Below are 142,823 nucleotides of genomic sequence, written 5' to 3' on the forward strand. Positions count from 1 at the left end.
CCCCTTCGAGGTCAGGACTCCCAAGTCCAGGCCTCCCTCTGGAGAGAGCACCCAGCCAGGGGCCACGGAGGCTGGCCACAGCCTTCAGAAGCTGAGTCGGTTCCAGGGCAACCTGCGCTCAAACGAACTGCTGCAGCGATCCTCCAGAATGGCGAACTCGACAAGAAGGTCGAGAAGCTGGAACGCCAAATCCAGGCACTCCACGGGAGGAAATCAGGACGTGACGGCGACTTCGAGTTCAATACGAAGTCGCCCTTCTCCCCGGAGATTGAAGATGAACCGGTTCCACTACGGTTCAAAATGCCCCAGGTGGAGCCTTACAACGGCAAGGCCGATCCCCTTGACCACCTGGAGAGTTACCGGATCTTAATGGCCCTACAAGGAGCCTCGGAGGCCATGATGTGCAAAGCTTTTCCGGCGACACTCCGAGGACCAGCCCGGCTGTGGTTTGCCGGGCTGAAGCCGAGTACTGTCTCATCCTTTGAGCAGCTCGGCAGACAATTTGCTGGCAACTTCGCCGCCAGCCAGCCCCAGCGACGGACGTCAGACTCCCTCCTGGACATTAAGCAGAAGGAGGGAGAGTCCTTTAAAGAGTATTTGGATCGGTTCACCGCCGCAACATGGGAGGTCCGGAAGCTTGACCAGTCAATCGCCATGTCGGCGTTGAAGACTGGAGCCCGGTCTTACAGATTCCTCTTCTCGATTGAGAAGAATTTCCCTGCGGACCTCACCGAAATGTTCGCCCGGGCGCGGAAGTACGCCAAGGCTGAGGAAATCGTGGCCGTTAGGCGGGGCGGGGCCGAGCAGAACCCCAAGAAGAGATGCCGCGAGGAGCGCGGCCAGCCCAGAAGCTCATCTCCGCGACGAGCTAAGAATCCGCCCCGCCCGAAGAGTCCACCCCGGTTGAGGGGACCACCACAGCAGAGGTTTCCACAGTGGGCCCGCACGCCCGAAGGGAGGTATGAAAGATACACTCCCCTTAACGCTCCTTGGGCTGAAATCCTCATGGAGATTGAGAGTCGGGATTGCATCCGGCTCCCACCTCCGAAGCCAGACACCAGAATCCGGCGTGATCTCCGGAAGTATTGCCGTTTCCACCGGGATCACGGCCATGATACCGAGGAGTGTTACCAGCTCCGAAATGAGATCGAAGCACTCATCTGCCGAGGGGTGCTCGATCGGTTTGTGCAAGGCCGGCGTGAAGGGAAGAAGCCCGCCGAAGGAGCAGCACAGCCTGAAGGTTCAAATGCCAACAGGCCCATCGCCGGCGTCATCAACACTATCCGAGGCGGGACCTCGGCTGGGGAGGCCTCAGGGGAAGAAGCCTCCTCGAAGCGCCCGCGCACCTCTGAAGCCGTCTCCTTCTCAGATGATGATCTAGAGGGAGTCGAAACTCCCCATGATGATGCCGTGGTCATCTCCATGATCATAAATAAATTCGATGTAAAACGCATCCTAGTTGATAATGGAAGCTCGGCGAATGTTTTGTATTTTGGTGCTTATTGTAAAATGGGGATGACAAAAGAGCAACTACGGAGGATGAATGCTCCGTTAGTTGGATTCACTGGGGATTCAGTCCCAGTAGAGGGCGAGATCGACCTTCTGGTCACAGCCGGGCTCGCCCCTCGTGAAAGTACCGTGGGTATGAGCTTCCTTGTAATACGCCTGCCCTCGGTTTACAACGCCATCCTCGGAAGGCCAGGACTCAACGCCCTCCGAGCAGTGGTCTCGACTCACCACCTGCTGATGCGATTCCCCACCAGCCAGGAAATCGGTGAAGCTCGAGGGGACCAAATGGTGGCAAGGCGATGCTACCTAGCGACCCACGAGGCAAGACGACCAGCCGAGGTGCCTGCCCCAACAACTGACCAGCCCTCAACTGAAGTTATGGAGGCACGGGTCAACCCCCAGAAAGAGCGGGTAGAGCCTGACATGCCGGGGATAGATCCGGAGGTCATGGTCCACCGGCTTCAGGTGAAGCCGACCTACAAGCCCGTGCGACAAAAGAAGCGAGGCGCCGCCCCTGAACGACAGCGAGCAGCAGCCGAGGAGGTCAGCAAGCTCCTTGAGGCTGGCTTCATCCGGAAAATATCCTACCCGGAGTGGCTCGCCAACGTGGTCCTCGTCAAGAAAGCCAGCGGGAAGTGGCGTATGTGCGTGGACTACACCGACCTGAATAAAGCCTGCCCGAAGGACAGCTTTCCACTCCCCAGCATCGACCAGCTTGTGGACTCCACCTCGGGTCACGAGCTGTTGGCATTCATGGACGCCTTTTCCGGATACAACCAGATCCGCATGGCGCCAGAAGATGAGGAAACGACAGCCTTCATCACCGACGGGGGAACCTACTGCTACAAAGTGATGCCGTTCGGTTTAAAAAATGCTGGGGCAACTTATCAAAGGCTGGTCAGCCGGATCTTCAAAGACCAAATAGGCCGAAACATGGAGGTCTACGTGGATGATATGCTGGTGAAAAGCAAGGTGGCGCAAGACCACATAGCCGACCTCAATAAAGCATTCTCCACACTCCGAAAGTACCAGATGAAGCTCAATCCAGCTAAATGTGCATTCGGGGTCACCTCCGGCAAATTCCTCGGCTTCATCATTACACAACGAGGAATTGAGGCCAATCCAGAGAAGATCCGAGCCCTCCAAGAGATGACGCCTCCCAGGACGGTCAAGGAGGTACAACGGCTCACAGGCCGAGTCGCAGCCCTCGGGAGATTCATCTCCCGCTCGGCCGAGCGCTGCCTTCCATTCTTTGCAGCCCTCAAGAAGCCGAAGAACTTTTTGTGGTCGGACGAGTGCCAGCAATCTTTTGAGGAGCTCAAGCATCTACTGGCTTCCCCTCCCCTGCTCACAAAGCCTCAACAGGGAGAGCTTCTTTATCTATATCTAGCTGTCTCCCCTGTAGCAGTAAGCTCGGTCTTGGTCCGAGAGGAGGGTAAACTCCAAAAGCCAGTATATTACACCAGCCGGGTCTTGAGGGACGCCGAGACCCGATACTCCAAGCTGGAGAAGACTGTCTATGCTCTGGTCATCTCAGCTCGAAGGCTCCGACCCTACTTTCAAGCCCACACAGTGGTCGTACTGACCGATCAGCCGGTCAAGCAGATCTTGCAGAGATCAGACCGTGCGGGCCGAATCACTAAATGGGCCATCAAGCTCGAGAAATTCGACCTCGAGTACCGACCCAGACCGGTGATCAAAGCACAAGCGCTCGCAGACTTCATAGTCGAGTGCATCATACCGGACGAGGCCGAGCCCGAGCCTGAGCCACCAACGGAGCCGACCCCGAGTTTGACATGGACTCTGCATGTCGATGGCTCTTCAAACTCGGGGGGTAGTGGAGCGGGACTTATCCTCACCAGCCCGGAGGGGGTGGTCGCCGAGCAAGCCTTGCGCCTCGAGTTTCTCGCTTCCAATAATATGGCGGAGTACGAAGCGCTTATCGCCGGGCTCAAGCTAACCAAAGAGCTAGGAGTGAAGGACTTAAAAGCCTTCAGTGATTCTCAGCTCGTCGTCAACCAAATTATGGGCGACTTTGAAGCCAGAGACCCGACCATGCAGAAGTATCTTCAGAAGGTACGGGATCTCACCTCGACCCTGGATTCTTTTCACATTCAACATGTTACCAGGTTGGAGAATCTCAGGGCCGACCAGCTATCAAAGCTGGCGTCCTCTCGCATGAGCGAGCTTCCCAAAACGGTAGTACTGGAGTATCTCCAAAAGCCCAGTACAGACGAGCCTGGAGTACTGGAGTATCTCCAAGAGCCCACCGGGCAAAGGAAGTTCCTGGTCGTCTCCATCGACTATTTCACAAAGTGGGTGGAAGCTGAGCCCCTCGCCCAGATCATCGAGCAGAAGATGCGGAATTTCGTCTGGAAGTCCATAATCTGCAGATTCGGGCTTCCCCGCATCCTCATCTCTGACAACGGTCGCCAGTTTGACAACATTCACTTCAGAGAATTCTGCTCCGAGCTTGGCATTGACCACCGCTTCACCTCGGTCGCGCACCCTCAGACGAACGGAGAAATCGAGGTAACAAACCGTACTATTTTGCAGGGTCTCAAAGCCAGGCTCGACAAATCCAAAGGACAATGGGTCGAAGACCTATACAATGTCCTGTGGACTTACCGGACCACGTTCCGCGTCCCCACCGGCGAGACTCCCTTCAACCTGACATACGGGACGGAGGCTGTCATCCCACTGGAGATTGGGATTCCTTCTCCAAGAGTCGAGCATCATGACGCCAGCTCCAACTCTTTGCAGCTCAGAAGTAACCTTGACTTAGTCGAGGAAACAAGGGAGGCCGTCCGAGTTCGTATGGCGAGGTATCAGCAAAGGACAGCTCAGTACTACAACACCAGGGTCAAAGTCAAATCTTTCAGACCAGGGGACCTTGTCCTCAGAAAAGCTGAAGCCTCCCGACCAACTGAGCAAGGGAAGCTGGCCCCGAACTGGGAAGGACCATACCGAGTCACGCGCATCCGCCGACCCGGAACTTATAAATTGGAGTCTCTAGATGGGACTCCCATTCCGCGGAGCTGGAGTTCTGAAAATCTCCGCGTGTACCACCAGTAGAACCCCAAGGGGTCCCTCATTATTCAACTATTGAATTTCATTCTATAAATTTCATTTCATAATAAACTTATGGTCTGCATACTCATTTCAAGCTCACCGATTTTCCTAGTTATCTCATGATCCCAGGTTTATTTCTCCTCCCCTGACCACGGTTGGGATACCCCGATATCTCGGAATGATGGGGGACTTACGAGGATTCCCTGAAGATGTTCGTGAGTTCGTGATACGTACTCCATCGGCCAACGAGCTCGGCTCGTTCTCCTACCCTGACCACGGTCAGGATGCCCCGAGACGTCGGGATGCCCCGACCTGTCGGGATGGCTCGAGATGTCGAGATACGGTCTTAAGTGACTGACGAGCTCGGCTTGTTCTCCATCGACTTCCACCGACGAGCTCGGCTCGTGCTCCATCGGCCAACGAGCTCGGCTCGTTCTCCTACCCTGACCACGATCAGGATGCCCCGAGACGTCGGGATGCCCCGATCCGTCGGGATGGCTCGAGACGTCGAGATACGGTCTTAAGTGACCGACGAGCTCGGCTCGTTCTCCATCGACTTCCACCGACGAGCTCGGCTCGTGCTCCATCGGCCAACGAGCTCGGCTCGTTCTCCTACCCTGACCACGATCAGGATGCCCCGAGACGTCGGGATGCCCCGATCCGTCGGGATGGCTCGAGACGTCGAGATACGGCCTTAAGTGACCGACGAGCTCGACTCGTCCTCCATCGACTTCCACCGACGAGCTCGGCTCGTGCTCCATCGGCCAACGAGCTCGGCTCGTTCTCCTACCCTGACCACGGTCAGGATGCCCCGAGACGTCGGGATGCCCCGATCCGTCGGAATGGCTCGAGACGTCGAGATACGGTCTTAAGTGACCGACGAGCTCGGCTCGTCCTCCATCGACTTCCACCGACGAGCTCGGCTCGTGCTCCATCGACCAACGAGCTCGGCTCGTTCTCCTACCCCGACCTAGGCCGGGATGCCTCGAGACGTCGAGATGCCCCGATACGTTGGGATGCGGTCTTCACTGACCAAGACGAGCTCGGCTCGTTCTCCACCGGCTTCAACCAACGAGCTCGGCTCGTTCTCCATCACCGAATTTCTCTGCCGACGTCCTCAAAGAGCGGACCCCGAGCAGAGGAAGCGTTTTCAGTCGCCTCGGCGCAAGGACGCACACGGTACAAGAGGAAGCGTCTTCAGTCGCCTCGGCGCAAGGACGCACACAGTACAAGGTACCCATTTATTTAAAGTTTTTACATTACTTATCTATTCTTGGATCTCTGCCGACGTCCTTAAAGAGCGGACCCCGAGCAGAGGAAGCGTCTTCAGTCGCCTCGGCGCAAGGACGCACACGGTACAAGGTACCCATTTATTTAAAGTTTTTACATTACTTATCTATTCTTGGATCTCTGCCGACGTCCTTAAGGAGCGGACCCCGAGCAGAGGAAGCGTCTTCAGTCGCCTCGGCGCAAGGACGCATACGGTACAAGGTACCCATTTATTTAATGTTTTTACATTATCTTATCTATTCTTGGATCTCTGCCGACGTCCTTAAGGAGCGGACCCCGAGCAGAGGAAGCGTCTTCAGTCGCCTCGGCGCAAGGACGCACACGGTACAAGGTACCCATTTATTTAATATTTTTTACATTATCTTATCTATTCTTGGATCTCTGCTGACGCCCTTAAAGAGCGGACCCCGAGCAGAGGAAGCATCTTCAGTCGCCTCGGCGCAAGGACGCACACGGTACAAGGTACCCATTCATTTAATGTTTCTACATTATGTTTTGGATTTCTCTGCCGACGTCCTCAAAGAGTGGACTCCGAGCAGAATGTTTTAGTCGCCTCGGCGTGAAAACACTCACGATACCAACAAACTTAGTATAAACCTAGTCTGTTGAATCCCCGTCACGAGCTGACGAGCATTCGACGCATTCGCTGGAAAAGAATCCGGTCCGCCCCGGCAACCCGAGGCTCGGATTCAAAGTTCACTACGCTAAAAAATCCAAGTCCTAGCGACCGCCCCAGGGCTTGGTCGAATTCTGGACTAGGCTCGAAAAAATTCTCCGAGCCCAAATCCCCTTGGTATAAGCATGAGCGTCGCTATACCACTGGTCGAAGGACCGAGCAATGGAGCTCGGCTAACCAAACCTAAAACCTAACCCTGTGGCGGGTAAAGCTGAGGCCCTAGAGCCCATGTCCTCGGAACCTAAAATGGATCCGAGCAGAGAAACTTGGACTACAACAGACGAGTTTCCAAAAAAGTATATTCATTTCAAAAAGCCCGTAGGCTGAGTACAAAAATTCGGGTTCGGCCCTTACAAGTATGGGGGGCCATCCCGACTTTACAAAATAACAAAAATTACACTAAGGCTCGAGCTCGACCACTTCGGCTTCGGCAGTATCGGGAGCGGTAGGCTCAGCAGTCGGGGCTTCAGTAGCCTCGGCAGCAATGGGAGTAGCCTCAGGGGCGGCTTCGGGGGCGGCTTCGGTCGCCTCGGCTGGACCTCCCTGGTCGGCCCCCGGAGTTTCTGCCTCCGCCTCCGGCCTCTCGACCCCTGCTCCCGGTTGGAGCAGGTTTACATCGAAATCCGAGAGAAGCCGCCGCGGAAGCCCTGAATTAGCCCGTTCACGCCCTCCTCTGCTAGGAGGTCGTGAAACTCCTCCGACTCGCGGAAGAGCCTTACCGCGTTCTGGGCTCGCTCCCGAGCCTCGCGGTATGCGGCCTTCCGCTCGAGGGTTTTTATTTCCCGCTCGAGCTCCAAGTGTCGGAGGCGGGCATTCCCCACCTCCTGCTCGCGGGAGGCCAACGCCAGCTCGGCTGCGGCCAAACGAGCCTCGACGGCGCGCACTTCGGACCTTGTTAGTGTGTGCGCGCCCTTCTCTTCATCGAGCTCGGCGGTCAGAGCTCGAATTCTTTCCTCGGATGCTCCAATTCTCTCTTGGAGCACCTAACGTTCGGCCTCGGAGGCCTGGTACCTCGCCTCGGCGGCCAGGTACCTCGCCTGGGCCTCCTCGTAACCGCGCTGGCACCTCCGGGTCCGCTCTCGGTAGTCTTGGACTATGTGCATCAGCATTTCCATCTCGTGCAAGTGCTGTAAAAGAGACGAAAAGAAAAACATAAGGCGCTGCGAGTAAACTTTTTACAAATTACACAGATGAAAATTTTTACTTACCCGGACGGCGTTGCAGCGGGTAGTGTCCATGAAGGCATTGTAGCTCATGGACTGTATCGTGGCCCGGTCGGCCGGGAGCAGCGCGACCCGAAATACTTCGCGCGCCACTCGAGGGTTTTCGAGGGCTGAATCGCCCTCGAATACCGACCAGGTGAGTGCAAGAGGCACTCGCTCCCCCGAGCCTGATGGGCCCGGAAGGCCAGCATCGGCTGGCCTAGGCGGAGCCGACCCCGAGGCTCCGTGGCTACTCCCCGGCTCGGAGCTAGGGGGCTGGGGTCGGACAAGCGGCCGATCTGACTGCCGCACGACTGAGGCGGGGCGCGCAAGCGCGGGACCCGCGGAACTCCTCCCCTGGTCGGCAACTGAAGCATCCTGCCGACCAGGGATTTGTGCCAAGGGCACCGGGCATGGGAGCACCACCGAAGCTCCCCGGGAGCCCGAGCCCCTGGAATCCGCACCCTCCCTCTGACCAGCATCGGGGTGCGCGGGGCGAGAAGGCCCCACCTCGGAGTGCGCAGGGCGAGAAGGACCCGCCTCGGCCACTGCTGTCGCCGGGGTCACTGGGGTCGCCGAGACCTTCTGTTTCTTTCTCGGCTCGGTGGGCTCGCCCGAGAGCTCGGCGGCCCTCTTCTGGAAGCGAGCATAGAGGACTTCGCTTTTAGTCACCATCTTTGCGATATCTGCAAAGGCGAACAGGATTAGAACATTAGAACAGTAAGGAAATAAAAAGAGACACTGTAACTATCCTTACCGTGGGGACGTGCCGAGCTCAAGCCCACGTTCACCAAAGCGTCCTCACATATGAGGCCGTTCAGTAAGATGCCGTCCCTGAGGCTGCGGATGGCGTCGAGGATCCCCTGCTCACGAGGAGAAAGTCTGGGGGGTTTGTTGATGGACTTGAGCTGAGCCGGTCCCCACCTGGGGTCAAACCCCCAGGACTGTGCAGAACCAAGGAAGAAGAATTTCTCCTTCCAGCCATGAATGGATGAGGGGGCACCATGAAAAAGTGGCCGACCCGCCCGAAGGGCGATATACAGCCACTCACCGTCTCCCGAATTCGACTTAAAAATAAAAAGCCGCCGGAAAACGTTGACAGAGGTCGGAATCCCGTGCAGTAAGCATAGTGACAGGAAACCGATCACTGTCCTCCAGGCATTCGGAGCGAGTTGCGCCGGAACCAACCGGCATACCATCAGCAACTCATTCACGAAGCCGTGAAGAGGAAATCGGAGACCGGCCCAGAGTGACTCTAGGTACACTCCAATCCGGCCTACCGGAGGATCGGTTACCCGATCCCCACGCCTGGCGGGTTCCAAGCGGAACCCGTGAAGAGGGAAAAACCACTCTTCGGTCATTTCGACCTCCAGGACGCTCATGGTAGACTCGACCTCACTGGGGAGAGAACCCATTGTAAGGGAAGAAAGGGATTAAGAAAGAAAAAAGGACGACCTGGGGAAGACGCCGGAGAATAGAACTTCGGACCGTGAAAGGCTGAAGGAAGAAAAGCTGGAAGAAGGCGATAAGAATGGGACAGAAGACCAGGGGAGAGTTTATATAAACCTCCCCAACGGCCCCGATCGGCAAAAAGAAAAGCCGCACCCCGTTGAGATGACCACACGTGTCGGTCCAAAAGACAGAACGACGCATTTAATTAGGGCTAACGCTTCGAACGCCGAAGCGCCCCATCGGATCGTGCGGCCCCATCATGAGCCCACGGCGCGAGGACGCCTCGCAAAAGGTGTCCCAATAATAAGGCTTTTCGGGAAAGAAGAGACGCCGCCTATTAAAGGCATCTCGAAGCGTCCGATAATCCAAAATGCGCAATAAATTAAAATTTTCGGAATTCGTAACAACCCAACTGAAGCTACTTCCCGCGCTCCAGCTGGTAGCCAACTGGAACTCGGAAGTCGGGGGGTAGTGTTGGGGGGAAAAACCCCAAGTCATACCGCCACGGAGGCGCTCGGCCAAAAAGCGCCGGCCGGAAAGGCGCTCGGCCAAAGGGTGCCGACCAGAGAACACCAACCAGAGGGGTGCTCGGCTAGAAAGAGCCGACCAGAGGACGCCGACCAGAAAAGCGCTCGATTAGAGGGCGCTGACCAGAGAGGAAAGAGCGCGAAATAAAGGCGCTCGGCTAGAAGGCGCTCGACCAAAGGGCGCCGACCAGAAGCATTAGAAGCGACCCCGCCACAGGGCGCCTCATTGGGCGACCAGCTCGGCTCGGCACCCCTGCCGAGCCGATTGCCTTGACCAAATGTTCAACCCCTGCCTAACCCCCTGAGGGACTTGACAACTCCACTACAACCTGCCGCTATCTCCAAGCCGTTAAGGCATAAGATCTCCGCAGGTATTTGGCACGACCTGCCATTAATGCATGAGACCCCCTCAAGTCTCCGATGCACTCAGTCATTTAATGAACACGGCTCAAGACGATCTCTGGATCACTGAACCATCAAAGCGTATGGCTCTCCCTGACCGCCGGTTCACTCGGTAATAAATGCACTTACCATCCATGGACCCCGGGCCTACCACGGCCGGCGGTTCAACCACTCCAACATGTCCGATCGACCGTGACAACTCCCTGGTTCCGGTCTGATTCGGCCTCATATTCCACTACGCCATTAATGGGCCAAATCGTGCCCAATTATTACAAAAGAGGACAAACTCCCTGTCACCTCCCGGACAACATAAAATCCCTCTATAAAAGGGAGCCTGGGAGGAAAGAAGGGGAGGACCGGAACACAAGTAAACAGCACAGACACAATTGAGCACGATATCCTCTTCATCTTCTTCACTCTCTGACTTGCTCTCTCCACATATTTGCCCCCTCTGACTTAAGCATCGGAGGGCCGGCGCCGGGGAGCCCGGCCACCGGCTTTTTTGCAGGACGGGACAGGACAGGACGCACTCTCCTCTCCGCTCTCTCACACCCCCCAGGAGGGCACAGGAGGACGCAGCCGGCCGGCGCACCGCCGTCCGCCCTCCCCGCGGCGGAGCTCCTCCTTCCCCGGCTTCGCGGCGGCCTCTGGGTCCAATTTCCAGCAACAGTTATGATTTCATTTTTGAATTATTTTACTTTATATCTAGGCTATAATTGCTTTATATCTGACTATATTCGGGTTGTAGAACCCAGTTTGCTTATGATATAAGGTGGGACACCATCAATTGTTTTAGACCAGTGAAATCTTACTGTTAAACATCTTCTGCGAAAAAAAATGGGCGACATTCTTATAGGCCACACCTACGTTAGTTGCGTGTGAGTCACCATTTTACTAAAAAGAAAGGAAGAAATAAAGAGTGTCACTCTTATGGACCTGGACAACAATTCCATTCGAGTCCATGTATGTGCAGTCTCATATTGGAGCAGCTTTTGGGGCCAGGGTTCTATAGCAATCTGAACTGCCTGTCCTAAACACTAAATTTAAATGAGGTTTCTTGCTTATGCCTCTCCATTCAGTTATATATATATATGTGTGTGTGTGTGTGTGTGTGTGTGTGTGGCCAACAGACATTTTCGGTGTTCTTACAGCTCTGAATGAGGAACTGGGACAAGTGGGACAAGAAATTCAGCAGCTCAAGATGGCAGCAGAAGAAGTCTCAAAGGTTAATGGCGATACGTTCAACAGAGAAATTCAGCAGTTTGTGTCACCATATATCTCTCATCCACAGCAGTTGCCTAACCAAGCTGGTTATCAAGCCCAGCACTTCCATGGTTTTCAGCCATCTTTTAATATCGAATCTGTCGATGCACAGACTCGAACCAGATCCCATGGAGTTCTTGTGTAGATGGAAATCATAAACCTCTCCAGTACTTGCTTGATATACTTCTAAATAGAAGCTGAACAGGGTGGTGAAAGGCTAAATTAATGTGTACATGTGCATGTATTAGCATAACTTCTTGTATTATCAGATCGGTCACATGTAAATTCATTTATGAATGGCAGTCTGAAAAATGAAAAATGTGAAATATGGTTGATATAGAAGATCTGATTGGGATTTTATGCACAAAGATTAACAACTGAATACCTTTAAGATGTTGGAGAAAGTAAGAATAACTTGAGAATTATTGTAGGAAATTTTTGCTGCTGCACTTTGAAATGTAACATATATTGTTGAGTGCAGCTTGGGCCATAAACTTCAAATTGAGCAAACCTATGAAGGTTGCACTTAATAGTTGAAATGATGGAATTGCTTCTCGTCATTGCTTCTCTTTTTTTCAAAATCAGTTTATTAACCATCCTCGCAGGATAGGATAGACATGTTCAGAGGTTATTGGTACTGTTTCAATGCATCATCCTTAGTCCAACATATGTGGACAAGTTATGACCTGCAAACTCAAGTACTGCCATCTAAGAAGGGCAGATGGCCACAGCTGACTGCTCACAAACACTCACCACTTATGTTCTTGATCATATTTTCTTGTCATTATAATATACTAATGGCTATATCTTCATCTGCCGGCCTTCGAACAATCCTTTTGTATTTAACAAGTTGGACATTTAGGCTTTGTTCCTACAAGGAATATTAGAAGTTGTGGCCATTTGTGTTTTAAATACCATTTCAGCCATCCTCATAAGCAGACAAATCAAATCGAAATGAATGAAAGGCTTCACATAGTAACAAGAAGAAGATTACAGCTGACAAATTGTGGGAATGTCCCAATGGCCCAAACTCAAATAATTCCAATAGAATGATATTAAGATGGACTCTTAGATACCAAGGAGAACGGCAACAAAATGAATAGTCATTCCATGAGGCATCATCTGCTGCAATAAACAAATGCAACCCGGACAACCAAGTTTTAAAAAACAATTAAAATACAAAAGAGAAGCGAAACTCTAGGTTCAATAAGATCTGAACTTCTCAAGTGGCTACAAAATGCATCGGCCGATGCAAGGAACATGGGCACTATGCCTCTTTTACATCAAAAAAAAAAAAAAAATGAAAGTTGGCACATATCATCTGCAGAATGGCAGAAGCAATGATAAAAGGATATGCTCCGATGAAGCGAAGGGAAGAAAATACCTAGAGATAGAATCATCGGTGACTGTGGTTGCCTGAGGGTGGTAATTTTTTGTGCAGTTTTAGTGTGTAGAGATGGACTTGAGCAGCTTACAGATCCTTGTGCTTCTCTTCATGCTCATAGTTTCAGGTTTCATATGGCTGCACTCATGGTCATCCACAAGTCAGATGGGAAGAATCCCAGGCTGCTTGGGCTGGCCTCTCATAGGAGAGACATTCTCATTTATCTCAGAATTTTCGAGCGCTTCTGGAATACACAGCTTCGTGCGTAAGAGACGGCAATTGTGAGCACCAAACTGCACATCCTGCAGAACTGAGTTTACTCTTTATACGTTAATTTGAAATAATTTTTTCAGCACTAAATTCTGCTTCCTTCTTTCAGGTATGGAAAGGTGTTCAAAACAAGTGTCTTGGGGAGGTTAACTATCTTCATGACAGGAAGAGAAGCAGGCAGGATATTGCTGTCTGGGAAAGATGGAATTGTGAGCTTGAACCTGTTCTATACAGGGAAGCAGGTGCTAGGCCCCACGAGCTTGCTCACAACCAGCGGTGAAGAGCACAAACGGCTCCGACGATTGATCGGCGAGCCCCTATCGATGGATGCACTCAAGAAATACTTTCAATTCATTGATGATCTAGCCATCAAGACACTGGAGGGATGGCGTGGGAGAACAGTCTTTGTGCTCGAGGAGGCTTCTACTGTGTGTGAAGATTTTGCTGATGCTACTTTGTTGAGACTTTAATTACGAGTTTTCACTAATCTTCTGCTGCTTAAACGATCTGCAGTTCACACTCAAGGTGATAGCCCATATGATAATGAGCGCGGAACCATATGGAGAGGAACAGGAGAAGATTCGCGCCAACTTCAAGGTTATATCATCCTGCTTTGCATCCTTGCCTTTGAAGATCCCGGGATGCGCTTTCCATCGTGGTCTGAAGGTAATGTCCCCAGCTAACATGTTCGGTGGAAAATAACATACCACAGCATGATCTCTCTGAACTCGATCCATCATGAGCAGCCGGTGCTATCCACATATGGGTGCAGATCATGTTTTTCTCTCTAGTTTCCTCATGAATTTGTTTTCATCAGACTGAAAAGAAACAAATTAATGCTTTGAGAACAATCTAAGATAATACCTTAGCGGACGAATCAAATACTTTCTAACGGTGCTCGAACGGAGCAGGCTCGGAACCGGATGTACGCAATGCTGGACTCCATAATCTCCAAGAGAAGGGATGGCAAGGACGTTCGCCATGATTTCCTGCAGACCCTCCTAAGAAAGCATAGCAAAGAAGCAGCAGATGATGATTTAGATAAACTCACGGATGCACAACTCAAGGACAATATCTTAACTCTGCTTGTTGCAGGTCATGACACCACGACCGCATCACTCACATGGCTTATCAAATTTCTAGCAGAAAACCCCGATGTTCTTCAAAATCTCAGAGTAATGATGAGCTCAACAACCTGATACTATTCCATTTATTAACTCGCAATCAGTTGTAGCAGCTGACATCGTATTGGCAGGAAGAGCATATGAGAATTCAAGAACGAAGACATGGCAGTTTGCATCTTACCTGGTCCGAAGTCAGCAACATGCCTTACACCATCAAGGTAAAACAGTTGCATCCAGTTCTCTAATCCATGAATCCTAGTTTTCTTATCTGGTATATTTGTGAAGCCCAGGTAATAAATGAAACACTTCGCAAAGCCACCATCTTGCCTTGGTTCTCAAGAAAAGCTACCCAGGATTTTAGCATCGATGGTTAGAAGCTGCAAACTTAAACATTCCAATTCCCTCTCTGAAAACAAATTGCTGATGCTAACGCCAAATTACTTGGACCTCACAGGCTGCGACATTAAGAAAGGTTGGGCAGTGAATCTGGATGTAGTCTCCATGCACCATGATCCAGATGTTTTCCCCAACCCCGAGAAGTTCGATCCATCCAGGTTTGATGTAAGTTTAAATTTCTGTCTGATGTAAGTTAATGTGTTTGAGTTGGCATGAGATGAATCTATCTTGTGTTGTTGCAGAATCCATTAAAACCATTCAGCTTCTTGGGGTTCGGCAGCGGACCACGGATGTGCCCAGGAATGAACTTGGCCAAGCTGGAGATTTGTGTTTTCGTCCATCATCTTCTCTGCAGATTCAAGTAAACTGAGAAGAAATGATTGAAAACTTGGTTTTTTTTTAATTTTACGTAAATTGAAAAGCTGAGATGCACCTTTGGGTTGCAGGTGGAGGCCTCTTGATGAAGATAACTGTGTCCAGCCAACACTTGTTCGCATGCCCAAGAACAAGTACCCTGTTGCTGTTGAGCCACTGGAGACGTAGTGAGTGTTAGAAATTAAGCTAGACCTTTTATTTTCTCAAGTCATTTATGATGTGTTGTTTCCCAATGTTTGTAATTCCTAAACGTCAAATGTCTTTTGGTTTCCCAAGTGGCATGGGGAGATGGTTTTTCTCTTTATCAGGTGGTTATTTGATGCTTAGGGAATGCTAACGAGCTTAATACTCCTAATCTCGGATTAGCTTTGGAGGGCCTATATAAGGGTCATGTAACTTGTTGTTTTAAATATATGAGAACCTGAGAAGAAAAGTTTATTTATAGTACAACCCATTGGCTTGCTATTTTTTTTACTATTCATCAAGAGAACAACTTTCTTCTCTTGTTTTCTTCCCACAAAATTTGTTTGATTCCAACAAATTGGTATCAAAGCAAGGTTACAAGTTTATCTTAATGTCTTCCCATATGTTGCAACCACAACTTCCCAAATTCACCGGACAATGGAGTCTTCAAATGAAGGTTCTTTATGGATCCCAAGAATTATGGGATATTGTAGAGAAGGGTTTTGTCGACTTCGATAATGAAGCCTCTCTTACTCAACAACAATTGCATGAGTTGAAGGACAATCGCAAGAAGGACAAAAAGGTGTTGTTTTTTATTTATCAAGCCGTTGATGAGGTTATCAAAAGAAGCTTGGGAAATTCTATATGTTGCCTATAGAGGATCTGAAAAAGTTAAGATGGTTCGTTCGCAAACTCTAAGGAGTGAGTTTGATATGTTGCGAATGAAGGAGAATGAGACGGTTGAAGAATTTTTTAACCGTGTCACATCTATCGTCAGTCAAATGAAGATATATGGTGACCAAGTTGAAGAACAAAGAGTTGTAGAGAAAATTCTACGAAGTATGACAAGAAAATTTGATCATGTTGTTGTGGCCATCGAAGAATCAAAAGACTTATCCACTCTAACCATGGAAAGTCTTTTAGGTTCTTTACAAGCTCATGAGCATCGTATTGTTCAAGCTACTCCACCCTCACTTGAGCAAGCCTTTCAAGTACAAACTTCAATTCGAGGCGGCCAACGTGGGGGGCGTGGAAATCTTGGAAGAGGAAGAAACATTAGAGAAAGAAATCAAGTACAAGAATATGGATCATCTTTCAACACAAGAGGAAGAGGAAGAGGAAGAGGCAGAGGTCGATCTTCTCTATCTCAAGTTCAATGCTATCATTGTCAAAAGTTTGGCCACACTATCAAGTTTTGTAGAAAGAAAATGATAGAAGAAAATAACAAGGAGACAAATTTCATGCAAGAGAAATATCAAACTCAAGAAGAAGGTACTCTCTTTCTTGCCTGTTCGGCACAAGAATCTAATTCTCTTGATGTTTGGTATCTTGATAGTGGTTGTAGTAACCACATAACAAGGAATAGAATGCTTTTGCAACTTTGGATGAATTTCTCCAAAGTGAAGTCAGAACGGGTGAAGATAATAAGCTTTTGGTGAAAGGAAGCGGAGATATTCTTGTCCATACCAAGATTGGTGACATTAAGCGTATGGCTAATGTCTTCTATGTTCCTGGCCTAAAACACAATCTCTTAAGTGTTGGGCAACTTTTAAAGAAGGGGCACAATATTCAATTCAAAGATGATTCATGTGAAATTAAAGACATAAACAATGCTCTTATTGCCAAGGTGAAAATGACTTCAAACAAAATTTGTTTGATTCCAACAGTGAGGTGCAAGCAAGCTATAGGAGGGGTTGGGATCAACTGGTGATGGCTCTGTTAATGTGGCACATTTGGCAAGAAAGAAATGCTTCGGTTTCTTCCATTCTCCACAAGTTTGTGCACTCCTTTTTTCCTAGACTTTCTTCCCTCTTCATGTACTCCTCATCTCTTGCACCATCCTCTGCAACTTGTTCATCTTTCAATAAACTCCTAGGGAAGTTTCTCACTTCTTCCATGCTTCCTCAAAAAAATAAAAGAAAAAACTTTTTACAGCCATTCTTCCTTCTCTATTATTTCCAACAATGCAATCTCAGGATTGTCGGCCACAAACTCTGTTGAGCGGGCTGCCTTCCGACCTTCATACTCTTAGACGTTTTTTTTTTTTTTTTTTTTTTGCTTAAGCGGGTTATTCATACCTCACGGGTACGAATACACCCTAAAGAGTCAGAATACAAAATGTCCCGAAGAGCTCCGGGCATCTCTCTCTCCCCAGCCCATAGGGTGCCTCCAGAGTGGCTCGCAACAAACGCGGCCACCCAATCGGCCGCCCCATTGGCCTCACGATATACATGCATAGCCTGTAGCGTAACACCCTCCCTCACCATCATCCATATGTCACGAAGCAGAGGATGAGCATCTCCGTGACCGACCGGGCCCCTACGAATCCAGCTGATCACCGTAGCCGAGTCGCCCTCCAGAAGGACCGAACTCGCCCGAAGTACTCGCCGCACATAGGACAAGCCCAACCAGGCCGCTCGCAACTCTGCCCCTGGGACAGAGATATCAAAAATCTGACGGCCTCCTGCTGCCACCACATCCGACCTCGGGCCCCTAACAACAAAACCGGCCCCTCCCCTCCTACCACCGTCCAAGACTGAACCATCAAAATTGACCTTGAGGAAACTCGGGGGTGGGGGCTCCCAGGTAAAGAATACCCTGTGTGGAGCTGCCGAAGCACTATGGGATCCCCAGATGTCCCGAGCTATCAAAGGTCTATGAGCTGGCTCTGCCTGGATAATCTCTGTCGCCTGAGCACAGGCCCGCTCCATCACAAACCGTAGGGACAGCCGACGCTGACAAAACACCCGGGCGTTCCTGGCCAGCCATATCTGGTACGCTGTGCAGGACGCCCTAATAGCCAATTCCCGCATCTGAGTAGAACCCGCCCAAAGCCGAACCTCCTCCAAGTAAAACTCCCTACTCCTCCAGGTATCCTCCGGTATCCCAGTCAGCCTCCAAACACCTCTCGCCCATGCACAGTGGAATAGAACATGATCCACCGACTCGTCCACCCCACAGTCCGGGCATAAGGGTGAAAGGCCCATACCGCGTCTACACAGCTCTGAGCATGTCGGCAATCGCGCCCAGGCCACCTTCCAGAGGAAAAGAGCAACCCTCTGGTGTAGCCCAAACCTCCACACCCAACCACAATCTAGCCCCGACTGTGAACCTGGCTGAATAAGCCGGGTAACATCGCCGACCCCAATGCTCGCTCTACTGGTGGTGCTCCAGACTTTGACATCTGGACCTCCTGACCCCGGAAGGGGAATCGACCAGACCCGCTCTACTAGATGCTCTCCAAACAGCTGGCCCAGCCTGTCACTATCCCACTCGGCTCCTCCTGGTCGGAGCAGATCGGAAACTCGGAGACCCTCCCCCGCCTCAGCACAGAGAGTCGTCGGCCATAGTCTCAAGGGAAGTGCATCCACCCATGGGTCCACCAGCACATCAATACTCCGTCCATCACCGATCAGCCACCTCGAATGCGCTAGGACCATAGGCACATGCCTCTCAATCTCTCGCCACATAAAGGATCTCCTCCGCCGGGCTATCCCCTGACCCTCAAGGCCCGCCCGGCCGTACCTGGCTATCATAACCTGGCTCCAGTGACCATGCGGCTCCAGGACAAACTGTGCCGCCCTCCGTGCCAATAGGGCCTCGCATCGCACCAGGGGTGACTGCACCCCCAGCCCGCCCTCCCGCAGTGGTAGACACACCCTCTCCCAGGCCACCAGATGTATCCCATGCCCCCCTCCGTAGGAGCCCCAAAGAAAGCTCCGCATGAGCCGCTCAATCCCCACCAGCACAGTCTTCGGCACTACTGTATGAGCCATCAGATAAAAAGGCATGGAACATAGAACTGACCTGATCAATGTCAACCTCCCCATCATAGAAAGTGATGATGCCCTCCATCCCTCTAATCTGCTCCGCACCCTCTCCAGTAAGGTAGAGCACTCTGCCACCCGTAATCTCCTCCCTGTGATGGGAACCCCAAGATACACCAGAGCCCCTGTCTGCTCCTGTATCCCCAATGTTGCCCTGATCTCCCGGCGCACCCTCCCCACAGTGCTTGGGCTGAAGAAGATGGCGGACTTGTGTAGATTGACCCTCTGCCCAGACATCACACAATAATCGGATAGCACGCCCTGGAGGGCTCTGGCGTCCGACACCCTCGCCCTAGCAAGTAGAAGGCAGTCATCTGCAAATAGTAAATGAGAGATAGGTTGGGAACCCGGGGCTGGATAGTAGGGTGCCAGCCCCCGATTCCCACAAGCAGTGTGCAAAGCTCGGGAAAGCACATCAGAGCAAATAATGAATAGAAACGGGGACAGAGGACATCCCTGACGTAGCCCCATAGTAGCACGAAAGAAGGGCGATGGTGAGCCGTTGATCAAAATGGAGAAGCTAGGCCCATGCACACATCCAAGAATCCAATCAATCCAAACCTGGTGGAACCCAAAACTCTCTAGTGCCCGCCGCAGAAAATCCCATCGGATCCGGTCATAGGCACGCTCCATATCTAATTTCACTGCTATCAAGCATTGCCTCCTCGAGGCTCGCTGCAGATCCCCCATCATCTCCTGGGCCAGCAAAATGTTGTCTGAGATGCTCCTCCCTCCCACAAAGGCTCCCTGCTCCTGACTAATGATACGTGGCATAAGGTGCCTCATCCTCCCCACCATGATCCTCGCCACCACCTTATACAGGGTGTTGCATAAACTAATGGGTCTGTAATGACTCGGTTCCGAAGCATCGGGACGCTTCGGTATCAAGGTGATGAAGGTGGCCTTCCAGTCATCTGCCATGCCAGCTCGGCTAAAGTAAAGCTGTACTGCCTCCACCACTGCCCTCCGAATAATGCACCAATATCTACGAAAGAAAAATGGAGGGAAACCATCCGGACCAGGGGCCTTGTCCTCTGCGAGCCCCCAAACTGCCTCCTGCACCTCCAACTCCGTCACTGGCTGAATCAAGGCTGTGTTCTCTGACTCCTCCACTCTGAACTCCGACCGTGGGAGAACTCCCGTCTCAACTATCCCCCCCTCCTCAGTCCATCTAGACCTGAAGAACTCAAATAACACCTGCCTAACTGCCGAGTCCTCCTCCACACGGTGGCCCGCCCCAACCCTCAAGGAGCGGATCATATTCCTCTGCCTTCTGATGACTGTGGATCGGTGAAAAAAGCTAGTGTTCCGGTCACCATCCTTAACCCACTGAATTCTGGACTTCTGTCTCCAAAAAATCTCCTGCTGCCGCAACAAGGAATGATGGGAGGCCAATGATCGCCGCAGGTCCGCCAGATCAGCCTCCGAAAGCACCTCCCCTCGATACTCTTAGACGTTTTCGAGGTCAAAGAAAATTCACAAGAGCAATTCTAGAATTTTTCTAGCAAGTGGTTTATGAGAACCGGGCTAATTTGGACTAAAGCCGGCAGGACAATTCAAATTCAGAAAAAAAAAAAAGAAGAAAAGATCCAAACAGGGGAATCCCGATCTCCTGCCCGAACTTTCATGATAGGGATGAGGCCGGAGGCATGATTTTCCATGCTCCCCCCAACACTAATCAATACAATATCACAGACATGTACTCGAAACACCATGATGAAGAAAAAGTTGAGAAAGAAAGATGCAGACAACTTAAAACTAAATGACAATGTGTGGGAGAACAAATTAAAATAAAAGAACAAATGACCTTTCATGCAAAGTTAGCATCAACAATCTTTACGTAGAAAGTGGTGAAACTGAGAAAACAAATAACCTGACTCAAAAATTGACAAGCATGTTTCAGAGAAGGTGCATGAGGCCAACAACGGTCGCGCCAAAGAGCTCCTATGATCATATCAAGATCATCGACTGCTACATTCCAGCTGCTTTAAATATAAGTAATCAGTGATGCGGCTCTCACAAGCTAGTATAGAATTAATTCCAACTGGAAGAAGCTTCCCTCCTAAACAGCGAGATAAAAATTTTAGTAACTATTTTAAATTTCAAATAATGCACCAGAATTTTCTCCAAATGCAAACTTTCATACGAAGGTTTCACAAAAAAAAAAAAAAAGCTCAATCAATGAGATAAATTTGCTAACTGACAAGAAAGACTCTGTAGAACGTCTTCTAGATCACAATTTTTAATGGCTTCCATTATTTGTTCTTCTGCAATTCCAAAGACAAGCAAACCAATGCTCCAACTCGAGCTGTCTTGAATGAATATCATAGTTGCTCTCATTAAATCCCTTATTCTGAAGTTATTTGGAAGGTTAAGGTACTTTAAAATTGAAAACAAAGTGTTTGTATGGCTCGCACTCAAGCCTAGGCTGCACACTCAGGGGCTTCTGACTCTCAGTAAGAAAAGGTTGGGCGGTGGAATCAGGATGCCTTTTTCGTGGGGTGGCGTGGAAAATACAGCTCATATCTTCGTCAGATGCTCTTTTACAAAATCTATATAAGCCCCTAATATAAGAACTTTTAAAAAAGGTTGGGATCAGCTTTTTAATGACAATTTAGTAGCAAATCAGGCATGGCAGCAATTCTAGATTTTTCAAAAAGCTAGCTGAAAAATATTATTTAAATTTTTTGGTTCCATATAAATATTCAAGATTTATTTTATGCATGGCAAATGTAGAGCTAAATACATGCCTTTACAGATCCTCATACTTTCCCTTCAATTGTCTTCCATAAATCTTTCTACTACTTTATGCTGTTGCGCAATTTATGCTCGAAGAAATCTTTGGATAGCCATGCTATGCTTCTAACTCTACTTTCACCCTTAGTGGTAAATCCTTCCTAGGTGCACTAGTTGCTTTGTATTCTCCTCGCCCCTATATAATTATACCATGTAAATAGCTTATTTTAATAAAATTTGGGGAAGGTGCCTCACTTCCTCCATTTTTCATTTTTCGTCCTTAAAAGATACACACTAAGACTGCTTATAGAGAAATCTCTCAAAGGGCTTGAGCTTCGTACTCAAAGATTCTGTTCGAAGCCGCACCTCCTATGATACCCCCAACATGTAGAGCGGCTTAAGCCATTAATTGGTAAGATTATAGAATAAGAAAAAGGAATGGGATGGGGCATTCATCGTACAGTAAGCAAGAAATCACTCACTGACAGACAAGAATTGCCGACAACGTGAGCTTTACTGTTGGGCTTTCGGCCTTCTTGGAATGATGCTTGCATAGGTGGGGGGCTGCCTCTACTTCTGCATGTGGTGCTATCTCCGCTGCTTTCATTAGTCTTGGTTCTAACGAAAAGCCCAAATGGTCAAAAACATTAGTCATAGACAAAAAATGTATAGGTGGAATGGAAATTATCTCTTTGATACATTAACTTGATAGCCTATGCGTAGTACACTAGCCTTACACTGTTTTGCAGCAGAACCTACTCATGGAAGCGTCAAACATACAAACAAAATAGGCAATATGCCCTAATCAATTTTCAACTTATTAGCAGTACGATTCCTCCAAACAGTAACATAGATAATTACATGCCAAGTTACTGTTACATAAATATATGAAAACACAGCCATTTTAAAGATATTTTAATGACATTTTATCCCATCCTATGTGGGGAAATTATGGTGTGAAATCGTCTTAGCAAGATAATTTAATAGTGGAGTGAAATCCAATTTTCTAATCTATGGATCATCAAGTAACTAGCTCTGTGACTCGATTTCCAGCATTTGGTCAGCTGTAACTTGTGCAGGAAAAGATCTCCATGATATAAGGATCAATATTAAAGTATTAAAAAATCGATAGACAATAGCCAAATAATCAACTAAATAAATCCACCATAAGTAAATGATCAAACTTATTGAATTATGAAATTTTTAAATGTTTATTGGTATCAGAAAGTAAACTAACTAGCTAATCACTCCATCGTTTGAACTCCATGCCCAACTTAATCGAGATTATGCATCTTGCAACTCTGAAAGAAAAAGAGAAGAGATGATACGAGTTTTATAACCCAATAAGAATTCTTCACACTTACATCAATATAAATAAGGTAAATTCTCTTAGTTATAAGCGGTATCAAAATATAGACAAATCATATAACCTCATACTGATTGTCCAACATAGGTTAAATAAATTTATATAAATATATATACATAAATGTATGTCATCAAACATGCAACTCATTCAAGAAAACATGTCAGATATATCATCAAAGATCCTAACTCCGAACTAGTGGCGGCAATCGGTCGGTGCATCTATAATGTCTCGGTTCTTGATGCTGGGCAACTTAGGAGGGCATTATCTATGCTAGGAAGGGCTGGAAGTGGGTCGGACCGAGCTAAGCCCTTACCTGAACTTGGTCTACGCCATGCCCCTACCTAAACCCGGCACGATTTTGTTCTTTGGGCTTAGGCCTAAAAATTTTTGAATAATCCCAGCCTGAATCTGATTGAAGTTTAATATTTCATAATATTGCTTCATAAGAAAATGAGATAGTTAAAAATTAAACTCTCTCCTTTAATACAAGTAAATGATACATGATACATTATTTTCAGATAAGCCTATTTTAATTTGTCCTTTACTTTTTTATTATGTTCTCTAAATAACAATATACAAAAATAATTTAATTTGGGCCTAAATTAAGGCTCTATTTCGGAGCTTGTTCGAGCTTGGGCTTGGGCAGGGCTAGTGACATATTCGAGTCCGGTCCGAAAAACAAATGGACTCTACATTTAAGCTCAAACCAGGTTTGAGCTCTTTCGGCCCAAACTCATTTTTAGCCCTAATGCTAGGAGTATTTTAAGAGTAGACTGTATTCACCTTGAAGATGACTCGGCGACGATGGTTGGGTAGATTTAGAATCTATCTAGAGCGGGCGGGGAGCATCTATTATTGCAGGACATCCGCATGTAGGCGATGGGTTGCATTGCCTTCCGAGTCAATTATGTGTACCAGGAGACAAATATGACAGTTGACTGGGTCACTTTTTAGTTTTTATATAGCCCAACACTCTGAAGATTATCTGTGGGACAGATATGAGACTACCTATCCTTCTTTTTTTTTCGGTCATATTTTGTTTCCTGGCTTTCATGGATGAATTCATACTAAAGTTATATAGTCTATCCGTCTTATTAAAAAATAAAATAAAAAAAAGAGAGAAGAGAGCTAGCATCTTCCTTGAAGGATGGCACACGCATTACTCCTGACCGGGTCCTGCTTGATCTCCGCCAAAAGGCCGAGAAAGTCAGCTGGCAGACAAACCGGGTGGCGATGTTTTTAAGCAAACAAACCAACTACATTCTTTTCCACCCACAAGCAAGACGCCCCTGAACGCACCCACACCCGCACCCGGGTCACTTTGCAAAGCATATTATTATTATTATTATTATTATTTATTTTTTTCAGAATCTCACCTCACGATAACCACACTTCAACCCCTTCTCTCTAGCCATCAGATAAAAATCCGTAAATACAGACCGGGTCGAGTGCCCCTTGAACCCACCTCACCTACCACTTTTCTAACCTTTCTTCCCACCAGACGCAGCAGCAGCAGCAAAGGCCAAAGGAGACGCGGAGACTTCGCCGGGCGACGATGCCCCTTGATCACGTGCTCCGCGTGTCTGACGCCCCGCCACCGGCGGCGGCGGAGGCTGAGGAGGAGGAGGAGGAGGAGGAGTCGGGTTCTCCGTCGGCGAGCCCCCCCATCCTGCTCCTCCCGCCGGACGCCCTCCACAACGTCCTCGGCCGCCTCCCCCTCCGCCAGGCTCTCGCCTGCCGCCCCGTCTGCCGCCTCTTCCGCGACGCCCTCTCATGCCCTCCCTTCCTCGCCGCCCTACCGCCGCTTCGCCTCCTCGCCCTACGCCACCCCCGCGCCGCCTCACACGTCCCCTCTCTCCACGCCTTCGACCCCGCCTTCGGCCGCTGGCTCCGCCTCCCCCTCTCTTTCCTTCCTTTCCCCTCCTCCTCCCCCGTCACGGCCTCCCCCTCCCTCCTCTACCTCTGGGCCGACACCTCTCCCGCCCCCTCCACCGCCGGCGACACCAAGAACCCTAGGTCCCTCGTCCTCTGCAACCCGCTCGCCCGGTCCTACCGCGTCCTTCCCCCGCTCGGCTCCGCGTGGTCGCGCCACGGCACAGTCCTCGCCGGCCCCGGCGGCGCCGCCCTCGTCCTCACAGAGCTCGCCGCCCTTGCCTACTTTCCTGGGGAGGACCGGTGGCTCAAGTTCTCCCTCAACCTCCCGTCGAAGCCCCGGAGCCCGATTCTGATGGGCGGCGCCGTGTACACCCTCTGCGACGTCGGAACGCCGTGGCGGAGCCAATGGAAGCTCTTCTCCTGCGGGCTTCGCGACCTCGGCGGGCCCCGCGGGTGGGCCCCGATCGAGCGGCACGAGTGGGGGGACGTGTTCGACATCCTGAAGCGGCCCCGGCTGCTCCCCGGGGCGGGGAGCGGCCGGATCCTGATGATCGGAGGGCTGCGGTCGTCGTTCGCGATCGACGCGCCGTGCTCGACGGTCCTGATCTTGAGGCTGGATCTGGCGACGCTGGAGTGGGATGAGGCCGGCAGGATGCCGCCGGAGATGTACCGGTGCTTTGGCGGCGGCGGCGTGGGGCCGGGGCCGGTGGCTGCGACGGCGGCGGCTGCTGGGGGGAATAACAAGGTGAAGGTGTTCGGAGGGGACGGGAGGGTCTGGTTCTCGTGGAAGAGGGTGAGGGGAAAACTGGCAATGTGGGAGGAAGAGGCCATCGGTGGGTGGAGGTGGGTGGATGGTGTTCCAGGGTACAATGAAGGGGTGTACAGAGGATTCGTGTTCCATGCTGGGTTCACTGCCATGCCCTGAACCGATCATGAAACTGGTTCGTTGTTCTTTACTGATTCCCCCTAGATTTTAATCCAAGTTCAGGCTTTTGTTTGATCTCAATGCTGTATTGGTCATTATATATCAAACTTGGGATGCTTTTGTATATCTTATCGTTCTGCAAAACAAACATAGACTGGGGAATGAAGTTTGCAGAACATGTTTCATATTTGTTTGTCCGACGCAATCAGTTCTTGCAATTTTAGTTGGATTAACATAGTATGTTGAACATCTTACCTCTTTATTAAATGTATCCGGTAGATATTCATATATATGAATGTAGTGTCTTTTTATCCTACCTATTCCAAGGTTAAAAATTCTCTTTCGTATGCCATTAAGCCATGCAGCTATTTGAGTAATCTCCTAATTAAAAAGTTATTCAAATCATCTAAATGCATAAATCTAAATGAAAATGGAAAGTTCTCTAAAGTTTTCTACAGTTGCTCAGACTTATTTTTGAGCTTAGTGGCAGGAAAATCTACCTAGGATGTCTTAACCGATCCAGAAACTCCTTGGAAGCTTGACATTGCACATGCAACTAAGTACTTCCTTACATTAAGTGTTTTTAATGTATTTGCTTCCCCACTCTTGCACGTAGTCTGATATCTGCTCTTATTTTTGGCAACTAAGATTTCAAGAATGGAAATAATTCCCCTATGTACAAAGGGAAGATGTCATAGGTTACCACTTATTTTTAGTAGGTAGTGTATAAAAAAGTTTAAGACCCAAGAATATAAAAAATAGATTATCCTATCCTGTTAATTTGTTTCTCACGAACTGACAAAAGTTTATGGCAATTGAATGTATGCAATCTTGAACTAACAAACCTTCACATTTAGGAAACTAATATACAATGGCCTTTAATAGGAAGTGAAGCTCTTAGATTGCTAAAATTAAGGGATTGTTTGATTGCCAGTGAGTTTTACTAAAACATATATCCATAAAATATGATTATCTGTAATAAAACAGGAAAAAAACCTGTTTTCATAAAACTCAATTCTGACTTGTCAAAACATATTTCGTGGATAACAACCAAATAGCTTTTTTGTAAAACTCATTCTCTTTGATTTTTTATATACATACATAAAACTTATCAACCGAACAACCCATAAAAATGGGAAATAATTTACATGAAGAAGGGTACAAAAAGCTTCAGTGAGACATGAAAAATTTGCCACTTCATTCGTAACATAATGGATATGAGCAAAAGTTATATTGTTAATTAAGGCTAGTGAGATATCTAGACTTGGCCAACAAGCACAAGGTTTTCCAAATATGGAATTTTGCCAAGATACAAGTGGATCTATTTGTGTAAAGCCACTAATGATTTAATTGATCAAGCCTTTGCATTGTGGTCTTCGGTTTTATAATGGATAAAATTTTTGTATTTTTATTATGACAATAAAGTTTATACATTCCATATGTTGAGTAGAAATGCTGATGGTGTTTGGCAATGTTAAAATATATGTATTGACATTAAGATCCCTTGTTGAGATCATTGTGAATGGCAACATAGAACAATGTATAATGACATGACCTTAGTATTCTCCAAGAATCTCCCTCATTTATTGACAAATAATCAAGGGTGGCTGCTTCTAATTTATAAAGCAGTATACATATCATTTTTAGCTTCAATTATCTTGTTTACAAACCCACCCTAACCATAATCATCAAGTCTTATCCCAGCCATTTGGGTTGGCAACATTTGCTTTGAACTTGGCCCAAAAATGTGGTGATTTAATGTTTGATTGCCATTCATTTGTTAAAAAAAGAAAAAAAGAACCTCAAATATGAAGTAGAGAAGTAGATCTTACTTTATTTGTAGGATACAAATTATATATATGACTAATATTTGTGGTGCAAATATATATGTTAAGATGGGGACATTCTGTTTTATGAAGTTTCTTATTGGCACAGTGTTTTGCTTTTCCCTGTGAGAACTTTACTTCCAAGTTTCTGAGAGAGGAGGGGGGGGGGATGATTGCATAGCTGAGGGAAAACAAAGACAACGAAGGAGATGAATAGAGTGAGAAAAAGTTTAGAGTAATTTTGTGGTGGCAGATTATCATGATGAAGATGATGTGGTGACCAAGGTAGGAGGTTTTCTAGTGATAGCAAGACTAGGAGTGACCATAATGATGTTGTTTGGTTCTTTGTGTCTTGAGGTGCATGTTACAGAGATGATGAAGAAAGCAAAATAACTATAATTGTGATAAAAAATGAATGGATGTCCAATATCTGTACTTTGGATGAATTAAAAGAGCATTCAACAATGTGTTGAAGTGCTTGAAATTGCAGTGGAAGAGTCAATGAGCCATAGGTTGCCATCACATAATATAAACGACTTTAGATGGACTGAGGTTGTTGTATTGTGGAAATTACAATTAAAATATTTGTGTCCAATTTTCTTTGATCTATCTCATTTAGAAAACCATCCGATATTAATATGACCTACCAAATCTTTGACTGTTATTAATTGGTGTGTTATTGTGTCACATTTTTGAATTGGTTTGGGAGGACTTAGATGTGTAATTAAAATGCAGGTACTGACATTTCTGCTATATCTGTATGTTTGATGTTCTATGTGCATGTGTTTCGAATTTAAAAAGAAAGGATCTTATATGGTCAAGTCTTATGACCTCTTAAGTTTGTTGTACACTATCTTTTACTCAAAATAAGAGCCTCATGATCTACTACCTGATATTTTAAATTTATCTATTTGATCTTGCACTATTAGAATTTCTGAATTGATTTTGTTTTTAGAAGAATCCATAAGCTAATAGCCATAAATGAATTATCAATAACTATGGAATTACTCCAGGGGGTTACATTCTGCTGCTGCTCTAGGTTAGTGCTGTGCAAATATGGATACCAAGGTCCATTCGATGAAAATGTCAGGTTTCTTAAGGTATTTCTGGGTGCCGTCTAGAAATTGGAGCAAAAAAGGGATTTTGCAAATAGATAAGTTAAGGTTGGATTTTGTAAGACAGCAACTAGATGCATAACAGGTGCTTGAATTCAAAGATCAAGCAGAGGTTTCTATAGAAAATCGTGGTTAAACTCATGACAAGTGCAATCAAGCAATAAAAGCGGGAACCATACATCCAGATAGATAGGAATTATAGTGGTAGTGTTTGCAAAAGAAACAAAAGAAATTGTGCAATCAGCAAGGAAATAAACAAATAAACAGATAGTTAAATAAATAATAAGAGGGGAAGTAAAGAAAGAGAGGGATGTAGTAAAAGAAAAGTCAGGAAAAAGTAAGAAGAGGAATAGAGAGAAAAGAAGGAAAGATCGGGCACTGGGTGGCTGTTTGTGAAGAAGCCCTATCTTTTGTGGAGAAAATAAGGAAAGATTGGGCACTGGGTGGCTGTTTGTGGAGAAGCCCTATCTTTTGTGGTTGTTCGTGAAGAAGCCCAATCTTTTTTTCCAATCATCAAAAAACTGCCTTTTCAGCTCATAATAGGAAAATATAATTTTTTTTATAAACTAGACTACCTATTTTTGTAATGCTTAAAGCTGGTTACAGGTGACTTATGAAGCTTGAGGGGTTGGGGGGGGGGGGGGGGGGGATGGAACCTTGCGAATGTCCAAGAGGAGTGCGGTGTCTATTGGACCTGCCCCTTTCCTCTTTTTACCTTCTTAGTGATTGGTCCAATAAGGTCTCCAGCATTTAAGTGAATAGGCTGATGTGGGCTTTTAACACAGGGCGTTGATCCAATACATATTTGCCCTTGCATATATGCAAATATATCCTGTGCAGACTGTATACATTAATTTTCTGGCTAGTTATCATCCATGTATTAGTGGCTACAGGTACTCAACAGATATACTGGTTTAAATGTCACTTCATAAAAAAATAGAGCATTTGTGTTGACCATAATATGTCACTGCACATACATATTCTAATTTCTAACCACTTCTATGAACCCTCTTCCTTCACCACCATTCTTTCTCCATGTCTTTCTGGAAAGGGCACCCAGTGGAGCTTAGAAATAGAGATGGAAAGAGAAGAGATCATTGGTCGCTGGGCTTTGGCATGGTCTTGCGCTTGGGGGATCAATGCTGTATTAAACGCCGAAAAATTTAACAAATTAAGGTGCACTCTATCCCTTTGCCTTTCTTTGCAACTCCCTCGCCCTGTCCTTTCTCCTCTGGCTATGGCAGCAGCTTGGCTACCAAATCCTGTTGGAGATCAGGGAGTAGAAGGGGTCATTGGAGATCATGGAGAAGGCAAGGATGGTCTGCTGGATATGTGTTTGTGTGTGAGAGTGAGAGAGAGTGAGAGAGAGAGAGAGAGAGAGAGGATGAGGAGCTAAATGGTTTGGTGCTTACCTAGCTAGGAGGTGGGGCAGGTGTGAAGGAATTAAGACAGAGGAACACGGGCACAGAGAGAGGTGGTGGGGTTGCAAATTGCAATTGGTACATGGTCTATATCAGAATCTTAAACTTTTAAAATACTGTAAACAATTGAACCAATTAAAATGATAAACACTTATTTTTCTCAAGTTGGAGAGCTAGGATTCGACTTTCAAAAGAAAGACCATAAATAAGACAAATATATCGAAACTCGTAACTGATCATCGTTCCTTATGACCCTTAGGACGACTTTGAGATCTTTTAATCTCAATTTACATTCTCTAGACTTGCTAAAACTGAAAATGAAATAGAAAAACTGATAAGTTTGCAGCAAATGGAAAAAGCTTGACTAAATATATGCAGATGTTGATGATCTGCAGCCTTTAGTGCACTGCATTCTAGCAATCCCTCTCCTGTGTGCATGCAAACCAAAAGAAAAAAAGATGTGATATTGAGAATAATTGTTACTTTTTGTTTACAAGTTTATTTTATTTCTATGCTGATTGGTACTTGTGATTTTCTTCTATGAAAAAGAGGCAGTAGCTAGGAGGTTGATTTACATAATATCCTTAACTATGTAACCCTAGTATCAGAACTGAGGATTCTGCCTTTTCAAATATGACACAATGATATCACTATTTCCATAAAGGTCACTGGACTGCGTAGTCTGTCATTTAGGCTTAAGCAGTCCTTTAGCTGCCTTGCTTAAGGCCCAAGCACATAAGCAACCTTATACATGGTGTCTAAGCAGCTAAGCTTAGCCTAGGAAGCCCAAGGGGGTCAAGTTTGGACTGCATAGATGGGTCGAGGTATTAAGCATGTTTGAGGCACAGATGTAACTTCATTTCTCAGTGGTTCCCAGACACTTGGGTTACAACTTGGCATGCTTCATTAATTTTTGATTAGTTGTTTATTGCTGATTCTGTATTAATTCATCATCATCTCATCGAGCTGGTTGTTACATGAGTTTACAGAAACCACAACTATCCAGCCTTGCCCTATCTACTCGGGTTTGGCTTCATATATCCTCATTCACCAACCTTCCTATTGAGGGCTACCTCAGACATGAATTCATTTAAAACTGTGAGCATGATTTTCTTTTATATGGTCATTTAATATTATTGTGTCGTTTGTTGGAGACTATTGTAAACTGTAAGTTAACATTGCTATACTAAGATAGGTATTTATATACATGTATAATGATATAGTGGTGAAGCCAGGATTTCTATATAGAGGGGGCCAAGTTTTAATGTTTCCCCAAATTCATTTCATCTTAAATTAAATATAGTAACAAAGAAATAATTTTAAGGAAAATTCTACTGACTAACATAAATTTCAAGTATAGATATATTAGTTTTGTTATTCACTGGCATGTGAATGGTAATGACATGAGGACTACATCATATATCTTAAAAAATCCACAATTACATATTAAAGATATAATTTTCAAGGATTTATTATTAGAAAGAAGGAAAAAAGAGGAGCTATGGACTGTAAAGAAAGATACCTGTGAACTCCAGCAACGGCAAGCAAGTTTGATGCTTTCAGAGTACAGTGGCTGATCCATTCGAATCTGGGAAATGAGGAGAGTTATGGGTTGTAACTAAAGATGTTTGACTGAGCAATGGTACCAAAGTTAGGGTTGGATTGTGCCACTTGTTATAGACAGGAGACTTTTGATTTTGATAGGATGTAGTTATATATTTTTTTTAAAAGGAAAGTAAGTTAAGTTAATATGGCATATTCCTTCAAAGAGTTGCATTCTTTTGTGTGTGTGTGTGTGTGTGTGTGTGTGTGTGTGTGTGTGTGTGTGTGTATCTAAAGATAGGCGGTAATCAAGTTTAGTGCCTGCATTGTGTCTTTAGGAGTGGATGAGAGGCATGGTGCATCCTGACTTTGATCTTTGGGATTGTCTGCTGTTAAGGAAATAGTTGGAAAAATAGGAATGTTTTGTGAGATTAGAGTGTTGCAATTAGTGTTTTATTTGGTGAGTTGTACTTTAGTGTTTTATGATGACTAAAACTCTTCATTAATTTAGAGAGTTGGGATGTGGGTGTGCCGTTTATGGGGTGGATTCAATGTTTTCTTTTTTCACTTCAGGGGGGGCAGAGGGCAAGGAGAGGGAAATGAGGGGCCCAACATGCATATCATATGTGTTTTACCGAAGCCAACCTTAATGTTCCCTTAGTTTTTATCTTTGTTTCCTTTGATTTATAATTGGTTTTTGACGTTGATTTCCTAGTTAAATTTGTATAGATATACATACATACATGCATACATATATGTATATATAATTAATCAGCCCCACCTTCCATCCAAGGTAGTTCCCCAGCCATCTGCATACCGCAACTGCCTTTAGAAACATATAACAATACAGATCCGTCCATTGGCTTGAGCCACAATACTACCAACACATGGTTCTGCTTTTAGCTATGACATGGAGGAAGTTCTATCACCAATTAGTTTTCTACCTGTGTCTACCTTTGAATCTCCTCCTAAGTTAACCAGGTGGTAGGTTCTTGAACATGAACCACTACCACTCCACCCTGTCATCATCTTTCACTAAAAGAGAAGCAGCAAAATATATCAAAAGCTCTCCTCAGTATATGCTTCTGTAGTTTTTAGTGAAGCTTCACAAACAAAAGTCTGCCAGTAATGTCCTAATTCAATATTCAAAGCCTCCAATCCCCTCTACGGTATACATGTTTTTTGGAGCATGCTGGGGACTGCTGGCAACTTTACCTCACTATCATTTCATTTGTTCCTTAACTTCCTATTTTCTTGTATTTCATTATTTTAAATAACTTGGTTACTTTTTCCAAATCAATTAGTTGTTTTTGTTTTTTCTTTTTCCAATTCCTTTCTTGGTTCTAATGCATTGTTTCTGTCAAAAAATTAAGGCTAGATGTTCAACAATAATAATCTGGGGTAGATTAGATGGGATCATGTGAGTATTACAGTTTGTAGCATAATAAAATTGTTCATTTTTCTTTGAAAATTCCTCTTTGTAAACATTTTGTAGCAACAGTGAAAACCAAAGAACATGGGAGACATACACACACAGACGCACTAGTATTTGTATGAGTATTGATACATACTTTTGATGCAATCAATACACTATTCTGATATTCTGACTATTATAAGGATTTCATGGTGAAAGATATTAACTTGCTTCATAGAACCTGACGAGATAACAAAATGTTCAAAATATCTCAGTTTTCTTGCTTGCTGATAATAATTTAAGATCATGGTTACCGGCCTCTGGAGGGCATTGGGGTAATTCCTACAACTGCTGCTCTTGTCTGTTTGTTACCATATTTTACTGTGATCAAGATGCTACTGCTGAGTTGCAGCTCAACAAAGTATAAGATAGTTTGTGGAGTTACATCAAGTTAAAGCAGTCGTTAATGTATCTCATCCGACCAGCAAACCAACTGCTGATGCCATCCATCTATCAGGAAAACTATCTTGGTGCTCCTTTTACGTAATTTTCTGCATGGCAAAATCTCTCACAGAATACTACTCATAAAGTTATATTTCAACAGAATCATTTAGCATAAAGAAACTTAAGATTCTTACCATGCAAATCAACATGCTACACTATTAACAAATGGTCCAGAAATATTCAGCTGCTTTTTTTTTCATTTTTTTGTGATAAGTAAAATTTTGATTGCCATGGAAACTGCAAGAAGTAGGAGAGCAGTCAGCTATCATACCGTCAGGGGAAGCCTTGTGTTTCTATCATGGCATCTTAGTATTGTTTTTTTTTGGTAAAATAGTATCCTTTGTTATTTGCCATATAATTTGTATCCATTTTAGATGATGTTTCAGGACTTGCTCAAAGTCGCGACAAACTATTCTGAATTTTTATCTGTGGTATATTAGATGGCAGAGATTTGTTTGACCACGATATTTAAATTTTAGGAAATGGTTGTGAGATTTTAGTTGAGTGAATTGTATTTGTACTTTTCAGATATATCTGTCTCCATCTCTCTCTCTCTCCCTGCCCCCAAGCCCCAACCTCTTGATTAAAGTTCTGCTCTGTGTGAATAGGGTATTGCACCAACCCGACTCTGGCTCCATGGAAGCCCTCTCTAGCAATGTTGCTTATTTGTATTGAAACAAACATGAGGAAGTCGGAAAATGCAGATGAAAAATCTGAGATGGACAAAGCAGCAATTGCATCACAGGCGAGCCATTGCAAGAGGTGATGTTGCAGTTCTTTTGCCTTCTTATAGCTTCAGCTCGCATGAAACTTATTGATGTTCTGCTTGATAATTTCTTGAGACTGATGAGAGTGGAGATAAACGGTCATATCGTATAAGTTAATATAATGATTTGAGACACCGATAAATCTGTGTTTATATTCTTTTCTTGAATGGTTCAGTAAACTTGAAGCATTTGCTCAGATCTCAGGGAAAAGACTGTTTGGTCTGGTAAACCCAGTTGCTTGATGAAAAGAAGTTTGTCATGTTAGATTCAAGCAACTAGTTAAATCATTAGGCCAGTGGGCCAAGTTCAATTGTTGAAAGAATAAATGACAGGTGATGGGAATTTGCACGCCTAGATTTCGTGCTTGCCTAACCAAATTCCATTGTCTGTAGTTGGTGTGCCTGTTTGCAGGGCATGCCAATCTGTTCATATTTGTTCAGGCTTGGGCAATAGGCAGAGTACTTGTCCTGCATTAATATCATTAATAATCTAAGAAGTGATTTTTGGCGGGCAAATTATATTGTCTGCGACAGCAAAGGTCCTGTAATCCTCGGAATAGTTCGAAGTCAGAAGACTTCTACAGTAACATGATTGTGGCATGTATCTTTCTTTGGCCTCTGGGCGGAAGAAATACAAGGGGAAAAAGAAATATAATCACCTCCCATTCTGGCTTGATTCATGCAATCTCCTCTGTTAGGTTTAGGTAAAATTATTTACTCGCCTCATTCACCTGCACATAGTGGGGTACAACTTATATGTTGATAGCATGCAGCCTATTTTGGATTCGGGAGTCTGCTTGCTTTTTGCACATAGCCTATCCATCTATTAGGTGTATGTTTGAATGTCGTTTGGCCCCTGCTCGCTTGGTGGTTACTGCAGGATGAAGCGTCTAATGGGCTGTACCACAGGGGAAATTATTGCCTACACAAGATCCTAGGGGCTCTATTTTGGAGCACCACCGTAGGAATCTAGCTGTGATTGGCTGCGTGCGCATGGCTATGCTGTGTGGGAGAGCTAATAATTTCTCTGAGGGTTTTTTACGATCAAAACCTAGGTCTCTTGTATAGCAATCAAAAGCTTTACCGGCTTGATAACTTAGCAAATGATTTAACAACCCAGAGTTCTAGCCTCGCCTGCTTGATAAGTTAGCAACTGATGTAAGAATCAAATATTTTACCAACTTGATAAATTGACAATTTACTTAGAATATATATATATATATATATATATATATATATATATATATATATATATATATATATATATATATTCGAAAGTAGGTCTTGCCTTGCATGGTGAGAGACTTTTAAGAGTTTTTACCAGGAAAGAGCAGTCATTGCATCAAGATTCAGGGCATCCGTGTCGCTTCCAATAAAAATAGCAGAAATCTAATGAATCTCCTTCCTTATCCGACGTGGAGGTGGAGGCAACAGTAAGAGTGGCGATTGCGGAATAGGGTCGCCAAGTCTAGCATGAGATCTGTGATTTGTTGGTCGGATATTCGATACATAAAGGAGCCTTGCTCCGGACATGCACGTGACGTGACAGACTAAAATATTTAATCCAGTATCTACCGTGCGAGCTAGCCACTTTTGCTAGTGTTCCACTACATTGCATGCTGGAGTTTGTTGAATCTATTGGGCTACTCCCAACTGTTCAACAATATTGCTCTCTCTTTCTTTCATTCTTTCTTTCCTTTTAAGAAAAATAAATTAATATTTCCTTAATTATAATGAAATATTTATCACATTGCGCCCCCATTCCTTCTACTGCCTTTTTTTTTTTTTTCTTCTTGGAATTTCTTAAGTAGTGAATAAATTGCCGAAGTTGAGGTAGAATCAAGATTAGGATTGCAAATAGATCGAGTTGTATTTGAGCATGATTGATCTCGCATAGATCTGATTTCATATTGGGTCATGATTTTGGATTCTAGCTAATCCATTGGTTGATTGGATTGGATCAGGTTGGAACCGTAGAAAAGATTTTAGGTCCAATGGGTCTAGCTCTTTCCTACATAGATGGTATAAAAAAGTTAAAGAGGGTTTTTAAGTAGAGAGTCACGAAGCCAATTATGGATTCAAAAGTGCGTGTTAAGGTCATTTCAGACTCTATAGCAACTACTGTTATAGGAAGGAGGATCATGTCCTGGCAGAGAATGGAATATCTTATTTTAGGTTTCCATCTAGTTGCGACTTGAAAGTTAGAAGTGGTAAGCCCAGTGCACTTGCTTTCTTGAAGGTTTTGAACCATTTCTGAGATATCTCCAAGCGCATTTTGTCTGCTAAGAGCCAGAGTGACCGATTCATTATGCCTGGATCCTTCACCCCAGGGTCCCATTCCTCTTTTTCCCTCTTTTTCCAAGCAGAATGTTTTCCAGTTTACCAAAAAATCTAGAGGACTCAGAACGATTCCACAAAAAAAATTTTCTTCTTCTTTTTTTTTTTTGACTGATACACAAAAAGATCTTCTGTATTTGTCTATCCACAAAAAAAACTTAAGATAAATAATCTTAGTGGTTTGATCTTCAAACCTTATGAAGTGTCTTTTTTTAAAGTATTTACATGGATAATTCTTCAATGATTTATGACATTGTTGTTGAAAGATTAAAAAAAAAGGATAGATATTGTTACTGGAAATTGGACCCGGGGGTAGCCACTTGGCTGAGAAGGAGGAGCTCCGGCAAGAGTGGCGGGTGGCGGTACGTCGGCGGGTTGCGTCCTCTGGGGGACCTGCAAGAAGCCGGTGGCCGAGGTTTCCGGTGCTGGCCCTCCGATGCTTAAGTCAGAGGGAGTTCTATTTTGGAGAAGGAGATGGACTATATGTAGAAGTCCGAAGCCACTTTTTAAAGGGAGAAGCTCCCCTTTTTATAGGAGAGGTGCCAGGTTACCTGAGATGTGACTAGGCGAATTAATGAATTATTGTCATGATTGGGCGTGGTCGTGCGCATTAATGAGCTGGCGTGGGCAGCTGAACAAGATGGAGTGGCGCATTAATGAGTTGTCGTGGATGTCTGGACGGGATTGAGTGAGTCAATGAGTTGCCGTGGATGGCCTGAAACTTTGGGCTGGCTGGAGGTCCGTGGAGATCGTGTGCATTTAATTGTTGACAGTCGTAGCAGGATATGGTCCCTGGTTGATATGCCGTGGCGTGGCCGGCAAGCAAAGCATGGTGCGGTGAGACTGCTGCAGGGCGTGAATGCAGCATGTAGACGACGAGCTCGGCCTTCTGGCCTCGGCCTGCATGAGCTCGGTCTGCATGAGCTCGGTCTGCATGAGCTCGGTCTGCATGAGCTCGGACTTCTGAGCTCGGACTGCATGAGCTCAGTCTTCTGGGCTCGGCCTGCATGAGCTCAGTCTACATGAGCTCGGCCTGCATGAGCTCGGACTTCTGAGCTCGGTCTGCATGAGCTCAGCCTTCGGGAGAGGCGTTCTGCACTCGGGCTTCTGAGCTCGACCTTCTGAATTTGGGCTTCTGAGCTCGGGCTTCTGGTCTCGGCCTTCGGGTGTTTAGATTATATTTATGGGGTGGTCCATTTTTCCCCCAACAGATATTAATGGACTTCAATTTGTTAAAATGAAAATAAAGCCTATCTATTTTGAATATCTCCTAACTTTGCTGTTACATGCGTAGATCAAACAAAGAAAGCTTCAATTTGTGGAAATAAACGGGCAGATGTTATCCTTGTGCTTGCTCAAATGGAAATGCTGCATATATATAGTAGTAGTATCACAAAAATAATTATGGTTAGGGTTGGCCCAATCATGTTATGACTTGGCATATTTTGAGGATTGTTTCATTAGTTAAACACGGCGCTTCTTAACTTGTTGCTCTCTTCTTCCACGTCAATACACCAACCCATCCATGTAATATTATACTATCATGATCCACAAAAAAATACAGAAATTTTCTTAATTTTTCTAAACACACAGAAGATCATGCTAGACTATGCAATATTGCCACTTCCATATTTCCATGCAACATCTGCACAGAGAGAGAGAGAGAGAGAGAGAGAGAGAGAGAGAGAGTCGATCCCATCACGACAAAGAAGGCCATTACAAAAATCCATGACAAGGCCAGGCCTGTCCCTGTCCGGTACAACAGTTCCCATTCCTTGTTCGGCCATTCAATCCCTGTAGCCCTCTAACGTACCCAGAAAACACAACTCGCCTTTAGCTTTTGCCCTTGTTTTCTTCTCTCATGCTCTCTTCTTTTTGCTTCCTTTTTCTGTCTCCCATGACCTTTTATGCCATCCCTCCCCCACCCTCCAATGCATCCTTCCTACCCGCTCCAGGTCCTCAAACGTTCAAACCCCACTGTTACTCCAATCCAAGCCCAAATCCCAGTCCACCCTTCATTTTATTCCCACCCGTGTCCTCTCTTGTCCTCACCATCTGCCTCTCATGTCCCATCAAACTTATGAATTATGATGCCCACCCCGTTGTTCATACTTTAATACCTCCAAAGTGCTCTTATCTATATCCATTCTCCTTCTTCCTCGCTACCGTTTTCCATCTTCGCACGACTCAAGTACCTTCCCCGCTAAAAAACTTTCTTCTTTCTTCTCCCTCTTGTCTCCCATCACCTTCTACTCCTTCCTCCAGTCCTTCTTTCTTGTTTTAGCCCAATGGGCAGCCTCTCTAGAGGCCAAATTTTAGCATTTGTCTTTATTCTCTTGATCATATGCTGCCATGGCTCGAGGGACGTGCAAGCTTTCTTCGTCAAGCCGGCGAGGGCGAAGCAAGAAGGCAAATTCTTCGGCTTCTTGCCGAGGGCAATGCCTATTCCTCCTTCGGGCCCTTCAAAGAACCACAACTCCATCGGCTTGAGGAGCCAGAGATCACCTTAAGAAAAGGTGGCATCAACAGGAGAATGACGCGGGCAAATAAACAGCGCAGCATGGTGGGCTTTTGATGGCACATTCTTTCCTTCCATTTTGGCCTTAGATTTCAGCAGCTTCTCTCTCGAAGCTCTCAAATCTTCTATTTCGGGCACAGACTTCAGGAGCTTCTCTCTCTCTCTCTCTCTCTCTCTCTCTCTCTCTCTCTCTCTTTCTGTCTAGAGAAACATTGTGGTATCTATGCTGGCTTATGATCACATAGAATGATTGGGTCAAAAGATTTTGGACAGAAAGAGACTGATCTTGGGATGACCTGCCACTTTTGAGTTTGTGCAGCAAAAGGCTGACAAATTATTCGCAGTTTGAAAGTGTCTAAATATGTGATTATTTCCCTTCTTCTTCTTATGTTCTTTTCTCTCCTTTTAAGAACTAGGATTTTGCATTGTGTGCAGTAAAAAGATATATATTGATACTTGTGCACTTTTCTACCATTGGAAATTCTATAAAGTAGTATGGGGATTGAAGCCCCTTGTTAGTTGTTAGTGATAATATATACTCTCAAAGAATCGGAAAAGGATCACATATTGTTTTGATTTAAATTTAGTTCTTCTATAATGTCATATATATAGCAGAAGCGCGAAAAAAAACAAAAGCAAGAACACACCATGTTTTCTTTTCTTGTGATGTTTAAAGAAGACTAGCTGGAGGTGACGATGCTTGCTGTGTGGGAAGTCCGGCTAAGAGTGAAGTACTTTTCTTTCATTTCTCTGCAACGTAATTTGGGAGTACGTACAGAAGATCGAAGAGATAGAAAATATATTTCGTAAGAGATTTGATGGGGCTGATGTATTGGTCGCGCATTTGCGGCTAGAAGTCTTTTAGCCATCATTCGACCCGTACAGGGCATGGTATGTGTCATCACTCACGTACGTACATAGAGTTTTACGCATGGCATATATATATATATATAATGTTGGTTTTCTTCTTCCCTTCAGTTGCATGTCTATCACGGAATCGAATAGTATGATACTTATAGTGCAACAGGTCGATTTCTACAGAAGGGTAGTTCAAGCCTTCACGTGTGCCTTTGTTCCCTTCTCGTCTCATCTCCTTTTGGGATTCTGTAGAAGGGCAAAAAGCTTGCAACCCTTGGAAAAGACCATACTTGCAAAAAAGTCTGGTGGTAAAATCGCGACACCTTTTCTACTGCAGAGATCTGGTGTTCTCCTTTGCTTATTTGTAAGCGAGATGTGAAAAAAGTTTTGACATTACTGTTGCACCAGAGTTTAAAAATACAAAACCGTTTATATTTAAAATATAAAGCAGCCGATTTCGGAGAGTAAATCTTCTGCAGCCTCTACATCGTTTGTTTTATTGCTTTGCACATGAATATTAAAACACATAGTCGTCATAATTAAAAATACAAAGTGACTAATTTTGTGATGGATGAAAAATAAGTGAGAAAATTAATGGAAGTTCATATATAAGGTCAAGAGGTTTTAGAGTGACTCCTATGCAATCCTTTTATCATATCGATTAAGCAAGAAGCAAATGAGATCAAATTTCAGTCAGTAGCTTGGAATGGATCAAATCCCATTTCAATAAGGTCGATACAACTTTATCTTAAGAGGATGAAATAAGCTACAAAAGAGATGAATGGTGATTTTGGATATATATAATATCCGTGGTCTTGAAATATCCCTCTATCCATCAAATTTTCTTGCTGAACAAATCCCCTCTCTCTTCACTAAAGTTCCCATCTCTCCTCCTCCTCCTCCCCTCTCTCTCTCTCTCTCTCACACACACACACACACACACACACACACACACACACTCATGACCAAGTTTAGTAGTCATATGATTTTACCAGTCAAAAGAGCTAAATTTATCAGCATTCTATCCCAATTAGACTATTTGATTGGACCAGATTTACCAGTTCAGCTAAACCATTTAACTAGTCATGTGACCTACGGTTAGGTATAAAGTTCAGTAATGATTTGTCCCAAGATACCAATCATGCATATAAGTAATACATCCTAACCTTTCGTCCAAGTTTAATATACCACAGATACCATCATTTCTTTTTTCGCATACAATAAATTAGCTAGTACAAATATTTGTGAGACTCCTAATACTTTGCTGTCTTTGCACCTCTCAGGCCTTAAGATATTTATATTTTACGAGGAAGCTAATGCTGCGATACACCTCTAACTTGTGTCGCTGGGGCACAGAAAATAATCCTTTGAGCCCAACTGAAACCAAAAAAATTAACATGTAAGCCAAACATGAACATGACTTCAACCAACCTCCAATTAAATGGTAAGGCATCTTATGCACGTACGACATTAATGCTCAAGCCATGCATCTCATTTACCTTATCTTAAAATTATATAAAAATATCATTTGTTCCTGCATGAAAATTCTCATAATTCTAAGCTACTCTTAAGCCATGCATGTTTGGATAATCTATTATTAATAACAGAATATTAAGTCTTTTTTTTCTGTCTATAGGATTTAGGCCGTCTCATTCCGAAGCTATTACTGGGAATTAATTTTCTGTGATCCCATTGGAAGGTAAGGGATTATTCAAACAGGCTCTTAAGTCCTACAATATCTCTAGGCCGTTTGATTATGGCTATCAACATCTCCAACATTAGGTGATCTTGGATTCAATATGTTTATCGGGTAATTTTGGCTCTAACATACTCCCAATTTTCATTAAGGTCAAGAAGAACTTCAAAATTAATATGGAATGTGAAATATCCTTGAGTCCTAAAATTCCTTAGGCCACCTCATCTCCCGCAATCCGAAAGAGAGGTCCAGGTTTACTTTCTGTGAAGCTTTAGCAATTCCAAATTATGATAGAAATTGTTAACCTAAGCTTAATATTCATCTAATGCTATTTAAAAAGAACATGAGATGGGTCCTTAGCGAAGCTAACTCTTGCATGAATTACTAATTCCCAAACGAACTAGTCATTTTCGGAACATAATAACACTCTAGGGCAGCTACTATAACCTTTCTTCTTGATGATCTAAAAGCTCATGAATGATACTTAAGGCACAAAACAAATTAATAATCCAATCAAATGTTAAGTTTACTTTCTCGGTGGGAAGAGCATGATACTTGACTATCTACTCCACACGAGATAAACAATCTTATGCGTCTTTTCTATGTGGAAAAATATCCACTTGCGTGTATGACTAAATATAATCCCAAGTTAGCGTTGCTAATTAACCTGGACTCTATCTAGCTACAATGATCAGGAAAATAGTAAATCGAGTTTGAAAATTTACTAGGTTCGGTTTGCTTGATGATGTCAAACAACTACGAATTAGTGCTAATTCATGGCAAAATCAGCTACAAGCTATACGAAAACTCATCTTTCACTGGAAGACAATACTCTTATTGTGAAACCGTCTTTTCATTTACTCCAGACAAGATCAACCTTCAAGATATTCCTAGATCTGCCTTCATTCACATAGATTTTGTCGTTTATAAAAGCTTGTACTCAGAGAAGTTAGCCATCAAAAGTTGTGGGCAGGTTGATCAAAAGATCTAGCTCCAACCAAAACATAACCACTCCCCATTGATTTGATGTGTAAAGGTATTTAAGCATCATTTTGTCAAAAAAAATAAATTTTTTTTTATTATCCTTAAGTTGAGAGCACTGTCGAACAAGTTAGCTAGCTAGAGTTTTAGAAAATACGTGCGCAAGCAAGCAGGGGCCCGTGCAGACATGCACTCGTGTGCACCCAACCATGCATCTGAGGAGGCATATTGGAGATTGGAATTGATGAACCTTTGGCTCCAGATGAATACTAGTCACAAGAAGACCTTGCCAAGCAAAAGAATGAGTGGTTGTATCAATTGAATAAGCATACAATAAAATTATACTGCTGTGGTTGGAGTGTGCCAAGGACTGGTCACCCTCCGAACTTAAGCTAATGGTGGGAAGGCTAATTGAAAACCTGTACCAATTAGATATACCTGCTTCTATCAAAGAGATAAGAGCTTAGGTTGGTTTGTGATGTCACAGTGATGAGGATTGTAAGTCGTAGGGCCCACCAGAGAAAAATTAAGTCCGATCAGAAGAAAACAGGAACGATCCTATCGGGTCTTGTCTTCATGCGTATCCCACAATTAGCCATCCAACCATCTATTTCTTCAACCTTTTTGTCTCTCTGTGCTCCTATCTATGGATCAAACTGATCGAAGTCCTGGTAGAAGGGGTCCCAGTAACCAGCAGGAGAAGGTTCAGCAGGAGTTGTCAAGAGATTATTAGGACTCTCCAAGAAGGTATTCTCCACAAAATTTCTGTTTCCATCGAAAGCCGGGCTGGGTTCATGCAAGGGGTTAAGAGAATTCGGGTCCATGGAGGGTGAGAAGAAGTCAGGCGCGCCACCATCAATTCCTAGTTGATCGATCACATCCTCTCCGTTCTTTCTTGGCCCCTCGTCGTGGGATGTGCTTGCTCCCTTCTCGATTGCAGCTACACGAGCAGCGGAGGGCACTGTTTCTCCAACGGTAATAGCATTAGAAAGCGACCGGGAAGCAGCAGCATTGGCAGAAGAGGAGGAGGAGGAAGAGGAGGAGGAGGAGGCACCAGTGAGGCGTTGCACCAGCGACATGAAGTTGCTAGGGGTGGTGTGGATGACCCTGGGCGGCTCGGTGTAGATTATGACTGGTGGCCGATGCTGAGGAGGGGGCGGCGCCGCAGGAGTCTTCTTGATCTTGTATGGGTCCTTTCGAGCCTTGACACGGGCCGGCCGGGGGCCTCGGAGCTCTTGCCTCGGCGACAGCCGCCCTGTCGGTGGCTCAGAGGACTCCATGGTTAATTCGTGGAGGATTGGAGGCCGAGTGTTCTCTTCGGGTGGAGAAATAGAGGGTGCTGTCGGTGGCTCAGAGGAGTCCATGGTTAATTCGTGGAGGATTGGAGGCCGATCGAGTGTTCTCTTCGGGTGGAGAAATAGAGGATGCTGTCGGGCTGAGCACGGCCTAGACCGATAAAGAGGGAGGAGCCATTGTGGATACTGGGAAAGCACATGAAATATATAACTAGTGAAGCAAAAGAAAGGAAAGGAAAAAGAAAGGGGGAAGAGACCTTTTGGGACTCCTTTGAACTTGTCCACAGAGAAGGGGAGAAGGATGTCTTGAAGATTGTAGAAATCTATACAGAAATCAGTCTTGCTGGATAGCATGCTGTTCTCTGATTGGTCGAAATTTATGATCATCTTGACGAGCTACATGATGCATGAAGACGGAGTCAGAGAAGGATATATGCTGTTTGTAAATCTTAAGAACGTGTGATGTGTTGAGCAGCGAGGGGGTTTCCATGGAAGTTGGTATCAAGAACCAAACAGCGTACGTATGTCTCGGTGGGGTCGGCTAAGAAATTTAGGGCGGAGACGGAGGCGTCCTCGAGGTAACTTGTCTGATGCGGTCAACAAGGCAGTCAGTCAACGCGGGAGACGTGGTCCGTTGTTTGACGGGATCCAACATCGCCGTCAAGGCCAATTCTTCGCTTGTGTTGCGTCCCTATACATTGGCCAGTAGCTGTGGCTGGAGACCGCTCCAACTTTCTTCCTTTGGGGCCTCATGAACTTGCTTGCTCGAGTGTCAAATGGATAGGGATTTGGACAGATGGTATACTTCGTCTTATGCCAAGATATTTGGATCTCGTCAAATTTGATTGAATCGGGTCGCCCGAGCAAGGATTTAGGCTAAGGTTTTCCGCTAGTGGCTCAAGACCATAGTTTTGATCTATTGATTCTTGAATATGAATCACGGTATTATTAAGCTGGCTGGATCAAGTTGTGTTTTCGAATGAGTATACTGTGTCGGTTAGGCTTGTAAATTGGTTGGTTATATCAGCCGAGCTAGTAGCAAGTACTTGATGAGCAAAATCACATAAAAGAGTAATTTAACTTTGCTAGTAATTAGTCACCACAGGCACAATTCTTGGAATTTTATTGCATGAAACTTTTCATAATACCTTTCATGCTAATATATAATGCAAGCACTCTCATATATGGTCGACGTTTGCTGGCTTTTTTTAGAATCTAAAATACATGTGCCTTGAAATTCTTTTAATTAAGTGGGTGACTTATTTAATGAATTTATTTATTACGAATTTGGTGAGATCTCGCTGCCGCGAATTTGGTGAGATCTCACTTATTTAATGCAAGCACTCTCACCTGTTTTAAGCAAAAAAAAAAAAGAAAAAAAAAAAAAGAAAAGGGAGAGGGATGATTATTTACCAAAAAAAAAAAAAAAAAGGAGAGGGATGCAGCCAGCCAAGATGATCAGTCCGGTTAGCAGTCGAAGAAAAAATTAATACCTTAAAAGCTAGAGCACAGTACGACAGATTAGTATGAGGCTTCAAGTATTCAAAACAAATCTACCTTGGAAGAAGATTAAAAAAAAAACATGAGAATAATAAGGAAAGGCTCAAAAAATCTCCCGTCCGCTACGATTCGTTTCAGTTTTTTCTTGAACTCATTTGCCGCACAGTTGCCGTACGTACGAATGCCGTACGTACGAAATTGGAAGAATTCGTCGTACGTAGATGAGTTCGGGCCTTGCGTAACGATTAACGTGTTACGATGATAAGAGGCAGCAACGCCATCGCGTAGATGCATCGCTCGAGACCGCGTGAAGCCACCAACCCATGTAAGATCCGCTCCAATAATGACCGAGCCCGGGTGTGGATACCGAATCACTAATTTAACGGCCCAACTAACGGCATATTAAAACAAAAAACTTCGGAACATTTTAAAAAAATTGCATCAAAGATTCAGAACTATTGAAAATTTCTAATTTAAAATATTAGAAGTATCATAAAGTGCTTCCCTCCAAACTTATATGCGTCTTTTGTTTCTTTCTTTCTTTCCTTCTTTTGAGACATGTTTTGTTGCAAGTCTGTACCTTGCCCACTCTTGCCTTTGGGTGGATTAAAGATATCTCTAAATTTTTGGAATCTAGAAAAAATTAGGAAGCATGCTAGTAATACGGCGAGAGCTTGAGTGAGATGTGCAGGGTAGGTAGTTAAGGCTACACCAATCAAGAAAAAAAAGTAAGTTTGGGATTACTTGTTTTAGTTGCTTTATCTCCAGGTGTTTAGTTTCTGATAATTTTGTTGCTTGAGGTGAAGGCAGGCTTTTCTTATTTCTTTTCTTTCTTTTTTCTTCATCAGGAGAGGGGGGCTTACCTTTCCAATTTTTTTATGATGAATCGGATATATTAGACTAATCTAGTGTAAATACATCCATAGGAAGTGGAGAACAAAATATCCAAAGCTTGCACATGAATTTGTTGCACTATTGATTTTTCATCTATCATTTTATAATATAAAAACTTTAATAGTATTTTTTCAGATCTTTGTCTTCTTTACCATATTTGTGTTATAAAGCATCCCATAACTCACATGCAGTGGAAGCAATACCGCAATATATATATCATAAAGTGTATCAAGAAATGCAGACAAAATTCTATCATGATAAACAAATCCCTTTTGTATATCTGATTGTGTATAGATTGTAGTGGTGGTTGTTGAATCCGTAGTGGTAGAGATAGTAGTTCCATTATTAGGATTAGGATTTTCAATAATAGAATATGATCCTAAAAAGGTTAGCCAATAGTGCATTCGGTGTTGCCAGCGGCTGAAATTCTATCAGAAGAATTTCTTTAGTTTTGCAGAGGTGTAATCATCCAAGAATGCCATAAGCACAATAGTAAATAAATACCATTCTATCCTAAAATTGCTGGAAATCTTTCTATTGAAGTGTTATAAATTTCTTTGGGGAATAATATTATTTCATCTTGACTATTTAATTGACTTTTTGCATATACTGAATAAATAAATTAAGTTTGGATGTTATCCGATTCGAGGTATGGAACGTGCTTTCTTTAGAGAAGAATTTATCCTACTCAGGTGCAAATAGTTGATGACGGTCTACTTCAAAATACAACGAACTGCTTCGTGTTCTCCTTGAAGTGCACTTTAACGAATTTCTAATCATTCACATCAGACACAATAAATATTTGAAGGTTTGAGTGCTCTTCGAGTACTCTCTCCGGTAATATGATTCTACTTTTGCTATAGTGTGACTCCATAGCAATGTTGATGTGGCTCTAAGGATCTTTTCCGATGTATGAATCCAAAAAAGCTCCTTAACGAAACTGATGTACATGGGTGAAGGCACGGGAAGCCTAAATGATGACTAGTGTGATTTTAGCCAGCTCAAGCAAATTAGTTAACGAGGCTTTAGCTAGTTACCCTATTTCAGGTTTCTCGACAGGGCATGTGGATTTTGGCATTTGAGAATCAAAAGTTCATCCTCTCTATAGGCTTGAAAGCTTGTTTGGACCACATTAGTACTGGGCTTGGCCCTACTTATGTTATATCTAGGTCTGTATACACTAGGCCTAGGCTAGGTTGGCGTAGCCCAAGCTTGGCCCATTAGCAGCCCTACTTAAAATTATCATGTCATGTTACTTTTGAAGGATTTTGCAGGTCTAGTTAAGCTATTCCCACAAACACATATCCATTTGGGGTTCATTCTACCTCTCTTCTGCCAACAAAAACATACCCAATTACCATGACAAAAAATACATTGTAATGCATGATTTCCATCTGGCCTGGCTTGAGAGTCCTGATCTGCAATAAGAGACAGCTTTACTCTAGCATTTTTGTGGATGTGATTGTGCAAGACACGTATTCTTTATATCAGTACTTGAACTGTATGAATTATATATTTTAGCAAAAAAAATAATTATTATACTATATTAATTTGAGTGGTAAACAACAAATATAATACGAATAGACCATATACAAGGATGGAATATGTTAAGCCAGCTTGACTGTAGTTGGATGCATGTCCCCATAGTTGGCGCCTGCGCAATCCTCATCCCATGTTGAACATGGAAGCAATGTGATATATTAATCTTTCGCATGCTCTAAATTTTGTTCAAAGTCAGAACTCAGGAGGTCGGCGAGGCGGATAGCTTATCCCTCCCCTGGGATTCCAGCTTGGTTACAGCAAACGGTGTCGGCGTCTTGTTAACGTAGATCCAACCGTATGGATAAGGGATCCCATCACCGCCGTTCCCAGTCTACCTTTTGCGCCTCTCCATCATCTCCTTTTTTTTTTTGTCAAAGAATGGAATAGGAGAAGAAATTCAAACTCTCTTTCTTTATCAAATTTTAAATCCTCCTGAGATAAAGACCAACTAACGTGAAGGAAATACTAGGGCAGGTAAATTCCGTCCTATTGATTTCCTTGTCAAGATAATCATAGGGCCGTTAATTATTCACTTAAGAAAATACTGTAGTTTTTGACCAAAAAGAGAAAAATTCTAATTGCGAGAACCTATTTCAAAATTCTTCTCAAATATTTGTTAGGAAAAATAATATTATTTGTAATATGCAAAGGTGGTTAGCCATTCAACTTTTGCAATACCCTCTTTTCGGATAGACATGAGAAGTGCAATTTTTATTATCTAGATCTGTATCATATATAGATTTGGCATGAGAAAATTACTCGGCAGAAGGCAAACAATGGAAATGTGAAAAACAAAAAATTCTCGAAGGTTAATTAATAATAAAAATATAAAAATTTAATATAGTTTTGCATTTATTTATTTATAATATGCAGAGTAGAGACAAGTCCAATAAACAATTACAATTACATCATTGTTGCTAGCATCAATAATTTGTAAATTATAAGTAATTCTAATTATTTTGAAAGCATAATTGCTATTCAAAAGCCATGCCCTTTCCAAATTTCTTCTTCTCCTTGCTCAACCGGCCAAAAGCACAAGTTTATCAACAAAATGTGCTATTACAACTTGTCATGGTCCTGTTTGGCTCTACTTCCACCATTGCATCTTCTATTGTTGATTAAGACCAGATTTCTCATACCAAACTTCTTTTACTCACTCCTTAGTTTTAGATTCCAACCACAATATGGTACACATGATGTGGGTCAAACTTCACCTATTCTCAATGGCGGTGATTACGTGCTAATGGGTTGACCAAGGAAAAGGGGAAGAGTTCAGTGTATATAAACCTCTCAAAACCTTTTTATAGGCAGTTTTCCTCCTTCTAAGAAAGAAGAAAATTATAAAATATCTATGCGACAAACCCCAAAATGCTCCCCTGCAAAAATTTAAACTAACTTCCTAATACACCCCCGCGTGGACTTTTTTTTTTTTTTTTTAAACCCGGGGGAGGGGGGTTTGAATAATCTCCCATCTTCAACTCCCCCCTGCTATAAATAGAACCATTCTTTTTTCAACTCCCAACAAGCTTCCATCTCCCCAAAAGGCTAACCTTCTTCCTTCTTCAGTGGCTTTCATTCCGAAAAAGGCAGTCCCAAAGGTTTCCCCTCTCCCGGCACTCACTTTTAATCCATCCATTTCAGCTTATCTCTGGCCTTCAAATTTCTCATCTTCCCGTTAAGTGATTCCATCTCTGGAGTTCTTTCCTCATCTCTATTGCTAGCTCTCTACAGGTCCAAAAGCTTTCAGACTCGTTGCATTTAAATTTGAATACCCTTTGCAACCCCATTCTCTTGGTCGGCTTTAATGGCAGAGGTGGAGATCCCATCTTACTTCCTTTGCCCTATCTCTCTCCAAATCATGAGGGATCCAGTGTCTCTCCCCACCGGCATCACCTATGACCGCGACAGCATCGAGCGGTGGATATTCTCCGGCAAGCACGACACGTGCCCCGTGACCAAACAGTACCTTCCGGACTGCGACCTCACGCCAAACCACACCCTCCGGCGGCTGATCCAGGCATGGTGTGCTCTCAATTCGTCGAACGACATCGAGCGGTTCCCCACACCGAAGCCGCCGATCGACAAGGCCCAAATCGCCAAGCTCCTCGACGACGCCAGGCTGCCTTATCTGCAACTCGGTTCCCTCCGAAAGCTAAAAGAACTTGTCTCCGAGAGCGAGAGGAACCGGCGGTGCGTCGAGGCCGCTCCCGGCGTGGTCGGCATCTTAGCTTCCATCATCGACAACAGCAGCTCCGGTACTCCTTCAGGTGATCAAGACGGAATACTGATCGGCGATGATGATGTGGAGTCTACTAATGCTCGTGATGAAGCTCTCAGCATTCTTTACCTGCTTCAACTCTCCGAACAGCACCTTCTCGACCTTGCCGTCAGAAATGGCGACTTCATCGAGTCATTAACATCCATTCTGCGGCAGTCGAACTACCGATCGCGAGCTTACGCAATATTACTTCTCAAGTCCTTGCTCGGAGTGATTGCACCGGCCCATTTGGCTGGTGTTAGAGAAGAACTCTTCCAAGACGTTGTCGGCGTGCTTCGTGATCGGATTTCGCACCAGGCCAACAAAGCGGCATTGCAAGTCCTTGCCGGGCTGTGCCTATGGGGAAGCAACCGTATCAAGGCAGCCAATGCCGGTGCTGTGCCGGTCCTCGTTGAGCTACTGCTAGACGAGCCTGAGAGGAGGATCTGCGAATTGGTGCTCATGGCGCTGGGCCGGGTTTGCGGGTGCGCCGAAGGGAGGGCGGAGCTGGTCGGCCATGCGGCAGGCATCGCAGTTGTGTCGAAGAAGATACTAAGGGTCTCGGAGGTGGCGAGCGAGAGGGGGGTGAAGATATTGTACTCGGTGGCAAGGTTCTCAGCAACGACGGCAGTTCTTCAAGAGATGCTGCAGATTGGGGTGGTGTCCAAGCTGTGTTTGGTGCTCCAATTTGATTGTGGGATGAAGATGAAGGAGAAGGCCAGGGAGATCCTTAGGTTGCACTCAAGGGTCTGGAAGAAGTCACCTTGTTTGTCTCCTCAGTTCCTCATCTCGTATCCTTCTTCATAATCGAGAGTCCTACAAATTTATGTACATGATTATTGATTAATGGGCATAGATTCATGTCCCTAAAGGCAGAAACAACAGCCAGAGATTTTTTCCCCCTTTTTCCCACCCTTTTCTGCCTTTCTGGTATACTTTTCTAATTTGACTATGAGTTTTATTATTGGGTCATAAAGAAAAAAAATAAAAAAACATAAAATTTCTTCTATTTAACTTGGTTAATTATTCAACTCATGTCCTCTAACCAATGCTATAAAGATGACACACATCGTACTTACTATGTCTGATCTTTGTAAGATTGCAAACAAATTATTTTGCCTCGCTTACTTGTTCTTAATTTGTTGCTCACGGTCTCAAGTGAATGCTGAAAATGGCCTTGCTGGATGGGCTGGATGCAAACTAGCTCAAGATGCACTGGTATGCCATAATTTACAATATGCTGATTATATTTCTTCTATCTTGTGAAGCTAATCCATCTCAAAACTTTGTTTGGGGATAAAGTGTTTCCTGAAAAATTTAAACTAGTGGTCAGTTGGATCGCCGGCATCGCCGGCATGGCAGATCAATCACTAAATTTAAATTGATTAGGAGACACATGGAAGGCCAGCAATTTGGATCAATAGAAGGCTAATGGAATTTGCTGAAGAAAAACTATTTCTTTATATATTAAAAGCTTTATGATTCAGGACTACAGAATGCACGCTAGAGACTTCCAAGTTTTAAGCTTATGCTGCCAACCATTAAGAGGTCGTCCTTTTTTTATTTTAAGGTACAGAATGACTCCTTCAACATTCAACCATTCAAGGGCAGCTTGGCTTCCAAGGCATTCTCTTTCCGACCCACCTAACAAAAAGGTGAAATCCTTTCCTGACCACTGGCCCTCGGAATCTCATTTCAAAGGTCCTGACAGAATATATTGACAGTGTTTTAAAAGTTTTTAAGGGAGATGACTGCCCTGATAAAGCTTAGTGCTGAATTTAGTTATAAACAGGGTTTTGAGGAGTCAGACACCAAACGCCCTGATAAAGATTACTAGAAGTATGTACAAGAACATATGTAGATACTTCATTGTTAGGATAGTGAATCCTAACACGAAAGCGCATGCTGTTAAATAATCAAATTAACATACTGGTTGATTAGCATAACCACACCTTGCCCTTTTCCTAGCACTTGCCTTCATATTCTACATGCTAATAGAACCAGTAGGCACAACACAAGGGGTTTAAACATATCAAAGCCCAATTTCTCTTTCACCCCTGTCACATCCGGTGATAAAAATTAAGCTTACATCAGAAATTACCTCAAAAAGAAAAAGAAAGGAAAAGGAAAAACACCCCTCAAATCCTTCAGGGGATTAACGACGATATGGATAGACATCAAAATGTACATAAGCATCATTTCTTCATTCATTCATAAGAGAATCAGGAGTCAGAGGATAATTATGTTAATTGTTACTGGTCAAGTTTTGCAAGGGTAAAAAGAAGTCATCTAATGACATATATGACAAATTAATTACCAAGGAAACACTTGAAGAATAATAGCATTGACTATCTCCACAACCATTTGATGTGGTGGTCTTAGATCTTCGACTATGATTGGGCATATTGTGGATTGCGTACCGTGATCAAAAGCCCGGCCGCACTGCCCTCAAAATTGTCTTTCAAGAGCAAACCCCTCTCCTTAATCATAATCTACACAAACATAACATGTCAAAAACTACCAACAAGGAGAGAAGTACTAATGCTTCTCTACTGTATCTTTCATCAACATTGATTCTAACAAATTCTGATGGGCAAAGCATGACATCAATGTAAATTTGCATGAACTAACTTCCAAACAAAATTTTCAGACTAGACAGTTATATCTCAATAATATTTGAATATATCTAAAATAATGGCAAGTACAAAAGACAAAAATTTCTATCAGCTAAGAACTGCAAGATAGTAAACATTACATTTCTTCTTTCTGACATATAAACCTGTCGGCATGCATTGTGAAAATAAAATCATTCTGCCACAATCTTATGCAGTAGATGTTACCCCATAAGCAAGATTCATATATTTTGATTCCAAACAAAGTGTTAGCTTATCATATATTCAAATTTGGATAAAGGAGTATACCCTTGAATTTGCATAAATATCTTCTAAAATGATCACACCTTCTATAACTCTTTCTTCAGAAAGGTCTATAATGGTCCACCTATTCATGTTAGGAAACATGGCACTTGATTTTCCTCATTCTTAACAAATTGACAGAAAAATAGCCAATTAAATTGTAACAAATTAGATCTGCAACAGAGGTCCTCTATTTACAACATTCAAGTGAAACATTTAACTTCTGAGAAACAAATTGCGACCATCGGTATCACACACCTCTGGTTCTCCAGTTTCTTTCAATTTGTCTGCATACTTAATTACACTTTGCAGAAAAAGCACGCGCTTGACGGTCTTTTCCAGAAGAGAGGAGTCAATGCTACACTGTTCCCCCCAAATTGATAATAATACAATAAGATTAGTATCTTTCAAGACATCAAACTCAGGAAGAATCATGAGATTTAATAGTGAAAAGAAGATGAACAGTAATTCGGCCATCCGTGCTGCTGATTGTGCTCATGAGCACATTGGATGCATGGTGGAATATAATACCCGTAATCATTCAATATGTTCACTTTGCATGAACCAGCCAATAGCTTTACTTGCATCATCTACTGAATCAATCACAAGTTGTTGAACTACACCAATATTCCAACATGCAAAGCATAAATTTCCAAATAAATGGCGTGGCCCCACTCCAACAGACAACTTTCCAAACCTAACTACAGGTTAAGAGTTTCAGATGCTGTGTCCAAAGATTCATGACAAAAGCCAAAGAGAGGGAAATGTTATTAAGGAATTAATGGGTAGAGATCTCTCTCTAAGCATGTCATTCTCACGGCATTACCGGATCCTTGGTTCTCTGGGAAATAATAGCAGGCTTCATCAGTAAATGACAAGGAAGGCTGAGAAGTGCGAGCCCAGAAGTTCTACTCTTCCTTTGTATTGTAACATTCGTTTCATGGAAGCATGCATGCCTTGTCTTCCAATCCAGTGGAAAGTATGGCAATGATTGATAGGCATACCAAACTGCGATAAAATAGGACAGTATTCAAGCCTACTTAAATAGGACAAATTCATGGATGCTCCTATCATGGTTCATCCCTCCTCTATTTCAAACCTTGGTGGTGTTTCTATATGCCATACTCAAGTAAATTTAATTGGCGGCAATATTCTCAAGCATAATTCATGCTAGAAAAATTATTCATGCAAGAACAAACTAATACAGAAAATCATGTCAAATAAGAAAGATTAATGAAAGGTTTATGTATAATTTGAAATCCCCAATGCACACGTACTTACGAAAACTACTTTCAGTATATTAACTTTAATGGCACACTCGCATGTTGTTTTGCTGAGAGAGAAAAAGAGCTCAAGCATTTTTCGGTGCCGACTTTTGTAATTGCGGTTCCTTGCGGTTTCTAAAAGTCTAACAAGAAATGTTAATTCAGGGAGATCATGAAGTAATCAACAAGGATATTCGCAAGGATAATGCTTTACTATCTCATGAGTGTAACCAGAAACATAGTTTTTTATTTGTCACTCGCATGCTCTTAAGATCTATATATATTACAAAACGTCTCAATAGGTATACAAGACTCGCACAATAGACTCAACAAATGCTATTTTTTTTTAAAAAAAAATTAATGAGATTGTTTATTGGTATGCTTAGCACCATAAAATGATATGACATGATTGCATTTTTGTTCAACCAACCATGTTGACACACGTGTTTCTCATACATCTCCCCTTTCAAACCCTGCTAGATTTGCTTTGTTTGCAACTTCAAGCGTTTGGAATTGACAACCAGCTTAGCCGCCGAAATGAAATAGATAAATAATTGACTAACAAAAAATCTTAATCATGACAATTAAATGAATGATATAACGAAGGAAAGTTTGGTGAGTGATGATGTCAATACAGTCTTGATATGCACTTTCAATTCGACTATTTAATTCCTAAAGAAAATATATATCAAGAAGGCACCTGATATGTCTAACTCAGTATAGATCATAAGGGGCAAGAAAAATAAAGAACAAGCAGAGAGGAAGGCATCCATGATAGAAGTTAACCAAAGTCTATCCAGCAAATCGAAGAAATTTTTTTTAAAAATTAAGTTACATGTCTAGTGTATGATTGTAGTTAGTCTGAGAGATGCCTCTATAAATTCTAGAAAATAGAGAAAAATATGAGGAGAATAGGAAAAATTTCTAGTCATGAAAGAAGGGGGAAAAGAGTAATTACGTTTTTTTTTTCTTTCATATATTCGATTTTGGGAGGACTCATGGTTTGGACTGGTTCCTTTTGCTTCTTTATTTGGAGATCTTTGTCGAGGAGCAAAAAGGAGAAATATAAGTGTAGCATCTCAATGGAATTGTTGCCAACGGAAGTGGAATGTAAATATATGGGGCCCTCATTCTCTACTGAAACAAGGCAACTTGATGCTATGATTGATCCTTTTTTTAGGTCCGACCTTCTAGGATTGCAGATAAGTCGAGCTGGAAGCTAATTAAAAGTGGCCACATTGCAATAAAATCCTATTATAAATTCGATAATAATAGAGACATCTTACGTCCATTTTATAATACAATTTGGAAAGCTGCGGTTCCAGAAAAAGCTAAAGTCTTTGTGGTTGGCTCTAAAAAATAAATCACGTAGAAAGATTATTCCTGAAGTGCCCCTTTATGAAAAAATTATGATACTCTTTCAAAACTTATCTTAATATAAGAGGATAGCCATCTAACCTTAAATCTCTTTAGACTTCTTGGAAAATTAACAAAATTCAGCCACGATCATAAGAGCTTCGGATCGATTGATGATCACACTTTTTTTTTTTTTTTTGGTAGATTTGGCACGAAAGAAACTTCCATATCTTCCTTGAAAAGAATTCAACTATTCCCAGTGGTGTTGTGCAAAACACTCTTTTGTGCTCTTTCGCCTTTTTATATCATCTCTTTAACCATCCTTTTGTACTTTTATCTTGGCAATTTCTATAACTTTTCTCTATTCATATTCTTTTTCTAAGAAACTTGGGGGAAGTGTTCTCCCACTTCCTCCATCTCACCTCAAAAGACAAAAAAAAAAAAAAAGGAAAAGGAAAAAGAGTCATTTACATAGGCATGGTCCAACTAATGACAATGAGTTGGGAGTGGTTTAACTTTTTTGTTTTCAAATAAAAGAATAGCAGCGGATGGCCAAGGCATTCATGAGCCCTTTTAATGTGAGACCCACAATGCCGCGCGTTAGGTGAGTCCACACAGGAGTCCAAATGTAGGAGGCCTCACCTAATGGGAGTAGGTCCTCTTGTTGGCTTCTTTGCCAAACTCCCCACGGATGACGAATGTCTCATAAATTTATTCCCCAAACGTATTAAGCTTCCAACTTCCCTGAAGAAATATATATATACAAATGTACCACCAAAACTAAGGACGTTATTTTAAAACTTGTTCAGGCTAAAGAAAACATAAACAACTCGCAACCAGGCAAATAGACAATTATTCGCTACTTCCAATATTCCCTCCTGGGCCTTCCTTTGGAAAGCGAGTTGTAGGCGTTTCTGGTGATCCCGAGTTCACGTTTATACTATTGCCCACAGAAACCAATAAACCTCTCAGCATCAGACAGACAGACAGACAATGAAAAATAAAAGTGATGAGGCTCTCTTAGCTCAGCTCTTCCATCATTCAGAGGCACCATGTCTTCCTGAATTTTACAATTACTTTTGAGTGAGTGGAAGGGATCATCTAGGTTTAAATAATTAGAGATGCACCATCCAAGATCTAAAGCTGAAATCCCTGATTGCTAAGTCTGATAAGGGAACAGCTTGTATCAAAAATGATGAACCTTCCTTTGTACGAAATCGCCGGTTGGATCACCCAACGCACAAACTCAGGACGCTTCTTCGAAATCTATTATTCATCTATCAGCATAGATCTCAAAGTGAACAGCTGATGATCCAACAGTGGTTTCGTGCGAATTAAGGAAGGTTGATCATTCTTTCGCACGAAAGATACGCTCCTGTCGTGTATGATAATTGGGACAAGCCTTTGTTCGCTTAAATTTTACTAATTGGCGCATCTACTTTTCAACTTTTCTTCTCCTGCAAAGATATGGAACCTCAATTATCCAATTAAAGATGGTAAAACCCTTTGGAACATCCATTTTTGTACCCAAGAAATCAATACAATGACTCAATTCAGCCATGGACTTAAGCATTGTGGGAAGTGGCTCCATCCAGTAACCCATGCTATAAATGAAATTGTAAGATTGTGTCATTCTATGAGGACATCCAGCTAAGTAATAGCTCAAATTAATGCTATGCATATGGTCAAAGTCTAAAACGACTGCCCATGTCATCTGAGCATACATGTCCATCATGAATCCATCAAACAAGATCTATGGTTGTGGTTGCACGGGTCCATACAGCTAACTAACAGTGCATGCTGCTGTATCGATGCTTAAACGGCTACCGATGCTAACGGTGCGGGCATCTCAACAATAAATGTTTTGTTTTCTGTACAGGTCGATGTAGCGGAGTACTTGGGCCAAATTAGTCATTTCCAAAGAGCCAATTTCCCTTTCTATTATTTCTATGGTTTTCAAATTTTGGCCAGGAAGTTGATCCAGTTGTAATCCTATTCAAGTTTATACAGTCCTCATGAACCTTTAAAAAACTAGATGATCATATTACCATTCTATTAAGTTGATTTATCATCAATTTAGTGATATCTTTGATTCTATAGTCATAAAATTTAATTATCCAAATTATATCTGTATTTATTTTCGTACTTTCAGTCTTCAATTTGTATCGGTACAAATTTTTGCATCATACTAATATATGTATCCGTATATGTGTTTGTTAAATAAAATAAATATAGATATGGATATAGTAGTATCTAATCCGATTTTGGCTCTGCCTTTCGATAGAAGAAAAAAAAGTAATGCCTTCCCAAAACTATTGGCTAACCAGGTGATAGGAAGAAATTTATACTTTATACCACAACCCTCTCATCTGTACTTCATGCTACAACCCTCTCATAATCCTTCGGCCCATTATTTCATGATCTGCAAGCTTTGTCTTACTAGGCAATTGAGTCCATGAGTGGCATCTTATTAAGTTATCGTCTTTGTCTCTACTTTTCTCTTTTGGATGATGTTTTGTCGGTGCTCTAAATATTTTAAAATTGCTATTTGCTCCCTGTAAGTCATGTTTACAGGTTAATGGCATCGCTTTTGCTAATCTACGTCATGATTGAGTCCATGAGTGGCATCTTACTAAGTTATTGTCTTGTCCCTACTTTTCTCTTTTGGATGAACTTTTGTCGGTGCTCTAAATACTTTAAAATTGCTATTTACTCCCTGTAAGTCGTGTTTCCAGGTTAATCGCATTGTTTAGACGCCATTTAAATTGCATATAAATTGGATAATATTATCCACATAATGAAGAGGTTATTTTGCAGAAGTAAATTTCTCAATACATTGGGTTTGGATTGAGAATTTTTTCTCAAAATGTTTGCTTCTAATTCCAGCATGATCGCAACCCGACCCGTTCCTGCGTGGGAGTAAAAAACCTTGGCATCTCGGAGCTCCTCCGCGAGTGAGCAGACCCCAGAATCTGTGACAGAAACGAGAAAAAAAGGCCCGAGTTCATTGGTGTTTGGTGCGCCGTTGCTGTTGCTGCTAATGCTGGTGGCTTCCTCTTCGGGCTTCTTCTCGCCGCTATTTATTTTAATTCTTCTCTCTTCACCTCTGTTTCATTTTCTTTCACCTTTCTTTTCTCCAAACCTCCGCCTCCGTTTGGCCGAAATGGCGGCAGAGGTCGTCCTTTCGTTGAGCTTCTCTTCCTCTCCTCCTTCTCTTGCTCCTCTCTACTGACAAAAGAGAACCGGAGGAGTGCCATCTTGGTGTTGTTTTCTTCACGCGGCTCTCGACTGATCGGGGGATCGGAAGGATTTTCAGATGGCTTTCTGCTCTTTCCTCTGCTGTGGAAAGATTTCCGGTTGGTATGTGCTTCGTCCCCTCTCTCTCTCTCTGTGTGTTTGTGTGCGTGCGCGTGTGTTTTATTTATTTATTTTTCGCTGTGATAAAGAAAGGGAGAGATGGAAGAGGTGGGAGGAGAATTTTGGGAGATTTTGATTGGACGCAAGGAAAAAAGATGGAATCTTGAGGGTCTTGATTGGAGTATGAGTGAAAAGATGGAATCTTTCGGGGGGGTTGATTGGATTATGAGCTAAAAGATGGTGGCTTTGGTGTGTAGGAGGAAGCAGAGGAAGAAGAGTTCGACGACGTGGAGGGTTTTCTCTCTCAAAGAGCTGCATTCGGCGACGAACAACTTCAATTATGATAACAAGCTCGGGGAAGGGGGGTTCGGCAGCGTTTACTGGGGCCAGCTCTGGGATGGTTCGCAGGTTTTGCATCGTTGCTCTTGTTCCTCTCTCTCTCTTTGTTGATTCTTATCCACTCAGTTTGTTTGGACTTAGATTTTGGATCTTGCGTATTGATTTCTTGTACAAATTGTCGAATGTTTTCACAATTTCTACTCTATCCCAAAAATGGATTTCTGAACACAACGGAATCTGTCCTACCAAAGTTTGATTTCGAGTGGCCGAACTTAAAAGCTTATTTCAGAGGCAGCTTGTTACACCACAAGAAGGTGGATGTATGATTATGTTTCATAATTTAAAAATCCAAAGGACATGTCATGAACTTGCCCGATGAGTTTCTGTAGCTACATGAAAGGATTAATTTACTTGCAGGAGCCGACAAATGGTTTCTTCCGGAAAACATATAAGTTGTTTAAATAAAATGTATTGTTGCTAATACATTACTGCCTTTGGATGGATTTTGTTCGTTGATATTCTTTTTCGATTGGAGATCTGCGTTGTGCCCGTCATTTCCTCTTCCAACTGAATATTTGAGAAAAGGATAACAATGATGGAAAGGCCATCCAAAAGTTGATTAGTGCGACAGTTAAACATGTTACAGTGGTGATGGCCTGATATGCTTCTTAATGGTTGATATATATTTGAACCATAACTGTTAAGTGCCACAACAAATAATCTCTTTTAAATTCATTGTATGAGCCTCAAATAAAATGTACATTTTTAAGGAGCTCTAGATGAGCTGTCATGCTCAGGCGGCTAAGTTTCTGCCTTTCATTTCAGGTCTATGACCAAGTCTTTCTTAGTAATTTCAAGCATGTATTGCTTGGAATATCAACAGTTGAAATATCCAACATGTCCTAGCTTGTATTGGTACATCTATGGATGAATTCCAATTCATACGGAGAACATGATATAAAACATATCTCGATTTACATTTTGCATCTATTGGGACTAAATTCCTTTGTGTTTATGTTTGTCATAGTTTAGTCAATGTTTTACCATGATGTTTGAAGGGAAATTACAGATTTTTTCGAATCTAACCTGTCTTTATCATTTAAAATTCAGGACCATATTGTTGACTTCATGCTTCTTTCTTTCCAGGAGACTTTTTAGAACATTATCATGGTCCTAGAATCTAGCCACCACCAGTTGAATAGAGTTACAACATCTTTTTTACATGCATGCTCGTCATGTGAACTTTCTATATCAAATAAATTATTTTTTTCTAAATACATGCACCTATATTATGATATTTTGCTATTTGAGTGTAAAATCTTGTAAATATATGTTTTTGACTTTCTCCTTACAAAATCCATGCATTCACTTCGCCACTTGCCCATGAAGTTTCATTGTATCAAATCCTGGAATTAGAGCTGTTGGATCATTATGAAATCTTTAAAGACAAATCACATAAGATTGAAGCACTCATTCATAATCTTCGCCATTGGATCAGGTTGTTGTAATAGGAACAGTGTCAGTCCCGCACTAGTGTTAGCTTGCTGCCCATTACTCTGAGGAATATGTCTCAGTCTCAAATTTCTTTGGGAATGCCATTGGATTGCCTTAGAATAGCTAGAAAGTAACATTTATAGTGTATTTTCATTCAATGATAAAATGTATAGATCAGACATCTATTATAAATGTCTTCTCCTTCCCCATTCTTTGTTTGCTCTTAGTTATAATTTATTTATTTTTCATGGAGGGTAGCCTATTTTTCGTGTTTAATCTATGAAGAGAATTGCATGCTTTTTGCTTCATATTCCTTGGATTTAACAACTTCCTCAGGATTCCACCTTTTTTTCTTTTCTTTTCTCTTTTTTCTTTTTTTGGAGAAATCCACTTTTCTTTTCTACATTCTTCATATTCTTAGTTTGTTTATGTTTTCTTTTTTATCTTTTCATTTTTCTTATCTTGCTACTTATTATCCAATTTAGAACTCATGATCAGTTCATGAACCCTAAGTTTCCTGATTTAAATCTCTTTTTACTAATTTAGGTTTATTATCCATAATTTTTCTCTTTTTAGGTCTGCTTTTTTGGTGTTTAGTAGAATCATTACTTGCACTATCTGTTGTAATGTTATATTTTCCTTTTCTTCTCCATGTAGTGGCGTGCTTGCTGCCTAGTGTCACAATGGAATTTTCATGCTTTCTTCTAACCCTTCCTTTACAAATAACATGCTAGTTGAATCATCATTGCCCTTCGCAATTATCACTTAAGATCGTTAGAGCCTGCTAGGTCGTTCCAGCTGTTGGGTGTGAACTTCCTGCCAGGGCCTTCTTGAGAGAGCCATCCAATAACTTCTGCACCCAAATATTTTTGATAATCATTACCTGGACAACCGTCACTGACAATGTGGAACTTCATTTAAAACTTCAGGATCCAGCTTGACTTGTTAAGTTCAAGGATCCAATTTCTGATTGTTGAAAGGAATCTAGTATCGGACAATTAAAAGTCTAGAGTTACTATCCTTGAATAATGCCACTGGTCTATTTTACTTTTCTCCCTCATCTGAATATAAATCCTCCTTAGTCCAATTTGAGAAGTTCCTTGTGAATCCCTCAACTTCTCTGGCCCCAAATGGAGTTTGGACAGTTGGCTGTGAGATTCTTTATCGCAACCCTGTATTTTAGGGTTAGCAACCCATTTGCCTGTTAAAACAGATCCTATAACATCTATTTCTCATTCTTTTCTTTTGATAAACATTGTGGGTGATACAACCGGTTCAAAATATCATTTCTCTATCTTTTTCCCCCCTGTTCTCTTTTTCTAGTCCCTTACTCTATTAGTGGATTGTAGTACCAGCTTTTGGTGTTTCAAGTGGTTTGCTTTATTCAGTTTGCCTTTGGCTGATGCCTTTCTATCCTGTTTGTTGAAAATAGTTCATTTCAATCTCTGCACATTCTTGTGCTATATTGCACTACTTTCTGCTGCTTAGGTCTTTTGTATGCCATTTTTCTACTGTTTTTGGTGTTCCGTCACTTCCTGCTCGGATGCACACTAAACCTTTGCTTCTTGTTCTAATTCAGCTTGTGGCCTATCCATATTCTTCTTGATGACATCCTCTACTAGGGTTGGGTCATTAAGCTTCCCTGTTGAAGATTTTGGATTTCCTTGGCACAGGTCCAGCCCAGTTGCATCCCTATCCTCTGCTAAGATGTTCTTAAAGTTCAGATATTAAGCTCATGGGATCATTCACTCACCATTTTTGGCACCATTCCATGGAATGTGATCTACAATGTCAAGTCATATGAAATCTTAACCATACTTGGACTTCTTTAGATCCTGATGCCTTCACAAGCAAGCTTCCATAAAACATACTGTGTAGGTACTCTTAAAGCTTAAAGATGATCGTATAGGATTCTGCAATTCGGCATGCCATGAATTGCAGCTCCTCCTAAAGATACATATGGAAAGCAGACTATATCATTATTTTGTTCAACATAGCCATCAAAACTATTATTCTCTAAATTTTATAAGCATTTTATCTTAAGCAGAATGTCTCCTAAGTTCTATCAGTAAATTTGTCAGCAGTAGGTCCTCATCTATTTTAAAGATGTTAACATAACCACATTTTCAAAATTATTGATCCTTGGGGTAACTATATGAACAATGGATTCATCGTTCAAGTTGTTTTTTTTATTTTCCGGGGAAAACACATACTGTTTGTTTAACTGCAAATTTGTGGTTATCTTAGATTCAAATTTTTTTGTTTCTGTAATTTTATCTATTTTCTTAGTTCTTTTGCAACAGTGCTTTGTTTTGTGTCATCAACAAAATTTAGTGCCATTGATCTACTGAGTGCAGATAGCTGTTAAAAGGTTGAAAGTTTGGAGCAACAAAGCTGAAATGGAATTTGCTGTTGAGGTTGAGGTTTTGGGTAGAGTAAGGAATAAGAACCTTCTGAATTTACGTGGATACTGTGCTGAAGGGCAGGAGCGCCTAATAGTATATGACTACATGCCTAACTTGAGTCTGCTTTCGCATCTTCATGGTCAGCACTCAGCAGAATGTCATCTTGACTGGGGTAGGCGAATGTCTATTGCTATAGGGTCAGCTGAGGGGATTGCGTAAGTTTACAAACTCTATGCACTGCTTGAAGTATTTCTATTGCATGACTTAACGGAATGTACTACCGACTGTTTTCTTGTGACAGCTGCCTTCACCACCACACCACACCTCATATCATCCACAGGGACATCAAAGCAAGCAATGTTTTGCTAGATTCAGATTTTCAGGCACGGGTCGCTGATTTTGGATTCGCAAAGCTCATTCCGGACGGTGCAACTCACGTTACCACAAAGGTGAAAGGCACACTTGGCTATCTTGCTCCCGAGTATGCCATGTTTGGAAAGGCCTCAGAGAGTTGCGATGTCTATAGTTTTGGGATACTCCTCCTAGAGCTTGCTAGTGGAAAGAAGCCCATAGAGAAGATTAGCCCAACAGTCAAGCAAACAATCACAGACTGGGCTCTTCCTTTGGCTAGGGAGAGGAGGTTCAAGGAAACGGCAGATCCAAGACTGAACGGGAAGTATGTGGAGGCAGAATTGGAGAGGGTTGTGCTTGTTGCTCTCATTTGTGCACAGAGGAAGCCCGAGAAAAGACCGACGATGCTCGAGGTGGTGGACTTGCTCAAAGGGGAGTCCAAGGAGAAGATGTCAAATCTCGAAAATCATGAGATGTTCAGGCCAGAACCTACTGCGAGTTGTCATGGATTGTCAGGTCCAGATGATAGCTCAGACTGTATCACTGAGGAGCAGGTTTCAAGAGTTGATGTAAAGCAGGAAACTAATTCATTAGCCGATGCAGCAGTACATATTAGCTAGTTTTTTTAGCAGTTGAGTGCAGGGACTGATGCGTGGATGATTATTAATTGCATATCATCTTAATTCAAGTTGGATGGGGAGTGCTTGTTTTTTGGTTAAAATAGTGTTTTTGCTTTTGATTAAAAGGTTGGAATGTTTGATGGTTGCCCCTTGGTTCCAAAAATATTCAATAGGCATGTTTTGAAAGCATGGGGCTTGCATCTTTTGTGGCTTGCTGCTGTAACCTTCGTATTGAAATATGCTGATGGGATTGGAAAATATGTATAATGGCAAGTTATAATACACTACAAAGGATGTTGGCACACGTCTATAAATATTTATGGATTCCAGATATCCCTGAAGACTGATCGAAGAAGCTATTGTATTTTGGCTCAGAATCAGGAGATATTAAGATCCTTGTGATCATTCCTTTTTATGACAGCCCATCTTATCAATCTAATGTGAATATATAATCCACTATGTATGCATGTTATATGAAATAATAAACAATGGACTCTTGAGCTCCATATGGTATACGGCAAGGTACGTTGTCCGCAGGAGGACGGAAGAATACACCACCTTTAGGCAGTCGGAGTAACAGTTGGTGGGAGAGGAAGAATACATTAGCAATTTTTTTTTATTTAAAACAATAATAAATATGATATACTGTACCATACCGAATCAAACGATATCAGATATGTCATATTCAATATCAATACCGACGGCATACCGATATTCGGTACGCCAGATATACCGTATATCATACCGTATCGATACTATGATAGTGTGGCATTGATACGGAATTCGATATCGGTACGAACAATTTTGATAACAAGTTAACTAGTTGGGCACCATGATTAGCAATTAATTTTACTGACATAATACCTTAGCTACATGCACGAGGAAAAATACACTGCCATTTCCACTGCTAGATACATCCGATATCCGGTAATTAATGCACCTCTCACCGCCCCATTGTTTGTTGTTCTGCAAGTCAAAATGAGCGTATCTCTAAAATCCGGCGGGGCCAACAGCGATGACGACGCCACGTTATTCCACATCTCTCCCTCCGTCCATTGGAGGGAGAGCATAGCTCAGTTCCTGAGCTTCATCTGTTTTTTTTTGCCATTGGAGAGTATTCTAGCTTGGTATGCGCTATATAAATTACAACACTAATGTTTATGCATTGCACCAAGCTGGAGTTGTCATACCGGATTGTTTGATTTGCTTCCTTGTTGCACACCTTGTGAATTTTAATGCACGACATTGTTTTTCCCTGTCGAGCATTAGGAGATCTAAAGAAAGTTGTCCAACCTCGCACATTGCAGAGGAAAAAGGAGTACCAGTATTAGATTCACACATGCACTGAAATTGAAGTACAAAGTGCAACCCAAACCTGATCAGATAGCATCCTCAGAAGGAAGGACAAAGGCGAACCTCACGGCTTGGATCTCTCTCTTTTGAGGGAAGAGAGTTAGGCGTGATACTAACTCAAACAGTAGGAGCCTTCGATCAAGTCCTGCAGTAGAATGCGAAGCATGTGGGTGCTGAGGATGCGAGAAGGCATGGCTTTTATTCTCGAAGCTTGGCAAAGTGAAGAGTCTGTCCATGGTGACCAAGCACTGATGAGGTTTGAGGTTATGGAGAGGGTGGTCAGACAGAGGATAATACCAGGCCTGAGTCATGATGTCGAATGCCAGTGCTTGTAACCAGATGGTGCCAGGACTCGAGGAAGCTCAACAAGAGGTGGAATGACTACACAAGAAACCAGTCAACTAAGATTAAAACACAAACTGCCGACCATTGTAGCATAACAGATGTGAGCAGAGCAACAGCATAACAGCAAATCCAGTATATAAAAAAAAAGCTTAATTGCATCATGTTGCTTAATTACCATGATGAACCACTGAAACACATATCTAAAATACATCATGGAGAAAAATTGATGACGTAAAATCAGTGAACTGAAATTCTGCCAATCACCTAGAACACCAAAGCCACGAGTCAACTCATCAAACAAGACAGTACGGAACATACCATACTGTACCGGATGGTACGGAACGAACTATACCGATTCGGTACCGGTATACGGTATAAGATGTGCTGACACTCGGTACGCTAAACTGACCCCATACCGTATTGTACCTATACAGTAATAGTGTGGCACCGGTACGAAGCTCGATATCAAAATGGTATATCTTGCTCTTATCTGTTGGTCAAACAAGTACATATCTTCTACCCATTTGATCATGTTCTTTTTTTCAGTACATAGATATATTGATCTGATCAAAAGAAATAAACAACATATACAAAAAATTATCCCCCTTCATGGCACCGCCAAGAATTTGGCTTCAATAATTACTTCATGAAGAAAATCTTGTTAGATCACCCCAATAATCCCCACAGCCGTGGGTAGCCGCTTGTATTCTTTAAGGCAACCTTAAACTCCATATAGGGATAACCGTCACAATAAATAGCCATTAGCTGATCAATACTACTTGCCCTTCAGTTTGCAGTACGCATACAAGCCAGAGCCGACAAAACCAAGACACTGGCCAATAATGTTGAGCTGCAGAGAAGATGAAATGAATTTGTCAAATCATCGTCAGGGAAAAAGATCGGAATCACATTCAACAAAATGAATCAGGAATTCAAACTCACCAGGTCAAAAGGAAGTCCACCAAACACTAACCAGCCAAATCCAACAGTAAAGAGATCCTATTGTAATGGGAAGATCAGGATATGTATTGGCAAAGCTCTCACGAATGCATGAAAGCCAAAACATAAATGGCTATTTAGTACGAAACTCGAACCTTTAGATTACCACACATCGTCTGTGTGACTGCAGAATTCAGGGTTGTGTTCAAAAAGATGCTGTAGTTTAAGAAAAATGCCATTATACAAGAAAGGAGCATCACAGCCTGCAAAAATTGAATAGACAAATGAACTACAATTAGTAGGTTCGCTATTTAAATATTTTTGCAAAACATGTTTTTCTACATGTTACAGTAGAATGGCTAGAGATGCACTGATATCACTAGCAAATGACTAGCTTTTGTAAAGATCAGGATCCACTTCATCAACCAGATGCATACAAATGATTCACCAAGACTTTTATCAACAAACAAGCACCCTATGAGTGCTTAAAGCTTCCTTTGAGATAAACAAAGGACACTTCAGTGAAACCTAGTTGGAAACTCATGTAATAATATGTTAGAAATATATACAAAGAAATAATTTAAAGCAAGACCAGATATGCTAATTGAATTGGAAAGTTGAAGGAGTCTATAATCAGTCTTCGAAAGACAACTGCATTATTCGTATTCTCCACATGTGGATGTGGCTAGGGTTACAGACTAACCATCTTCCAATTTGAACTGAAATTACTGACAGTAAATGCCTTTCATAGCTAACAGAGTATCCGGTCATGCTAATCATCTCGTTTAGAACTAGCAAATGACATCAGAAGATCCAAGTGAAGACAAATGAGAGAACAAATAGACAGAAAGAAAGGGAAACCATAAAATGACTTCCCTTGAGTTCAAGAAGCTATTCTCTTACCTGTACAAGAAAATTATAAAAAATAGTGGATGGTGGGAAGTGTGGAACATAGGTTTACAATTTGAAGTATTGGGCAGAAACTGGCGCTTCCATCAAAACTAATAAACCTTCCAAATACCAGCGAAAGGCTCTTACAATATAATTCGACAAATCCTTAAGTCCGATGTTACCACCAATGTATCAAGCATTGCAAAGATGCATGCATGAAGCAGACCTATGGGCTCCAACTATCCCTATTGGCTTGGCATCTTAAATGGCTATACAAACTTGAGCATGTGTATTAAATTTCAACATGAGAAACTTCAAATAGTACTCAGCACTGCGGTTTTCAAGATCGCAAAGCTCTTATTTACATTCTACTGGTTCAAGTGACAGGGCAAGAGGATATGAAAGCTACTGTTGATACAGAAGGGACTATCAATAACACTCATGTGGGGATGGTCCTTGAAGAAGATGAGTATACCTTCTGGATCGAGGACTAATGCAACAGCAATGGAGGATATGCTCATGGTGGTGCTCAGGGTAGCAGAATGGAGGATATGATCATGGTGGTGCTCAGGGTAGCAAAATGGAGGCAGTGTAGCGACCATGGGAAGCGGTGATGGATCAATCCATACTTCTTTTTAATAAACTAACGAGAAGAATTTTCCAAACCTATATATGTACACACAAACATACACATTTACATACATAGTTTCAGACAAGCGTGAACACATAGTTTTAAAAAAGAAACTTGAACCTACCTGAAATCCAGGAGAATAACGATGAGGAAAATTCATTGTCAGCTCCAAATCACCCCGAATATATGCCCAGAAAAACAAAATTGGTCCACAGACTAATCCTGAAATTCGGTAACAGTAAGGGGTAAGTTAATTTACAGTTGATTTGGAAGTTTACTGATTGCATAGACAAACCAAGATTCAAAACTGGGGGCAAGGCTATGATCACCATTGCACCACATGAGACCAAAGCTATTGAGACCACTGGACTTTCCTGGAAAATGGAAGATACAAACAACAGTGTGAACAAAAAGAGACATTATTGGGAAATAGAGAAAGAATGTAAGGATATAGATACTACCAACACGGGCTATAGTTGCAAGATAAATTGCCGTTGTGATATTGGCTATAAAGACAATGGAATAGCCATAGGCATCGAAGGATAAGTCGCGAGCCCCAGCAACAAATGCTCCGAAAACAATCAATGACACACTGATAAAACCCTTGGTTATGCCATCAAGAAATAAATCAGAAAGTAAAAAACATATGTTGAAAAATAAAACTGTTTTGTCATGATACACAGCATTCAAAAGCGACCACTGCAAAGATGATTGTCCTAATTAGGTCTTCTAACTGAAAGAATAGATAATCAAAAGACTGGAGATCTACTGAAAAATAAGTCCAGGTGTTCCGCATAATCAAGCATTGAATATTGTTATCTCAGAACTCATGTAAAATGCGGTGTGCAATAGGCTCTTAGCCTTGAAGAGTTCAAGTATACAAACCATCTGTGAAGGAACACATAGTAAGTTACACAAAATCTCATGTTGAGTAGCCTCATGCGGCAACACATTGACTCAGTGACTAGCCCATAACAATTTTAGAGCAACAAAAGCTTTAATAAAATTCCTTATTATAATTTCAAAGTACATGACTACACGACATATATATATATATAAATAAACAGTCACTTACCTGCCAACAACAGGAGAAGAGTAATTTTGCCCAGTCAATAGATACTCCACAATCATTGTAAATACCACAGTTGTACGTCTAAGGGTAGTGTACATTGGAACATTCACCCCACGCACAGACTCCATGGAAGCCAGCTTTTCCCAAAACAGGCATGCCAGACATTATATACAACTCAAGGACTAGTGAATCAAAACATTAGAGGAAATCGACATGCACTAATTTTTGATTTGCAGTACATACAACATACCATGTAAAACAAATATGCTAATGAAAGCGGAAGAGTACGCAACCAAGTCTCAACTGGTACAAGGCTTGCTGTATCAGATGCACTCCATGGTTCCCCAACTGTAAATGAAATGATTTTCCAGCGTTTCATTGCATAAAGAATGCATGTTGATGTTATAATCTGCAAAAATACAACAGAAAAAATGAGAAACAGGAAGAGGAAGAAGAAACATGAAGAGGAAGAAGAAATAGATTTATGTGATAGTAAGAGAGCATAAAGTATTTAATTGATTTATTAACTTCAAGTATGCACAACCTTTTTGTAAAAAAATGATGATCAAAGACAGTTGTTTGTATCTCTCTCTTGAACATTCTAAATCATAGAAATAACCTTAACACATTCACATCAAATCGGTGTTATCAGATGAATCATCATGTGTTCTCATCAAGGGCCATATCCTACTAAAATGTGCTACTGAAACAAAGGACATTTAGGCCCAGCCAGCTTTTTGGAGTGTTAAGGGTTGCAGCCATAATTTCCCCTTCCGCCAGCAAGCAAGTTAATAATTTCCAGTCAATATCAAGTCTTTTTTAAGTTGAAAGGGTCTTATCTACGCATATAGAGTAGAGCAGCATAAATGGTAGAGAGACCACATCATAAGCTGTAGTACATGTGTTAGTAACTCTCAAAAAATTGACTGCTTCAAAGACTTGTTGTGTGAGATCGACCTGTTTATTGCCAAATCCATCATCTAGAAGTTGAGCATTGTTGTCACAGTAATAACCATCAAAGTCCAAAGCCCCAGAAAACTCCTAAAACTCTCTAAACCACTTAAATTTCCCATAAATTAATATCTTAAACTCTAGCCACAAGAAAGCCCTTCTGTGATGATTAAAATTGGACCTTAAAAGGTAATAATTTTTGATATGTTCCTTGGACATTCCAGAGAGATGATCATGGATACGGAGCTTTATGCAATTTCATGTATTGCATGATTCAGGCCATTGACTGCATTTAGAGGGTAATGACAAGTGCAGAGATACTCAAGAAGAGAACAGGGAGTCCTCAAAAGGACATGGGCCTTCACCAAATGTCAGCTTAATGCAACTGCCTTCCATATTTCATTATAGATGTGACACTTATTTTCAAGAGAAAGCCACTTCTTAGATGTCGCACATGATGAATTGTTGGTTGATAAGATTGGAATATGGGAGAATACGTAATTGGAGGTGTACAAAGAATAACAAAGTAATGAAGGTTAAGGTTCAAAGATTGGTTACAAGTATATGAAATACGTATAAGCTGGTACTCCATAGCAAAGGAAGGTGGAGTTGCAAATCTAGTAAGAATCGAGGGATCAGAATTTACAAAACAAATATTTTCTACAACCTTTATTCTATCTTATATAAGTTTGTAGAGGAAAATAACTCAAATAGAAGAAAGCAAACAAAAGAAAAGTAAATTTATCTTTAAATTGTCATGTGATAGATGTATAGCAACAACATTTTTAGGACTATTTATTGAATAGTTATCAGAAAACCTAATTATAAAACCTAATTATAAGGACTAAAAAGATAAGCAATAAAAGGGCCAAAGAAGATACATGTAGCTGAGATGCGAACATTGAGTTGAATGTTTGTAAACTATGAAAGCTAGAATCATACATGAGTACCCAATCACACACAAGAGAGACAGAAGTGAGAGGGAGGGAGAGGTAGGGACAATTAAGGATCAAACATGTGAAACTAGTTTTGATGGTTTGTGCATCAGCAGCGCAAGCCAAAAATGAACTTAATTGTGAAGGGGTCTTGAATTTATGCAGAAAGGAAACAAGGGGAGACCACGGAAGTAGAGCATCTTCCCATTTCTAGGGCTTTGCTTTTCATTAGCAAGTTAGTACTCATAAAGAGAAAATGACAACTAACGTATTTAAGTGCATTGGAGAGCAAGCTTATTTTACTAGCACTAGTTGTACCGCATGACTGTATCAAGAAGTATTGATGTTGCAACAAGCATGCTGTATATATTTTAAGTCATTGACAACATACATAATTTAAAATCACAAAATACAAGCATTCAATAGAAATTTCAGAGATGCATCACTCATTGAAAACAGGCAGTGCAGAAAGAATATAGATACCTGAAAGAGAGTTATGACATTAGCACAAGGGAAATTATATGAAGACAGGGCTGCTTTGTTGAACATCACAAGAAATACTGCAGATCCACCAACAAAAGTCAAAATTTCATTATGGTAAGTTGACACAAAAGAAAAAAGAAAACAAAAAGATAATAAATCTAAATTACTATATTAGCACATTTTACATAAGAAGATAGTTCTTGAAACACACAAATTTGTTCACGTATGTTCCGTCACATCATAGTGTCTAGTTACCATTTTGTGTCCATGATTTGAGAATGGTATAATTTTCATGACTATGCAGTATATGGGTTAGAGTTATTTTAGTCATTTGACCACCCTTTTATCAATGAGTTTAGATCAAAAAATGAGGCACGCTGACTGATCATTCAGCATAACATTCTCTGCATTTTCGTATCTTTTGGCTCCCCTGTTCCTTCTTTTTCTCCATCTCCTCTTTGTTTTTGCATATTTTTTTTACTCCTTTTCTCATCATCATTGTGTTTTCGACCTTCAAGAGGTCACTTATTTGAAGGCCACTTATTTTCAAAAGTGAAGATTACTCCTATAAGGTAAAGATATAGTATATGTCATCATTTTCCATCTTGAAACATTTGAAAGAAGACTATGATGTCTATGTCCTTGCTAAAATCCTTATTCCATTTACACTAATTAATGTGCTGTGAACCAACCGATTTGGTTGACGAACCAATTATGTCCGTGCATCCTGTTGATTGTCACTCTTATTAACAACTAAAGATGAAAAGGCCTGGAATGGGGTGGTTGATCAATTGGTACCAGCATAGAAGAAAGTGCTGGTCGGCACAGTGAGAAAGTACCTGCCAGTGCCTTATCAGCATACAGAATTGGCATGGAGCGGCTCCATGCTATCACTAGACATGTTATGGTGCCAATGCGCGCTAAAAACTACCATGGCACAGCACAATGTGTACATACCAGTTACAAACCAGCACAACACCAGCAAATAATATTTTAATCATTAGGTTTTATGAATACCTAACAAATAAAACCAAGGCTCTTAGCCACTTTGTGACCTTTCCATATCGCTAGAAAGCAGGGTGGCAGTCAAATTTTCATGATCTATCTAAATTATCTGCTGTAAGAAACAGATAAAAGTAATCTAAATATTTCACAATTCTATAGCCAATTTAAAAAAGAAGAGAAATAAGTGCATGGGACTAATATTAGGGGAAAGGTTCGCCGTCTCGATACCGGACCCCTATATCGGTGCCACACTAGCGCAGTGTTAGTACGATACAGAGTTTTTTGGCATACCGAGTGTTGGTACGCCACATGTACCAGATACCGGTACCAAACCGATATAGTATGGTACGCCCTGTACCATCCGGTTCGGGCTAGTACGGCGTACCATATTGGAGGGCTTAAGGAAAAGAACATGCAAATTCATTTTCTTGCTTCTCATCATCTCTACTCTTCCTAATTTTCTTCGTAATCATCTTTCAGTGAAAGATATGGATGTTTTTTATTGGTTCGAAAGGTACTAAATCATCAGTACGTCTACCTGACAAAATTAGTAGATCACCTTCCATACCAATCATACAAATGACGAAAAAGATAACTAAAGTATCACTTCAAACTTCCAGTAACTTTTGCACTCGCTTACAATTGCTATTTCTACCAAAAGCCATGTCTTTCTCTTCCAGTTACCAGCAGAGTTTGCTTTACATTTTGCGTTTCCCTTCTTATTCCTGGGGGGACCACAGGATATGTAAGAATTTGTCATCATGAGTTTGATCTGTCCATTATGACTTGGCATTTACTAGAATATCATTTGCTATTTTTCACTACCAAGGATGAAAGAGGCCACTCTAACTATCTAAATTGCTCCGATCTGCCAAATACTCGATAAATAAAAAACAAAAAAAGATGTGACACTTATATTTGGGTGTATACATTGCATAAACAGTAGTCATGCAGAAATTATCCAGTCTATCATATAAAGTCATAACAACATAAGTCAACCGTAAAACACAAGAGAAAGAAATTGCCACCTAGTTTCTTCAGTCTCAGTTGTAATTTCACATTCTCAAGCCAACCAAACTTCCATTGCAACTGTTTTTGTTTGAAGACTCAGTATTCAGTAGGACCTTTCAGTTATGTTTCCTGTGGAAATTCTACATCTCTGCACCACATACCATATCAACAACCAACTCAATTGGCTAAAGAAACTTCCCTTCACGTATCCAACAGTATGTAAATCCTAAATCAAAACCCCAAGTATTTCTTAGCATATATAATTCTGCAGTTGCCATGACTGCTGGATTCTATAATCATGGCACTGGCACTCCAAATAGTTCGAATAAGGGTAAATAACAATTGTAGATTTCAATTAACTCCAATTAGCAAAAGTAGACAACATAAACAGTACCCTCACTTGGACAGACATCTCTATGGTTTTCATGTCATTGTGCAGCAGATTCATATTACTTTAGGCTCTAAATCAGCTATTTAACTGTGAAGGTTATTAGTTAAATAAAGCTATACATGATAGTCTAAAAGAAAGGGTTAACCATGGTAAATCTTCAGCATTTCGCATGTACTTGCATTGACACAAATGCAATCCCTTAGCTCATGGACAGGATAAAACGCTCTTTTGTATTCTCTGATTCGTTTGAACATGGGGTAGAGAACTCCAAAACAAAGCAACATCATTCTCCACTTGGTTCTCATAGTAGTTCATAAGCTTCAGATCATATCCCAAAGAACAAAAGCTATCAGCTGTTGAGACTTTAAAGGGAAGAACACCAAAACCATACTGAAAAGGATAATTTTGTTTTAGGTATATCAGGACAAGAATTCAGCTGAAATCATGCCCCAAAGCTGCCTGAATGACCGAACTTTCCATGATATTCTATTATCCCATTGAAAATAATGGGCAGGGCAATGCAAGTATTTTTCCTAAACCAACTCATAAAAGAGAAATTATCACGAATTGCCATAGTAGCTTCCAAGCCAAACATCACATCACAAAGAAGCAAAAATTACCGGCTGCTGAGAATTTAAATAAAACAAAAACCTATCGTTTTAAGAGGTTTGCAAATCAAGTTTAAAATAAAATATACAAAAAAAAAAATCCATTTCCCATGTGGATTTAAGAAGTCAATAAGAATCAATTAAAAGATCAAACTTTTAAGAGACTAAGAGAAAAGATAACAAGAATTCAAAGAAAACAGCACAATAGAAGGGATTTGATTTGAGAGAGGAGGTATAAGAGGAAGACCGGCGCAGGTCATGTAGGAGAGGGCGGCGTAGGCGCCTCGCTTCGACATGGCGGAGCCCTTGAAGAGGGCGTCATCGTCGCCGCCGCCCCGCGGGTGATCGGACACCGGCAGCAGCACGCTCTTGGGCGCCATCCGATCGCCGATCTCCGCCCGCCCTCTCGACAGAGAAAAGGACGAAGACGGACCTTTGCTTCCAACTTCTCCGTCAACAATAAAACTACCAAGACTCGGTTATTCGACTTTGGATTCACAGAAGTCGGCTTCTTGGCGTCTTCGCGAGAAGCGAAAGATGCTTTCTGAGAAAAGAGGGAGAAGAAGCGGCGTAGGGTTGGGGGATCGGGGATCGTTTGACCGAGAAAGAAGCGAATCTGGGCTCAGACCCGGTGAGATCTCCCTCTAAACATGCCGTGTCTAATAGATTGCTATCTCCCTTGGATTTGCAAATCCGAAACATTAATATTTGTGCACCCATTAAACCGTGTGTCGTGGCCAGCAAGCACGTGTGAATCGGCTCGACGCCAGGTTAGGTCAAGCTTGTTCAGCCAGAGAATAGGCCAAGTCCAAACTACATGAAAGCTTGACTCGTAAATGAGCCAATTTAGGCATTATGTTTTTGCAAGAACAAATACAAGCTTGGTTTAGATGGCTAACAAACTTGTTCAAGCTTAAAATGCGTGGCAAGTGAGTTGAACTTTGCCACTTTGAACATCCCTTTGGCATTGCAAACAAGCAAAAGAATGTTGTTCCCCAGCTCAATCTGACAATTTGCATCTCATTAGGAAGGAGAAGTACCTTATTGAATTCTATATGCGAGGAACCTAGGCAACAAGTTGTGATGTGCAGGATGATGCGGAACCCTGAAAAGCGCACCGGAGCCTTGAAGAGATGCAATGGTGTAAAGGAGAGAACATGGCTTGTGAGAGCCACGGCATATTTTTCGATAATAAGGTATTTTTGATGGGTTGGAAAATTATTTATGTTTGGTTCAAAATTTTGTTTTTAAGATGCCAATTCCGTGTTGTTTTTAAATTGATGATTCATTTAATAAAGTGGTTTTTTTTTTTTTTTTTTTTTTTTTTTGGAGGTGGAGGGGTGGGTGGGTTGAAAAAATAAGCACCACGCTTTGATTAAAAAGTTGCATGCATGGCACTAGGTTGACAACCAGAGGTAAAAAAGATGTGAGACCATGAATACATCTAAATAGTTGAGAATAAGACTTCATGTTCATGGTTACGTCACTTTTGTTTATGCTGAAAATTAAGCGCAGGGAGAGCGGTATTATTAACATCTAAAGAAAGGCCACATTTAGGAAAACTCTCAAGAAACTTATTGTATTTTAGTTCCAATATATGGTCAAATTATCACATATTATGATCAAGAAAATCAATGCTCGCAGTATGACCTGCACTAGCCATCATAAGGTATACCATAAAGGCTCAACATCAGTACAATATGAGGCCTTGGTGCACCCCTATACCAACATATGATATAACTACTATTTTGACTTCAATCGTGTGCCATATATTAATACAAGGCCATTACATAGTGACTGATCGGTGCAAGTTATGCAAATGGGGTTTGGGACTAAGACTAAAAAGCTTGAGAAAAAATATTCTGTGTTGCCCTAGTGTATAATTGCATCTATTCATACTTTTTTTTGGGACTTTATGGCCAAGAAAACCCAATACTTATCAATTTTCTCTCCACATGATGCTGAAAAAGGTAAGTATGCCGCTAAGACATCTTAGTAGAAAACATTTTTTCGCCATTTTCCATTTCATGACTCCATTCTTATGGTGCTTTAAAGTTATTAGTTCTCTCATTATGAGATTTCTTCGAGGGGCTCTTGAGATGCTTTTGCAGATTGCAAAACTTGTTCATTCTCTCTTCACATGATGGGTCTTCAGCATCATAATTCTTGTAAGTTGATAATATTAAGAAGTTATAATGAATTTTCTAAAATTTCATATTTTTTAAGCAACATTATCACTTTTTGATTGAGAAAAACTATGGCCTCCTTAATCTTTCCGGCCTCCTTTTGTTGTATTTTCTCTCATAATTTTTGCTATAACAATGATTGACATGTGATTACATTAGTTGTGCTTTGTCTACTGCACATGTGCACTCCTGTTACCCCAACAGACCTTTATTTTAAGTTTCTTTCAGCTAATTACAAGCCTCTTTAAAGATCCCACCAACATCTTTGTTTATTATCATACCCATGTCACTTTCTCATGCATTGTGCACGCACATCGCATTAGAGACAACCATCAACTGCTTTGTACTCTATCCATGGACCGTGAAGACTTATGCGAGCACGTGTTTAGTCTCGCATCGACTATTTACTGGATAGATTTTGAATACTTATATAGTACCAAGAAATTCAAATAATATTTTTTGGCAAGCCATTTTGGGTGAGGTCACTCATGACCTATATGTAATAGGAGACACTACAATACAAATATACGTGAGTTGACCATGAGTTGATCATGATGCTTATGATTGGATTTGAATGGATTTGGATCCTTAGCGACGAGGACGCCAGAGCTTAAACGGAGAGAGTATGTAAAAATACGAGCATGTGTTTAGTCCTATATTAATTATTCGCTAAGTAAATCTTTGATACTTATACACGAACAAGAAACTCAAATAATATCGTCTGGTTGTAATGTCATTTCTTGCTTATCATGTCCTGTCCTTCTTCTCGAGTTTAAAGCTCATGATGATATTAATATGGCTGGTTATCCTGTTGATCAGTGCTCTAATTTTGGCTTGGCTTCACCATCTTTGGTGAAGTCTTTTATGTATTTCGAGAAAGTGAAAGTATCATTGGCTAAAATTTCCATCATATTGGTTATTATACTCCCATATACTTACACCTAGTCCGCCAAGCAGCCCTCTTGATTTCAAGAAGACCGATAGCACTGAGAGCTTTTAAGTATCTGTTGTCTGTGGTCTTTGATTGACGGTAAATGAAGAAACATTTTGGTGATTATAATATGGAGGTTCACATTTGATATATCACATTTTTGCCTGTGTAATCTCGTCGTGTGATACAGTGTGACACGCTGTACCTGAGAACAAATAAGAAGTCTCATGTGCTCATCCTTCACTGGATTGTGACTGCTTGCACCTACATTGCATGTTCTCTTTAATTTACGCTTTTAATGGAGAAACTGACATAAAGAGCTTCCTACTTAATGATCGATGATATAACAAGGTATCGGATACCCTTCATTTTCTCATTTATAGTTGGAACCTAGTCATATAAGTATCTAATTTTTTGATAAATTCCTGAATAATTCACAAATTCAAACTTTCCTTTTTATCGTTTTTTCTTGAATACAATTTAGCTAGGCTGAATTACTCAGACTCAGCCATCATTTGGTGCAGACTCAGCCTTTGAAAGCAAAAGAAGTAGAACAATTAAATTTTAATAGTTCTCTGAGCAATAAAGAAACAAAATATATTGCAAACTGAAATAGTTATCAGGATATATGTTTTATGACATTTTGTTCTCGTGATTTCTTGAAATCCACCAACCAAAATCAGTGGTTGGAACCTCATCAGAAATCAACTTTCTAAGCGGATGAGCTTTCCATAAATTTCACCTAATCAAACACAAGACCACAACCCCAAGGCATCCAAGTAAACAACAGACGTAGAAATATGATAACTTATACAAGCTTGAAAAAACACAGAATTGGCCACTTCTTGGCTCTCTAGAACAACAAGTTGTTTGTGGATACCCATACTTCTTCCCCCTCCAATATGTGCAACTTGAGGGTTACCATATGTCATGTTCTTTGATCATACGCACAACATGGCTAATTCAATAAAACAAGCTTTAGAAAGCATTCGTAGTACCGTGTAAGGGGCGATAAGTTAGTCTTCTAGTAACTGAGGTGCAGCTCGTCTTAATGCTCAGTTCTCATCCACTTTATTAGGTTGAAAATCTAGCAATCAGGAAACCTTGAAACTGCAATCCGGAAAGCATACTGAAACCATCATCAGCGGTGCACCTTACCTACATTAAATGCCAAAAAAATTAGTCCTCTGAAGTATTAGTCATTTTGATTTATGCACATAAAAACCAGACATTTATTGTGCCAGTCCTAGGTTTACTGACCTCGCTGAGATGAACGAGAGCGAAAAGACAAGGAAGCCAGGTCATTTAGATCTTGCAGCGGTATGAGATACTTCACAACCTCATCCATTGAAGGGCGTATTTTGGAATCCCTGCTGAGGCAGTGGTAGGCTATCTGAGCAACCTTCTGCACTCCTTTAATTGAATAGTTAAGCTCCAGGCGAGGATCTACTAGTTGGTGAAGCCTTCGCCTGTCCCCTAAATGTGGTCTAGCCCATGCCACAAGATTTTGTTCCCCATTCGGTCGCTTTTTGTCCATAGATCTTCGACCAGTTAGAATCTCAAGTAACACAACACCGAAACTGTAGACGTCACTCTTAGATGTCAAGTGCCCTGAGTAGCATTTTGATATGGTGTTTTTTTCCCAATCAATCTTTTTGTACCAATTGAAAAAATAAAGGAAGAACACCAACAATGAGCAATATATATTACATGAAAGGAACATATCCAAGATGACCATGAATGAGTATTGTTTGGTGCTCAAAACTTTCAGGATGGGAGAATCCGACAGTCATATTCAATATCAATTATATATGTTATAAAGACTGGAGGTTGATCTGTCTCATAAATTATCTCTTGGGTGTTCCAGCAGCTAACAATCAATTATTAGGAGATACTGAAACACGGATAGTTCTGTGTATGCAGGGTTATAAAGAATGAGGTAAGGCATCACAGCTATGTGAATTCATGTCTACTAAAAACGGATAACCATGACTAACATGCATTATCATTTAAGTTTCATGTGAGCCCTTGAATGATTTTTGATCGAATATAAGCAGGTTGACATATTATTTGCTGTCACTCCTCTAGGGTGGACAGGCCTATTCCTCAGTGTGTTCCTTCCCTTCTCCTACATCAGAGTGCTAAAATGAGCAATTGGTCTGAGAGGTCACTAAAAAACACAGATCTGCAAGCAGTAGTCAGAAGAGCAGATGATCGGAACAGACTTGTCATAAGTAGCCCTCATAAAGTCATTTACAGTGAAAGTGCATGATTTGTGTTTTTGCCGATCTTCATTACCTGTCAAAAGGGACTGCTAAACTGCCTGTTCCCTACTGTAACACATAAGCTTACCACTTTTTCACATAATCTAAGGTAGAATACATTCATGTACTTCATATGTCTCAAGAGATTACCACTTTTTCACATAATCTAAGGTAGAATACATTCATGTACTTCATATGTCACAAGAGATTACCACTTTTTCACATAATTTTAAGGTAGAATACATTCATGTACTTCATATCTTAGTGGAAAGTTTGGCTAAGGGTGGAAAGAAACTGTACCCAAAAAGAGTTCGCCATCTTAGATGTGTTAAGTCTGTTCTTTTGCATTGCAAAATCTAGTATACTTCTTCCCTCACAGTCATCTTTCCACTCTCTTGATAGATCCATCAACTCAGATTCAAAATCCCTTAATGGGGCTGAATTTTGCATTATATTTATAAAACTTCATCACTAGTAAATCAACAATCAGATCCAGCACAGAAACTAGCAGCCAGTCTACTTGTATTATCCTTTCTAGACATTATTACAGAATGCCCCTTCAAGCAGTCAAGGCAAACATGAATTTTGTGAAGATAATCTAAAACTAAACTACTCGAGTGGGTATTCGGTTCGCAGCCTCTGACCTAAATGTTTCAAACAATAATGCCAATTATGATAAAAGATTTACAAAAATCTCTATGACTCCGCATCTACGTTCTGTATCACTTCACTGAAGACATTGAGTTTTCAATGCATACCTGTCATCACATACTCTGGTGCGGCATAACCATATGTACCAACAACTCTAGTAGAAACGTGAGTCTTATCTCCTTGAGGCCCAGCTTTTGCCAGTCCAAAATCTGAAAGCTTTGCATTGTACTCCTACAAGGAAAAGTCAATCTTTATATGCAGAAGCTTTTTGGTACTTGAAAATGCAGAAGTTACAAATGAAGCAAGTACCGAATCTAGAAGAATGTTAGATGTCTTAAAGTCCCTATAGATAACTGGTTCGGTGCCTCCATGGAGGAAGGCCAGTCCTTTAGCAGCACCAAGTGCAATCTTTATCCTGCTGGACCAGGGTAGGGGAAGAGCCCCTTCAACAGCCATAGCATAAGTAAGAAAAACTGATATTTTGTATTCTACAAAAAAAAAAAACACTGACATATTGCTTTACATAGAAAAAGTATGACCATGGACAAAGTTCAAAATAAAAAAAGAAAATTAATTTGAACCCTTCTGTTCAATGTTAGGTTTTACATATTGAAATGTGCCAGTCCTTATTGGGTGTTACCGTACACTACCACTAGGGAACTGGTACATTACAGCGGAACATGGTACCATACCACGTGTCATCATGGTATGAGTGCACTGCCAACATAGCACCTACCACGTGTCATCATGGTGGTGTACCACAGGTACTAGTATGGGGTCCGGTACCAAGATGTACAACCCTGGTTAAATTAAACATACTAAAACACCTGCAGATCCAACATTGAACAACACTAAGAACCATAACAAGTATGCTGCTAAACTATATCCAAGAAACAAAAATGAAACTTAATTTCAGAAACATGGGAAGAAAATATTCTTCCACCAAAACCATCGAAGTCATGTAAATTCACCAACTGCAAGAGTTTGTCATTCGACAAATACAATGTTAAAGTTGAGAAAAGTTTGGAGTTTTGAATTTTTAAGAGGGAAATATATTGGAAACTTTTGTTACCAAAGCTTATAAAAAATAGTAGTTAAACTAGAAAAGTCTTAGCATAACAAAGACCTGGTCCACAAGAGAAGAAGATATTTGAGCTTAAGAATTTTGTAGTAGCTTAAGTACAAATAAAAGATAGCCAATGCAGAAAAGAGGATGAAAGCAGGTTCAGAATTTCCTTGCCAAGTTGAAACCACACTTAGAAGACACATCTACGAATACCAGCCCATTAAGAGCCTCATGAAATACACACTAAGAGGCCCATCAAATACATTACCATGTACTTCAGATTATCAGTAAGTACTTGTGTTCCGTTTCCATCCATGTATTCATCAGCTCAAAGGGGTTTTTCCACATTGGCAGCTTATTCTACTTAAGATCCAGAAAAATTAAATTACAATCTTTGAGACAGAAGGAAATTAAGACTAACATAACATGGACACTAGTTACAGCAAGAAATTAAAAAGGATCTGCAGTGACAACTGACGTATTGCTTGATAGGAACAATCAGAGGACTATAAAATCTTGCCCAAATAGTTGAAAAGGATCAATGGTGATAAATCATTATAATATCAAATGAAAAGCAACTTTGGGTATCATTATATACTCACTTCGGAAAAGATGGTTTTCAAGACTTCCTCTAGCCATAAATTCATAGACAAGCAGCCTTTGGTCATCTTCATTGCAGTATCCTATGAGCTTAACAAGATTAGGGTGATGCAATTGCCCAAGGAAATCAACTTCAGCCTGCAGCCGGGCAACATATTGTTAGTCAGCCATCTACTATAAAGTCAAAAATATTTTGACAGTCAAGACACTTACCAGCCATTCCCTATGGCCTTGAAGAGCATCAGGCTTCAGACCCTTGACTGCAACAGTAATACCAGTACCTGGTTTTGCAGGAGCTGTGCCATTCTCCTCTATCCATCCCTTGAAAACATAGCCAAACCCACCTTCGCCAAGAATACTATCAGGTCTGAAGTTACCAGTAGCAGACTTCAGCTCCTGAAAAGTAAACTGAAGTAACTGACAAGATGCTTTGTCTTCAGAAGTTGGATTTGCAGCAGTTTCCACAGAAAAATTAGATTCATGACGAGCAGCAAGTTCACGATTGCTAGCATTTAGATATCTTGTCTCCGTTGCTGCATTTAAAAGAAACAAATGTGTTAAATCTTAGGTCAGAACACCACAATTTAAATTATATGTCCTAACATCATTTATCTCAGTTAGCCATGTTCCAAGAGATACAGAATGAAATCAGATGTGCAAGTTCAACAACCTGGTAAATGCTACTAATGGTCTAACAAACCATGAAATCACAGTTCCCAGCATATAATGGCTTTCAGTTATATACTACAAAATCGAACCTTAGAATTTTGGTCGGGAAGGATACCAGTTTGACATATATGAAGTAATTCATGGTTTCCAATGAATTAGGGCCTTAACAATGGTAAATGAGCATGTTACAATATGCTTCAGGTATCTATTAGTTGCATGAATTTTCACACAGTTTCAACTAAATTTAGGTAAAGGTAACTAAAGAATGACAGGCAGGAAGACAACTCTGTGAAACAACAATGCACTAATGTGGTTATACAAGTTATAATTATTTAAACATTATTTACCCATCATCCCATATGACTGAAAATATAATTTTTCGTCTAGAACTTTGATATTAAATTTCGTGAAGCAGCCAAGATGGATGCACTTGAAGAAAATATGGATCTGTGGTGCTGATATTTGCTCTCTGCCACATGTTAAATATGCTTATATGATGACAAATGAACCTAGGACTTGATAGTTGCCAAACGCTATGATAAAATTATAAAGAATCAGAAAAATCCTCAATCCACAGAACAATTCCATGTCTTGAGAAATTGTAATGCTAGCAAACTTGGAACTAATTTTATAACACTGCATATTTTCACTCATTTATTGATCAAAATGATAGGCAGTAGCTAGATCAAAAGTGCGAATTAGGGGGCATCTTATGAGGGGCGAGGAGAATGCTTGGAATTTGACATACAAGTTTATAAGGTGTACTGGATATTGGTTGTTACAAAGCGAGTATCTCCTAGTCCGTAGGCTTATTTCTCACCTCTCTTATCCACTTGGTGGAATTAGGTGCCAATTTGCCCAACAATTTTGGAGGTCCCTGTTCTGGAGAAGCTAAAGGTGTTCATGTGGCTGGTAATTAATAATAAGCATCGCATGGAGAACAACCGAAAAAGGTGATACTCATGCATTTTGGGTTCCCTTTCCTATTGTCATCGGCTAGAATTGGTGCCTCATTTATTTACCCGCCAACCATTTGCAAAGAGCCTTAGTTCAAAGATATTCTAAGGCCCGGAGTACAGCCAGAGGAATGTATCCATGCCCCGTCTATTTCATGCTATCCAATTTCTAGGATCCATTGCTTCCACTTAAAGATGTTTTAAAGGTCAGGTGATGGCTGGAGTGATGAAATCGCTCTGGGCCGATTGGAAGACCAAAAAAAGTTCCATCTCAGATCAGAAACTGGTTAAAGATACTTCCCTCCCTAGAGCTTCTTTCAGGTTGATCTAATTCGGACCTTGTTTTACTTCTCTTCTAGTACTCTGTATCCTTTTTTCGACTGAAGGACTTCTCTTATCTTTTTTCACTTGTTCTTTAACGAAACAGAAAAAAAAAACCCAACTTTTACCAGATCTAAAGAGAACTCCGATTGCCGGAAGAAAACTACGCTCTTTCTTGCCGCGAATATTGGTAGCAAAATATTGATCGGATGAGCAAGAACAGGCACGAATTCTATACTATCAGATAGAGAGAGACTAAAGAAACCAAAAAGAAGGGATTTTTGGGAGTGGAAAAGAGCAAACGGACCTGCATCATAGACCAGACTGGCCTTCGGGAGGGCATTGGGAGAGTCTTTGGCGGCCTTAGAAGACCTGCAAGCCCCTCTAATCCCACGAGCAACCGCCGCCCAGCACCCGCTACTCTTCTCCATCCCTCCTCCCTTCCTCCTCCTTCTCGTCCAACGCTACTTGTGATCAAGGCCATAGAAAGAGGAGGAGGAAAGCTTCAATCCGAGGCCTTCCATGGCGAAAAGCACAAGTGGGAGCATGAGACTGAGAAAAAAAAAAAACTTTTCGAAACAAGAAGAAGAACAAAGCAAGAGAGAGAGAGAGAGAGAGAGAGGTGGGTATGTGGGGAATGGGGATGTCTTCGTCGTCGTCGTCACCATCATCATCGCAGTAAGTATATGCGAAAAAGAGGCTTTCCTTTTACCCTCCCTTCTCTTTTCTTCTTTTTCCCTTTTTCTTATTGGATGGAGTTTGGCCAACCATCGACCGTTCGACGCTTGCTTTCCATCCCAATGGGAGGGCGGATTTCTCATCTCATCACACAGTCTCCACTCTCCAACCTTTTAACAGCCCATTTGCTGCTGCTTCTGCTCTCGTTCTTTTCCTCCTTTTCAGTCATACAGTGATGATGGGAAATTAAAGTAGAGGAGATTCTTGGGATTTCCATTTAGAAGCACCAGGCCCTTGGTTTCTTTGTGTTACTTATGCGCCCTCTCTCTCTCTCACACACACACATATAATTTATATGCACTAATCATGATTTAGTTAATCATGATTGTTAAGCAGAGGGATGAGGAGTGCTCATGATGTGGGAGTGTTGATGGAGAAATTTCCGCAGGAGAAGCTGGATCCAATGTTCAGTCTTATCAATGAGTGCTAGAAGTAAAAGAGCATCATGTTCGCATCCCATTAGCCATGGCATAATCCTTCAATCTTTCCTCAACTATTTAAATCAATATTCTCAAAAGTATATTGAAAACATCTAAAAATCTACTAATACAGTATAAATAAATAGATGAGAACTTTGTTTTTTATTAGAAAAGTCAAAAGGGAAGTGAGTTAACTAAAGAGGCAGCCTATCCTCTCCAAGATCACCGCTAGAGCAGGCTACAACAACATCCAATTATGTCAAACTATCCATAGATCCAAAGAGAGCATAAGTCAAGAATAAAAGCATGACATATTTCAGATGCAGGTTTTCCGGTGATTACGTTATCCGGCATCTATGAGAGAACTAGCTTCAAAAAGAAAAATAACATGCAAAATTATATTCACTTATGAATTATTCTTCTGGATACATGTAGTGTGAGGACTTGTGCTGGCGTGTGTTTAGTCCTATATCGGTTATTCACTGGATAAATTTTGGGTACTTATACAAGATCAAAAAATCTAAATAATATTTTTCGGCTAGTTTTTTTGGATGAGGTCGTATATATATAATGATTGATGCATGTGTTGCTTTCATGCCTCGGGCCTTTGATATCATCTCATCGGCAGAAATAAAGTCCCATGTGACACGGATCATTGGGACCATTGATATTTTTCATGCCTGTCGGAAACAAGAATCATGCAACAAGGAACCTTCTTCACGGAACCAATATTCAAATAGCTGGTGCTCTATGCTTTATTCAGTTGCACATTGGTGTTTCCCACTAAGAGTTGCCCCGCAACTTTCGGACCAAGGATAGGTAGGGTGACTAGGTATTTGGCTCAAATGTTCATGTAAAAAACATTCGCTAGTGCCTAAAAACAGGCTACATCTCTCTCAGGATATTGCCCACCAAGATATCCGTTCATTGTATGGTCAAAGTTTCAAGAGCTCAACATTAAGTGATGTGACAACTAATTTTTTTCCTTTGTTTTTTCAAAGAAAAAATCATTTTACATGAGAAGATATGTTATTTACTAATACTTTCAAACTACCAGAAGTAGGGATGCAAATGAGCCGAGCAGCTTGCAAGTTGCTTGACCTCGTTGCGGCTGGACTATTTTCGAAATTTAGGTAAGCTCGAGTAGCTCGAACATTTTTTTGAGTCGAGCTCAAGTAGCAAAAGACTCAGCTTGAGGGCTCGCCACGCTAGTCGAATATATATATATATTCATTCTTAATAATATTATATTTTTATTTATAATATATTATAAATATAATGTTTTATTTTATTTTTATTTAAATATATTTTTTAATTATGATTAAGGCTCGAATGTGAGCTAGAACTTGAACTCGAACTCGAACTCGAGTGCAGCTCAGTTGATATTTGAGTTGGGTCGAGTTTATATAGAGTATTACCATTTTTTTTTTTTTGGCTGGGTCGAGTTCAAGTGTGAATATTAAAGTTCGATCGAGCTAAGTTTCAAATCAGAATATTTTGAATCGAGTAGGGCTTGAACTTTTAACTATTCGAGCTGGCATAGCTCTATTGCACCCTTACATTAACCAAACAGAAAAGCGCAACAAAAAGAAATGTTTACTAAATCATGTTGCCTTAGGTGATCAAATATTTTGCAGCAATCACCACTAGTCAGGCAAAAAATTTCACTCAGCATATCGTATTTTCAAAAACATAATAACTTAAGGAAGGAAAATTTGTGCATATATTCGGGCACCTACGAAAAAATTGTCAACAGGTGCGTACACATACCCACTAAAGCATTCCTCGAGAACTATTAACAGTCTAATGTACTGGTGAAGCAGAACGAGAGAGGCATTGCCCAAAGGCGACCTTCCATGCTAGGCCCATTTGAGCAGAGAGAACCTCTCTCAACTGCAGCAGGAGATCTCAAGATTAATAGATTTCAGCCTGACTTTAGAAGACATTACTGTCATAAGTTCCCAGGGTGGTGGGGTTCTGCAGAGCCTGTCTGAGATACATTGCTAGCAACTAATTTAATTCGTGTGTCCTCAATTGCTCCTCATAATGTGATACTGTGAAGGTATGTGCGGGTGCATCTTTAGTCCCACGTTGATTATTTGTCGGGAAGATCATGAGTACTTATATAGAACTAAGGATCCAAAAAATACCTTCCGGCTAGCTTTTCTGAGTGAGATCCTAAGTTGTGACAAATTGTTTCAGAGCAGAACCGGCTAATAATCCATATGGACTAGAGGACACTACAACGTAGGCTCATTAAAGCTAACCACAGGCCGATCACGGTGCCGCTTGTGATTAGATTTGAATAGATTTAAACTCTTAGTCCGACAAGAACATCAGAGAGTATGTGAGGATCCGCGTCGGCATGTGTTTAGCCCCATATTAGTTATTCAGCTTATTTTTCTAACTATGTACGGAGATAGAAGGATAAATATATTTTCTTAGTAAAACCTTTACATATGTTGGATGAAAAGATGCAGTTCATGATGAAACTCCTTTTGCTTTGCATACATGAGATACCACTTGAAAGCCATATATATGCTGCTTCAACACCAATACAAGCCTTGATGGATTTCTCCAATAATTCTAGCTGTACCCATCAAAAGCCATCTGATGGTAGGTTTCTCTGCAGAAAGGGAATCCCTGGCTGCTGCATCTCCGTCAGAATCAACCAAAATACAAGGCAAACTTTTGCAGGTGAAGAATACTTTATATGCTTGTTCCACAATGCAAGTAAAATCGAGCCCAGAAAGAAAATCTGCTTTAGAAGCTAGTTTGAGTCCTAGGACTAGAGGCAAGTCCAGACAAGAAGTTATAGAACTCAACTGGTGCCGATGAAGGAACATTGCTTTCGTTTGTAGTTGTTGAACATATGGGAGAAGTTTGTAAAAGATGGTGGTCAGGTGAAAATGGCAGTCCACTAAGAAAAGAACCTATACCACCCATGAAATGTCTAGAGAAAACCAAACAGATGATCTTAAATAATTTAGAAATAACAATTAAAATGTTCATAAGGAAAACAAACTTGGCAAATATGAATTTATTCCCAGCTCCTTCTGATTTCATACTTTCCAGACCTGAAATCATTGTACAGTGATGTCATGGAAAGCATAAAATTAACCAAAAAGAAAAAGAAGACTAACAATAATGTAAACTTCAGAAGAATAGTAGTGATCCCATCAATTACTTCTTTTTTTCAATGTTCTCAGAACCATTTCCCTTCATTCACAATGTTAATAAATCGCTGCCTTGTACAAGGACAGGAGGTGTTTTAATATCAGGTACAAGATAAAAACCCTGGCAGATTTAGGTTGACTGCATCATACCTCACTTAGCAAGGAAATTAGGCATTGTTGGTTTCTTCGAAAAGGTGCAATATCCTATAAGATCTGAAATTCAGTAATGTTAGTATCCTATAAATAGCTGCTGTTCTTGTTTTTGGTGGCTTTGACTAGAATTATGAAACTGACTCGAAACCACAGCTTAGCACACAAATTGTTTGGCAGCTTTTGCACTACTAGTACTGCTAGAGCTGGGAATCTGATCATCCTAGTTGCTAACTTCAAGAATCAGCGATCCATGACAAATTCAGGGTCGCACGATCCGCCTGATTAGATATAGATCCATTCCTCAAGTAAGGATTGCGATCTGCAATATTATGGTTTACAACCTTGTCATTTAAATATTCATGTCCAACTACTAGCTATGATTTTTTTTTTCTGCAGAAGCTCAAAAACAGGTAAATTGTAGCATCCAAAATCTATACCTCAAACCAAATGTGGCACGATAATTTCTAGCTCTTGTCACTCAAAAATCCAAAGTTTTGTATAATATGAGAAACATAAGAAGGTGGACATGCATAGCCTTAGTCAATTATCTCCACTCTCTCAAATAAAAATATATATCTTGATTAATTCAGAAACAAAAATACTTCCAACCTCATCAATAACTAATTAAAGAACTTTTCTTGCTTTTAAATAACTGAAAGACTGTAGAAACAGGATTTGGTTTATATGCTCAACCCACAGAAACATAGGGACCGATTTTGGCTCCGAAGTCTAAGTTCCAATGAAGGCCATGTAGTAAAGCACTTCAATGTGAATAAGCATTAGGGTACGAGACCACGCACCATAACTTGCACTGTCACTACAAACTGATCAGCAAGGATGGATCTTACAGATGATATATGAATGATATATACAATGATTTATATGACTGAACCCTAGATCACTAAATTTCCAGATGTGCTGATTCTGCGAGGGGACCCTTGTCATCAAAATAAACTTCATCAAGTAATCACATAATATTTCTAAAATTACTCCTTCCACGTATCTCTTCCATCAAAATAAACTTCATCAAGTAATATAATGCAGATTGCATAACACTATGGAGAATTTATTACAAACAGTCCATCATAATCAAAAGATGGAATGTCCTGTTAACATCAATGACTTTTACTTGTATGTGCTATTTTAAGTTCAGATAACTATTGTTTATGTCTCATGCATGGAAAATTACTTATTTGAGTTAAAATTCTATGGCTGCTATCAACACCTGGGAAAATTTTCAAGATTCTAGGTATGTTGAACCTAGTAATTACAGATATATCTATCAAATTGATTCTCTACTGCAAGCCTATTACTGAACTAAAATTATTGTTCAGAATTCTCTTTTGTATCAGTAGAACAATAGATAAGCGATCACATTTATGCATTTAACAACAAGGATTAATGCTTTTAGACAGTTATTGATCTGAGACTATGCATTAGGTTAGGCATGGTTCGGACACCGGTTCAAAACCCCAAAGGAATTTTCTGGAACTGCTAGGATTTGCAGACCCTTCACCTTGGTTACCAGGCATAAGGGATAAATAACACACGCTGATCTACACATATAATCTCAAGGCAGAAATGGTTCAGGCCAGCCACCTTCTCCAAAAGCTTTCATCCCCTTGAGGAGATTAATTAGTCTTTGCTCGTTTCTGAATGTTTATTTTATTAGCTAAAGAGCACAAATTTGAGATGAAGTTAGCACCAAACATGGAGTCAGCTCGGGCTATCGACTAAACATGCAAACACCTATACACCACAAACTATAATGTTGAGCGAATGCCGGGAACTATCGGCCCCTGAAGTTCATAAGAATGTTCTACCAGGATGGTGAAGAAAAGTCACCATTCAAAATAAATGATATCTTGATAAGAAGAGATATTCGACACTCAGGTCATTGAATAGAGCCTCTATAATGGGAATTTCTTCTAAAATTTTAACATGGACATTTTTTTTCAAAATTTAAAGATCATGTGCAAAGTGTTCATGTAAATCCATTTAACAGACTTGAAACTAAAACCATGGAGAAAAAGAGAATTATGTACACTGTCTTGCAAACTTCTCAGAGCAGAAAACTGACACTAGTTTACCTGGAAAACGATGTAAAAACAACCAGATTATAAGTATATAGAACATGTCTATGTTTCTCTATCATAAAATATTTACACATTTAAGTTAAATTTACAACAAATAATTTTTTTTGAAAAAAAAACTGCACTCTGATCGCAAGCATGCAATCTCTTTTTTGCACTGAACTGCAGCACAATAATATGATGATGCAGACCTGATCGATCATGAAGTCTAGTGATGGCAGTCTACAAGTATATAAACAGGCTTTCCATTCAATCTGCACCAGCCCAAATAACAGTAATCTAGTAAATATTATGGGCCAAGAAACACAACCGAAAACAGACAAGCACTATGTTAAACATATTTGATAATTGACCGTGTTAGATTGCGCCAGCTGTGAAAATATTTAGATGCTACACAAGGATATACTTGGAGAAATATATCAAGGAATGAGGTTTCTTATTTTTGGGGAGGAGGGGGAGTTGAGGTACTTTAATAGAACAGAAAAGAGAAAATACAAATATAACTAAACTGCAAAAGAATATCTCAGCACATGAACATGGATATTCAGGGTAAACCATCAACTGCTTCAAAGTAAAAGGTAAGGATTCATATAGAATTCTATAGTAAAGAAGGGGGAAAGCAAAATACAGCATAGGAGTAGAAAGGAGAACAGATATCAAATGGCATTTGATGCAGCTAGAGTAAAATGAAAATATGTCAGCCCAAAACTTCGTGCATCAATTCAACAAGTTGATCAGATCATTGCTTCTGATAGACTATCTGCGAATTTCAGTTTGCATTTCACAGTGTTATACCATCAAACTTTATCTCATCTACTTATGTCCGCTTTCCTAGTGTAAATAACATCCACTTTCAACGAGGATTTTAAAAGATGGATTTCCAAGCACGTTATTGCATTTAACAGATCTAATCTTGAAGGTGCTAGTTTACAGCTGGCATAATTCTATCTCCACTAGGTTTTCGGAGAGGGAGACGAAGTCATTGTTTCGGCCTTTCTATTCTTTTGATTTTTTTCTTTTTTTTTCTCTTGTCAGAAACTTTTTCTTCCATCTTTGTTGCTTGATTTAATTGGTGCTTATTCTAGCTTCTGGGCCATCACATGTGATCTACAGCAAAAACCATGTTCCAAAAAGTGTGTCGAAAATAGACTAGTAAGGCTAGGTCAAGCAAGAGGACTTTGAGGACCTGTAGTTGTTTTTCAAGAACTATGACCATGGCAACACAAGAAGCTATAGATCAACTACCTCTCTAATCTGACTACTTCTGCTCGAGGACTTCTCATTGACACCTTCCAATAGTACCACTAACTTAGTCTGCTTGGCCTTAATTTTATACATCAGCTGACCTGCAAACTACGGCCATTTCCTGCCATCATCCCTACAACTATGTTATGATTTAGTTGTCTCACCTAATTGCATCAAGGAATTATAGCACAAAAATCAAAAAAAAAGAAAAAAAAATCCTTGAACTTAAGTACTTAACTAACCATACTCGGAGTTTACTCGCCGACCCTGATAATAGATTAATATCCTATAGGAATCGCACGATATCCTCCTGGAAAGTGATATTTTATAATGTCCACATAGTGCATGTCATGTGGTGGTTAATTGTCTAGCTGTTTACTTGATCAAAGAGGGGGGTGGGGGGAGGAGAATTCCCAAGTAGTCTTGATCATATATTCAGTTCGGCTCTATACATAGATCAAGCATGGTCCACCAAAAGTTTGGATATTGTCTAAAGGCTGGCTCTTACCCAACATATGCTCTCTGCCAGGCTGGGCTGAAAGCAAACTAGATCTTGCTATCTAGGTCCAGCTTGACCTAGATTTGTCCCACAGTGTTTTAGATCTAATATTGACGCCTAGGTCTGACCCATTCATTTGATAAGTTGGATTAGACTAGATTCCTTAGAAGAATTTTGGAGGAATTAATATAGGGTCTAATGCGTTCAATTTGGGTGTTATTAGGTGGGTTCCATACCTGAAAGATCCATATCCTAGTTACTCCACACCCAAACCATAGTGAATGAACTTCGTTTATTAGTTTGGTCTAATTGGAACCAGGGTTCAGATGTAGGTAAGCAAGCCCTAGAGTTTCAATTAGACTTAAGAGAATTCAAGATTAAGTGGGAATCAGGTACGATTTTATATGGGTAACCACAACCTTCGCAAGCACTTTATACCATAGCCCACCAAATAAGGACTTCATACCACGGACCCATCAAATTTTGCCTCTACGAGACTGGATAAATTGTAGGTACTTATTCAGGAATAAAAAATCCTACTAATACCTTCCAGCTAGGTTTTTAAGATGAAATCTTGGGTTATTATAAATAATATTAGAACAAATCTGGCTATAGCCTATATAGATTAGGAGATATTGTAGTATAGGCTCATTGGAACTGATCACGAGCCAACCGTAGTATTTATGATTAGATTTGGATGGATTTGAAACTTTAGCTTGGTGAAGATGCCGGAACTTAAACAAAAAGAGTATATGAGCATTTGTACACATGTGTTTAGCCCCACATCGGGAATAGATTTTGGATATTTATACACATTTTTGACAAAAAGAACAAAGAGTTAAGCATTAGTTTATTAGGTCATACACACTTATGAGCAAGAAGAGAAGCAAAAAGAAAAGAACAAAGGGTTAGCATAAACTTCTTTTTTTTTTTTTTTTTTGGTAAACTTCTTAGGTTATACACATTTCTGAACAAAGAAGAGACCACCATGTTCACCAACCACAGATATCCCCAATATGGCAGAGGCAAGTGATAACACTTGCATCAGAAGAGCTTCCCACCCTCCAGCATCATCTTCTTGAACTCCCCAAAGTTGACCATGCCATCCCCATCCATGTCCACCTTCCTTATCATATCCCGGCAGTCCTCCGCCGTCGCCCCTCGCTTTAGTCCCAGGGAAGCCAGCACCAACCCCAACTCCTCCACCGTTATCAGCCCGTCCCCGTTCCCATCAAACACATCAAAGGCCTCTCTCAACTCCATCTCCCGTTCCTCCTCCTCTTCTTTGCCTCTCTCTACTCTCTCATCACCATCTTCTCCTTCTCGCCCCGCCCCTCGGCCTCTCCCTGCGGAATCATAGAGCTCCCCGAACTCCTCGAGGTCTATGAGGCCGTCTCCATTGGCATCGACCCTCTCCATCATGCTCATAATCTCATTTCTTGTGCTGAAGAGCCCCAACCTCTTGAATGACTCCTCCAGCTCCTCGGCAGTGATGAAGCCATCGCCATCCCTATCGAAGGTAGCGAATATCGTCTCCATGCCGGCCTTGTCGGCTACTGCCTTGCTAGCTACAACTTCCTTGTCAACCTTCTTGGGAGTTTTCTCTTTTGGCTTTGGCGAGGAAGCTATACAAAGAAACGAAGCAAGCCATGCCAAGAGCTTTGGAGAATGGAGAAAGAAGTAGGAGTTGATGAGGCCACAAGTGAATAGGATGGCAACCAAGAGGAGGGCAGCCATGGTTAAGTTCAGAAGAGGAGGAGGGAAGAGGAGGACAAGGGAAGAGGACAGAGAGGCTTGCAGGTACTGGGAGAAGAAGGGAAAGAAAAGTCCTGGCAAAAGAACGGAAGAGACGGGAGAGGGGTGGAGTCTCTTCAAAGCGCCGTGGGAGGAGAGGAGTAATAATGGAAGGTAGCGTACGCGTGTTGAGGGAGACTGGTGATCCCCCAAAACCGCGTGAAACTATAATAACGGTCCATTCATTGATGAACGGACGGTGGCCTTCACGCCATCATCTATGATCTAACATTCTGAACGCCTCGCCAACCTCTGGGTTCTTGGACGATTGATTTATAATGGACCACTTTCTTTTCTAGAAGGCCTACTAACGAGTCAGTGGGCCTGAGCCTATTGAAAGAATAGCATAGAGGAATGGTTTATAAGACGCTGCCAATTACAAAGTAATTCTTCGTTCCACAGAATCATATAACTAAGTTTGATTCTGGATTAGTAACAAAGCTGACCAAGAAATATGTTGGAAGTAATTAAAACAGCAGAGGCTTTTAGAATATCCACGTCTGGACGCAGGTTTATATCTAATTTTCCAAATGGTTTGACAGTTGATCAGGGAACCCGTCTTGCTCCAAGAAACAGTCTTGTAACTTTCGTAGATGTTGTATCTCAAAGAAAATAAAAAGACTAAAAATAGAAATTGACCAAGTTAAATACTTTTTGGATGTTTATCTTGGTACTTTATATCTTCGGGTGCTTGGAATCCTGATTGAACTTTTTCAAAAGTTCGTGGGATGGATGAATATTGTCAATACTGCCACGCCCATTAATAGAATTGTTAGGGTTCTTGATCGCTTTCTCAGCCGGCCAATTTTGCTTTAACATTTTATGACTTTATAATCATTTTTATGTAGATGCTGAAAAAGTTGTTTGGATGGCGTTGGGAAACTGGTGCTGGATATCTCTCTCTCCCTGAATTTAAAATTGGATGCAAGACGTCAGCACTAGAGTCCAACAGGTTAGCTTCAACCGGAGGAATTATTTGGTCCTAATCCGAGGTGACGCTACAACAACATTTACAGCCGTCCCTTGAACCAGCCCAAGCAACCATGTAGCACCTTCATACCACAAAAATGGCCATTTGTCAGGGTAGCCACTCCTGAGTCTTGACCATGAAATCAGCTACCTTGTTCTCTCTCTCTTGGAATATATTTCTCCTGCACCATGCTCCATTGCTTTAGCTTAAATTAGCTCGAGTACAATTCCAAGTTTTGTCCCCTTAGTATTTTTTCAGGAAGAATAGGAGGGGACTTTTTAAGTCCCCACCTAATTTTAGAGCTACTTCATTTAGAAATTTTTGCATGTATATTCCTATAAATATGACCTATTACATATTGAACCCAGCATTTGTATATATGCCCCTCAAATCATCCATGACTAAGAGATAACATTCAATTTATACTATAAAGAGCTATGTTTCTACCAAAGTTTTGCGGTGGAGCACTAATATGCAAATGAAGAAGAGCTTAGGGGACGATTTCAAAAATATCTTGATGTAATTTTGCAGTGGCATAATCTGGATTTTTCGAACAATTCATAACTTAAAGCTCATCAATGGAATTCATAACTTAATGATCAAGGATGCAAACATTTCTAATTTGCAGTAATGGCGTAATCCTTATTTGAGGCTCTCCATCATCCATTATTGTTTGGCCAAGGTCCGTGACAGGGCCGTAGATATTTTTTGGGTACATCAATCCATGCTAGACGCGTACCAAAGCTCATATTACCCCGTGGATCAGGATCGAGGACCACCACTGCCGAGCTGGCCATCGTTAGGGTCGGTTGGGGGCCTTGACCATAGGACCCCTTGGGAGGGAAGGAAGCACGCAACCTCCACCTATTTGAACCAGGTGGTGGATTAGAAACCTAGGATCGTCTGTTGTGCGGGGTTGCATCCAAAATGCTATGTGATCTCGATGGCTGCCAGATGGGTGGTTGTCAACAACAACGTGCAATGTATGGCACATAAAACTATTTTGTTTGATAGCTATCCATCTTCTGATAGTGATCATCGAACTCTGTACAACATTTTGTGAGATGCAAACTATGCACCAAAAATTTCCAGCGGACTGAGAGGGCAAGGTTAGTAGGGGGGACGGAACATAATCACACCCATCACCTTCAATTCTAATAGATGAAGGTTTTGCGTCATCACATAGTAGCATGTGACCTATGACCATGGGAGTGGGAGGCTGCCCATCCCCCCTCTCTCTCTCTCTCTCTCTCTCTCTCTCTCTCTATGGGGGACAAAATTTGTGTTAATTAACCAACCAAGACTATGTATATAGTAATGTACAGTTCACATGATTGGGCATGGGTCCAATGCCAGGAGTTCATAGATTATAACAAGGGTAGCACTTAAGTATCTTCTATGACCACTAAAAAAGATTTTAATTATCAACTCAGCCAACCAGAAAGTCTTCATTGGAGTCTATAATATTATTTTCCACACGATCTTGTGACATGCTAGATATAAGACCAGTACAGAAATAAACACTATTCGACCTAAGCTTAATGTAAATTTTTCATGAAAATGAACCTAGTCGGAATTGATACCACTCAATCATACAAAAGCACTGCTTGAATAAAACTTAATGCAAAAGATAATAGAGTTCCTCTAGAGTGTCACATGTAGCACATCATACCTCAAGGATGTTAAAGTTCAAATAATTAGGTTTGGTCATCACACCTCAAGGGCGTTAAAGGTCAGATAATTAGGTTTGGTTTTTGATGTGATCCAATTAGTCGTGAAACTATTAGATGGATCAGGTCCACCATGGACCTAGGATAAAATCACTCCATTTTCTCCCTCAATCTCCCTTTATATGTGTAATAGCAACACAAAAAAAGAAGGAAAGAGAGAAAAAAATAAAGTAATTTCATCCTAGATCCATGATGAACCTGGTCTACATAATAATTCCTCTAATTAGTTAGGTTTGAGCAATGTCGTCCTAACTCAAGCTTGCAAACAATATTGTTCCACCTTGGCCTCACCCAATGGTAAGGCAGTTGTCGAGATAATAAAAATATATGATGCAATTACTCTTTAGAAGGATACATTGGTATTGATAATATCACTTGATTATAACACTAGATGTTTCTTGAATGTAATCTGCATCGGAAATGCTTTATTATATTTGTGACAATTGCTACATGATAGATCCTACATCCTATCACCCTTGCCTAAATTATGTATTTTATAATAGCATGGAGTTTCTTATTGTATGCGCGAGATCGAGATTAGGCCCCCCCATATAGGTTTGTTTAAGTTACTGGCTGCAAGGCACATGCAAATGTGGTAATCACTGTTGTCTATGATTTAAATGTGTCTTTTATAAGTTGCTATTCTCAAGATTCTACCATCAGAAGCTCTTATCTTTTTCTTAACTGATGGTCTCTTGTAATACATCAACTACTGAGAATCTCAGGAAAAGGAACTGGATAGCACCTATCAGCAATATACTCCGCTCTAAACATAAAGAAATGACCAATCACTCAATTTTAGAGTAAAGTTTTGTGAAAGGTATATGGAGACATTAATTTGGACATAAGCTCAAGATATTTGCCTCCCCCTTCTCCTCTCTTATCTTCGTGGGTGGATTGGAGAAGAGTTAGTGTTAGGAAAATTGTCGAGATACTTTGATCATGATCATTGGTTGGAGTATTTGGCTGGAAAATCAAATAAATTTTATGAATAGAACAGTTTAATCTTTAAACAGATTAAAGGAGCATCTAATAGAAAACCAAAGAGTATGGCACTTTGTATATGGAAGGCTAAACCTATTAATTTTTTGTCTCGCTTCGTCGTCTCACTCTAACCTTATTAATTAGAGCTTTTCCCTTATGTTTATTCTATTTTATTATCTCAATAGACCGGATTTACATGTTGCATGTAAACATTGAATAATAAAGCATTTACATGTACTATTTCATATTATGTGTTCTCTAAGCTAAAGTTGGGAGAGATTATGTTTGTCGCCTGACAAAGGAACGTCCAATTTGCCATGTGTTACGGGGGAAATAAGCCGCCATGCCCCACGTGACCGGCACGCGCGCCCAGGAAGACTACGGCTGCCCTTTGATCCAGCAATCCGACCCCGAGTCGGACATCCTCGGCTCCGCAGCCCGACCCCGAGTCGGCTGCCCTTTGATCCAGCGCTCCGACCCCGAGTCGGACGTCCTCGGCTCCGCAGCCCGACCCCGAGTCGGCTGCCCTTTGATCCAGCAATCCGACCCCGAGTCGGATATCCTCGGCTCCGCAGCCCGACCCCGAGTCGGCTGCCCCTTGATCCAGCGCTCCGACCCCGAGTCGGAGATCTCTTGATAACGACAGGCTATTCCCCAGAGGCACGCCGCGGCCTCCTGCTCCACTACTCCCTGCAACGGCTGTATCCGATGCTGCTCCACGATCTCCTGCATCAGCCGTACAAAGCGGAGCCCCACTATGCCCTGACGTGGCCGTACCCGGTGCTGCTCCACGACGCCCTGTAACGGCCATGTCAGTGGCCACACCATCGTGCCCCACGATAACGAACCCCCCTGAGAGACCCCCCGGCCAGGTATATATGCGGCTGGGGGGAGAAAGGGGGGGTGAGCAATATCTCCCAGAGCACTCTCTTACTTGCGATTATCACCTCTCCTCCTCCTCCAATCTCCTCTGACTTGACCGTCGGAGGGCCATCACCACCCTGGTGGTGGTGCAAGGCTTGTTTGCAGGTTTCTTGGCGGAAGGTGGAGCGCAACCAACACCAACCAAGACAACTCAGACGGAACCCCGTTCACACCGCAGTGCCAATCGTTCTCGGTTTGGACCACCAGCAACAGTTGGCGCTAGAAGGAGGGCCGAATCTTAGAACGATCGTAATGGCACGGCGAGGTGGTCGTGGAGCTTCCAATGCTTCCGGTCACGGAGCCTCTCGCGCCTCCGGCCGAGAGGCTGCTGCGTCCCCAACGCACTCTCAGCAGCACTCCACCGCCCCTTCTCCCATTCAGACGGTCGAAGCTGCTCAGTTCGACCAGCTAGCCCAGCAGGTTCGCACCCTCGCGGAGGCAGTGCAGAATCTGCAGGGTGTGATCTCTCGGGTGCCGCAACGGGCTCAGGAGCCGCTGCCCCCCGAGCACTCGCCTCTTCCTCACAACCCGCGCTCCTTCCTCTCCCATGGAGAGGAGCGCCGGCGCGAGGAGGATTCTCGAGTGCGGTCCATTCTGCCAGGACCTTCTCATCGGAGCTGTGCGGGGTACGAGAGGCGGACCCGGGCGCGTTCTCAGACACCCCAGTCCTCGAGGGGCCCGCACTCCAGTCGGTCCCCCTCGCGCCGCTCCTTGTCCCCCACCCACCGGTCGCGCTCCCTGGACCGGCGGGTGGACGATCTCCACAGACAACTCCAGGTCCTGAAGGGCCACTCTAAAGATCCCTTCGCTGACTTGGAGATCTCCTCCCAGCCGGCGCTTGCCTCGAGGATCCTGCGGACCCCGAACCCGCCGGGGTTCAAAATGCCGGCGATCGAACCCTACGACGGGGCGGCGGACCCGCGGGACCACGTGGAGAGTTTCAGGACTCTTATGCTCCTCCATGGAGCATCGGATCCGCTCCTCTGCAAGGCCTTCCCGGCGACCCTCCGTGGCCCGGCAAGGGCATGGTTCGCCGGCCTGGAGGCTAACTCCATCCAGTCCTTCGACCAGTTCACCCGCTTCTTCATCAGCCATTTCGCCGTCAGTAGCAGGCGGCGACTGGTCTCCGACTCCCTCTTTGATGTCCGGCAAAACGAGGGAGAAAGCCTGCGGGATTATCTCACCCGCTTCAACAAGGCTACACTGGAGGTCCGGAACCTGAGCCAGGAAGTGGCTCTCTCAGCCCTGAAGCGTGGCTTCCGGAAGGGCAGACTCACCTTCTCCCTGGACAAACGCCTGCCGCGGAGCTTCCCGGAGCTGTTATCTCGGGCAAACCAGTATGCAGACGCCGAGGAGGCAGCCTCCCACCGGAACAAGGAGGCCGCCGAGGCCCCTCTAAAGCCCGGGAAGAAAAGGCGAAAAGAGGCACCCCAGAGGAGGAGCCCGACGCCTCAACGCCGGCGCAGAAGCCCGTCACCAGCAAGGAACCACGGCGCCACACGCCCTCGTTCTCCGCACCGACGCTTCAACCGGTACACCCCACTCCTGGCCCCCCGGGCCCAGATCCTCATGGAGGTCAAGGGGCGGGAGGACCTCCCGGTCCCGAGGCAGATGAAGAAGATCCCTGGGAGGAGGCCTTCTCGGGCGTACTGTGAGTACCACCGAGACCACGGCCACGATACCGAAGACTGCTTCCAGCTTCGGGACGAGATCGAGGCTCTCATTCGCCGAGGGCGTCTCGGTCGATATGTAAACGACCGACGTCCCCCGGCAGACCCGCGTCCGGCCGACCCGGCCCCTCAGGAGCCTCGGGAGCAGAATCGACCCGTTGCGGGAGTGATCCACACCATCACTGGGGGCTGCTCTCGGCCCGTGAGGAACGCAGGGGGCTCGGCGGAAGCATCAGGAGTGGCCGTCGCGAAGAGGCAGCGGGTCGGAAATGTAATCGCTTTTTGTGATGAAGATGTAAAGGGGGTTCAGACTCCCCACGATGACGCCATGGTGATCTCTCTCACTATGGCGAACTATGATGTAAGGCGTGTTCTTGTGGATAGTGGAAGCTCAGCTGATATTTTGTATTACGAGGCCTTCCAAAAGATGAGCTTGTCCCGACAATTGTTGCACAAAACATCCACCCCCCTCATAGGATTCACTGGAGACGCTATCTCGGCCGAAGGTGTCATTGAGCTGCCTGTGACTGCGGGCGTTGCACCCGCAGAAGCCACGGTGCGACTCGGGTTCTTGGTCGTCCGTGTCCCCTCGGCCTACAACGCTATCCTCGGACGACCCGGACTGAACGCCCTTCGCGCGGTGGTTTCTACCTACCATTTGCTCATGCGGTTCCCCACGGCGGCCGGGATTGGAGAGGTCCGAGGTGACCAACCAACCGCACGGCAGTGTTTCCTAGCAACTCTCAAAGGGAAGAAGCCCATGGAGGCCCTAAGCGTCGAGTCCCTTGACGCCAGAGACGAAGTGGCCTTGCGGCACGGGGAGCCGGCCGAGGGCGTAATCGAAGTTCCCCTCGAAGAAGGCCGCCCGGACCGCACGGTCCGGGTCGGTGCCGACCTCGACTTGGAAGCTCGGCTCCGGTTAGTGGAATTCCTCCGAGCCAATGCTGATGTGTTTGCCTGGTCGGCGGCCGATGTACCTGGGATCGACCCGGAGGTCATTTCTCACGCCCTCAACGTCGACCCGACCCACCGACCAGTAAAGCAAAAGAAAAGACACTGTGCCCCGGATCGGATCCGGGTGGTCGACCAGGAGGTAGACAAACTCTTGGAGGCAGGTTTCATAAGGGAAGTGAGCTACCCCGAGTGGCTGGCAAACGTCGTACTTGTCCGGAAGGCGAGCGGGAAGTGGAGGATGTGCGTCGACTACACCGACCTGAACAAGGCGTGCCCCAAGGATAGCTTTCCGCTTCCGCGAATAGACCAACTGGTCGACGCGACTTCCGGATATCAGCTGCTGTCTTTCATGGACGCCTTCTCCGGCTACAACCAAATAATGATGGCTCCACAGGACGAGGAGAAAACGGCCTTCATAACAGACAGGGGGCTGTACTGTTACAAGGTAATGCCCTTCGGTCTGAAGAACGCTGGCGCTACTTACCAGCGCCTCGTCAATAAAATCTTCAAGGAGCAGATCGGCCGGAACATGGAGGTGTACGTGGACGATATGCTGGTAAAGAGCCGCCATGCGGATCAGCACATTGCGGATCTGGAGGAGACCTTCGCCACCTTGCGGAAGTTTCGTATGAAGCTAAACCCAGCGAAGTGCGCCTTTGGTGCTTCGGCCGGGAGGTTCCTCGGCTTCATTGTCAACCAGCGGGGGATCGAGGCCAACCCGGACAAAATCAAGGCCATCCAAGATATGTCCCCTCCGACCAAAGTGAAGGAGGTTCAGGAGCTCGCTGGGAGGGTCGCCGCGCTCGGACGATTTGTGGCAAAATCGGCCGAACGCTGCCAACCGTTCTTCAAGGTGTTGAAGCGCCCGAAAGACTTCCTCTGGACGGCTGAATGTCAAGTGGCGTTCGACCAGCTCAAGGAGTACATGGCGTCTCCTCCCCTGCTGTCCAAGCCGCAAGAGGGGGAGATGCTCTACCTTTACCTGGCGGTCTCCCCAACCGCAGTCAGCGCAGTACTGGTTCGGGAAGAGGCAAAACTTCAGAAGCCCGTGTACTACACCAGCCGAGTCCTCCGGGATGCCGAGACGCGGTACACGAAGGCTGAAAAGATCGCCTTCGCGCTGCTGACTGCGACCAGGAGGCTTCGCCCCTATTTCCAGGCTCATTCTGTCACCCTTTTGACCGATCAACCACTGCGGCAGATCCTCAGCAATCCTGAGAGTGCGGGACGGCTGGTGAAGTGGGCAGTAGAACTTGGTGAGTTCGACATCCGCTACCAGCCCCGGCCCGCCATCAAGGCCCAGGTGCTCGCGGACTTTCTCGCTGAGTGCACTGTGCAGGAGGCGGAACCTAGGCCGCCGGAAACACCCAGCCTCGATCTCCCGATCTGGACGCTCCACATTGACGGGTCGTCGAACCCTGAAGGTGGAGGGGCTGGGCTGGTCCTTACCAATCCCGATGGAGTGATAGCCGAGTATGCCTTGAGGTTCGGATTTCCAGTGACCAACAATGAGGCGGAGTACGAGGCCCTAGTCACGGGACTCAAACTCGCCAAGGAGCTCGGCATCCGGCGTCTGAAGGTCTTCACCGACTCCCAGCTGGTGGTCGGGCAGGTTCGAGGGGAGTTCGAGGCACGGAGCCCGACCATGCAGAGCTACGTCCGGAAGGTGCAAGCACTCATTTCCGACCTCGGCAGTATTGACATTCAGCAGGTCCCAAGGAGCGAAAATGCTAGGGCCGACAGGTTGTCCCGCTTGGTGGGCGCTGAGGCACACAACTTGTCAAGGGCGATATACCTGGAGACCCTAGATGCCCCGAGCATCGGCGAGGCTGAAGCGGTAATGGCAATTGATCCGGAACCATCTTGGATGGACCCGCTTGTAGCTTACCTCGCCGAAGGGATCCTCCCCGAAGATGAAGATCAAGCTCGGCGACTTGTTATGAAGTCCGCCCACTATGTACTCTACGAAGGAAGGCTGTATCGGACCTCGTTCACCGCCCCCCTCTTAAGGTGCCTCCGCCCTTCGGAAGCGGCTTACGCCCTCAGCGAAGTCCACGAAGGCATCTGCGGATCGCACCTGGGGGCTAGGTCCCTGGCACATAAGATCATGAGGCAAGGCTACTATTGGCCGACCTTATTGGAAGACTCAAAGGATCACGTACGGAAATGCGACGCCTGCCAGCGCCACGCCAACATCCAGAGAGTCCCCTCTGTTCCCTTGGCGCCAATCACCGCCCCCTGGCCCTTTGCACAGTGGGGAATGGATATCCTCGGACCATTCCCCATCGCTTCGGCCCAGCGGAAATTTTTGATTGTCGCCATCGACTACTTCACCAAGTGGGTGGAGGCAGAGCCACTGGCCACCATCACGGAGGCGCAAGTCCGGAAGTTCGTAAAGAAGAACATCATTGTCCGATTTGGGGTACCTCGGGTCCTCATCTCGGATAACGGTCGACAGTTTGATAACAAGCATTTCCGAGACTTCTGCGAGGAGTTCGGGATCGAACATCGGTTCACGTCCGTGTCGCATCCCCAAACCAACGGCGAGGCCGAGGTCACAAATCGGACAATCCTCCAAGGTATCAAAGCGCGGATCGGACGGACGGGGCAAGCTTGGGTCGAGGAACTCGAGAATGTCCTTTGGGCGTATCGGACCACGCATCGGACTCCTACCGGGGAGACGCCTTTCAGCCTAACCTATGGCACGGAAGCCGTTGTCCCCGTAGAGCTCGGACTTCCCTCACCTCGGGTAGCCGCACACCGACCCGAGGCCAACTCGGAGCAACTCCGAGGGAACCTGGATCTCTTGGAAGAAGCAAGGGAAATTTCGCAGGTTCGGATGGCAATGTATCAGCGGAGGGTGGCCCGATATTACAACTCCAAAGTCCGACCGAAGCTTTTCAGAATTGGAGATCTGGTGCTGAGGCGAGCTAAGGCATCTCAACCTACGGAAGGTGGGAAGCTAGCGCCGAATTGGGAAGGCCCGTATAAAGTTCGTTGGGTAAACCGACCTGGCTCCTACCAGTTGGAAGCCCTAGATGGCCGAGAAATTCCAAGGGGCTGGAATTCCGCTAACCTGCGGATGTATTACCAGTAGAACAACAAGGCCAGAAAGACAATTTGAAAAGGTGCAACACTTTTCATTTCAATAATTTCTGGTTACAATGGCGTGCTCGTGTGATTACAAGGAATTCCCAGAGGGGAATTAGGGAGTAAAGAAAGCAAAGAAGAGGTGGAGAATCCGTGGAGCTGAGGACCGAGGATCCCAAACCCTCAACCCAAAGCAGCTGCAATCCCACCGGAAGTGGGTGCTTCTAACCGGAGGCGCCATCCAGCACCTCACCAAAAAGACGAGGAGCCGCCGCAGAAGAAGCTCCCGCTGCCCCCAGGGGAACGCCGCCTCCAAAGGATATTCCCATCCTCCCCAGTGGTAGGAAAGAGAAGGAATTCGAGGGGGAAGAGCATATGGAGGCGCGGTCCCGGACTGAGCGTCTGGTGCAGAGCTCAATCGGGAGGCTGAACTTCAAGGAGGGGAGATGTGATCCCGGATGAAACGCCTAGAGCGGAGTTCCGCCGGGAAGACCCTCCTTGTTGATCCCAGATGAAACGGCTAGTTGGCTGAAGTCGCAAGGGGAGCGCCTCCCCTTTCCTTCAACAGGAGTCTCTCAGTCATATGCCAAGGAGGAGGTCCGCGATCCATGGCAACCTGAACAGCTCCGGCTTGGCAAACTCCATCGTACCTGCACCTGTATTTATAGCCAAACTGCGGCCCCCTGGTCGTTCCGATGCGGGTGGCTCCAATAAATGCAGGCGCATTGAAACCGGAGCCGTTCCGGCTCCCGAGGCGTATCTCCCCGCGATTTCCTAAGCGTCATTCTCCTTAAACCGCATTCTTTGTGCAGGACAATCCGGGTGTCATGTACCCCTAGGTCCACATATCTCCGCTCGCGCCCAGGCCGTATCCTCCTTGAAGAACCCGCGTATCGCGGCCGCTCAACTAACACTCCTCGCAAGCAGCAGCTGGCGATCCGATTTTCCAGGTAACGCATTAATTAGCGTTTAATGCCCTTCTCGTGTTCCCCCAGGCAACGCTTAGAGAAAAGGAGAAACATGATCGCGGCTGGCCACGGAGAAACCCCGTCGGGCAGCGAGCGACAAGCGCACGACCAGCGAGCGGAATTTCCCGAGGCTCGGCCCTCGGATGCCTGGCTAGCCCGATGATCATCCCGGGAGCAGACTAGCCGGAAGCCCCGACCGGTCGCCTCGGCTTGCGCCAGCCTTGGCCGACCAACGAGTGGAAGGTCCCGAGGCTCGGCCCTCGGATGCCAGGCTAACCCGACGATCATCCCGGGAGCAGACTAGCCTGAAGCCCCGACCGGTCGCCTCGGCTTGCGCCAGCCTTGGCCGACCAACGAGCGGAATGTCCCGAGGCTCGGCCCTCGGATGCCAGGCTAACCCGACGATCATCCCGGGAGCAGACTAGCCTGAAGCCCCGACCGGTCGCCTCGGCTCGCGCCAGCCTTGGCCGACCAACAAGTGGAATTTTCTGAGGCTTGACAACCCTCGGATGCCAGGCTAACCCGACGATCATCCCGGGAGCAGACTAGCCTGAAGCCCCGACCGGTCGCCTCGGCTTGCGCCAGCCTTGGCCGACCAACGAGCGGAATGTCCCGAGGCTCGGCCCTCGGATGCCAGGCTAACCCGACGATCATCCCGGGAGCAGACTAGCCTGAAGCCCCGACCGGTCGCCTCGGCTCGCGCCAGCCTTGGCCGATCAACGAGTGGAATTTCCTGAGGCTTGACAACCCTCGGATGCCAGGCTAACCCGACGATCATCCCGGGAGCAGACTAGCCTGAAGCCCCGACCGGTCGCCTCGGCTTGCGCCAGCCTTGGCCGACCAACGAGCGGAATTTTCTGAGGCTTGACAACCCTCGGATGCCAGGCTAACCCGACGATCATCCCGGGAGCAGACTAGCCTGAAGCCCCGACCGGTCGCCTCGGCTTGCGCCAGCCTTGGCCGACCAACGAGCGGAATTTCCTGAGGCTTGACGGCCCTCGGATGCCTGGCTAGCCCGATGATCATCCCAAGACTAGCCGGAAGCCCCGACCGGTCGCCTCGGCTTGCGCCAGCCTTGGCCGACCAACGAGTGGAAGGTCCCGAGGCTCGGCCCTCGGATGCCAGGCTAACCCGATGACCATCCCGGGAGCAGACTAGCCTGAAGCCCCGACCAGTTGCCTCGGCATGCGCCAGCCTTGGCCGACCAACGAGTGGAATTTCCTGAGGCTTGACAACCCTCGGATGCCAGGCTAACCCGACGATCATCCCGGGAGCAGACTAGCCTGAAGCCCCGACCGGTCGCCTCGGCTTGCGCCAGCCTTGGCCGACCAACGAGCGGAATGTCCCGAGGCTCGGCCCTCGGATGCCAGGCTAACCCGACGATCATCCCGGGAGCAGACTAGCCTGAAGCCCCGACCGGTCGCCTCGGCTCGCGCCAGCCTTGGCCGACCAACGAGTGGAATTTCCTGAGGCTTGACAACCCTCGGATGCCAGGCTAACCCGACGATCATCCCGGGAGCAGACTAGCCTGAAGCCCCGACCGGTCGCCTCGGCTTGCGCCAGCCTTGGCCGACCAACGAGCGGAATTTTCCGAGGCTCGGCCCTCGGATGCCAGGCTAACCCGACGATCATCCCGGGAGCAGACTAGCCTGAAGCCCCGACCGGTCGCCTCGGCTCGCGCCAGCCTTGGCCGACCAACGAGTGGAATTTCCTGAGGCTTGACAACCCTCGGATGCCAGGCTAACCCGACGATCATCCCGGGAGCAGACTAGCCTGAAGCCCCGACCGGTCGCCTCGGCTTGCGCCAGCCTTGGCCGACCAACGAGCGGAATTTCCTGAGGCTTGACAACCCTCGGATGCCAGGCTAACCCGACGATCATCCCGGGAGCAGACTAGCCTGAAGCCCCGACCGGTCGCCTCGGCTTGCGCCAGCCTTGGCCGACCAACGAGCGGAATTTCCTGAGGCTTGACGGCCCTCGGATGCCTGGCTAGCCCGATGATCATCCCGGGAGCAGACTAGCCGGAAGCCCCGACCGGTCGCCTCGGCTTGCGCCAGCCTTGGCCGACCAACGAGTGGAAGGTCCCGAGGCTCGGCCCTCGGATGCCAGGCTAACCCGATGACCATCCCGGGAGCAGACTAGCCTGAAGCCCCGACCAGTTGCCTCGGCATGCGCCAGCCTTGGTCGACCAACGAGTGGAATTTCCTGAGGCCTAACCCTCGGATGCCCGGCTTAGCGCCGGAAGAATTTCCTGAGGCCTAACCCTCGGATGCCTGGCTTAGCGCCGGAAGAATTTCCTGAGGCCTAACCCTCGGATGCCTGGCTTAGCGCCGGAAGAATTTCCTGAGGCCTAACCCTCGGATGCCTGGCTTAGCGCCGGAAGAATTTCCTGAGGCCTAACCCTCGGATGCCTGGCTTAGCGCCGGAAGAATTTCCTGAGGCCTAACCCTCGGATGCCTGGCTTAGCGCCGGAAGAGTTTCCTGAGGCCTAACCCTCGGATGCCTGGCTTAGCGCCGGAAGAATTTCCTGAGGCCTAACCCTCGGATGCCTGGCTTAGCGCCGGAAGAATTTCCTGAGGCCTAACCCTCGGATGCCTGGCTTAGCGCCGGAAGAATTTCCTGAGGCCTAACCCTCGGATGCCTGGCTTAGCGCCGGAAGAGTTTCCTGAGGCCTAACCCTCGGATGCCTGGCTTAGCGCCGGAAGAATTTCCTGAGGCCTAACCCTCGGATGCCTGGCTTAGCGCCGGAAGAATTTCCTGAGGCCTAACCCTCGGATGCCTGGCTTAGCGCCGGAAGAATTTCCTGAGGCCCAACCCTCGGATGCCTGGCTTAGCGCCGGAAGAATTTTCTGAGGCCTAACCCTCGGATGCCTGGCCTAGCGCCGGAAGAATTTCGGGAGCCAGGAGTCAGCAAGACGCTACCGAGAGTTAAAAGAAAAAGAAGGACGAAGGCGAGATGAAGAAACATTCAACTTGCATTAATTTTCATTGTTTCAGGGCCGAGGCCCATACAATTTGGCAAAACGCCGGTATACAAAAAAAAAGAAGACAACGAAAGGTACAAGAGGTCAGCTTGGAGGAACTCCCGGGTCGGGAACGTCGGGCTCGTCCGCAGGAGGTAGGGAAGCAGCAGGAGAACCAACAGGCAATGGCGCCGGAGAGGAGTCGAGAAGGGAGATCTCGCTCAGGTCAACTTCAGGGTACTTAGCCGACACCCTTGCCAGGCCCTCCTCGAAGCCTAAGACAAAGGCTTCGGCCCCCGCGTCCGACGCGTCACGGACAAACTCGTCGGACTGACGATAGGTCTGTACTGCCTCCGATATATCATGAGCGAACTCGGCGGACTGGCGATAAGCCTCTACCGCCTGACGCCCGATTTCCGCACTCCTCTCGGCCAGCGCCGCCTCTGCCCGCTCCATAATCTGGGCTTTCGCCTCCAAGACCTTCGCCACAATCCGGCCTTCCGCCTCGGTGGAGACCCTCAGCAGCTCAGCCCGAGCCTCCTTGTGCTTCGCTTCGGCAGCAATGCGAGCAGCCTCAGCCTCCGTCAGGCGCGAATGAAGCTCCTGATCGCTCGCACGGGACTTCTCCAAGGCCGACTCCAATTCGCCCAGCTTAGCTTCAAGAGACCGGGTTCGGTTGCGGGCGTTGTCGGCTGACCGCTGGGCCTTCTCCCACCTCTCCCGGTAGTCGGCAGCCTTCCGGGACTGCTTCTCGGCCCGCTCATCCGCCTTCTTGACCTCGCCCTCGAGACCCGAGGCAACCTTAAGCTGCTCCTGAGCCTCCAACAGTTGCTTCTCGAGGGCAGCAAAGCCGAGTGCCCGCTCTTCGGCCTCCCGGAGCCTCGCCTCGAAGTCCCCGGTCGTCCTGCCTGCCACAGCCTGGCCTCCCTTTTCCACTGCTTTCAGCCGGTCCTCGGCCTTCGCCAGAAGCCCCGCCTGTTCCTTGTAGCACTCCTCCAGACGGATCATGTACTGGGCGAGCTAAGAAATAGGAAAAATAAGGGAGTCAGGCGGAGAACAACAGAGCCAATAAATGGTGAAAAGCGGCCAGAAGAACACTCACCGACATGAGACAGACACAGCTGGCAGCCCCAACGTCAGAGACCTCCAACTCCCGGACCCGCCGACGGTCCTTATCCAGCAGCACTGTTTCGATGAGATTTCGGGCGCCATCGGTAGTAAAGGCAGACCCCGATTTCTCCCCAGAGCCGGACGGTGGTTCTGCAGCCTTACCCCTATCCATCGCCTGGGGAAGAGTCCGGCCGATCGCGCTCGGGGCGGGGGTCACCCCAGGAATTGATAGGGTCCCGCTCGGTCGGGGCCTCGGCGCGTCCCTCCTCGAGTCATCAGGAGCCGACCGAGTCGAAGGTCGGGTCGGGGACCGATCACGTCCGACCCGTCCGTCTCGGGCAGGCTCGGATGATACCTCCGGAGTAGCGGCAATCTTACCACTGGAGGGCTGATACAGCGTCAGCTGCCGGTCCGTGCCCACGACGTCTCCCTGATCGGTGGGCCCGGACTCGTCGGTCGGCGTCGGAGGCACCTCCTTACGGGACTTCTTCGCCGGTGGGGCCCCGCTCGGAAGAGCTCGTTTCCTCCTCTGGGCTGCTTCCAGCAGGGACGCCCTACCAACAGCCTTTGTCTTCACCGACCGCATGACGTCGTCGATCTCTGCAAAAAGGACGGGATAGTCGGAGACGGAGAAACCAAAGGAAAGAACGGGACGAAAGAAGGGAAAAAGTCAAGAAAGAATCGGTGGCGGACTCACGGTCGGTGGGGACCGAGCTCAGACCGACATTCACCAAAGTATCCTCGGAAATAAGGCGGGCCACCGGGGGGAGCTGGCCCTCGGCAACCAACCCCTTCAAGGCGGCCAAGCCATCGGACTCCTCCCTTGACAGTCTCGATAGGCCGATCGGAGACTTCATCGGGGTCTCCCAGGTCGCCCTGATTTCCCAAGAGGGATCTGCATCAACAAAAAAGAAGCGCTCCTTCCATTTGTGAATGGAGGTAGGAGCCTCCTTGACAAGGCCGCATCCTCGCCGCGCTGCGAAGCACCACCACCCTTTGTCCTGGGGGTGGCCGCTCAGGCTGTAGAACTCCCAAAAAACATTCAGGGTGGCGGGGATCTCGTGCATACGGCAGAGAACCTGGAAGACCGTCAGGGCCCGCCACGAGTTCGGCACCAGTTGCGTCGGTGCCACTCTTAAACCCCGTAGCACCTGCATGACCAAGTCCGAAGGGGGAAAGCGGAACCCGGCCTGGAGAATGCCCTCATTGATGGCGATCTTCCCTGGAGGAGGATGGGACATCCTCTCCTCAGGCCCCGGGAGCGTGGCGTTGCAGGCCTCGGGAAGGTGGTACCGAGCCACGAGTCTGTCTAAGTCTGTGGCGACCAGCTCCGACTTAATTTGGTCTGCTCTCACTTCGCCCATTCCTAATGGCCAATAAACCTACGGTCAGGACGGGGACAGGAAGGGGGGAAAGACCGGAGCGACTGGAGTACACTAGTATAAGAGGGGAAAGTATGGAGAGCCCTAAGTAGAAGAATGGGGAAAACTCACCGGAAAAGAGGTAAGAACGGCTCCGAGAGCGCCAAAGGAGAAACAAGTGAACAGTCCGACGGCAGCAACAGCTGCGCAAAGGGGAAACTTGAAAATATCTGTAAAGAAGAAGACGGACGGGGAAAGGCCCCCGATTAAATAGGCGGAAAGGCAAGTGACGCCTCGATGACGCCAGAGGACGCCTGGCTGCCGAAGGGTCGCTCGCGCCCCAAAGGCGAATCGACACCATTAAGGAAGGATGTCCGCCGAAATCCTCAGACTGCCAGGTCAGCAATAACCGCCATACGCCATAAAAAGGGCGGGGAGCTCGAAGCGCGCGCGCCTCTCCGAGGAACGGCGGCAATCCTGAAACATCACTCCCTTCACCTGTTCCCCTTCTGGTTCCAGGCTCGGAAGTGGGGGGCTACTGTTACGGGGGAAATAAGCCGCCATGCCCCACGTAACCGGCACGCGCGCCCAGGAAGACTACGGCTGCCCTTTGATCCAGCAATCCGACCCCGAGTCGGACATCCTCGGCTCCGCAGCCCGACCCCGAGTCGGCTGCCCTTTGATCCAGCGCTCCGACCCCGAGTCGGACGTCCTCGGCTCCGCAGCCCGACCCCGAGTCGGCTGCCCTTTGATCCAGCAATCCGACCCCGAGTCGGATATCCTCGGCTCCGCAGCCCGACCCCGAGTCGGCTGCCCTTTGATCCAGCAATCCGACCCCGAGTCGGATATCCTCGGCTCCGCAGCCCGACCCCGAGTCGGCTGCCCCTTGATCCAGCGCTCCGACCCCGAGTCGGAGATCTCTTGATAACGACAGGCTATTCCCCAGAGGCACGCCGCGGCCTCCTGCTCCACTACTCCCTGCAACGGCTGTATCCGATGCTGCTCCACGATCTCCTGCATCAGCCGTACAAAGCGGAGCCCCACTATGCCCTGACTTGGCCGTACCCGGTGCTGCTCCACGACGCCCTGTAACGGCCATGTCAGTGGCCACACCATCGTGCCCCACGATAACGAACCCCCCTGAGAGACCCCCCGGCCAGGTATATATGCGGCTGGGGGGAGAAAGGGGAGGGTGAGCAATATCTCCCAGAGCACTCTCTTACTTGCGATTATCACCTCTCCTCCTCCTCCAATCTCCTCTGACTTGACCGTCGGAGGGCCATCACCACCCTGGTGGTGGTGCAAGGCTTGTTTGCAGGTTTCTTGGCGGAAGGTGGAGCGCAACCAACACCAACCAAGACAACTCAGACGGAACCCCGTTCACACCGCAGTGCCAATCGTTCTCGGTTTGGACCACCAGCAACACCATGCATTTGGTAGTTTAAGCTGTATGCAAGTTATGGAAGGTACTGCAAGCACATGTAAAAGAGGCATAAGGTGCAATATGTAAAACTAATGAAAGTACTTCCTTTTTTCTTGGGGAACAAATAGAAGTACTCTGTCATTGAAATTGGAAAGGAATGAAGTTGATATGAGAGTTGTATGCATTACAAAAAGGACAAAGTAGATAGAAGCATTAGAATACCCACTTATTAAAAAAAATGGGCTCAGGTCAGGCTAGATGTTGACTAGAGCCCAAGTATGAGTCGGACAACAACGGTTGGGCTATAAGTGACGCTAGAAGGAGGCCACCCTCTTTTAGTTAAGAGAAGAAAAGAATGTACAAGGAGGTGATCAGTTCTTTATGAATAATAATGTATCAAGGTAGGCTGAGAATCAGTAGGATTACCTAATGTGTGCACCATCCATATTGTCCTCAACAAATCCACATAAACTTTTGGGATAGGAAATTGTTCAACTCAACTTTAATTTGTTTAATCAAGAAATGAAATTGTGCAACTGCTGCATGCTCGAAGGACAGAACTAAGTCTAGATCTTCGCATTCAAAGAGATCTGAACTTACTTTAATTTGTTTGATAAAGATATGAAATTGCGCAACTGTTGTGTGTTCTAAGGATGAAACTAAGTAGTCTAGATCTTCGCATTCAAATAAACTTGAACTTGTGGCAAAATAAAATCTCTATCTTGTTTATGAATAAACAATGCAAATAAACATGTAAAATGACAAACGACAATCATAAGTAGAGCAAGCACAATATAGTAGGTCTTGGGTTCTTTTTTTCTCCCGCAAATAACCACCGAGAGACATACCCAGCTCAACCATCCACCATCTCCAAAAAGTGGGACTAAATTTTTCCCCCACCCTAGATCATGTTAGAATTTCCAATATCAAGGAATGTTCCTTCATGATCTTAGTCACCTAAATAAGAAAAACATAATTTTTGGCGTATGATAGAGATCACTGTAATACAAAGGAGAGTCACCAAAATAAGGCTCAAAAGCCTTTCCCACTGATGCCTTTGGATAATTGGGTGTCGGGCAAGTTCACTGATTTGTGGAGAAGGATAAGAAAGCCAATAGCTGACCTTCTTCCTCCAGCTTCCCTGTCTAAAGAAATCTCCTCCCAAGACAATGGAGCTACTATATATATTGTAACTCTAAAAAAATAGAACAATTAATTATTCTAAAGATCGGGTGTGTTGGGGACGAGGATTTGTGAGGAAATCTTATACTCTGTAATTTCTAGTTTTCTATGGTAAACTTTTGCATTGTCTCTGCCTGTAAATAAGTTAATAAACCAAACCACCTAAATATTGTGTGCTCTTCATCTAAAAGTCGCTAAAAAAATCTTATCATATAAAATGTTTAGTTAGGGTGCTGAATATACTTGACCTCTATGGCGGACGTAACAATATTTTTGCTGCTTGTATTTTCATAATGGATGCTAATATAAGATTTTTAGAATTAATATGATCAACCATTTCTTCATTTATCTAGCCATCTTACATATGCTTGAGATTTCAATGCACATAAATACTTGGAGGAACTTATGACAACTAATTAAGAGTCCATCCTATTGCATCCAATGTCACTTGACAAATTGGAGACAAACCTTTTAAGAACACCAACTGGTTAAGTTATTGCAAGCCGCATGTTTCTTACTGATGGCAATGGGTTGTGCTGGATCGGACATATATCAGGTTTGTGTTAGCTCAACCTCTACCATCAAGGGCCAACTAGATGTGGTAAAAACATGCTTAGTGAAGCAGCACAAAGGTGGTTGAACAAGAAAAAGAGAATTATCAGTGCTACAAGGAGAACCCTAATAGCAAAGCTTGCTATTCTCCTTTTTTTTTAAAAAAAAAAAAAAAAAATTCCTCTTTTGACAAAAGTAGCTTATAAATTTGTACTATGATCTTTTTTTTATTATGAGACATACTTTGTTGAAAGAGTTTTTAAAAGAAAAGAAAAATTAAAGAATACAGTTATTTAAGATAAATTATGAAAACATCCTTTCTGAATACTAATTTTATGCTCCAATACTAAAGTTTTCTTGCTAAAGAAATACATGTTTAGAAGAGAAATGAAAAAAAAAAATGTTTAACTTACTAGGTTTCCTTCTAGTGACTTTCAGTAATTGTTTTTTATATAAATCTTTCATTCACTATTTTACTAGCTCTTTAAAACCATTTTCTCATGGAACATAATGAACTATGCTTACTTTCCTTTCTCCTTGCCTTTTCATCCACCGATGATATACTGAATGGGCAAATGAATATGTTGGCTGGTTTGCCAACTCCAAGTTCTACATAAATCCAAGATAACTTTTCATTCCATTATATATTTCTTCCCTATAAGGGGTGCAATATCGAAACAATTAGTTGGGATTGATATCTCCTTTTTGATGAATATTATAGGCTTAGTGATTGTGAATCACATAGTTGATTTTTCTATTTATCGACTATTTATTTGTTTGCTTGCTTGAGAAGTACTTAATTGATTAAGGGCTAGCTAATGTTAGTTATCATGACAGAGCTGTCCAAATTGCAGCAGTTGAAATTTAAAAGAAAACCTAACCTACCTACTAATAAAGTAGATCTCAAAATGACCCAATATTCTTCAATAGTTTCTCGAGAGAAATTATTCATGGATAGCGGCCGTGGAGATAGATCTAGGAAAGCTTCTTCTCTTTTTAGGTTAATACTACAATCAACCAACCTTTCTTACTAAAGGCTTGTGATGACATAGATATAAATAGCAAGATGGAGACAGATGATGTGCATTTTTATATTCTGATTTCGTTGTCAAAATTCATTCTGAACCAAAACAATCTTCGATCTTCATAGTATCTGAACTTGGCCATTATGTTATTTTAGCATGCTTAGCTACCTTCCACACACATTGAGTCACCAAACAATGTCCCAAATTTTCAATACATGGTGCACAATTAAGTGAAAATTTGAAGAACATTCGCCCATGATACACATTGTAGCATTTAGAATTCACAAAACTTTTGACAAGTATACATTGGTTACAAAGCACAATTGTGAGCAAACCCTTCTGAACTTAAAGAAGGCCAATAAGCACTTCTGTATCAAAAACAAGGGAGTGGAAAAATGATTCATCTGGCCTCATCGCTGAAAGAGAGATGGATGTCCCATATTCCATATGATTGCCTTTGTAGTAGATATCTGGTTTGGGATTGTTCTCTTTGATAGCTTTGATTAGATGGTTAAAACCATCAGATAGTCCAAGAATTATAACTGTGTGAGAAGACAGGAATCCATGTCAGTAAATAATAATTTATTACACACACTCACGCAAAAAACAAAAAATAGAGAGAAAGAAAGGCAAAAAAAAAAAGATCAGTGCACTGCTGCAAGTACGTGATTGTATGGCTATTTTAGGAAATCTTTCTTTACCTCGGTAGTTTTGATGGAAGATAAACTCTCCCAAAAGAGAGATCCATGAATAAATTCCCATCAGCTGCACATGAAGTATAAGGAGCAAGAAGAATAATTAGAATTTGGAAGGGAAAGAAAAAGGTTTTGATTTGAAGTTTCATCATGAGGGCATCTTTTCTTTCTTTCATCATGAAAGAGATGCCCCCATCCTTCAACAAGACAAAACATCCAGAACTGCACACATGCCCCATCCAAGGACCGATGGAACAACAGATGAAATGAGATCTAATAATTATTTAATTCCAGCATGTGTTTGGAATTCTCCCAAACATGGATAGATCTGAAAGAAAAGATGTGTGTGTGAGGGACTGCGTGTGCGTGTGTGTGTGTGTGTGTGAGAGAGAGAGAGAGGAGCATGGAACACTACTTCTTAACAAAGGAGATGAATGGAACTGAGAGCCTTCAGAACTTCTTCTTCATTGGTCTCGCTCTGTAATTTCCCACAGCTTTATTGAACTGCAACTCAAAGCACCTAGCATACAAGGATGGATGCAGTTCAAGAAAGCTGTGGAAGACTACAAAGAGGGCCAGAGAGAGAGAGAGGGAGAGAGAGAGAGGTTGAGAAGCGGAGGAAGAACGGAAGTTATGGCTTAAGGCCAAGGTTGGATAGGCTTGGACGAAGGGAAGAGGAGAGGTCTATTTATAGATGAGGAGAGGTAGGGGAAGGGGTTCGTGGGGTTGGGTGAAAACTAAGGAACCAATCCCGAGAAGAATTTAGGCCTGAACCGAACTCAGCTCCCTTTTCTTCCTATTAAAAAAAAAAAGAAGGCATACACTACACACATAGAGCTTTTTTTTTAATTAAAGAAAAAAAAAGGTTGCACCATTAGAAAGGTGATGGAAGACTTTTGGGTCATCAAGGGAGACTTTAGTAATAAGAGTGCCGACATTATCAACTTGTTTTATGAGAATTATCAAGTGCAAAGTGGGGTTAATTTGTTGGCTGTAGCAGTGGCTGAGAGGAGGCCAGATAAACAAATCCAGCATGCTCTCATGTGAGCCTCCACGTTTATACAACGTTACAGCAGAGCACACTTTGTCCTATCAAACATTAAATATGAAATTATAAAATCTCACAGTACTAGGTAATAAGTGCATTCTGATTCAATTTTCCCAATTCGAACTTGATCCAACCTAAAGTGCAAGCATGCAAGTCGCGTGTCCTAGTCCGATGCTGGCACAAGATCCTAATCCAATAGAGATGAATCCAAGCAACTTCTAAAGAGCATAATTAGCTTCTAGTAGAAAATCTTGCTTGAAAAAATGAGTGTCCTAAATCAAGATCCTATTGGAACAAAACTTACAGGGGAGACTTAATCAAACTTGAGATTTAGGCTAATGCTGACTTAGATTCAACCTAGTTCGATTAAATCCCGGGCTCCACTCAAAGATGACTTGGAAAACAAACTTGATCCAATCCGATCCATCGAATTGCACATCCAATACTAATGATGTCAAGTAGACATGGATCTTGCTAAGACATTGGGGGAAGGTGCACCTTTGATTAGCTGCAAAGCTAGAGGAGTACATAATTAATGTACAGGAGAAGAAGAAGATGTATGAGGCTGGCAGAATTTAGCATGTATTATTCTTGGCAACAAACACGCATTCCATCCCATGCACAAATCTCGAGGCCTTCTCAGTTTCCCAGAGTTCCTCCACTCCCCCACCTCGGAAATCCGTGCGCAGCGGAAGTCGGACGCTGTCAGATCCCTCGGGAACTCAACGCACACAACCATACACAAAGAAGAAAGCTCATGGATTGCGAGGGTGTTGATACCTCCAACGCGGCAGCCGGATCAGACGGCGACGGTGGGCCGGAAGGGGGACATCACTCTGACCCACAATTAACCTTTTCCGTTGCTTAACTATTAATTAATTAAAGACCCTCTCTTGCTCCATTAAGTAACTAATAAACAATTACTTGCTTTGTATTAGGAACAAACAAAGGTTTTAGGTGGATCTGCTCACCTCCCACGTTACGTTGGAGCCACCACCGCCGGCCGACACATGGGGGCATGTGAGGGTGGGCCCGGGGGCCCACAACTTTGCCCTCTTTATTTAGAAAGATGAAGAGAGAGAAAGAGAGGTGTGAAATCTCACTCCGTTTATTTCGGACGGAGGTCAAGTGGTCGGGCGGAAGTGGCAGACACTTCGGCTTGGTTCGGCGCGCGCGGAGCACCCGACTCGAGGTCCGGCCTAAGGTACTAATTAACGGCCGTTATAACGGTTTTGTGCTCTTCCGCGTTTTTCTTTTTAAAAGCAGATCACTATTTACTTATATAATAAAAATAGTAACGGTTTTTCAATCTGTTTAGGTCTGCAACTGAATAATAATGGGCAAAACAATAAATTGGTATCATTGTTTGCTTTTTGCTTAAGTCATCGTTCACAGGATGAAAAGAAGTTTTTTTTTTTTTCTGCCATGTATAAAAATCTCAATTAAAATTATTTTAGTTAGATAAATAATAATAGTAGTAAATAATAATTATTTAAAATTTTATATGATGAAAGGTTTCTGAAACTTTACGGATGCTATTATATTGTGATAATTATTCAATATAACTTTTAAGTTTGAGTTTTTGAAATATTACTTAATACCAATATGGCGTAGTGCTTGATAATATTATATGGTAACCAGTATTTTGTAACATTTTTTTCTTGTTAAAAATGATTTTAGGAGAGATATTTTAGGCCTCCCGAGCCTTATATTATTCTATTGTCCCACACCCGACACCAATAGCTGGGTTTGGCGATTTAATTTACCAACAACCGCAACAAAAATTTGGGGCCATGTGAATTTGATTTGTCAACAACCATATGACTATTTTTTGCTTAGGAGGTGTGTAGCATGTCGTGGCATAGGTTGGCCTAATGTGGTGCGTTCTAGATTTTATTAACATGTCTTTGGCTTTAAAAAATCTAAATATTCTTGTCAAATATTTTTAAAAAGCTTTGAAATTTTAGTGATTTAAAGGACATGCAATTTGTTGGACCTAGCTTGGACCCTTGGTCAATGCTCATCATTCGTATGATTTAACACCTTGCAATCAACTCAACCTTAGCCCCCACTATGTTATTCTAAATCTTTTCATGGCCACTATAGGTAAATCTTTTTCTCTCTTTGTTTATTTTGCTAATCTTGATGAGTCCATTATTACACTCTCCTAATTGGGCTAAGTAAACGGAGAACATGTTTTCTTGGGTAAGATATGTTTAACATTTCTTTATGTTGGCTTGTTGGAGGACTCCATGATTGCTCTCTTCTAGTTGGTCTAAATGAATAGAGAACATGATATCTTGGCTAAATTGTGTTCAAGATATCTTTGTGCTGGCTTGCACTAGGTCAGCATTCCAACTAGAAATGTTTAGGTATTTAACTTAAACATCTATAATGGAAAGGTGATGTGACAAATCAAAAATCTCAATAATTTAAAGGAATTATTTATAAATAGTAGTTTGCTAGTAAAATTGTCGTTTTGGAGTTCAACCACAGTTCGTAACAAGGAAATGCTGCACTCATTAGGAATTTCTTACAAATTCCGTACCTACACCAGCTTTCTAAGTGCTCTTACTCTGATTGTTCTGTGACTCATGCTTCTTTTCAATGACACGTAAATTATCAGATCCTATCCTACTAGTACGAGTGAGTACATAGCAGACGACCACAAGCCTCTCTTGAGCTCACTCTTAATTAATTTAGGTAACTAGGAGTTAAACTACCATCTTACTTGTGTTGAGTGCACTTAGATGATACCCTTCTTTTGCACAATACTAATAATTTTGTCCCAAATTTTGTCATTGTTCTTAAACAAGTCACATGTGCCAACTAGAAGGAATCAGTTGCATGTTTGCTTAACAAAATAGGTACTTTTGCATCCTCTTATATGTCGCAGTTGATAAATTAAAGATGCCATCCACCTCTCGCAGTTGACTCTTGCTTGTGAGGAAAATATAGACTCTAGCTAGTCCACTGAGCAGTTTCTTTATATATATTATTAGTAACTTATACATACATTATATACTTCTTTTATCTCAGTTTTGACAACCGCACGTATTTGGAGATATCAGTAGAAAATATCGAATATCAATTTATTCTCAAAAAAGAATACCAAAATCAATAACGCGATTTTATCTAAATTATTTTGAATGAGACAATATTTCAATATATATTATCTTGCCATTTGCAAAATCATTCAACACTTTTCTCCTTTTCTCTTGATTAATCGATGCATCCTTTCACCTTCATCTTGATTGCCAACCGAGATGACTAAGCTATCAATCTTTGTGTACCCTATTTAATGAACCGAATTCCCCGAAAAGTTCGACCATATGGCCATTCTGTATCTTGTCAAATTAAATTATCTAAAAGAAAATCTATGGAGCTACATCTTAACCCTACTTTTAGGTTTTAGCTTCTTCTCTTTCAGTTACTTCTTAGTCATACAAAGGATTCTAAGATTTAAGGATTGAATAGGCATACATGCAGAGGAGGGGCAGGAGGAACATTGCAGCAGAAAAGGAGACTGGACATATAGAAGCCAAAGCAATCTCATTCTCTGGTAACTTTGATTTCCAACTAGAAAAATGGCCAAGGAGCACATCATCTGTAACGCGGCATAAACGACAGCACAGCTTATTCTCCTTGTGCAAGCGCACGTTATTCTCTTCATGGCCAGAACAGTGAAAGATAACCATATTTGTCATGTAGCACGACATGGGTGTTTATGCTTTAGCGGACAGGCCATTTAACTATGGATTGGCATGTTCCTCATCTTACCATATAATAAACTATAAGGAGGACCACTACTTGCCCATCTTATAATTAAAGGTGGCCATCACTGGTTACGCCCCTTCTTGCACTTCTGCTTTTAATCCGACTCCTAGCAGCAAAATTTGAGGTTGTTTCTCTTTTGGCCGAACCAAAGATCAGTGGTTTGGCAGGCTGGTGAAAGATAAACTATTGAAGTCCAAATATGGGGATGCACCATTCGATACTAATAACCTTCTCCAAAGAGAGGAGTAGTGTGAAGTCATTGTCTAGTTCATTAGACTAGAGAAATGCTAAATTAAGTGCAAAGCAAAAGATTTTTTTTGAAATAAACAGTAGAGCAGATTGGTAAGCATAAAGGATCACAAGAAGCATTAAAAACCCTTCCATCATTCATAATTCATTCTCCATCGCAACCTTGCGGTCTCGCCGTGTTGAAGTGATCGATCAGGCGATGCAACAGGTCAAGATGAAGAACTCTAAAAGTAGTTCCAAGTGAATGTCGAATTAATGTTGCAATTGCATGGCCAGTCTAGTTTAAAACCATCATCCATGCCAATTGCACTTGTAGCACCAACTCCTCCCCCTCTCGAACGCCATGACGTTTATATTCCTCACATGCAAAGTCCAAATCTAATACTGTAACAAATAAGTCTAACGCAAGAAAAGTTACAGAGATGGTGTATAACTACTCTCTGATGGCTTTGCTTTTAAGAATGACTCTACTATCTCATAGTGAAGTTGACATTGAAAGCTACTTGGTGATTTCTCTTCTTTTGTGAATGTGGGCTTGTTCTAACCACCTGACTTCCTAACCCTATTTCCAAGAGACTCGAACTTGGAATCACCTTCGCAAAACATGAGCTAAGGAGAGGGGGTTCGTACCTGCAGATCCACATCCCACATTGGCTGCTTCTCAACTTGATTTCACTGGCTCAATTACCTGGCTCTAAATACTTTGGGAATCACCTCCCAATTTCAAATCAGGAATCTCTGCATGGGTGCATCGATCCGCTGGACTGTAGACAAAGTCATATATCAAGAGTTTTCTACTAGGATGCGCATATATATGAGTTGCTTCCAAAGCTCAATCGTGAGGTTATCTTCACTTTCTTTCTCAAGTTTCTTTCCCTCGCAGAGAGGATGAGACATGCATTCTTTACTTGGCGTAAATTCTTGCCCATCACTTTCTCCCTTCAAATGATTGCACAATGCTTCCAAGGCCAACTGCCATGTCCTTCAACACACAGTAAGGTCCCTGCCTATAATGGCAACAAGAGTAGGTCTGTCGGCCCCTTAATTTAATACGGGCCAAAGTGTGAAATTCTCATGCAGAGTATAACTGTGGCAAGCTTCATGAGAGACCTTGAGGATTAATCCAACATAAGTAAGGCCAGATTTTGTGGGAGCATGGACTCTTGATGATGCGATGTTCTCTGTTCTGAATAGGCAGCGGAATGGCCATTGCATTTGCCACCTTATGCTTTTCCCTCGGCCACCTGAAAATTCCCGGAGAGATGTACTCCATGGTACTGCCTCAAGGTGGTTGTTTTGTTGGCTCGGTTAACGACACAAAGAAGTGGGGGAAAACTGGTGCCCATCCTCTGGAGGCTGTGGTGGTGCAGTCAAGTCATCACTCATGCAGGAGTTTGGTTTATTGATGAGGACGCATGAAGCAGACAGGATTGTCAACATTGCTACAGCTCAGAAATGTATGGAGGAGTTACATCATGCAAGGTCCACAATCCCCACTAAATTCGTCTTCAGGCAATCCCTAAGAGATACACTGCTACTCATCTATAACTCATTATTACTTTTTTCCTTCTCTCTTTCTTTCTTTTTTCTCTTAAATCTTAATGATTTAGCTTTTTTTTATTTCTTGGGTAATCTGGAAATGACCATCCCTGCAGCCACTAGTTATATCTTTCAGCTACAAGCTCAGAACTATCACAGGACATAAGTTGTGATTCAAGAAAATGGAATCCTGCAAAACTAGTCCCCATCTCTTCCCTTCACCCGAGCAGTATGAGCAAGTCCGTCGGCTGCCTTGGCCTCCACATTTGCACAACTGCACATAAATGTCATACATGTCCGGCGAGGCAATCCATAATCTCCCATAAACTAGCAGGGCAAGCAAACCATCTAGATCAAGCATTGATGTGCAAGGTCGGCCGCCCCATCATATAATGAGAAATGAGTGTCGAAAACCTATAATTAAGGAATCGGCATTTTTCCTAGACATCTAAATTCCATGTCGATAAAGGACGCACCAAATGATCTTCTTAAGCATCGTGCGTGAGTGGTGTATTTCCTAAAACATTTCAAAAAAAAAAAAAAGAAAAGAAGCAAGAAAATAGCAGTGTATTTCTTTTTTTAATATATACTTAAAATAAAAAAATAAAATATTTTTTTAAAAAATAATTTTTTTTAAAAAAAGCAGTGTTGCATCCAGCTTATTGTGAATCGCTACTAAATATCTGCAGTATGTTATAACACCTACATCTTTGGGCCCATGCCTGATCAGTATTCAGAATGTTCGACCCAACTTCATCAGATTAGGACTGCCCCAAAATACCGTTGACTCACTCGGCTGGTGTTCGGTTGGATCGTGCTAAGTGGATCCGCTCAAGTTTCTCCATTGTGAATTTGATCGCGGTGTCAATATGAAAGCATGAAGCTTATGACTCTTCTCAAACTCTAAGACCAAAAGAATAACATATATAAGAAAGGAATATGGAAACATGCATGGCTAAATTGAGTTCGGCCAATATAATAATCCATGAAGGAGTCAATAACAATTGCCTATTCCTCTGGGCTTTTGGAATACCAAGCTTTGCTTGGGAGATGCTGGCTCAATTTCTTCTGCTTCCTCTCCTAACATGAACACAAACTGGTGTTGGAAGTTGAATTGCTTTCCCAAGCTGCAGCTTTTCCTCTGGCATCTCTTTCTAGACCGTCTTCCTACTGTTGATTGCTTTGTTGCTTTGGCATGGGCATTGGTAATGATGAAGACCTCCAACATGCTCTGTCCACACTAAGGAAGAAGTTTGGGTTAGGCAATGTTCTTGGTATACATCTTTCTATTGGTGCTCAAGGGGTGAGTTTCTCTGGTTGGCCAGGAGTAAAGCTGTGTGTTTCCTAGTAGAGTGCCTTCTCCTGTACAGTAGTTAGGCAAGCTGTTACAGTGACTCAGAAATATGTCACCTTCTATCTACAATCTATGGGAGTGGATTGGACGATGGAAGGTGCATTCTAGCAACAAGAATGAGGGTAGCAAAGAGATGAGCTCTCTTCGAGGAGTCCAGATCCTCTACAATGCATGTTTTTGCAGCAGGCTGTGCATCTTTGGATAAGCAACAAGCCGCCAACCTCGGAAATGGATGGTTGTTGCCTCTCATGTTGGCATCCAAACATAGTAGGTTGAGATCTGAGGGACAACCTTCCATTTCTAGGATAGACAACATATCACCTATCCAAACAGGGACGGCTCTCTATGGTACAAAACATGCATTGCAGAGGATCTCAACTCTTTTCCAAGTCCTTACAAATAAATTATAAGAGAGATGAGTCAGAGACCTAAATATAAATATTGTAAAATGTAAGGATTAAGGATTGGTTTTCTGAAATTAACTTTCCATCCTTACGTTTAATTTATCCAAATCTGGCATATGTTCTCTAGTCCTTTGATCATTAAGGCTTAGGTTTAGATATCGATTTTGATTATTGGAGTCAGTTTAGGTTTAATTTTATCCACTTCATCCAATCTTTTTCTTTCCTTTTTCATTTGACATGTGATTTGTCCTTCAGCAATATATATGTTTTGACTGTTATTATACTGAACGTACCTTTCTTTTTAGCTTCTAAAAATCTTAGAGTTGCACTGTTCAATTGCTGAGACTCTAGTCCCCTTCAGATTAGGGAATTATAATGTTCACCTATCAATTCATTTTGGATTTAACATTCCCATCCTAAACCGTTGGGTTGGAAGCCAACTTCTCATCATCAGTTGATTCTGTATCATTCATTGAAAAAAAAAAAAACAAAGAAAGGAAGGAAAGCCATCTACACTATTTATATTATCAAGGTTCCGATGCTTAGGAATGCATCATCGAAAATTCGAACCCAGAGTCTCTACTTGCTAGCTAGAGAAATATAACGATTGAAAGATATTGCAATTCATGTAAAAAAGAAATTTTTCATCATTACCCTCTCCTTCTAGTACGACTACAAAACATACCACCTATCTGGCCAACATTAATGAGATGATTGAAGAAACTCTTCGGGAAAAACCATGCTAACTGATATAAGCCTGCAGCAGCAGCTTAAACTTCATGCTCTTAGGTATCTTCTGGGCTGAAAATATTTGATCATAACTTCTTCCTATCATAATAGAGAGTTAAAAGACATTATTTCCCAGCCAAGGATGTGTCATTGCCAACCTGCTGATCCAGGATGGTTGTTCTTGTGATACTTCCCTCAGATTACCTTGGATCAAATAAGACATCCTTGATGGTTAGATTTGGATGCTCAACCCAGTCCACCAAGTTCTGCAGCGTTGAAAGCCAACTTAAGTTCATAGAAGAGTCATGCTGCACAAAGGTAGTGACCTATTCTTCAGTCCACAAAAGAACAAGTACTTTTTTCTTCACCACTTCATTTGCAGTTGACAGTAATATTCTAATTTACAAAGAAAAGAATGACTCAACGCCACCAGCTATTGTTAATGAAGAAGCAGGAATTTTGCGTCTAAATGCAATCCCTCTGAATGCCCCATTAGCTATAAATCAATCAATTTTGCCCATCCAATGAATCTCATCAATCCAATGAAATGCACTTGTATTCCCTAAGAGAAGAATGTAACATAACATCTGACTACAGTTCAATCACTACTTTGTGAACTCCCTTGTTGCCAGGCATGTTCTCTAACTGGAGAGTCAGAAACCCAGATGAGGGATCATAAGAGAACTCAGCATCAGCATAGCCCAACATACACTTCCTCGGTTCAACCGAACAGTAAGCTCCTAATCTCCCACATCCCCTGACCTCCATGCAAATCAAGGCCACAGCATCGCCACTTCCATTCTCCATTGAGCTCATCGGGGCTCCATTCATCTCCCCTGAAAACGTGGAATCCAGTTCTAAAATGTTGGCACCACCCAAAATATGGTATGTGAGGCCATCAACTGCTCCTCCAGCATTGAACATGTCACAAGACCAAGTGGTGCAAATCTAAATCCAGGTGTCAAATCCTGCATTACAATTATATGGAGTCAGAAGATGGTACTTTGCCCTAAAAAATGTCGAGACAACTGAAACCAAGAGTCGCATGATTGACCAACCCCGTTCCCAAAAGTGCACCTGTAAGGGAAGGAAAAATTTGACAGACCTTAATGGGGGACACGGTGAAGATATGATGTTCTAAAACCTTCAATGAGACGGGCATTACTGCATCGTGAGGAAGGACCACCAGTTGGCCATCTCTGTGGCGGTAGACAATACAAATCACCATTCCAATCATGGTCGGTAAGCAGCCTCCGAGATGAGATGAACATCACTTCCTTTCACTGCACAAGATAGAGCATCTGATCCAGTATGGTGGAAAATGTTCTTCTTCTCTGTCGAGCTCCATGCCGCACCTTGGCAGTTGTACACACCAAGGACAACCGGTGAATTTGTTCATGTTCCATATCTTGAGCAAGCTAAACAAACGAAGCAAATAATCAGAATTCAACAATACATTCAACCAAGATCACATGACAAAAGACATCAATTTATAGTAAAATGTGAAATAAGACATGATGAATGAAACCGAGTTTACAGTAAGAGTAATCAGTGTATACCTAACACCATCACGAGCTGGGTCCGAGAAAAGGCAGTCTTGTGTAGGACGACCAGGCAACCGAGCACGAAGAATGGTGCCATCGGGCAAGACCAATTTCCTCAACAGCTCGAAGTTGTGCTTTCCAGGAGCATCACTGTATGATCAAAAGTTTGAAAACATATTAGATAAAGAAGTAGAAGTTCAGCTTAATTTTTGCTACAGATGCAACTTTAAGTTGCTGACAAAATTGAGTTCCAATTCCCACCTGACATAGATCGGTCCGCCACTGATTGCCCGAGCAGAGGCATGGTATTCAGCTGCAGGGTGGAGAGAATGGAACATGTCCCAATCAGGGAGCATGAAACTCGCTGACGAAGACACTGTTGTAAGCCACTGAGGCAACGTGAATGGTATGCGAGACAGGGTCCCTCGATAGAAGTCATCCGATGCCCTCGCCACCGCTGTTTGCTTCGAGCTGCATTTTACCATCAAAAGAACCACTTCAATTAGAAACCGGCCGGCCAACATATCATAATTCAGAAGAGAAGGCAATGAAGGCTCACCGGTAAGAGGGCGTCGGTGCTCTGACTCATGCATGGCAATGCAGCCATTATCAGGGAAATTCTTGGCAACCGATGCATCGAGGGCCTGGTGGTACTGCTGTGTGAGCTCCACCTCCCACCGAGCCCGGCCCCAAGGGTCTCCAGGATGCACTGGGCATCCACCTTGACCCCATCCACCCCCGGCCGCAGCCAAGTAGCTGTGCAGCTCATTGTAGAACTTGTACACCCTCTTCGGGTTGACGAGCCCCAGTCCCTTGCAAGGTAATGGCATCTGTCCGTCAACCACGGCTCATTCTCCGCCACCCCGGGTGATATCTTCGGGTACTGCATCTTTGATCCATACTCCTCCATCCCTTCCACCCCAGGCCGCACGCCTCCCCAGTAACCAGTGATGGCATGCCACACGTAGACATACTTGAGCCCATAATTGTTCTTCGCCGTCCCAACAACTGTCTTGATCCCTGCCGCAGGGTCCTCCATGCTCTGGAATTTCTTGTTCTCCTTAATGCCGGTCAGCCGGAGCAAAGAATTGGGCTTCCCTGATTCTTCTTGGGGCTCGTCGGAGCCGACCGACTGCCACCCATCATCGATGATGACGAACTTGGGGGGAACACCGCCGGCCGAGAGGCTGCGAAGGCCAGCCTCGACACCCTCCTGGGTGACCTCCTGGTAGAAGGCGTCCCAGGTGCACCACCCAAAGTAGTCCACGATGCCTGGGAGCTTCTTCTCGGGCCGCTGGCGGAAGGTCTTGAGGTGGTGCTTGACGGCAGCAACGGCGCCAGAGATGGCGGCGAAGGGGTCGGCGACAGCGGTGCCGACGAAGAGGGCATGGGAGAAGGTGGCTGACCGGGTGCCGGCGTCGCCGCTCTCCAGGCAGAGCTCCAGCTCGTCGCGGGGTTGCCCTGGAGGCAGGCACGGAAGGGGCCCTCGACGAGGGGGAGGAGGACCGTGTACACTGTCTCCTCACCGTCGAGGGGGGAGCCGTCCTTGGATTCAAGGAGGAGGAATTGGGTCTCATGGGGGATGTCCCTCCCCTTGTCCCCCATCTTTTGAGCCATCCACCATAGCTTGAATCTAAAGCTCGCCATGAATCGAACATCCCTGGGAATTTGATCACAATCCAATAAAAGTTGAACACAGAGAAGAGCAAAACAATCAGAAAGACGGGATTTTTTTTTTTCAACACTAGTTAATAGTTAATCGATTGGTTATCCTGGCGTGAATCGACAAGAACCAAAGAAATTGACAGATTTAAAGAGAAGAGCAATGAAGAAAAGAAGGAAAAATCCTTTTTTTTACAGTAATTAATGGTTGATCCGTGGGTTACCTGAGGTTCCAAGAGGGAGGACATGACGGCAGCTGGGCTCGGTGAACTGGGGCGCCGAGGAAGATGCCGTCGAAGGGCCGGAGCTGGCGGCGGAGGTGGAGACGACTGCGTCGGGAACGCCGGAGAGGATCGTGTGGCCCCTGATGACCAGCTTCCCATCGGATATTCCGAACCGACGGAGTGATCGTCATCTCTCCTTCCTCCCCTTTCTCTTATTCTTCCTTTCTTGCCTTCCCTACGAGAAACGATCCAACCCCGGATCCCTACAACGTGTCCAAAGATCAAAACCGTAAGAAAAATATGAGCAACATACGATTTTTAATCGGAAAAGAAGTTAAAAAGTCTAACCTTGAAAAGAAAAAAAAAATGAAGAAAAAAGAACCTACGTTAAGAGGAAATACAAGTAAAAGAAAAACAATTTTGAAGAGTAAGGGAAAAGATATAGTATAAATGGTGGGATGAAGAACGGGAAACAGAACGATTTCTTATATCTTCCTTGCTTGATTCTGGCGGTACGAGCTTCGAAGACAAAAATATTGCAAGGAAAAAATAATCAACAAGGGAGAAAACGAGATTAAACGGGAACGAGAAGATATCGAAAGCATTGCGCAAAAAAAAAATGACGTTAACAGTAAAACAGGAGGAAAGATCCCATCTTTACCGTAGAAACGTAATAAAAATCCAATTTTTGAGGCCAAAACGCAATTAAAGAAAACAAAAAATCAAACGAAAAAAAAGTAGGAAAAAAATAAAAGCAAAAATCCGATTAGTCTTGAACGAAAAGGAGAAACAGGGGATGGAGAAAACTAATATCTACCTGCTGCTTGAGGAAGTGGAAAGAGCTACAACGAATTGAAGAAGATGATTTAAAACTAAGACCAGACGAATAACAACAGATTAAGCAAAAAAAAACATTGAAATCAAACCAAGAGGAAGAGCGACGAATTAGTGAATAGATATATCGATGAATCAAAGAATGAATACCAGAAAAGAGGAGTCTTTCGTCTTCGTGGGTAGGAGAGCAAGATAACTTGCGCGAAGACGAGAAGGCTAGGAACGACGATGATGATGGGAGGAATGGGCGAGGGGGAGGAGAATTTATGGCGAGAGGAGAAGGGGAGAGAAGGCGCCAGTTGAGCCCACGGGTTGTACAGGTGGTGCTCCCCATGGTTAAAAAAATGGGAGCTTTGAGCCCGTCTCTACTCTTCTCTCTCGGGATCGAACCGCCTCTCTGTCTCTCCAGCGCGATTACGAGACGGGCACGAAACGAAACGACGAACAGGGGATGGGAACGGGAGATCCGATTGGGTGAGAACGGCACGTCAGATCCACGTCGTGGTCGTGGGGCCCAGAAGCGGCGGAGACGCGGAATCTTGAGACCTTCTCCTCCATTTTGGGGGAAGCGTGCATCCTGCACGTGCACCACGGGGCGGTGCACCACGCCAATAGTATGCTTAACTTCTGTCGTATGTTCTTAAGTGCCCTTCACTGCAATTACAAGATAAAAGGCATGGTAAATTGGTAATTAGAGAAAGATGGAACATGTTTTTATTTTTCATCTTGAATTTCAAAAGAAGATGAAACAATGATGGATCTAATCTCAGTAAATCAGATCAAATGTATCTTATTATTTGTTTTGCATCAGTAAATCCAATCAAATATTTTTTTAATGCACAAAATTGCAGCAAACAAATTATTTAAAATGCAGGGTGAAAAGCAGCATTAGTACCATTATATACGATGAAATGTTTTCTTGAATGCCATCAGTATCTTGCCTTTTATCTCGGCGTGATGGAAGAGGGTTGGTTGGAAGGAGTTGGCGCGGAAGAGGATTAGAATTCTTATCTATCCACGACGCTTTCTCTCCACCAAAAAAGTGGTGGTGGAAGAGGTGAGAGAAGAGGGGTAGAAAGAGAAAAGCCTCGAAAAGGAGGGAGATGAAAGAGAGAGGGCTAGGGTTGGTTGGAGAGGTAAGAGGGGAGGGTGAAAAAGAGAGATCCTAGGGTTTGCTTGTCTCGATGAGGAGGAGAAAGGAGACCTCTCGTCCGCATCTTACTTAATTTTCGGCGACATGGGGAGCATAACCACATATAAAAAAATGATTAGATGCATGCATGGCTGGCATGGTGTACGCAATATAGAGTATAATTTCTCCATTTCAAGTATGGATCATGGATCCACACCGGTCAAATAATTAAACCATCCTGGATTTTGCTTCTTGATAGTGCGTTATATTGGATGTGGATTTGGTTGGCTACTGGCATGCTACTTAGCTTCACCATTATTGGCGAAAGAAAAATATTTTTTAAAAAGAAAAGAAAAAAATCTACCTTCAATACAACTCAAAACAGGGGAAACAATGCGCTAACCACGGATAAGCAAAGCAGCTGATAGGCCAAACACCTCGAGTACAGAGCAGCTTCTGATCTCACTAGGAGACATGTCAGAATATCATGTTAGGACTGAAAAATGGGGAATTGGATCGCTATCTTCTAAGAGATGCAAGTGGATCACTCCAAGAAAACGCCAGCTTAGCGGAAACAGGAAGCCATGGACACATACCGTGGGAACGGATAACATTGGATATTGGGGAGACGGTGGATAAAGGTTAATTCCCACTTGGCAGGGGGCATGTTCAAAGCATGAAGCCCGTGAACATCCCACCTTTGCTTCAGTTTTTTTTTCCCCCAGAATTAAGAGAGAAGTTTGCAGTATCTTGTCTCTGTGTGCTCCCAAAAAAAAGCATGTTATTTGATTCTTTTGAACCCGAGGCAGCCAAACATCTCTCCGTCTCATTTTTTCCGGATTTCAGAGCCAAGCAGTATGAATCTCTGTTCGAAATTTCCAGTATTTCAAGATAACTTTCAACATGCTCTCTGCTTTCATATGGCATATGTTTTTACTGTGGGCTTGCAAATCAAGCACTGTATTATCGCCTTGCATATCAAACATTGGGCAATAATGCAGCTCTCATGAGCTTTAGATGCAATTAGAGTAGCATTGTCATTCTGCTATATTTCATGGTTTTGCACCCGACAAAGCCTTCAAGAGATGATGCATCCCTCCGGGAGCCGTTCACTCACATACACGTACGGCGTACCTTAAAAGTTTAAACTCCCTGTTAAAGACTGACACCTGTTAATTTCTCCAGATGAAGAAGGAAATAGAGCTTCAGCTCTCATCTTTCAGGGGGAAAAGAATGAACAAAAGGAATGATTAGTTCTGCTGGACTCATTTGGGATGATGGCTGCCTTCTGATATAAGAGAATTGTTGTCTAAAATTCAAGTGGCTGTTTCATCATATATGACAACATAAAGATGTACAAACTCAGAGGAAGTCCTTAAAAGAACTTTGGATGAAACATGCCAAGCAGGCATGGTCAAGTTATTATCTATACGATAGAACCATGACAAAACGATGAGCCACGGCTCATAGTATACAGCGATAAATCCACCTGCCAATATGTAGATAAACTAATATAATAGACAAGGTTGCAATAGGCTCAAATTGAAATATGTCATTCAATTTCAATCACCTTTAAGTGACAATTACTCTATAAATGATTTTCCCTTCATTCCAGATCTGCCAAACAAATGGTACCTCAATAGAGATCAAATAGTAGTAATTATAAAGAATTAAACCCAAATCATCAATTGTAAGAATCCAAAAATTCCAGGTGAATCAGATGAAAAGAGAGCGATTCATACTCACTTGTACTACAAGGGCAGATATAACTTCAAGACCAAAAAACTTCACCTCTTGACCAAAAACTTCAATTTTCCTTCTCACATTCTCATAAGCACAAGCTGTGCTGTATTTTACTGGTACCACACACGTTCAGGAAAGGAAAACAACTAATCTTTGTTCTATCTCCACAGAAGTTCATCCCCTCTTTAATCAATCAAGTTTTACTATATTAACCATGGAAGGGAACCACCACATTGGGATTAATGTTAACAACAAGTCTACAAAAGAGCGGCAATGATCATTCAAAAAGCAAAAATAATTACAGCATAACCACCATATCCTTATCCCATTAATTTAGCAAGGAGGTCACTTTTCATCTATTAGTGTGCCACTTCTTCAATTTAAAGAAAAGGTGCTACCATCTCCAGCCTAGCAATGAAATTTGAACAATTTGTGCTTCTCTACTTTCACAAATAGCACTTAGATGGATCCTACAAGCGAGCTAGCTAACCCACTCTCATGTGCACCATAACTTGCTGCCTGAAAACTTCTTTGCATATTCCCTGTATCCTTTTCGTATATTTCTTTTGCCAAATTTGTCTGATTGTTGCAAAAGACACGAATATCCTTCCAAGCCTATACATATGTTATGCATCATACAAGAATACACCCTCACCCTTTATTCTCCCCTTCCCTTTTCTCGTAACCAGACTTTTGCACCCATTCCTCCAATGTCATTTCCTTTCAATGCATTGTTCGCTGAAATATTCAGTTGTTATACCTCGCATCAACTATTTGTCAGATCAGACATCAACTGCTTCCTTCAACTTTGACAACTGGTTTTATATGGTCGACAAGATGTTCATCAAGGCAACTTTATCCTTTGTTGAAGCAATGGCACAACAATATCTAAGTTCGAATTAACTTCAACATTTAAAGATAAGGTAATTAAAAGGGGTAATGATAGAATCAACCTCTTAACTAATCTGCTTCTTTCATTTTGCCGAGCTTCAAATTTTCAGAGTGTGGGCTCAAAATCAATTTTAAATAGGTCTTGCAAGCCTAAATCTGATGTTTCTAGTTCTAAACATGCCTCCTAACCCCAAAATCAAAGAACTTTAATTTCTAAATGCTACTTATATCGACTTCAAATCTAATAATATCACCACTCTTCCAGAGAATTTAGAAGGAGAATTTTTGCTTAGATCTAAGACCTGAAGATAAAAGTATTATAAAAAAAACAATATAACCTCTAGTCCTTCAACCATTAATTCAACTAGGGAAGGCAGATAGAAGTTTCATAATAACGCTCAGGGACAGGAGTATGTGGATAACAATAAAGGAGAAGGGACAAACTGAAGAAGATCAAGGTAGAGAGATGTGGTGCAGGACAGAAAGTATAAAGACACAAGGTTAGGTGATCAGAGAAGAGAAACGAGATAAAAGATGGAGAGTGTATCTTATTGAAGACTTGGAAGGAAGGAAAGCTCAATAGCAAGTAAGAAAGATTAATCTAGAGTAAGTGATTAAGGGAAGCACCGCACTATTGCCTGAGGGTGGATCAGTTTTTTTCTTTTTCTTTTTTGAAATGAAATTATCATCCGTACAAAGTTCCTTGAGATAAGCTGTACAGCTTTGATGACTGCAGCATGTTAGTTATATTGTCACCTAGGCATATAAGAAATGTTGAGAGTTTAGAAGTCATGTAATTCAAGAACTATGATAACCACCATCATTTCGTTAAGTTGGAATCTCTCAAAAGGAAATTATAAATGTAAGATATAGCGACCCAGACTAGTTTTACTCTAGTGGGGAAAAATGTCTTGATTGAATTTTTGAACGTGAGAGCTTTTCTATTTTAGCGTAAGGCAATCATAAATTCCTAAAAATTACAAAATCTGTATATTCAAGTCAGAAACAAAAGCAGATATGTCTTAAAAGATTTTGAGCATAGATGTGGCATCCAGACCATGTAGAACAGAGTAATTCCCACCAGATTGAATAGAGGTCATCTTCCCCACTGTATCAGAGTATGGTGCCATGTCCATCCGAAAAAAACAGAGTCAGATGCCTTTGAGCTACGTTGAAAATGAATATATAGATTCTGATCTCCAATTAGTTGAAACAGTCATACATGTGCAGAAACAATGCCACTCTTGCAATGGAGATGAGGTGATTGAGGCTCAAGAAAGCAATATCAGTAATACTCAAAGTGTTGAGATATGCTTTCAGCTGAAACTGTGCAGTATATGTAGGTTTCCATAAGAATGTCAATACAGCAAACGACTCTAGAACTAGCTGGCATTTTCCTCTATGATTGAAGGCATATCCTTGATATACTCTGACATTTAATCGATAGGAACATTATTGTTCTATACACTCAAAGACGTCTCAAAAGACCTAATAGCATTTTCTTCGTGACTAGTAAAGTAGGTCATACAGGAAGGTTCAAGGAAATATGATATCATAGATTGGAGCGGGAGTACACGCATATGACCATGATAACTAATCAAGGCATTTTCAAGATTACATAATTAACATTGTTGGTGGAAAAATGGACCACCACAAATGCTTATAGCACCCAATCCGTCAGCAAGATCGAGCTCATCCAAGTGATCGGGCTCTTCGGCTCTCGAGCTCATCCAAGTGATCGGGCTCTTCCGCTCTCGAGCTCATCCAAGTGCTCGGCTCTTCGGCTCTCGGCTCATCCAAGCTCTCGAGCTCATCCAAGTGATCGGGCTCTTCCGCTCTCGAGCTCATCCAAGTGCTCGGGCTCTTCCGCTCTCGAGCTCATCCAAGTGATCGGGCTCTTCCGCTCTCGAGCTCATCCAAGTGCTCGGGCTCTTCGGCTCTCGAGCTCATCCAGTGATCGGGCTCTTCCGCTCTCGAGCTCCGAGACCGAGAGCCGAGACCAGAGAGCCGAGACCGAAGCCGAGACCAGAGAGCCGAGCAAAAGGCCGAGCCAGAAGGCCGAGACCAGAGAGCCGAGACCAGAAGGCCGAGACCAGAGCCGAGACCAGAAGGCCGGACCAGAGGGCCGAGACCAGAAGGCCGAGACCAGAAAGCGCCGACCAGAAAGGCACCCGCAATAGGACACTCGCTAAGCAACTGGCTCGGCTCGACACCCGTGCCGAGCCCATGCCTTAGCCAAATATCCAATCTCCGCCTAACCCTCCAAGGGTCTGACAACTAATACATGACTCCACTACAACCTGCCACCATCCCTAAGTCATCACACCGAGATCTCCGCAGGTATTCGGCACGACCCATCATTAATGCACGAGACCCCCTCAGGCCTCCGATGCACTCAGTCATTAAATGAACACGGCTCAAGATGATCTCCGGATCACTGAACCATCAAAGCGTATGGCTCTCCCTGACCGCCGGTTCACTCAGCAATTAATGCACTTACCATCTACGTCCCAGGCCACCACGGCCGGCGGTTCACCACTCCAACGGGTCCGATCACCGCGACAACTCCCTGACTCCGGTCTGATCCGGCCTTATTCTCCACTACGCCATTAATGAGCAAATCGTGCTCAATTATCACAAAAGGGGACAAATCCCCCCTGTCACCTCCCAGGTAACATAATATCTTCCTATAAAAGGAAACCTGGGGGGAGAAAGGGGGGACAGGACAATACAAACACAAATATAGGCACACAAAGAACAAACATTCCTCTCCTTTACTTCCTCCACATATTAGCCCCTCTGACTTAAGCTTCGGGCCGGTGCCGGAAAGCCCGGCCACCGGCTTCCTTGCAGGACTCTCCAGGAGGACGCCGCCAGTCGACGCCACCGTCCACCGTCCCGGCAGCGGAGCTCCTCCCCTCTCGTTTCGCGGCAGCCCCCGGGTCCAATTTCCAGCAACAGTTGGCGCTAGAGGAAGGGACCGAGTTGCTGCCATGAAACTAAGGAGCAGAGGAGTCTTTAACGCCTCTCAACATCATGCTCCAAGTCCCAAACGCTCAGTCCAGAAGTCACACCAAGATCTCCGGTAGATCAAGTTCCACAAGTCCAACTCGAGCACTTCGATGCGCTAGTGCAAGCAAGTCCAAGCGCTAGCCATTGCAGCCCAAAGCCCGCAACAAGTGGAGGCCCCTCCTGTGCCGCCTCCACGGGATCATGTTAAGCAGGGGAAGAAACTTTCTCCCGACTCCCAAGCCATCTCGAATCAGCATGGCTCCCGCTGCAACGACGCATGTGGGGGCAACCAGTGAGAAGTAGTATCCAAGTCTCACGTCAACAAGTTGGGGGGAAAGAGAAATAAAGCTGAGGTCTGGAGAAGGAGAGTTATGGAGCTTTAAAATGGGATTGTAAGCCTCTGTGACAAAGGGTACAACCCCATTAAATCTCATTATCCTTCCAAGTCTTCTGTCTTCCGGCAGCAAGCAAGAAACCAGCATGTACTCCCTCCTCACGGGCGTAAGTCCTTAGGACGGCGCCCGCGACGTTGCTCCCCTTCAGAGCGTCGCCATCACTGAAGCCCCCGCCGAGCTCATGCAGACCGAGCTCAGAAACCCGAGCGCAAAACACCTCCTAGAAAATCGAGCCAAAGAAGGCCGGTGTTGAATCAAGTCCTGAGGGACTTCAAAGCTCGAGAGCTATCAAAAACATCTCCAAAAGGTACAGGACGCCACTTTGGCTTCAAAAAATCAATATTTTATCTATTTCAGGTCGGAGAATCCAAAAAACGACCTACGGGTATCTCTCTCCAACGTCGCCCCACTCCGAATAAGGGCGCACGATCGCCAACGAATGAAGTCCTTCTGTATGTCTCCAAATCGGATTTCCGACCAAGCTCGGATCCCCCAGTTAAAGGATTAACGTCAATGCTACACCACAACATCGAGCTCGGCTCGTTCTCCATCGGCCAACGAGCTCGGCTCGTTCTCCATCGGCCAACGAGCTCGGCTCGTTCTCCATCGGCTCCTACCCCGACCACGGTCGGGATGCCCCGATACTTCGGGATGCGGACTTCACCGACCAACGAGCTCAGCTCATCGGCCAACGAGCTCGGCACGTCCACAAAAAACGGACTCCGAGCAGGAGCGTCTTCAGTCGCCTCGGCGTAAGAACGCTCACGGTACCAGGTACCCTTCATTTAATGTCTTTACATTATCTTATTTATTCTTGAATTTTCCTGTCTCTGCCGACGTCCTCAAAAAACGGACTCCGAGCAGAGGAGCGTCTTCAGTCGCCTCGACGTAAGAACGCTCACGGTACCAGGTACCCATTCATTTAATGTCTTTACATTATCTTATTTATTCTTGGATTTTCCTATCTCTGCCGACGTCCTCAAAAAACGGATCCGAGCAGAGGAGCGTCTTCAGTCGCCTCGGCGTAAGAACGCTCACGGTACCAGGTACCCGTTCAATTAATGTCTTTACATTCTCATTTATTTTTACTTGGATTCTATCCTGCCGGCGTCCCAAAGAACGGACTCCGAGCAGAAAAGCGTTTTCAGTTGCTAGGCGAAGTTCACGGCCTCGGCATAAGAACGCTCACGGTACCAGGTATCCGTTCAATTAATGTCTTTACATTCTCATTTTTACTTGGATTCTATCCTGCCGGCGTCCCCAAAGAACGGACTCCGAGCAAAAAAGCGTTTTCAGTTGCTAGGCGAAGTTCACGACCTTGGCATAAGAACGCTCACGGTACCAGGTACCCATTCATTTAATATCTTTACATTATCTCATTTATTCTTGGATTCTTCTCTGCCAACGTCCCCAAAGAGTGGCTCCGAGCAGAAGAGCGTCTTCAGTCGCCAGGCAAAGTTCACGGCCTCGGCGCAAGAACGCTCCACGATACCAGGACGATCGACGACTGGACTACTTCCTTCGTCCGAGCCAAAAAGCAGCTCGAACTCGGAAGTCGGGGTAGTGTTGGTGGAAAAATGGACCACCCCAAAAATGCAATTATAGCACCCAAATCCGTCAGCAAGATCGAGTTCATCCAAGTGATCGGGCTCTTCGGCTCTCGAGCTCATCCAAGTGATCGGGCTCTTCCGCTCTCGAGCTCATCCAAGTGATCGGGCTCTTCCGCTCTCGAGCTCATCCAGTGATCGGGCTCTTCCGCTCTCGAGCTCATCCAAGTGCTCGGGCTCTTCGGCTCTCGAGCTCATCCAAGTGATCGAGCTCATCCAAGTGATCGGGCTCTTCCGCTCTCGAGCTCATCCAAGTGATCGGGCTCTTCGGCTCTCGAGCTCATCCAAGTGATCGGGCTCTTTCGCTCTCGAGCTCATCCAAGTGATCGGGCTCTTTCGCTCTCGAGCTCATCCAAGTGCTCGGGCTCTTCGGCTCTCGAGCTCATCCAAGTGATCGGGCTCTTCCGCTCTCGAGCTCCGAGACCAGAGAGCCGAGACCAGAAAGCCGAGACCAGAGAGCCGAGACCAGAAGGCCGAGACCAGAAGGCCGAGACCAGAGAGCCGAGACCAGAAGGCCGAGCCAGAGAGCCGAGACCAGAGAACCGAGACCAGAGAGCCGAGACCAGAAGGCCGAGACCAGAAGGCCGAGACCAGAAAGCGCGCCGACCAGAAAGGCAACCCCGCAATAGGACACTCCGCTAAGCAACTGGCTCGGCTCGACACCCGTGCCGAGCCCATGCCTTAGCCAAATATCCAATCTCCGCCTAACCCTCCAAAGGGTCTGACAACTAAATACATGACTCCACTACACCTGCCACCATCCCTAAGTCATCAACACACGAGATCTCCGCAGGTATTCGGCACGACCCATCATTAATGCACGAGACCCCCTCAGGCCTCCGATGCACTCAGTCATTAAATGAACACGGCTCAAGATGATCTCCGGATCACTGAACCATCAAAGCGTTGGCTCTCCCTGACCGCCGGTTCACTCGCAATTAATGCACTACCATCTACGATCCCAGGCCCACCACGGCCGGCGGTTCAACCACTCCAACGGGTCCGATCAACCGCGACAACTCCCTGACTCCGGTCTGATCCGGCTTATTCTCCACTACGCCATTAATGAGCAAAATCGTGCTCAATTATCACAAAAGGGGACAAATCCCCCCTGTCACTCCCAGGTAACATAATATCTTCCTATAAAAGGGAACCTGGGGGGAAGAAAGGGGGGGACAGGACAATACAAACACAAATTAGGCACACAAAGAACAAGCATTTCTCTCCTTTACTCCTCCACATATTAGCCCCCTCTGACTTAAGCTTCGGAGGGCCGGTGCCGGAAAGCCCGGCCACCGGCTTCCTTGCAGGACTTCCAGGAGGACGCCGCCAGTTGACGCCACCACCGTCCAACCGTCCCGGCAGCGGAGCTCCTCCCTCTCGGTTTCGCGGCAGCCCCCGGGTCCAATTTCCAGCAACAAACATGATTCCTTTGAAAGACCTCTACTTGTCAAGAAAGTAGATGGCTGAACAACAACAAACTGGTTTGTCTAATCGCAAGAGCAAGATTTTTCAAAAGCAAAGATCATGGTTTCTTGTTCAGACTAATCCCAAAACAATTAAAAATTACTTCTTCTTTGCAACTACATCATATGCCAGGCTGTAGCAACGATCTTTCTCCTGCAACATGAGCAGTTCAAACATTACCCTGCAGAACAAACATTAAAACAATTCACTCATGTTTAATATCAAAAGCTCTCCTGCACAACTTGAGCTTCGTGTTCTCAAAAGCTGAAATAGGAGACAAATATACACAAAACAAAGTATACCAAGAAAGCATGAAAGGGGGAATAACTACGACTAGTCAAATATACACAAAAAAGTATACCTGAAAGCATGAAAGGGGGGAGAACTACGACTAGCACACAGATTGGAATCGAGTCCATATGATAATTGAATTTACAAGGCTTCCAACCTTTCCCACATCCATGTCTAAGAATCGAAATTTTAACAAAGAGAGAACATCCCAGCATTCATTACCGAGTAGTAAACAGCATAAGCACAGATATAGAGTTATGGCATATCAAAAGATCCTCTTTTTCCTCCTTTTCACGCCCTGTTTACACTTTCCCGGAAGAAAAGGAAGAACAAGAGAGATCTTACTCGCCCTAGTAAAATCGAATCAAATCGATGAGCTAGCCCCTGGCCTTGAGCTCAGCAAGACGGCGGGAGAGGTCGTCCTCGTCGACCTTTTCCTTCTCCTTGCAGGGATGGCATGGGCGGCGGGCTGGGGAGGCCGACGGAGACCTCGAGGCCGTAGTCGTCGGCGACCTGCTGCATGAGGCTATTGACCTCGGTCTCTGGGGTGGAGAGGGAGGTGGATCCGGCCCATGGAGCCCTCCATGAACTCGGGCCTGGACCTCCATGTGACGACACTGGCGCTCGAACTGGTCCATGTCTTCGGACATCTTCTGGAGGTTTGCCGGTGGCGAGGGAGGAGTCGAGGCCTTGACGATGGGGCCATGGACTGCCGATGGTTGCAATCTTGGCTGGGTGTGAGACGGGCGACGACGGCGTCGAGGCGGGAGGCGAGGCGGAGGTAGTTCATCTGCTCGCTGCGCTTGCGGATGGAGTTCTCGGCGTAGATGCGGGGCCATCCATATTGCCTTCTCGATCGCCTTCTTTACCTTGAGCTTCTCCGTTTTCTCCTCCTTCTCGCATTGCGCGCCTGCCGCTGCAGGCTCTTCGACGTGAATTTCAGCTCCATGATCTGGTTCATCAGCTTCTCCGTGTTCCCCATCGACGATCACACGATCGATTCCAAGTATGGACCCACGGAGGAGGATTTAATCCTGGGTTGGGTTCCGGCGAGGGCGAGAGGAAGGATCGAATTAGGTGAGCGGAAGGGAAGGGAGAGGAAAAGGGGAGGACGGAGAAAAGAATGGAATAAAAAGTGGTAGAGGTATTATTTCTACCGCGTATTCGACGTTTTCTTAGCTTGTCGAGACCGTTCCGTATCCGTGTCGACTTAAATTAATAGTATTAGCGCTGAAAGTGAGTATTATTTCTTCCACAATTCACATATGCAGATTCAACTATATTCTTTTATAGCATAAAAGTTTTAAACAAATTTTCTGAAAGAATGCTGGACAAAGACCAATAGGTGTTCATTTTCTATTGAATCATTACTAATAAAAGTGAGATAAGTATTCTGATTTTGTTCTAAAGACAGAATGAAGAATCATAGTTGAAAATATAAGAAAGATTTGCATAAAGTTTAGTTTTGATAGAATAAATAAAAGATATATTCGCTTAATACCATACAAACTTATCCCAGTGAAACATTTGAAAATTTTAATAATTCAAGAAATTTTATGCATAATTGGCAAGATTGAATCAACCAAGAATAATGTTATAACTCAGATACTTAAAAATAATAAAAATAAAAAATAACTCCCATTGGATTTCATAAATTGATGTCTTGGTGTAATTATAGCTCTTCTTCTGCATGCAAAAGGTTTATATTCAAATTAATTCTATTTATTAAAAACCAAATATTGTATTGTCTCTTGCGATGGAACTAACTATGATGCCTATCAAAATTATCTTCTTAATCAAAAGTATTATATCAACCAGATGCTAAGGTTTAAATTTTATCATTCAAGTCATATTTCACCATGGTCTTATAATTGGTTCTTTTGGGGTACAAAAAAATAATGGAGTTTCCTACATTTTTCTATTTCTTTTCACTCGTACGTGCATTGCACGTGTCCCACGATTAGACGCGCTCCGCTCCATCAAGCCGAAGATTTTCCACCGCCAAGCTTCTTCTTCTTCCTCTCTCCAAACGGGTCTTCTCGTCCCTCCTCTCATCGAAACCAAATACCTCGGAGCGCTTCCGTCGGTCTCAAACCCTAAACTGCAAAACCCTGACGTCTCTCTCTCTCTTTCTCTTTCTCTGTGTGTAAAACCCTACTATGATTCGAGAAACCCTCGCTCCCTCTCCGCCCTAATCCGCCCTCGATTCGAACCTCTCTTCCCCTCTACAATCGCCGGCCGGTCGGAGCGAGTGATCAGGGGTCTTTCTCCTTCCTTGGAATCTACGACTGCCGTTGCTTTGGCCTCGGGATCGGATCGGAGCCGCTCGATCTGCGAGGATGGAAGCGCGGGAGCAGTCGTCGTCGTCCGGTCTCGACGGGCGCGGGGGGGGATGATGGGCCTGCAAACGAGGAGGGACTGCTCTCCGACGCGGAGAGGCTGGCCAAGGAGGCTGCCGTCCTTTTTCAGAACCGGCGCTTCTCCGAGTGCATCGATATCTTGAATCAGCTCTTGCAGAAGAAA

General features: G+C 43.7%; 9 protein-coding genes, 1 long non-coding RNA gene and 1 pseudogene across 11 annotated transcripts; 4 read left to right on the top strand and 7 right to left on the bottom strand.

Moving 5' to 3' along the window:
• Window positions 1-12,807: 12,807 nt before the first annotated feature.
• On the top strand, window positions 12,808-15,110 carry LOC103710147 (abscisic acid 8'-hydroxylase 3-like). Its single transcript, XM_008795768.2, has 9 exons — window positions 12,808-13,058; window positions 13,157-13,475; window positions 13,561-13,713; window positions 13,959-14,222; window positions 14,303-14,389; window positions 14,462-14,540; window positions 14,626-14,732; window positions 14,810-14,928; window positions 15,014-15,110. Exons 1-9 carry the CDS (start codon window positions 12,850-12,852, stop codon window positions 15,108-15,110), a joined length of 1,434 nt encoding a protein of 477 aa, XP_008793990.1. The 5' UTR covers window positions 12,808-12,849.
• Window positions 15,111-24,509: 9,399 nt separating this feature from the next.
• Window positions 24,510-34,797, top strand: LOC103710148 (SKP1-interacting partner 15-like). The gene is made up of 2 exons (XM_017843524.3): window positions 24,510-25,870; window positions 34,285-34,797. Exon 1 carries the CDS (start codon window positions 24,610-24,612, stop codon window positions 25,852-25,854), a length of 1,245 nt encoding a protein of 414 aa, XP_017699013.2. The 5' UTR covers window positions 24,510-24,609; the 3' UTR covers window positions 25,855-25,870; window positions 34,285-34,797.
• An 8,385-nt stretch (window positions 34,798-43,182) lies between these two features.
• LOC103710149 (pollen-specific leucine-rich repeat extensin-like protein 1) lies at window positions 43,183-44,980 on the bottom strand. Its single transcript, XM_008795769.4, has one exon. The coding sequence runs from the start codon at window positions 44,512-44,514 to the stop codon at window positions 43,477-43,479; it is 1,038 nt and encodes a 345-aa protein (XP_008793991.2). The 5' UTR covers window positions 44,515-44,980; the 3' UTR covers window positions 43,183-43,476.
• A 4,619-nt stretch (window positions 44,981-49,599) lies between these two features.
• Window positions 49,600-51,218, top strand: LOC103710109 (E3 ubiquitin-protein ligase PUB23-like). The gene has a single exon (XM_039116059.1). The coding sequence runs from the start codon at window positions 49,868-49,870 to the stop codon at window positions 51,125-51,127; it is 1,260 nt and encodes a 419-aa protein (XP_038971987.1). The 5' UTR covers window positions 49,600-49,867; the 3' UTR covers window positions 51,128-51,218.
• Window positions 51,219-58,730: 7,512 nt separating this feature from the next.
• Window positions 58,731-64,755, top strand: LOC103710111 (PTI1-like tyrosine-protein kinase At3g15890). Its single transcript, XM_008795727.3, has 4 exons — window positions 58,731-59,216; window positions 59,471-59,621; window positions 63,404-63,666; window positions 63,753-64,755. The coding sequence occupies exons 1-4, from the start codon at window positions 59,173-59,175 to the stop codon at window positions 64,420-64,422; spliced, it is 1,128 nt and encodes a 375-aa protein (XP_008793949.1). The 5' UTR covers window positions 58,731-59,172; the 3' UTR covers window positions 64,423-64,755.
• A 1,504-nt stretch (window positions 64,756-66,259) lies between these two features.
• LOC103710112 (UDP-N-acetylglucosamine transporter UGNT1-like) lies at window positions 66,260-75,711 on the bottom strand. Of its 2 annotated transcripts, XM_008795728.4 has the most exons (10): window positions 75,285-75,708; window positions 72,023-72,099; window positions 69,904-70,062; window positions 69,657-69,790; window positions 69,043-69,173; window positions 68,911-68,955; window positions 68,706-68,803; window positions 67,215-67,322; window positions 67,063-67,119; window positions 66,260-66,970 (listed from the first exon to the last, which is right to left on the bottom strand). In XM_008795728.4, the coding sequence occupies exons 1-10, from the start codon at window positions 75,415-75,417 to the stop codon at window positions 66,896-66,898; spliced, it is 1,017 nt and encodes a 338-aa protein (XP_008793950.1). In that variant the 5' UTR covers window positions 75,418-75,708; the 3' UTR covers window positions 66,260-66,895. The 2 variants fall into 2 exon arrangements, 1 of the variants encoding a protein (XP_008793950.1); XR_003386269.2 differs by lacking the exons at window positions 66,260-66,970; window positions 67,063-67,119 and adding an exon at window positions 68,426-68,616 and having other exon boundaries at window positions 75,285-75,711.
• A 3,026-nt stretch (window positions 75,712-78,737) lies between these two features.
• LOC103710113 (probable serine/threonine-protein kinase PIX7) lies at window positions 78,738-85,508 on the bottom strand. The gene is made up of 7 exons (XM_039115969.1): window positions 84,989-85,508; window positions 82,949-83,268; window positions 82,738-82,873; window positions 81,379-81,512; window positions 81,177-81,300; window positions 79,415-79,765; window positions 78,738-79,312 (listed from the first exon to the last, which is right to left on the bottom strand). The coding sequence occupies exons 1-7, from the start codon at window positions 85,110-85,112 to the stop codon at window positions 79,296-79,298; spliced, it is 1,206 nt and encodes a 401-aa protein (XP_038971897.1). The 5' UTR covers window positions 85,113-85,508; the 3' UTR covers window positions 78,738-79,295.
• An 8,420-nt stretch (window positions 85,509-93,928) lies between these two features.
• Window positions 93,929-94,852, bottom strand: LOC103710120 (calmodulin-like protein 3). Its single transcript, XM_008795737.4, has one exon. The coding sequence runs from the start codon at window positions 94,739-94,741 to the stop codon at window positions 94,049-94,051; it is 693 nt and encodes a 230-aa protein (XP_008793959.1). The 5' UTR covers window positions 94,742-94,852; the 3' UTR covers window positions 93,929-94,048.
• Window positions 94,853-115,828: 20,976 nt separating this feature from the next.
• Window positions 115,829-117,098, bottom strand: LOC103710121. The gene is made up of 3 exons (XR_001879630.3): window positions 116,814-117,098; window positions 116,405-116,468; window positions 115,829-116,245 (listed from the first exon to the last, which is right to left on the bottom strand). It is a non-coding gene; the product is annotated as an uncharacterized LOC103710121 (long non-coding RNA).
• Window positions 117,099-125,293: 8,195 nt separating this feature from the next.
• Window positions 125,294-129,541, bottom strand: LOC103710122 (annotated as a pseudogene).
• Window positions 129,542-140,306: 10,765 nt separating this feature from the next.
• Window positions 140,307-141,478, bottom strand: LOC103710123 (ESCRT-related protein CHMP1B). Its single transcript, XM_008795739.3, is given in 8 exon segments — window positions 140,307-140,762; window positions 140,764-140,870; window positions 140,872-140,892; window positions 140,894-140,962; window positions 140,964-141,036; window positions 141,038-141,148; window positions 141,150-141,204; window positions 141,207-141,478. Coding segments are annotated over 8 exon segments (597 nt in total). The 5' UTR covers window positions 141,283-141,478; the 3' UTR covers window positions 140,307-140,677.
• Window positions 141,479-142,823: the final 1,345 nt, after the last annotated feature.

Source organism: Phoenix dactylifera, unplaced genomic scaffold (genome assembly GCF_009389715.1).
Source record: "Phoenix dactylifera cultivar Barhee BC4 unplaced genomic scaffold, palm_55x_up_171113_PBpolish2nd_filt_p 000046F, whole genome shotgun sequence".
In the NCBI taxonomy this organism is placed as follows: domain Eukaryota; kingdom Viridiplantae; phylum Streptophyta; class Magnoliopsida; order Arecales; family Arecaceae; genus Phoenix; species Phoenix dactylifera.

What these genes read in the sequence shown, in the direction of transcription:
- LOC103710120 (XM_008795737.4), bottom strand. Translation starts at nt 94,741, where the DNA reads ATGGCTGCCCTCCTCTTGGTTGCCATCCTATTCACTTGTGGCCTCATC.
- LOC103710113 (XM_039115969.1), bottom strand. Translation starts at nt 85,112, where the DNA reads ATGGAGAAGAGTAGCGGGTGCTGGGCGGCGGTTGCTCGTGGGATTAGA. An exon ending in CAGTCTGGTCTATGATGCAG is followed by an intron (nt 83,269 to 84,988) that starts GTCCGTTTGCTC and finishes TTTTAAATGCAG; the next exon opens with CAACGGAGACAAGATATCTA. An exon ending in TGAAAACCATCTTTTCCGAA is followed by an intron (nt 81,513 to 82,737) that starts GTGAGTATATAA and finishes TGGCTGTTGAAG; the next exon opens with GGGCTCTTCCCCTACCCTGG.
- LOC103710148 (XM_017843524.3), top strand. Translation starts at nt 24,610, where the DNA reads ATGCCCCTTGATCACGTGCTCCGCGTGTCTGACGCCCCGCCACCGGCG.
- LOC103710112 (XM_008795728.4), bottom strand. Translation starts at nt 75,417, where the DNA reads ATGGCGCCCAAGAGCGTGCTGCTGCCGGTGTCCGATCACCCGCGGGGC. An exon ending in CTCCTACATGACCTGCGCCG is followed by an intron (nt 72,100 to 75,284) that starts GTCTTCCTCTTA and finishes GTGGATCTGCAG; the next exon opens with TATTTCTTGTGATGTTCAAC. An exon ending in TAGCATATTTGTTTTACATG is followed by an intron (nt 69,791 to 69,903) that starts GTATGTTGTATG and finishes TTTTGGGAAAAG; the next exon opens with CTGGCTTCCATGGAGTCTGT.
- LOC103710111 (XM_008795727.3), top strand. Translation starts at nt 59,173, where the DNA reads ATGGCTTTCTGCTCTTTCCTCTGCTGTGGAAAGATTTCCGGTTG. An exon ending in TGTGGAAAGATTTCCGGTTG is followed by an intron (nt 59,217 to 59,470) that starts GTATGTGCTTCG and finishes TTTGGTGTGTAG; the next exon opens with GAGGAAGCAGAGGAAGAAGA. An exon ending in AGCTCTGGGATGGTTCGCAG is followed by an intron (nt 59,622 to 63,403) that starts GTTTTGCATCGT and finishes TACTGAGTGCAG; the next exon opens with ATAGCTGTTAAAAGGTTGAA.
- LOC103710109 (XM_039116059.1), top strand. Translation starts at nt 49,868, where the DNA reads ATGGCAGAGGTGGAGATCCCATCTTACTTCCTTTGCCCTATCTCTCTC.
- LOC103710149 (XM_008795769.4), bottom strand. Translation starts at nt 44,514, where the DNA reads ATGATCATAAATTTCGACCAATCAGAGAACAGCATGCTATCCAGCAAG.
- LOC103710147 (XM_008795768.2), top strand. Translation starts at nt 12,850, where the DNA reads ATGGACTTGAGCAGCTTACAGATCCTTGTGCTTCTCTTCATGCTCATA. An exon ending in CTTTCCATCGTGGTCTGAAG is followed by an intron (nt 13,714 to 13,958) that starts GTAATGTCCCCA and finishes CGAACGGAGCAG; the next exon opens with GCTCGGAACCGGATGTACGC. An exon ending in CATCTTCTCTGCAGATTCAA is followed by an intron (nt 14,929 to 15,013) that starts GTAAACTGAGAA and finishes TTTGGGTTGCAG; the next exon opens with GTGGAGGCCTCTTGATGAAG.